Source organism: Myotis daubentonii, chromosome 1 (genome assembly GCF_963259705.1).
Source record: "Myotis daubentonii chromosome 1, mMyoDau2.1, whole genome shotgun sequence".
In the NCBI taxonomy this organism is placed as follows: Eukaryota; Metazoa; Chordata; class Mammalia; order Chiroptera; family Vespertilionidae; genus Myotis; species Myotis daubentonii.
In genome coordinates, this window is record NC_081840.1 from 8,439,918 (window position 1) to 8,550,052 (window position 110,135).

General features: G+C 55.4%; 2 protein-coding genes and 1 pseudogene across 2 annotated transcripts; 1 reads left to right on the top strand and 2 right to left on the bottom strand.

Moving 5' to 3' along the window:
• Positions 1-4,063: 4,063 nt before the first annotated feature.
• Positions 4,064-109,461, bottom strand: LOC132230343 (protein Daple-like). The gene is made up of 30 exons (XM_059687670.1): positions 109,211-109,461; positions 108,315-108,415; positions 101,710-101,818; positions 67,585-67,654; positions 57,582-57,640; positions 56,720-56,803; positions 54,205-54,345; positions 53,594-53,778; positions 52,815-52,896; positions 52,323-52,481; positions 47,562-47,708; positions 46,568-46,712; positions 43,546-43,730; positions 40,119-40,256; positions 37,741-38,781; positions 35,001-35,128; positions 33,648-33,789; positions 32,650-32,832; positions 31,497-31,658; positions 29,991-30,268; positions 29,151-29,294; positions 27,122-27,308; positions 24,545-24,690; positions 23,851-23,940; positions 22,310-22,548; positions 17,107-17,295; positions 14,864-14,935; positions 13,778-13,846; positions 12,623-12,909; positions 4,064-6,776 (listed from the first exon to the last, which is right to left on the bottom strand). Exons 1-30 carry the CDS (start codon positions 109,322-109,324, stop codon positions 5,766-5,768), a joined length of 6,087 nt encoding a protein of 2,028 aa, XP_059543653.1. The 5' UTR covers positions 109,325-109,461; the 3' UTR covers positions 4,064-5,765.
• On the bottom strand, positions 25,521-25,999 carry LOC132214997 (small nuclear ribonucleoprotein G). The gene has a single exon (XM_059662865.1). The coding sequence runs from the start codon at positions 25,922-25,924 to the stop codon at positions 25,694-25,696; it is 231 nt and encodes a 76-aa protein (XP_059518848.1). The 5' UTR covers positions 25,925-25,999; the 3' UTR covers positions 25,521-25,693.
• On the top strand, positions 103,203-103,753 carry LOC132215102 (V-type proton ATPase subunit D-like; annotated as a pseudogene).
• Positions 109,462-110,135: the final 674 nt, after the last annotated feature.

Sequence of the window (110,135 nt, forward strand, 5' to 3'; positions counted from 1 at the left end):
GGTGGACAAGACCTTCTGTTTCCCTGGACCTGGTGGAAGGGCTGGTTGCAAACCTAAAAGATTCCATGAATGACACAGGGGCTGACGGGTAGGCAACAGGGCAAGTGGTAGGACTAGGGTGCTGGTGTGCGCGCATGTGTGCATGAGAGTGTGTGTGTGTGTGTGTGTGTGTGTGTGTGTGTGTGTATTTTGAAGACGTGCCAGTGTTTCACAGGTTATCATCCTAGAAATAGCTTAGGGAAAATGTATAAATGTATTTTTTAATTAACAGATAATGCCAAATTTCCAACCCTCCTCTGTGTCAGATCACACTCAAATGGAGAGTGAGTGCCTGTTCCCCACACCCCTCCGTCATTGACTCTTTTATGGGTTTTCATCTGCTGGAGTCCATTCATTGTCTTCACTAGCTGAGTTTAGACAGAGACCCCCAAAAGCTGGTATTCTTTGAAAGTCCTAGTAAAGGTCAGGGCTTGAAAGTCCTAGCAAAGGTCAGGGCTGTGCACCACCCAGTTAATCTAGGAACCACTCAGTTAATTTAGGTAATAATAGTTGAAGCATCCCCACCTTAGTTCACTTAATTCCTTAGATACTTATGTAGATCTTTGTTGATTATTGTTAATCAGATACTCCCGGAAATCTATTGATGAGCTAATCAGATACTTTGTCTATTCCTGGAAATTGTCTGCTGATCTGTGTGTCATTGAAACCTCCTTACCCTAAGGGCTACTCCAGATCAATAAAAGGTCGGAGCGGCCTGAGCACAGGGGAAGTCCTTCGGGACTTGCCGCCTGGTCCCCCAATATTGCAAAATTATCTCGTGTCTTTTTCTCTCATTTGCTGTGCGGCTCCTCTTTCAGATACCGAACCTTACTCCACACAGAACGTGGAGGGAGTCTTACTCGACATTCATCCTTGCCCATCTGGTGGGTGGAAGGTCACCATGGAGACGCCCTGTGAGAGGGGACGGAGTGTGGGGTCCCCTAGGCTGCAAGGTCATCCCACCCCCTCCTTCAGCTCCCTTCACCAGCCGGCCACCGAGCCACAGCCCAGCTGTCTTCCCTCGCATCCACCCCGCTGACCCTGGGGGAGAACATTCGGGCAGACCCTGGGAGCCGCCCAGTCTCTTCTTCCATCCATGTTTCTGACCGTGGTCCTGTGCAGCCCCTCCCGTGGGTCCAGTGCACGTGCTGGCAGAGGCCACACTCTCACCCTCGCTGGCTCCTTCCGTCCAGCCCACCCTACCAGGCAGTGCCCCTTGCTGTGCTGGAGGCAGCCTGTGCTGGCCTTTGAGAGCCTATGGTGTTTCCAGGGACTTCACAAGCCAGGTGTTAGACTCAGCCATGGCTATAAATTAACTTATGTGAACTTGGGATTAAATAATGTATATTAAAAACAAAGGTAATACCCCGGCCGGTGGGTGGGGCATGGATTGTCCTGTGCACTGAAAGGTCACCGGTTCCATTCCCAGTGAGGCAGAAGCCCGGGTTGTGTGTTTGATCCCTGGTAGAGGTGTGTGTGGGTCACAAGTGATCAATGTCTCTCTGTCTCTCTCCTTCTCTCCCCATTCCCCTTTTTAAAATAAGTGAAACCATTTTAAATAAACAAAGGTAATAAGTACTCTGAACTTGCCCCTTGTAATTGTTTTCCTGTTACCTATGCTCTTGGGTTATTCATACCTATTGTCCCTGCGTGGAGGTGATATTATAGAACAGGCGGCACCGCACCTCTAGTCCCATCTTGGTGCGCAGGGACTCCAGGTTGGCAGCTTGAAATCAGCTGTAGTGAAAGTATTTACACAAAGGAAATTGGCAAATGTTACCAAATCAGGGCTTGATTTGTTTTCTTCAGTGTCTAGACATAAGAGTGATGGAGAAAATGTTAAAAGTCGAGATTAAACTTAAAAGTATGTCTTGGGTGAATATTGTGATATGTACATTGTATCTCTGGTTTTTTAAAAAATGTCTGTAGGCATTACAATACAAATACAGTATAAGAATGTGAGGGACTTGGGCTGCCATTCAGAAAAGGACTACCTGATTGAGTGAGGTTCTCACAGACACCGTCAGCTCGCTTTACTTGCCAACATAAAAGAAAACGTCATCCAACATTCAAGTTGGAGCCACACCCATCCGTTAGTCGAGGGCAAGCATAGGTGGGCGATCAATACACCTGTTTGGCAAAATCAATAAGAATTTTCTAAGGGAATCAACGGGCTGTGTGCATACATGTGTATATACATGTGTATGTATGTGTGTTGTGCATACAGATAAACATAGTGCCTCCTCTCCCTCTGGTTGGTTGATAAACATTTGGCTGGATGCTTCCTTCGCAAGGTTTGTCCGACGTTTTCTAATTTTCTGACTTTGCTGTTCTCCCAGGGAGAACCCCTCTGGTGCCACAGGCGATCCCACCCTCTCCGCAGGCAGACCTCGGCCCTGAGCTGTCACTTGGATGTTTCCCACCCCCCAGATCACACAGCTCCCAGGCCAGGGTAGAGGTGGGGCCCTGGAGCTCCCCGGGGCATGGTTCGGCTGCCCCCTCAGCAACGGGACCCCATGGTACTGCCCAGGGGGGCCCACCACCTGGGATGGCTGGGTATGTGAGCGAGACCTCAGAGTTGGAAGCAGCTGAGGGAGTGAGGGATAGGACATGGGGAAGACAGAGGGGGATGCCCAGCATGGTCTGGGGGAAGGGGACAGAGGTGATGAGAGGAGGCGCACAGAGGCTTTGGTGGGGGAGGATGGTGAACCGTGTGCTGAGCACTTTGAGTTGGAGGTGTCTGGGGACATCCAAGCTGGAAACAGACCTGGAGGTTCCCAGGAGAGGCTGGGACTGGAGGTGTTTGGAGCCTTTGGGAAGATTGCAGTGAAAGCTGTGGAAGTGTACGAGCTTGTCTCAGGCTGGAGGGGTGGGGGTGATAGAGGGCTGGGTGCACCCTGAAGTGGCCCATGGAGAAGCTAGACCGCAAAGAAATGCTGTAGCTGGTGTGGAGGCTGAGGGAGGGGAGGGTCAGAAAGGAAGGCCACCCAGGGTGGATGCCGAGAGGTGCCAGGGGGCCGAGGTGTGGGAGGCAGGCAGACCAGTTGGCAAGCCCCTGCCAAGACCCAGGGACAGGGGTGTCGGGGGACTTGGGATGAGAACAGTCAGCTAAGATGGGCGGGCAGATTCCAGACCCATTCCCAGGTTCAGGGGCGCCATCACCTGTGGGAAGTGGTGAGAGGGGTCCAGCCTGCACCACAGGCTTTTGGCTTCTGTGACTGACAGCTGGTGTCCTTGGGTAAGTAGGGAGCCCAGAGGAGCCAGGGAGAGTGGAGGAAGCCTGCAGCCTGGGCAGAAGGTCTAAGGCAGCCGACCTCAGGCCTGAGGCTCAGCAGTGGTCAGTGCTGGGGGAGCGTGTGGGTCAGCCCTGCAGAGGGGCCTGGAGGGAGCTGCCTCCACGGTGGAACCTGGGAGTGAGCACACAGGAGCGTTCAGTGAGTGGTTGTGGAAGGAATGAGGGAGTGACAGAGCGACTGGCAAGTGTGAGCCCTGAAGAGCTGTCCCAGATGGGAGAGAATCAGGGAACAGAGGCTGAGAGTTCTGAGGGGTGACTGGCCAGTGTCAGACCCTGCAAAAGCCAAAGGCGCAGGGGAGGCGGCCTGCAGGTTCCGCTGCTCAGTTTGGCTCCAGGCATTGGGGAGGGCAGCTCCCTGAGTGGGCGGCTCCCACCGCTGCAGCTCATGTCCACCATCGAGGGCCAAACAGTGGATCGGAAAAGCCTACAGGCACAATGGTTATTTCATGTCTCCAACCACCTTCTGGATGCTTCACTCAGAGCAAAGGATCACTTTAAGCTAAGCTCCTGCTATCATCTAAACCCCGTATCTAAATGGGATTCGACTTATAGGAACTTAAACACAAGCCTGGAAAATAGGAAACCTCACTTTCCCCTTCTCTGACCTCAGGCAAAGGGAGCTGGTAGATTCCAGGGGCTGAGGAGGCTGGGGGGCTGAGCAGGGAGCCTGGAGTCCCAACGCCCCGCCAGCGCTGCCAGTGACGAGTAGCAAGGAAAACTAGGACTCAGTTTTACAACATCTCATTTTATTACAAACCCGTCCTTGTGTCCCAGAATCAATGGCTATTTAATACACAACCCAAAGCACTCCGAAAATCAACCATGTTAACATTCCCATTTCTTTCTCAGTACTTGAGCTCAAAAGGAGAAAATCTTTATAAAACCCAAATCACCAAGTTGGTACATCCCAGGAAGAGCACCTTAGTAAACAGGAAACAAAATGTGTCAGGAACCTGGCCAAATGCACACAGCAGCATGTGAGACTCCCGGCGGGAAAGAATGACTCCCCGTGGGATATAAATATAGGGCGTCCCCCCAAAATGTAGAGGCCAGACTCCCGATGGAAATGAGTGATTCCCATGGGAACACAAACACACTTTAACAGCGGATAACTCTCTTAATTCACCCCTTTTCAGGTTTAATTTATTTGAAGCAATGGGTGAAGCCAGACTAAGCTTTGAACAAAAAGAACTTACCCACCAGACCTTTTAGGGGGATACATAAAGGATGAAGTTTACGGTACAAAACCGGCAACAGTCGAGGAATCGAGGGCAGGTACTGAGAGAATGAGCACAAACACCGAACGAAATGGTTCTCGATGTTGGTGATTCCTCTGCGTCACAGTAGTTGTGGTCCAGGCACCGTTGCCGGTTTCGTACCGTAAACTTTATTTTTTATGCGAGTCTAGGGGGTAAGTCATCTTTGTTTAGAGCTTAGCCTGGCTTCACCCATTATTTCGAAAGTTAACCTGAAAAGAAGTGAAAATTGAGCTATCAGCTGTTAGTGCGTACATTTTTGGGGGGACATCCTGTAGATCCCCATCAAAGTACATATATATTTCATGTGTGTACACATATATGTAATATATTAAAGAAATTCGGTTTCTCCCACAGAAGTTATTCAGAAATAAATCAACGTCTCACCCTCGATGGGGGGACACCGGGGCGCTGCAGCCACTTCCCAAATCAGGCTGCACCTGCCTCTCGCACCCCCCTGCCCCCCGCCCGTACACACTGTGGACACTTGCTGGGAGGGGGCGGGCAGGGCTTCTCTCTACCCCACCCCGAGGCCGGGCAGACCCAGTGTTTACAGATAAGTGAGCAGGGAGGCAGGTCCTGGTGTGGCCCCAGGAGCCAGCTGGAGAAGGCAAAGGCTGAGGCCACCTTGGCCCAGTGGCGAAGTACACGGGGCCCAGGCCTGGCTCGGCAGCGCCCTGGGTTAGCAGTGAGCCTGACTCTAGGGTTCACCCAGGGCCTCAGGTCTTGGTAGTTTGGCTGGTCTGGGCTCCTCCTAGGATCGTCTGGCTTCTGGGGGAGGGAGTAGAGTTTCCGGACCAGGGCTCAGCCCTGAGAGCACGTATCTGCTCACCGTCACACGCACACTTACATGGAGGTCAAACTGCAAACAAGTGTTCTAAGGGGCACGTTCACGTAGTGTCCGCCTCGGGGAGGTCGGTTTGTCAATGCGGTGTGAGCGTCCCCAGGCCCAAGTGGATTTGTTCAAAAGATACGAGTGGCTGGAGGGTCAGACACGTGTCCCACCCCTTGGCACAGCGTTCTCACTAACAGAACAAATGGAAGAGGCACACGGGAACCCCTCTCCTCGTTCGACAGCCCTCTCCTGGCACCACAGGCGGACGGGAGAGGCAGCCGCGGTCAGCGGAAGGCGCGTCAGTAGTTTTAAGGCTCGGGCTACGGGGCCAGGAGACGAGTCACACACAGCCATACTCGTACCACACGGTCTGCTGGTCCCCGCCCGGCTCCGGGGACGCCGCCATGCTTTTCGAGTTGTTCCCACGACTGAAGTCCTCAGGGGCCCGGCTGGTGCGGGGAGCCAAGTCGGGAGACCTGCCCGGGCTCTTGGCAGGGAGCCCCTCTCTGTGGGCCGGTCCTGGGGCCCCGTCACCCTCTGAGAGGCCGAGCCCCACCCAGACAGGCGCGACGGTGGCCACTTCCCCCGAGTGTTGGGGGGTGGGGGGCCTAGTCCTGCCAGCTGGGGCTGGGGTTGGTGAGCGGTGGTGGGGCTGAGAGTTGCTGCCACCACCGCCTCCGGTGGCAATGGCTGGGGCCGTGGCGGACTGTGGCAGGGGAGCCAGCCTCTCCTCCTTTGGGGGAGCCAGTGAGAAGCGCCTCATGTCCAGTGGTCGGCTTCGGGGACCTGGGGCCTGATAGGAGCCACCAGCCTTTCCCACAAGTGGGGTCTTCTCCCGGGCCAGGCTGTGGGAGCTGGGGGGTATGGCGCTTTGCGGGGTGTGGCTGCCTGTTTCTCTGCCCCCTGAGGCCTCAGAACCCGCCGGCTTCAGAGGAGAGTCCTGTTTGGAGGCCTCTGGCCTGCTGGCTCGAAGCAGGTCAGCTGAGGCCAGGCTGAAGGCCCTGCTCAGGGACGCGCTCCGGCCGGCAGGTGTGTGGGAGGTTGGGGGCATTGTGGCCTGCCGGGGTCTGCCCAGAGAAAGGCTCTGGGGAGGCTGGGCCGGCCTCAGGGGGGCGCTGGGTGGGGTCTCAGCGTCGGCAGGTCTCAAGTTGGGTTTCACATACTGCCCCGGCTTTAGCAGCTTCCCCTCCGAGGTGCTGACAGCCATCTTGAGGGTGGGGGCCACCAAGCTGGTGGGCATCCTGGCCCCTTCTCTCCTGGCAGGCGGGCCTGGCTGGCCTCCGATGGTTGGGAGCTCATTGGCCTTTCTGAAGTAGTCACTTAGCAGGTCCTCCCGGCAACCAGGAGTGTCCTATAGAGAAGAGAGAAAGAACTGAGAGGCAGGAGTGAGGGCCAGGAGGGTCCTTGGAGGTCAGGGGTCGCCGTGATGGTGAGGGCAAACCCCACCCTCAAGCAGCACGGCTGTACTGTCTTACGGAAGCTGTGCAGGTTCAAGACTGGGAGACCCCAGAGGTAAAAAAAAAAAAAAAAAAAATCTAGAGATTCAGTGCCCTCTACTGGAAAACAATAGACCTCTTCAGAGATAAATGCATAAGCAAAGGAGGACAGCAAATACCATGGAGAACCATGGCAATGAGGATGACTAGAAAGAAAATGAAAAATCCCCAGAAAGCAGGCTGGAACACATGGAAATATGTGATATAAATAACAGAGATTTCAAGATTAAGGTTCTGAAAATACTCAATGAGATGCGAGAAAATACCAACAGGCAATTCAGTGCACTCAGAAAACAAATCCATGAACAAAATGCGTACTTTACCAAAGAGATGGAAACATCAGAAAAGAACCAATCAGAAATCCAGGAAATGAAGCATGCAATTAAGGAGATTAAAAGTGAACTACTGAGCACAGAAAACAGAACCAACCAGAGGAAAGAATTAGTGATAGTGAAGACAGGAATCAAGAAATGATGCAGAAAGGAGAGAAGAGACCCAAGCATAAAGAAAAATTAAAGAGCTCCAGGAAACCTCTCTAACTCCATCAGAAAAAGCAGCATTAGAATTACAGGCATTTGGAGGAGGGAAGAGGGAGCATGGAATGGAGAGCCTATTCAAACAAACAGTGGATGAGAACTTCCCAAATCTATGGGAAGAACTAGATCCTCGGATCCAAGAAGCATACAGAACACCTAGTTACCTCAATCCAAAGAGGCCCTCTCCAAGGCACTTGGTATTGAAGCTGTCAAGAATTAACGACAGAAAAATTCTCAAAGTGGCCAGGGGAAAAAAAGGAAGTGACCTACAAAGGAAAACCCATCAGAATTTCATCTGACTTCTCAGCAGAAACTCTACAGGCCTGAAGAGAGTAGAACCAAATATTCAAGGGCTTGAAAGAGAGAAATTACCAGCCGTGAGTAATATGTCCAGCAAAATTATCCTTTAAAAATGAAGGAGAAATAAAGACGTTCCCAGACATACAGAAGCTGAGGGATTTTATCACCAGAAAACCCCCATTGCAGGAAATACTCAAGGGACTTATTCTACCTGAAACAAAGAACATAAGGTCACAACACTATGAGTAAGACCATCGAAAAACTTATAGCATAAACAGGGATATTTTGTGACAACAAAAACATAAAAGGGGAGCGGGGAAGGTCTGAACTGGCAAAGGAAGATGAAAATCAGATGCACTCAAAAGAACAAAAACTATTGGGGGTTAATGGGGGGATGAGGACACATTTGTAATACCTTAACCAATAAAGAAATTAAAAAAAAAAAACACCAAAAACTACGTTATATATGCAACTTCATTTTTTTATAAACCTAATGATAACCACACACAAAAATCCCCAAACTAGGACATATAGCTTAAAAAAAGAGGAAACCGAGGAAAGATGAATGGAATATCACCCAAAAACCCCAGATAGAAACATAAAGGAAAAGAACCAAGGGAGGCAGAGCTACTAGGAAACAAAATATAAAATGGCTACAGGAAATCCTTATACATCAATAATTACCCTAAATGTAAATGGTCCGAATTCACCAAGAGGCACAGAATAGCAGAGTGGATCCAAAAACAAAACCCAACCATATATCACCTATAAGAGACACATCTAAGCTACAAAGACAAAGGTAGATTCAAAGCAAAAGGGTGGAAAATGATTCTCCAAGCAAACAAGATCCACAGAAAAGCAGGTGTATCCATACTTATATCTGACAAAATATATTTCAAGATAACAAGAGACAAAGATGGACACTTTAATGATAAAGGAAACACTACATCAAGAAAACATAACACTTCTTAATATATATGCACTCAACCAGGAAACACCGAAATATGTAAGACAACTACTCACAGAACTAAAGGGAGAAACAGATCAAAACACAATCATAGTTGGAGGACCTTAATACTCCATTGATAGGTCAACCAAACAGAAAATCAATCAATAAATATTGGCCTTGCCCTAGCTGGTTTGGCTCAGTAGATAGAGCATCAGCATGCAGACTGAAGGGTTCCATTTTCAATTCTGGTCAAGGGCACATGCCCAGGTTGCGAGCTCGATCCCTAGTAGGGGGTGTGCAGGACGCAGCCGATCAATGATTCTCTCTCATCACTGATGTTCCTATTTCTCTCCCTTCCTCTCTGAAATCAATAAAAATATTTTTTTTTTAAAAAGAAATATAGACCTTAAGTGAAACACTAGACAAAGGGACATAATTGACATTTATAGAACCTTTCATCACAGAACATCAGATTATACATTTTTCTCCAGCGGACATGGAACATTCTCAAGGTTAGACCACATATTGGTCACAAAACTAGCATCAACAAGTCATGAAATTGAAATTATACCAAGCATATTCTCTGACCACAATGCCTTGAAATTAGAAATCAAATGCAAAAAGGAAGTAAAGAAACTCACAAATAGCCTTAGCCAGTTTGGTTCAATAGATAGAGCGTCGGCCTGCAGACTCAAGGGTTCTGGGTTCGATTCCTGTCAAGGGCAAATGCCCAGGTTGCCAGCTCAATCCCCAGTGTGGGCATGCAGGAGGCAGCCGAGAAATGATTCTCTCTCATCACTGATGTTTCTCTCTCTCTCTCTTCCTCACCCTTCCTCTCTGAAGTCACTAAAATATATATTTTTTAAAAAGCCTCACAAATACATGGAGATTAAACAACATACTACTAAAAAATGACTGGAGCAATGAAGAAATAAAAGATGAGAACAAAATATATAAAGAGACAAATGAGAATGACAATATACCATATCAAAACGTCTGGGATGCAGCAAAAGCAGTAATATACTCCATTACCATATGATCTTATCAATAGTTGCAGGAAAAAGCACTGGCTCAGAAACAACATCCATTTATGATTAAAACGCTCAATAAAATAGGAATAGAAGGACAGTACCTAAACATAATAAAAGCCGTATGTGACAAACCCCCAGCTAATATCATACTCAACGGTGAAAACTGAAAGCTTTTCTAAGACCAGGAACAAGACAAGAATGTCCACGCTCTCCACAAGGACATGTGCTGGAAGTCCTAGCCACAGCAATAAGGCAAGAGAAAGAAAGAAAAGGCATCCAAACAGGAAGGAAGAAGTCAAACTGCCACTTTTTGTGGATGACATGAAAACCCTAAAAACTCCACCAAAAAACTGTTAGAAACAATAAACAAATACAGTCAAGTTGCAGGATACAAAACCAAGGTGCAAAAATCCATTGCCTTCCTGTATATTAACAACAAAACTTCAGAAAATGAAAATAAACAAAAACAATTCCTTTTGCAATTGCAACCTTTCTCCTGATCTGAGAAAGGCGGGGTGGGAACGAGCGAGGCGGGCCCCCGAGGGGAGTGCAAGGCTGAGCCGTGGGTGGCCGCCTGCCACTGCTGCTCCTCCGGCTAAGCAGGTGCCCGGCTGGGCTTCCCTGGCCAGAGAACCAGCGTCCTTCCTCACCGCGCTGGGCAGGCAGCGTCAGAAGCCCAGGCCTGACCCTGCTCTGGTAACTGCAGCCCCGGCCAGCGCCTCCCGGCCTGGAGGAGCCTCATGGTGTCCCCTGAGGTGAGGGGCCACGAGAAGAGGCAAGGAAGGGAGAGCACGCGGAAGATGAGTCAGCGTTCACCGGGGGAAGGAGGCAGGCCCCGGCCGCTAGACCCGTGTCAGGCGGCGTCAGTCTCGGGACGGCTCAGCAACCCAGGAGCCACCTGCACTTGCCAACAACTCCTGGCCCGTGAAGACATCTGGACACTGAACCTGAGAGACACCCTCTCTGCTTTACGTGCTAGTTAGGAGTCACACATCCTGGGCGTTCGCACAGTAAGACCTGTGGTCATTAATATCAACAGGGACCACTTACCAACTGCTTCCCAGGGGCCAGGCACGATGCTAGAAACCACAGGTATAACTGGGGAAGAACAGAACAAAGACAACCGCCCAACTCATTCAGTTCTCAAAGCAACCTTGCAAGGCTGTATTAAAACAACCTTTCATAGGCAAAGCAACTGAGGACAGAGGTTCAGCAGGTCCCACATCTGGAGAGTGGCAGATCGGGGGTTTGAACCCACAGCTGTCCGACTCTGCAGCCGTCTCCTCTCTCATCCTTTCTAAATCTTCGACACCCATCTGCATGAGTCCACCCTCTCTGGCCACCCATTGGGCCCCTCTTATGACACCCCCCCCCCCCCCCAGCCAACAACACTCAGGGAGTGGAGGTGTTGAGTGCGGGGACTGTTTTGACTACCATTTCCTTCAGGCCTGCTCAGGGGAGCGGGGGAGGCGTCAGGTTAGTTGGGGGGCAGACGGGGGACACGCTGTGGAGGAAGGTGGAGTGGATCTCAGGAGCTGAGCATCAGCTTCCACAACCAACTCCTACAGTGAGGTTGTTTTGGTCCCATTTAGGCTGAAAAAGATAGGGCATTGTCTGGGAAGTTGGTCATAATGCAGATTCTAGGGGAGCCCCACCCCAGAGCTCCTGAGGCAGAAACTCTGGGGTCCAGCCTGTGTCCAGGCAGCCCAGGGGAGCATGACACCTGCCCGAGTTTGAGAACCTCAGCATCAGACTGTGAACTTGGTGAGGGCAGGGCTTTTGTTTCTCTCCAGCCCCTGGCATAGTGCTTTGCAGATAGAAACAGAAATGGCGGGAGGGCAGAGGCCATGCATATAACTTCCTTTCAGGGCCAACCAGCAAACTAGGCACCTAGCAAGTATGTGATGAAACTTGCTGATGAACTAGTTTACTTGGTGTCTTTGAGAGCAGGCATCCTGCGTGCTGCCTAACATGTAGTTCTGCTCAATAAACATCTACTGAATAAGTAGTTTGTATTCTGTGTCACTGGGCTCTACCAAAGCAGGCCGTAGGATTTACTATGTGGCCAGAGAAAGTTCAACTGTGTAAGTTTAAGGGGAACGAGACAGAATTACCAGAGCCCTACAATCCTCCGAGGCTCTCAACTGTAACTTCATCCGAGCAGGAACCCAACAGCTCGTGCAGGAAGTCACACAGACTACACGGCGCACGTGCAGCGTCAGGAACGCTACCCCGAGACACGAGGGTTTCCGACGGCCGCTGCCGTTCAGGCCAGAGCTGCAGAGCAGCACTCAACAAGCTCGCGCTGCGGGCCAACTCCAGCTCGCCGCTCTGGCCTGTGAGCGAAGGATGGTTTTCCCATTTTTAAATGGTTAAAAACTTTCATGGATAGACGCCTTGGCCCGCCATCTGCCCCAGCGGCCGAGTGGAGTTTGCAGCAGAGACTGCACGGCCTGAAACGTTTACCACCTGGCCCTTCCCCGAGAAACCTCTGCCAGTGAAGAGTCAGTCAGCGGGTGCTCCGAGCTCTGCCACACCCCGAGCGGGAGATCCTAACTCTGCACGTGGGCGCCGGCCCCCCTGCAGGGATGCTCCAGGGGTGGGCACACACCTCCCACCCTCCTGCTGGCATTACGTTCCGCTGCTCACGTCGGATGGAGAAAACAGCCTCCCAGGTCTGGGCTGGCGGCCAGCGCACGGTCATTTTCTGGCTAGGGGTTGTGCTCCCCCATCTAAGCCAGCTCTGCAGCCAGGCTGCGCGGCCCCGGGCCCGTCCCTCTCTGTGACTTCGCTGCCAAGGTCTCTGCCTCTGGTGCCCTGGTGCCCGTCCATCTGAGGGGAGCGAGGGAAGGGGGAGCGAGGGAAGAGAGCTCCGGGTCACTCACAGCGGCGGGGGAGCCCCGGTTGCTTTCCTCCAGGAACTCCTCCAGGGTGACCATCTCCCTGCTCGGCGAGGTGCAGGGCCGCACCCAGGCCTGGGGCTGGGCCACACCCCTCTTCTGGATGCACTCCTGGGGGAGAGGCCCGTTCCGGGGTGGCGGGTACTCCTGGCGGCCGAGGGCAGTGCGTCCTGGGGCGCTGGCGTCGCGGGGCAGAGTGGCTGTGTCCCTGCTGGGGATGAGGTCCTCACTGCTGAAGCTCTCGGGCCTGCGGTGGAGCGGGTCGGAGGAGCCTGGTGTCAGGGCGAGGGGACACAGAGGGACACACGTCAGTCTCCCACTCTCGCTCGCCTGCCTCCCGTGGGCTCCGTGCTGCCTGCAGCTCACGGAACAGAGTCCTGCCCGGGAACCCAGGCTGGCATTGTGGACGTCAAGGACATTCCGGAATTCTTTAGAAGTTCATGCTGGCATTTAAAAACAAAATAACTTGGGAAAGAAGTGGAAAGCTTCTGCTCAAGCTTCAATTATCAACAGCTGTAAGGTATCGCACTAGATCACTCTTCAAACAGTGTAGACAGACCGTATTCTGCACCATTAAACGAACTGTAAACACTGTAAAGCAGCGGTTCTCAACCTGTGGGTCGCGACCCCTTTGGCGGTCGAACGACCCTTTCGCAGGGGTCGCCTAAGACCATCCTGCCTATCAGATATTTACATGACGATTCGTAACAGTAGCAACACGACAGTTATGAAGTAGCAACGAAAATAATTTTATGGTTGGGTCACAACATGAGGAACTGTATTTAAAGGGCCAGAAGGTTGAGAACCACTGCTGCAAAGGAACCAGTCGCCCTGTGTCCTCTGACCCCTATGGACGTAACCACTGGCGTCGTCCCCATCCGGAAGCTCAAGGAGCTCAGACTCGGAGGATGGGTGGCTCGCCAGGTGCCCGGAGCTGGTCAGTGGAGAAGGGATTTGAACCCAAATCTGTTAAAACTCCCAGGCCTAAGCTGCGAGCAGAATGACGTGGCCCTACGAATGCAAACGCATCATGCTTCCGTGAACCTTGCTAACTGTGTTTGTTAAGTTACACAAATAACGCCAGCTCAGAGCGGAGATCCAAGCGCACTGAAAAGTGCCCAGGAGGGAAGGCCGACCTACCCTTCAGGCTGAGAGGTGAGCTGTCACTGGACGCATTCCTGCTGCTCTCCAAGCTGCTTGGCCGGGACCCTGAAGGAAATGGCAACGCTTAACTGCAGGGCCGATGACCAGTCTAACCCAGACTAAACCATCCAATCGGACAACAACTGCATCACAAGGCGACTCTGCCACGGTCCGGGAAAGCCCCCGGGAGGACAGACCCTGGGATTCCCCCGACGCCCCCGGAGGGGTCCAGCCTCACTGAGTGCTAGGCCCGTGCACAGAGGGCAGTGGGCTGTGCAGAACGGCAACTTGTAACATCTCTGTCTGTGAGGTCTGGGCTGTGGCCTCACACAATTTTGTTAGCAAAGGAGATCTCATGCAGACCTCCAGTACAGATTCAAAAAGGGCCGCTCTGGGAAAGCGAAGGGTTGGGGGGTTGGGGGAAGCCCACCCTTACTGCCGCATGGATCTTTCTGGAACACACGTGGGAACACCGTGCCTACACCAGCACAGGGCCCCCTGGTGAGGGCGAGGGCCAGGACACACAGTGTGTGCACGCCCACGTGTGTACAATGACGTCAGTGCCCGAGCGGGTGCTGGGACCCTCAGGAGGGAAGGGAGTGCTCGCTTTTTGAGAAGGCTGGTATCCCTTCCGCGGAAACTTCCACTAGGCCTCAGTCAGAGGCCAGTGTTTCTAACACTTTCTAAGGTGAGATTTACCACTGGGAGCTGCTCCGGGCACTAAAATCCAGGTGAGGACAGTAGAGCCCCCTGCAATCAGTGTCGTCTGCAGGGGTCACTAGGCCTCCCTTCAAGCCAGGGGAGTCAGAGCCTCCAGGAGTAGAACATGTGATAGGTAGTGAGTTCCCCATCACTGGAGGGATGTAAGCAGGAGCTGCATGCTTCCGCCCCTAGAGGAGGCAGGAAAGGAATGTTGAGGAGCTGTGGGTCCCCCGTTCCCACTCCAGCATAACACCTCCACTTTCACCTCCTTTGTGTGTGAGATTTGCACACAGACCTTAGCTTGAAGGACAAGCACAGTTGATGGAAACAGGGTTCTGTCGTAGAACCCAGGCTGAAGGGCACCACGCACCGTCCACTCACCGTGCTGCTGCCTGTGGTTGGCGAACTCGAGCTCCAGGGACCGCTCACAGAGGCTGTCATCTGAGTGATAGCCTGCGGAGAACATACAGCTGTGAGTCAGGGGACCTGGAACATCCAGGGGGAATCTGGGCCTCTTGCCAGACAGCCACCTCTGACTCTGCCCCAGCCCTGCGTCATGGTTGTGTCCAGCTCCTGGAGGGAGGAGGGGAGGGAGGGAGGGATGTGTGGACCGTGCCCTTAGGACCTGCCTGTACTATCTCTCCCCCTATTTCTCCTGCCGACACAGCCTCATCCTCCGGACTCTATCTGACTCAACGTTAAATCATGCTTCTGCAGGTGCAATGCCTGGGACTCCAAATGAAAGCAGCAGCGTCCTGGCCCGAGGGCAATGCAGAAGCAGCTGAGACTCAGTATCCCGGGAGCCCCTCCCACCCTCCAGGGCGAGCTGCACCAGAAGCAGGGGGCCTGCGAGCAATTCTCTCCCAGGGCCTGTCTCTCCCGGGGCTGGAGGAAGGGAAAGCAAAGAACCCACCATCGGAGGGAGGATGCGGATTCCCTAGAGACTGAGCCCTGAACCGGCAGCTCCTCACCAGAAACAGCCCGGAACCCAAGGGCCACCAGTCACTGCTCCTTCCTGAGAAGGACTAAGCCGCCCTGTGCCTCAAGCCCGCTAGATTCTTGCTGACAGCAGCCCTGGATCCCCTCCAAATGACACCAGGGTCTCCCCTTTGCCACAGTTCTGCGTCCACCTGAGCGTGAGCACTGGGCGGCCAGGGAGTCGCTGTGGGCCGTGCTGGGTGTGCGGTGTGACAGGCCCGCGGGCAGGCTCCGCAGGCATCTGAACAGGTGTGGGCTCTGGCTCAGGGTGGGATCCAGGCCGAGACAGCCCGTGGTCAGCCTGGAGGGCCAGGCCTGGAGCCACACTGGCCGCTGGAAATCCGACGGGACGTGGTGCTCCCAGCTCCTGCTCGAGCCTGGGGGACGGAGGCCATCTGCTGACTGCCCACCTGGACCCCCGAGCATGCTGCCCGGCCGGCACAGGGCACAGCTCCCCGGACACCCAACAGTAAGTGGCTGCCCTCTGTGTCTGGCCAGGAGCACAGAAGGGCCGCCTGGCTGCCCAGTGCTCACTCAACTCAGATTCTCTGAGGGTGTTTCTGATTTGTAAACAAGGGGCCAGGCCCTGAGGCCGACCCAGGCAGCCCTGAGGGCAGGGACCCTGTCTTTGCTCGGCTTGTCAAACCAGGGTTATGCATGCCATAGCGTCCAGGGTGCACTGGATGGTACGATCGTGAAAAACAATAACCCTTCTTGTCCTCGTTAATTTCTAACACGCCGGGCCATCGTTGTCAGCTCTTTCCGCTGTATTCAGATATTTCCATCTCTAAGCTATGAGCTGAGTCTCTTTTCCAGTGTTGTGTCATTTTCCCTTTCTGTTAAGTATTTAAAATTTCCAAGTGCTCTCCCCGCGAATGCTCCTTTTTATAGCGTCCTGCTGGTTTCACGACAGCGTGCAACTTCGCTTGCTCTGATGCTAACGACGGGCGTTTCAAAGCGCAAGTCTCTGCCCAGTGACCGCTGACTCTGCTGCTCTCACATCCGTTTGTCTCTGGCGTGCGGGCTCTCCTCAGGTGTCGGGGTCCTGAACTCTCACGGGCCTCCCCTGGGAAGATGTGACCCGACTGCTCTGCTGGGAACGTCTCCCGCTAATCAGATGCCTTGAAGGATTGTATTAGCACATCTAAGGTGCGGACGCCATGGCTACTGGCATCCTGGGAGACATCCAACCTGTCAATCCTTCCCCGAACCCCCTTGTTTTTCAGTGAGGACACCTGCCCTCCACTCTACCAACCGGCCTCCAGTTCAGAGTCCCTGTCAAGTCTCCTCCCAGGAGAATAAACCTCGAACGCTGCCGGATTTTAGCCCAAACTCTGGTTCACCTCCGTTCGGGAGCTACTCGGTGCCACCGATTCTGAGCAGTGGTGGGGGGTTCTAGGGCTTTCCTGTGAGCGGCTTAGGCGCAGGCCTCCAGAGGGTGGAGTTATCCGCCAAAGTCACACTGCCGTGGGCAGAGCTGAGGTCTGAACCTGTGTCTGAGGGAGGCCAAGCCTGTCCACAGCTTCACCAACCTGCTGACCACCTCTCAGTCTGAGAGGCCCCCCCGCCCCTGAGAGCCAGGCTCTTCGGAAGGACCCCGGCCCCAGATGCTCATCCCTCTCGGTTCTAAGGGACACGTGACTCACCGTGGGTGCGGCCTGGGTGCCGGGAGATGGGGGTGGAGCTGGAAGGAGCTGTAGTGACGGCTGAGGATGAACAGGCCCGGGAGCCCAGCTCTGACGGCCAGGGCTTGGTGGCTGGCTCAGCGGAGGCATCTGTGCGGTCAAGGCTGCCTCCGTGTGATGACCCTCGCTTTGGTACTAGGTCCCCAGGGCCTGGGGCAGAGGAGGACAGTGAGTATTGGGGCGGCAACATCCCATGCCAAGGGGGGGTGCTCACACCGGGGCCTAGAAGCAGCGGCAGCAGGGCACACGGAGCACAGGGACAGAGCTGGGCTGCGCGCCTCACGGGCTGTGGTGGGAACGGGAGGGCCCGAGCTGGAGGCCCCGGGAGGCCGGCCCTTGCTCTCACCATAGATCACAGTTCGAGCCCCAGCAGCTGGGAGAAAATACTAGTAAAGGACCAACTCAAGAGGCTCAACAAAACGCTGCTAAAAGTCCAACACATTAGCGACTGGGCCCACCTGCTGTGTAACACTGCCACTCAAATCCCTGATTTAAAAAGACTCTGGCTGATGTCTGCTCAGGGCCACTCGAGACCCGTGGCCTGGGCCCTCAAGGTCCAGGATGTGCACCCTTGTGATCTGAGAAATTTGTTTATTGCCACCCTAACCACCATTTGTTTAAGAAGTCTTCATCACCGCAAGGAAGATTTTTACCTTGTATTTTGCACTTTTCTGCAATCTCTGAATTTCCTACCGTGAACATACTAATATATTCTTGTCAAAGTTAAATAAAATCCTAATTTAAAAAAAAAACAACACTGGGAAAAAAACCTAAAAGATCTTCAATGACCTCTTAGTAGGAAAGGGGATGGGCTCTCCAAATACAAGTGAAAAGTTAATGTGGGTGGAGTTCTGGAAGCATTAGGACAAGGCTGTTTTGCACAGCGTCCTGCTCCAGGCCGCCCAAGGGCGTGGACCTAGAGCCATGTCCGCTGTCGGGATTCTGACCCGTCTCCACACTCGCCCAGGACCTGACCCACCTGACCCTCAGCCACTCAATGTCTGGACTCACGGTCACATGTGAAGCACCCAAGTCTTACGACTTCAAACCAAGGGAACTTTTGGATTCTGAAAGGTAACCTTGATGAGAAGCAAGATTCAAGGCGGGTGGAATGAATTGGACAGGCAGCCACTGCATGAAGTGAACATGAGGAGCAGGAGAGGCGGAGATGAGCCAACAGCAGCAATGGCAGAGAAACCACACACTTCCAACAGCATGCTGGGAAGACAGGCAGCGGACCAGGACGTGGCCGCCCAGGAACCAGAGCAGGTGCACGAGACGAAGTCAGTGCCACATCAACCGACTGAACAGTGCGGTAGTCACGGATTTACGTTGACGATTACCTTGTTTCCATGGCGATACCGGTTTTCCATTTACAGTACCGATAACCATCTTTCCTTTTTAAATAAAGTTAAATGGAAACCGGGAGTCGATTCGAGGGGAAATATGTAAGCGATCACAGAGGTGATACAGACATGGCAAACGCATGGAGATGGTACAAGGATGGCTGAAGACAGAGAGCAAGGCAGTAGCTAAAGGCCTCTGTGGACCAGCGCTCCCGGCTCCCGGCTGACTGGGAGCTGATGTTCTGTCTGTCCACTGCTGCCCTCACAGCAGCATCCAAGATGTCAGAGGACCGTAGCTCGGTCCTAAAACGGCACTCCGGGCTGAACCCTGGCTCAGCAACATCCATCCAATTATTCAAAATGCTTGAGTGCAGCAATGAATTCTTCACAACATAGAGCACATCTAAAAAGGGACTTATCTGCACAAGCCAACGATCCCCTGCTCCGACAAGGGAAGAGGGGAAAAGGGCAGCGGTTTTAAATGCAGCTGCTTAAAAATAAGTCTTTACAGAGGCCGTACGTTTTAGGAAGCATAGCGACAGCTGATCAGTTCTGCGTGACACACGGCATGACATACAAGCCTGCAGGCGCGGGAGCGGGCAGCACTCGGCCAGGGGACTCACTGGGCACGGGCATCCTGGCCACGGGCCTGTGCGTGGCTGTCCCGAGGCTCCCCTAACACTGCGCTGCGCTGGAGTACCGTCCAGAGGGTGTCACAACTTATCTTCTCTTTTGAAATCAGAATCCACGTTGGTTGTTTTAAGCTTGGCTTGGAATTGGGGTCAGGAGGAGGGGTCCACTATGGGTCATCTGGCCTTTAGGTACTGTTTTTTGTTTGTTTGTTTGAATTTCAGAAATGAAGAAGGGTACATGATGAAGGCACTGATGAAGGGAAAGGATTAGAAATCTCCAATTTCTGAGAAAGGGAGAGGGTAGTTAGAGGTGGGTGGGATGTCAGAGGAAGACCAGAACCGCAGGCGTTTAGAGAAAGCCGGGGGGGCTGTTGGAGACTTGTCTTTGTCCTTGCTTTTGCTTCTCAAAAAGGGACTCTTTTTGCACCGAGTTGCTAAATTGTTGTCCCCCGGATAACCCAAGGAAGAAAGGAAAAAAGACAAAAACAGCAAATGAATGAAATGAACGATAACAAATGACACTACATTAGCTGAACGGTACTCGGGAAACCAGAATCCTGTCCAGCCCAGGAGAGATGGAAACAATACCCACTGCACAACCAGAATCAGGACTCGGTGAATCATTTAGGCTCCGACTCCATTTAGATAATTCAGTGGCACCCTTGTGCCAATGCTTTACTTAGCACGTGAGAAGTCTATATTGCTCTAGGAGCTGATGTGTTAAACCATTTTTCAGTTTCAATGTGTTAAATTATTAAAAAAGATGTTTATTAATTTAGGACCTGGCATTTCCTATTCATCCATTTTAATGACAGGTTCCTGACAACGTGGCTCACACACACTAACTCCTGCTCCTGTTCAAAGATCTTGGGACACCTAATGGTATGTTCCTGGCCGGCGGTAATGAAATAGCCTACGCCAACTCTTCACTAACAATTCTCTTACACCCAAATAACCTCTTCTGGCAGGATGAGTTTGAAGATAATCAAAATACCCTTTTGATACCCAAACACCCTCTCCATCAAGAATTATTCCCATTTAGAGCCCTACGCATCCTCTACTCTAAACCTCCCCTTCATGGTCTTTAAATTACAGTCTGACCAGAGCAGACAATTGGTCTAACTTTCTGAGCATGTCATGTATGTGAACATAACTGATTCACCCGATTTCTGATTAAGGATTCAAGTCCATAGAGCAGCGGTTCTCAACCTTGGCTGCATATTAGAATCACCTGGGAATCTTTAAAATCCTGATTTCTGGGCCCCATCCTCCAGAAATTCTGTTTCTTTGTGATGGGGTGGGGCTAAAACATTAGTAACAAAGAAACAGAATTTCCGGAGGATGAGGCCCAGAAGTCAGAATTTTAAAAAGATTCCCAGGTGATTCTAATGTGCAGCCAAAGTTGAGAACCACTGCCATAGAGGAACCTCGGTTACTTCTTTTTCCCACAGCGCCATCTGCTGACCACAGCTCCCACCACAGGATAAGGACCCACTACTCAATGCTGGGGCCCCAGGTGGGTTCAGCATCTTCAGGGACCAAAGCAGCTTGAAGTGCAGGCAGTGCTCATAGGGGTTAAAGTTCAGGCCCCGTATCTGTCAGACCCGGGTTCGGATCCCAGCTCCAACACTTACTCTCTGGGCCAGTGCTTAATCCTGGCAAACCGCACTTTCCCAGCTCTGAACAGGGGACAGGAATGGTGCCGACCTCACCCGGAAGTTAGAACCAAAGGCGATAGCTAGAGCGGGTCAACTGTCTAAAGGGTGCTGAGCCCAGGAAGCACCATTGCACGGCTGCCGTTACCCACATTTAACAATGACCTGCTCATTCATGGACCCCAACGACAGTTTGGATCAGTCGAGCATTTTTTTCTCTGAAAGGTTTGCCAACTCCATTAGGCTGATTATAGTCATTAAGTCAACTCAGACAATAACACAAGTTGAGGTGGTAAATGTCACAACATTTAAGGAGCCAGTATGAGAGCTTCATGATCATTTCCCTGAATGTGAGCTTTTGACCTAATTCACCTGCTGTAAAGACTGGGCATGCAAGCACTAGTCCCCAAACAGTGGGCATGCGTGTGCACACCTCATTTTAGCATCTCCAGTGACACACCAGGACTTGAAGTGGTGACTGCCACCTGGAGAGGCTTGTGCACACGTCACACTCAGAAGGCGGCTTGGCACAGGCCCTGGGCCCTGTCAGCTACTGTAACGCCAGCCGCTGAGAGCACACGAGTCTCAGGCACGGCCCTGGTCCTCAGAAAGCCCTAGTGTCCTTCATAAAATTTACTTTCTCAGGGGGCTTGTTGGGCAGGTTTATAGGTAAATAATGTACACAATGATATTTAAACGTGAATTTGAAGACGAAACCACGTTTAAGACGATGGCTTTGTTTAATCGATTGTAAAATGCACATTTCACTCCCAAACCTTACATCTCTGAAATCAGGATGTAGCCTCGAGCATCTCTCGCATCACTGTCGGCGAGGTGGCAATTCGGACAAAATCATCACTGCCACCACCCGTTCATTTCCTTTCTATGAGCACATAATCCTACAGCTTATAACTGACAGCTTCTCAGACCTGATGAAATATACGGGGCACATGCAACTAGAAACCCATTTCAGAACCTCTGGCTCACTCCCACCCCAGCCCTAAATGACCAGGTACAGCGCCCCCTGGTGGGAGGACTCAAGGCCAGGAGGTGGGAGAAGAGAACCGCACCTGCTTTTCAGAGGGACAGAGAGCTCAGCCCCCGAGGCCCCCCTGAAGACCTTGCACGTGTCCATTACGTGTTAAATGCACCGGGATCTCCCTCCAGAAATGGCTCATCCCAGGCCTGGCAGATACAAGGAAACCCCAAAACTTACCCTCTTGGGCTCTCTCTGCGGTAACTGTATGGAGATCCGCTCTGGACATTCCAGGACCCACCACCTGTATGTGATGGGCGAGGCTTCTCGTGCTAAAGGAACTAAATTGTTCTGGGACGAAACTCCCACAGCACTGACGTGGGTTTATATTTTCTACTTGGCTGTTCACATACCTAAGGGGGGAGCACACCCCCCTCAGGCGCCTACACACGTGTGCACACCCAGCACGCCATCTCGTTGATGCTGCCCTGTCCATGAGGGAGACCTGAGGTCCTCCCCTTCATTTCCCACCTGGAGCCAAGGCACTCCTCCTACCTTTTCCCACAGGCACACTGGGGGTGTCTCGCTCTTCCACCCAGTTCGAGCATGATGGCGTGGCCTCCGGGGGCTCCGGCTGCGATTTTGGAGGCTGAGCAGCACTGGGCGAGGCCGCGTCTGAGGACTCCAGCGGCCAGGGAGGGCTGTCTGTGGTTGACTTCGGTCGTTCTCTGGGACCCTCTTTCTTTGGTTTGATTAATTTGACTAAGGCTTTGGCTCCAATCCAGTGGTTTTTCCTATTAGAAGTAGATTTTTAGGACACAGCCAACCCTCACTGCCCCTCCAGTAGGTCATTGGGTGCGCTGATGCAAGCTGGGATTGCCATCACCAGCCGGGGAATAGGCCGTTAATTTGGGGTTCAGAAGGTTGGTGCTCTTCGCCAGCACCATGACCATCAGATGTGGGGCTCAGGGGTGGAACACAGTTTGCAGCTGTGGTAGGGACGGTAGAAGCGTTCATTGTGGCAGGAACCCCCACTAGCCTCTTGGGAAACTGAACTTCAAATACACCTCTCAACTCCTGATCGCTGTAAAGTGCAGGAAGAGGTGCTGTGCTGATCTATGTTCGTTGGCACTTTTCCATCAAAATGCCGTTTTCAGGAAGAGTGAGGGACCTCCTCATTTTCAGCCAGAGTTAATAATGGGTGACATGGGCTGGCATACTTTGCCCATTCCCGGTATTGAGGAGTCTGGGTGAGGGGGAACAGGGTAGGGCAGAGTGGGCTGTTTGAATTAAAAACAGTGAAGTTAAAGGGTAATACACTGCAGCTAACCAGAAACGGAGGCATTCGAATGTCACAAGAACCACGCGTGGGTTCTAATCCTGGCCCTGCCACAGAGCAGCACCGTGCTCTCACAAACCCATTTCCTCATCAAGGCCTCATTTCCCTGTCAACCGAAGGGTCAGGCGGAAGGTGGGAAATTCTGTGCTTCTGTGATGCCAACAGAGAGGCCTTGCAGGATTCATGGTGATATGACCTCAAGGCTGGGCTGGGACAGGACAGTCTGAAGGCCCAGCTCCTGGGGCTCAGGGAAGCCCTGCTGCACAGAGGAGGCCGGCAGCCTCGGGGACCCAGCCGGCCCACCACCCGGGCTGCTGCTCTGCAGAAGGGAACGTGTTGGAGAACCACCCTGGGGTCCAGAGACTCCAGAGGAATGGAGGGAAGACCAACAGGTTTCTGTGACAGAAGACCATGGGTGCTGGCCCAGGTGTCCAGCCCACGCTTCCTTCCCAAAACAGAAACACGGCGTTCTAGGTCCTGAAACCTGGAGACACAGCCTGATAGTCCTGCTTCAGTGGCTCTAAACCAGACTCTCTGCCCCTTCAACAGGACATGGCAGCCGGCCTTTGCCGTCCCTCATAGGATAACGCTGAGTACGGACGGCGGGACCGAAAGAAACTAAATTCTTTCAGTGCTGGGAGACCTGCGCACAGCGGACCTGCCATAGAGGGGAAGGTGCGGGCCCAGCAAACTGGTCACTGCGCCAATGCTACAGCTTTCCCCACTCGTGAAGGTTACTGCCATTAAATCAACTCACTTCTTGGGAGCAGGATCATAGAACTTGTACTGATCCATGATTTTTTCTTCCAGTTTTTCCTTTTGTCTCTGCAAGGCATTTAATTTGTCTCTGTAAATAGAAAAGAAAGAAAAAACAATTTGGTTTTTAAAAATAAAACATCAGCCCAACCTGGGACCTGGCCCAGAGGGGCATTTTTCTGGGACTCTGACATCACGGTGCTCTTTGACGGTCGTGATCGCCGAGGGGGAACATGGGGATGGAAGCACGTCATGTGGCTCCGGGAACCTAACATGTGAGGGAGACCTGCTGAAGCACCGAGGATCAGGCTGAGCATCATTTTAGGAGAACAAACCCCCAACCACCTGAAACTCAAGCTCGGAGACCTGGAGGGCTCTCCGGCCAGCTCAACTCAGGACGTTGGGCACTCGGGGCACCACTCTACCGCCATCATATTTTTAAAATGGAACTGAATTCCAAGAGCAGATTAAGAACCATCTGGCAGTGGGCAGTATCTTTGAAAAGCCAATCACCCCTACCTGCAGAAATCTAGCACCATTCCAGGAAAACGAGAGGAGGATGCACTGGGAAGATGGTCTGACCCCTTCCCTTGGGACACCAGTGCGCCAGGGGGCTCTCTGCCCAGAATGTCGAGGCCCAGGCGTGGGGCTGGAAGCCCGGGCCCCTTCGTGGACAGGGCAGCCACACCCCTTACATGTACTGCTTCTGCTCCTCGTGGTACTGGTCCTTGTTCTCCATGTTCTGCTCTAGAAGCCTCTGGTTCTGCTCATTCAACATCTGGATCTGGCTCACGAGGTGATGATTTTCTTCCTCCAAGTTCCCCTTGAGGCGGGAGAGCAGCTAAAACACACATGGACAACGTCTCAGACACCACGCGCCCCTGTGATCCCACTGCGGGGAACCTACTTCCAGAAGAAGAAAAAGGCCACGTGCACAAAGAGGGCCGTTTTGGTATCCAGTGGGAATGACCAACACAGCCAATGCCATGGGGACGGCCAAGTGCACCGTCCCATCAGGCAGCCACTGGCCACGTGTGGCCACTGAGCACTGAAAACGCAGCCGGTCTGAGCTGAGACGTGCCATAAGTGCAAAGATATACAACAGGTTCTGGGGATTTAACAATTTAAAAACATCTCATTAATAAGCTGTCCGGCTGGTGTGGCTCAGTTGGTTGAGCATCGTCCCAGGCACCAAGAGGTCACAGGTTTGATTCCTGGTCAGGGCACATGCCTACGCTGCAGGCTCGATCTCCAGTAGGAGGGCGTGCAGGAGGCAACCGATCCATGTTTCTCTCATCAATGTTTCTTCCTCTCTCGCAAAAAGAAATCAAATACATTTTTAAAAAATCTCATTAATAAACTTTTTGGGGTTACATGTGCTATTTTAGATATAACAGCTAAATAAAATATGTAATTAAAATTAATCCCACCTGTTTCATTTATTTTTTTAAAATTTTGTATTATGGCCGAAACCGGTTTGGCTCAGTGGATAGAGCGTTGGCCTGCGGACTGAAAAGTCCCAGGTTCGATTCCGGTCAGGGGCATGTACCTGGGTTGCGGGCACATCCCCAGTAGGAGATGTGCAGGAGGCAGCTGATCGATGTTTCTCTCTCATCGATGTTTCTAACTATCTCTCTCCCTTCCTCTCTGTAAAAAAATCAATAAAATATATTTTATTTTTATTTTTTATTTATTTTTTAATTTTTTGACCAATACAAAAGTTTATTTAACAAAAGTTCAATGTGAAAATGGACTGGACTCTATTTTCATATTGTAGTAAAACAGGTGCTGTGGAGAGGGGACATGTGGGAGCAGTTGATTTCTCTGGTAACTACATCCATTCTTCATACTCGTTCCAAGGCTTCTAACATGATGATACTATTTCCTCGTATTACCACCATCCCAATATTGTTCTGTTGCCCACCAGTTGCCATTTCCACACATTCATCTATCACAAGATTCATAAAGGGATCAAATCCCCGTAATATTCCTTGGACATGTCTGCCACCATTTAATTTCAATGACAACTTCTTGTCCATAAACTTTTTTAACTCGGGAGGGTGAGCTTTGCTCATGGTGGCCAAGCGAGCTGAAAGATACTTCCAAACGGAATTCGGGGCCGCTCTGGCGCTCCCGCGGTAGGCCCGGCGTTTTGCCTAATCAATAAAATATATTTAAAAAAAAAATTTGTATTATGTATGCTGGCCTGCATTATATTCCTATCGGACATCTCTGTTCTGGGCGGGGCTAGCACACTTTCTATGTAAAAAGCGAGATAGTAAATATTTTAGGCTTTCCAGGCGGGGTGGCGGTCTCTGTTGCAGCTATTCAACTCTGTTATTACAGCAGGAAAACAGCCAGAGATAAAGTGTACATGCGTGGGTGTGGCTGTGTTAAAAATCAACAAAAAACTTTACTCCTGGACACAGACAGTTAAATGTCATATCATTTCCATTTGTCACCAAATATTATCCTTCTTTTGATTTTTCCCAACCATTAAAAACTGTAAAAGCTATTTTTGGTTCACAGATACATAAAAACAAGTTGGGGGGCTAGATCTGAATTTTGGGTTGAGGCTGGCCAACTCCTGCTCTAGAATATCATCCCAGTTGGTGTAGCAGGAAAGTCGCAAGCTTTGGCTTCAGACAAACTGGGTTGCAACCCACTACTTAAGAGGGACAAGATGGGTACCCCAGCTCACTACATCATTGTGAGAATTAAATGAAAGGACACGGGTGAGCACAGAGCCAAGTGCTCAACCGAGGGTTCGGAAATGAAACAGTACTTGGCGCCCGGCCAGTGTGGCTCAGTGAATGGCTGAGCATTGACCTATGAACTAGGAGGTCACGGTTTGATTCCAGGTCAGGGCACATGCCTGGGTTGTAGGCTTGATCCCCAGTGGGGGGTATGCAGGAGGCAGCCGATCGGTGATGCTCTCTCATCACTGATGTTTCTGTCTCTCCCTTCCTCTCTGAAATCAATAAAAATGTATTTAAAAACACACACACACAAAAATACAGTACTTGGCTGTTTCCATGCACCACCCTACCCTGCAAAAAGCAAAGGTCAGGTGAAAGGTGTTTTCTAACACATCCCCTCCAGTCATGGGGTGTGTCCCCTTCCAATGTCCCTGGCTTCCTCTCGGCCTCTGTGTGACACTCACACACAGTCTTGGAGCACAGACGCCAATGAGGACCCCTTCCCACCTGGCTGAGCCACGGCTGTCGCCCAGGGCACAGGCCCGTGTTCTGAGCCACCAGCCCCGGCCTCACCTCGCAGTGGTGGTCCAGCTTGGTCAGCGAGAGGTCCATGCTCTGGTGCTCCTCCTTCAGCTCGTCGCACCGGGCCTGCCAGCGGTTCACCTCCAGCTGCGCGCTGTTCAGCGAGGTTTTCAGCTCCTTGGTGTGGGCGTGCAGCTCCTCGTATTCCCCCTTCAGCTGCTGGTGCAGGAAGTTGGCCCTGGAGGGCGAGAGCCACAGGGCCAAGGGCTGAGGAGCGCTCCCAGCCTCCGTCCCAGGTGTGCACCTTAATCAAAACCACAACCTCTCTGAATTTTTTCCATGTGTGAATGAGGGTTGAACAAAATCAGCGGTTTTCACATTGGGTCCATTGGGGATCCATGAGGCTAGCCCGGGTCACTTCTGTGGGCTGGGGGGACAGGACAGGCAGGCGCGGACACCACTTCAACGGAGCACCCTGTAAAAGTCCTTTCTGGGTAAGGCTTTGGCAGACCTGCCGACTTGGAAAAAAGGGTTCTCCTATTAAAACTCTTAAAAAACATTGAATCAGAACATTTTTGCTGGACACCGACAGTTAAAACTCTATGTCTGTGCCCAGTTCTTCTTCCAATCCCAAGCCCCTTTCTAATTCCAACTCCCGAGATACATAAAACATGAGGTTCTGAGTATGCTGTAAATCCACTGAAATCACCACCATCATCATCATCATCATCATCATCTCATCATCATAATTACCCAACTGGGTTTCCTGGGGGACTTTTTATACTAGAAAGCTCACATGACCAGAGGCTCATGGACTCAATTTGAACACAGATGTGTCCAGTTTGGCTCACACAGTTTTTTTTGTAAATTAATGAGTTTATCAACATTTAAAAAATTTTAAGTTTCACATCAACATTTCGATATCTAGCTTCTTGGGAGGCGGGGGGAGGGGGGAAGGCGGGAGCATAAACAAAAGAATGACCTGGCAGCCCGGGCCTGCCCCCCAGCTGACAGCCCTCAGAGGGTGTGTGTTCCCCACCAGGGTCTGCTCTGACGCTGACACTCCTTCCCCACCGGCTGGACCCGCCTGGCCCTGGAGGCACCTGAGTCTGTAGCCCCCAATACATATTAGAACAAGGCTGTGGGAAGGAGGGCTTCATGTGGCCGTGCCTCTGGGTTGAGACAAGACGTGGATTTGAATCCTGACTGGGCCACTAACTAGGAGCATGAACTTGAGCAAGTTATTGAATCTCTCTGAGCCTCTTTCCTCATCTGTTTTTTTTTTTTAAGAGGAATAACAATAATGCAGTTAATTCTTATGGTTCACGGAATAATGTCCTATCAAGCCACCAAGAACACTCATTTAGTGGACACTGAAACTGTCCCCCCTGGTTCCTGTGAGTCTCAAATGCCGCTCCTTTATTCGCCATGAGGCTCAGCGCAGACTTGCACTTGGGGACACTGGACAGCACTGCAGCACTCCACTTAGGGGCCATTTTAAACAGCGACATCGCCACCAACAAGCACGAAAATAGAACTCCATGGCACTCAGTGGGCCACAGAAGGGACACTGGTTTGCAGTGTGAGAGCTGAAACAAGGCAGGAGCCAAAGGTCTTGTTCAGCTTCCCCTGCAATGTGCCCATCGGCGACTCCAGTATCTCCCACTCTGGACAGGCCCATGAAAGGCTACCGCTACCGGTTTGGGGGTTCACGTGCATTTCAGGGAGGAGGTGAATTCACCAAGAGGGAATGCGTGAATGCCGGGGACCGAGCGCCTCTCCCTCACGGGATGGCTGGTGGTGGAGGATGAAGGGGCCCTCGCCCGATACAATCATCACCATCATCAAGGTGCAGGGGAGGTCACCAGGCCTAGACAATGCAGCATCCCAGTGTCGCTAGCCCTCCCCTCCCGGCCACCAGCTGGCGTGCCTTTACCTGTGACCGTCCAGCTGTGACCATGACAGGGCTGGTAAAAATACACCGTCACCAGGAGACTCGCTTGAGCTCAGCTCAGTGGGTGCTGAGTGAGTTGCTCGGAATGAAACCTGGCAGAGGCGCTGCAGGGGCGGAGGCGGTTACCTGTCCAGCTCCCCCCGCAGCCTCTGGTTCTCGCCGGCGGCCATGGCGCTGGTCTTCTGCTCCTGCTGCAGGGCCTCCCGCTCGGTGGTCAGTACCTTCTCCAGCTCCTCCAGGTCCGCCTTGTGCTTCAGCAGGTCCTCGTGCCTGAAGAGGGAAACACCCGCTCGGAACGGACCCCCCAGGAGACTGCACAGCCTCCGAGAGCGGCTTCTCTCTGCAGAGCTGAGGGTGGCGGGGATGGGCAGGGAGTGGGGCCAGACAGAGAACGGGAGGATGGCAGATGGGACAGACACCGGGCCAGCTCTGGGGGTCTCCTCCGGCCCCGGAGCCAATCCCCCTCCTTCCACCCGACGTGTCTCTAGGGTCCCTTCCAGTCCCTGTCAAAGCAGCCTCCCTCCGTTACCCCACGGGGAACCATGACCATATATTCAAAAGTTTCCAAAATTAAAAAAAAAAAAAAGAGCCCAGACTCTGAGACTTTGACAGGGAAGAAAAGGCCTGGAAGCTGGCAAGGCACGTCCCTGTAAATCGGCAGCTGTGGTGAACGGCCCTCCTTGTTCTTGGTTGGAGGGAAGAGGAAGAGGAAGAGGAAGAGGGGGCAGGAGTCCCCAGGGGTGCAGGGACCCCAATGCTGACACATGGTTTCCCTGAGCCGCGATCGGCTGGGCACACCCATCTCCCCTCAGGGACCCTCCTGCCCCTCAGCCTCCAGCTGCACCCACCCCACATGGCTGAGGGGGACGTTCCATTCACTTCTCTTCCTGTGAAGCAGCAGATCCAGGGGAACCACGAGGGGCCAGAGCAAAGGGGGACGGGAGCCTGGGGGAGCCCGGCACGCACCTCTCCCCGAGGGCCTTGTGCTCCAGCTCCAGGGACCGGTGCAGCGTCTTCAGGCGGCTGTGCTGGCCGAGGAGGGCCTCGTGCTCCACAGACAGGTGCTCGTGGAGCGCGCCCAGGTGCGCGTGGTCTTGCAGCAGGGCCTCGTGGGCGGCCGCCAGCTGCTCCTGCTGCTTCTGCAGGCTCTCATGCTCGCTCTCCTTGGCCGCCTGCTGGTTCTGGAGCAGCGTGTACTGCGCGGTGAGCGAGGCGCTCTGGGAGCTCAGGGTGGAGTTTTCCACCTGCCGGGAGGGAGGAGGTGATGAGGCTGCACCGGGCGCAGACCCCAGGGAGCCACAGGCTCCCCATCCCCGCACCCCCGCATGCAGTGAGGGGCCAAGAGCAGGGCAAGTGCAGACACCAAAAGAGCAGGGACCCTCAGGGCAGGTGAACCCCAGCCGTGCTGAGGACAGTTCTACCAGCACGTCAGGAACTGCGCTGGGAAGGGCCCAGCCCTCCTTCTCCTTGTGGCTCGGCCCCCAGCCCTCCTCCTGGTGACCCGCCACCAAGGTCCCCGCAGGGAGTCTCAGCGAGTTCTGCAGGTGCTCCTCCTCCCGGCTCTGCCTGAGGGGATAGTCCGGCAGACACGGACCATCACATGGTGCTAAACTGAGTCTGCGGCCCTCCCCACACCCGTGACCTTCTTTGGGCCAATTGTGCCCTTTCTCTGGATAAGCACCTTGGGTGCCCTCCTGGACGGCTGTTAAAAGCCTATTGGAAGTTAAATACATAGAAAATCAGAAAATCTGAACAACACGACCAACCAATTTAACCTGCTATTTACAGAACCATCCAACATCCAAAACCATCAGGAAACTGAAGAGGAAGAAACCCGTCCTAACTCATTCTGAGGCCAGAATTACCCTGATGTCAAAGCCAGACAAAGACACGACAACAGCAACAAGACAACAAAAACGAAACTACCAACTAAGACCCTATTTTAACAGAACAAATCCCAATCTCCTTGCCAAATGGCTTCCTGTTTACTGTCCCTGACCCCCAAGTTACATATTTTCAAACACTTTTCTCGGGCATGGCATTAATAAACGATCACGCGTGTTCCCACATCTGTTAACATAACTATTAACCAACGCCCTAACCTGTGTGGCCCAGTTCTGCTCGATGCTGTCGCCAGTCCAGGAGCCCCTTCACACCCGACTTCCCTGGTGGAGATGAAAGACCCACAGTAGCTTTAAAAAGGCTCTGCCGGGCCCGACAGCAAAGAAGCCTGGTCAACTCTTGAGCCAAACGTAGTCGACCCCAGAGACTCTTTTCCAAGTCATCCCTAAGCACGTTTCCAGGAGGAGACCGGGGAACAGACGAGGCCGCTGCCATATGCTCACTCACGGAACCCGGCTCACCAACCATCGCCACCGTCTAAGGCCCTGAGGCGAGGCACCGGTTTCCAATGAGCCCGTTCCCAACGGGACGCACGGAACCCCAACCCCCGTGCTCTGCCCTGCGCAGCACCTGCAGCTTGGCCGTCTGGGTCTGCAGCGTGGTGTTGTGCTCCTGCAGGAAGGCGCTCTGCTTCTGCAGCGTCAGGATCTGGCTGCTGAAGGCCACGTTCTGGGTCTCCAGGTGCTGCAGCTGGTCCCTGAGCAGCTGCTTCTCGGCCTGCAGAGCCGCGTTCTAGGGGGAAGCACGAGGCCGTCAGACACCCCCTGGCAAATGGCAAACGTACCTGAGTTGTAAGGAACCCTCCAAATGGATGCTTTGGGGGCCAAAACCAGCGTCCTCCACGTGAGAAACTGTTCTCTTGGAAAAAACAATCCACAGAATTGGGGAAAAACACACCTATTTCGGGGGTATGTGCTTTCAAGACAGAAAAGAACACGCACGAAGGGGATTCTGCCGGAACTGGGGTGAGTGAGTGTGAGGCAGAGGCAAGCGCGGCCTTGCTCTTAATGCTTTTCTTAGTTTCCTGGTGAACACCCGAGAGTGCGTCTCGGTGAGCTGCTCGCGCAGGATGCGAGGCCAAGCCCGCAGCCAATGAGGTGGCTCGTGCTCCAGGAGGCTGACCAAGACCTCCCATCTGCCACTACCTGGCCAGAGCCAGGGCCCGGGGGTCGCCAGGCTCCATGGGCTACCTCACTAGCATGGGCCCTTGGTCAAGCCTCAGACTGTCTCAGCTTTCTCGCCGTCAGGTGGTGGAATAAAATCAGGGGTTCACACAGACACTGGCTGACTTTTTTCTGCCAAGGGCCAGATAGTAAATATTTTGGGTGCCAGCCCTGTGGTCTCTACCCCACCACTTAGCCCTGCCCACACGACAGGTAAACTGAGGGCACGTTTGTTCCAATAAAACCTTCTCACAGGAGCAGGCGCCAGGCCTGGCTTGCCGACCCCGGCACAGTGGGACGGAAAGAGTCCGGCGTACGAGCGGCCGGCCAGGTCTGAGGGGCAGGGGAGGGCAGGTCACCGAGGGGAAATGTGACCGCGCCCTTACGTGAGGAACGCTGAAGGAATCCAGAGCTCCCAGGAGCTGCCAGGACACATCAGGAGGAGTCCAGCTAGACCGGGGTAGGCCAGCAGATTCCACACCCGCTGTCCTTTCCCGTGAGGCGTGTCACCAGGATGAGGAGGGGGATGGCCTGCGCGCCGGGGCGGGGCAGCGACTCACGTTCCGCTCCAGCTCGATGGCCCGGTCCTTCACCCGGAGCAGCTCCATGGTGGCCTCCTTGTGGCTCGGCTCCCAGCCCTCCTTCTCCTGGTGCCCGGCCGCCGGGGTCCCCGCAGGGTGTCTCAGCGAGTTCTGCAGGTGCTTCCCCTCCCGGCTCTGCCTGAGGAGCTCGCCCTCCTTCAGCTGCGGGCACAGGAGCACAGAAGCAGATGTGCGGCGGGAAGAGGCCGGCGCAGAGCCCGCGGCAGCCAGGGATCGGCCCCACACACACCCACCCTCCCCCGCAGCGGCTGGACAAGGGGACACCCTGCAGGAGCTCTGGTGTAGATGCACACCCACTCTGTCCTGCTCTCCTTCCTCCAAGGATGACAGGAAGGGCAGGCGCCTGGGACCCCATCCTGCCCCAGCCTGACTTTAGCCACACGACAGGCCCGTCTCCTCACTCCCTGAGCCTCCGTAGTCCGCTCCCCAAGATGGAGGTGCGCTGGGAGGAGAGGGACCGGGTGATGTCAGAAAGCCCCTATCGGCTTTAGAATTGCTTTGTTCCAGATTCCTTATCCAATCACGCAACCAAGAAACGTGTGTGTGTGCATGTGTGCGGAGAGCACTGTGTGTAGAACACGTGTATGGTCAGCATGCATGTGGACAGCATGTGTGCGCCAGGAACAGACTTGCACGCCCTTACGCGCCTCTGTGCACCTGTGTGTCCCATCGAGGGTGCCCATGAGACTGTCTGGGGCCCCACGCCCGTTCCAGTAGGTTCTCACCAGGGTCCCCAGATCTCGCCTCCTCTCCCCCCAAACCTGATTCACTCTCTGGTTGTCCAGCCCTGACGGCATGATCCGGAATAGCTCCCTGCGGCTCACCCACACCTGCTCCATGAGGCGGGTGCCCAGGCTGCCCCTGTGCTGCCCCGGCGAGGCACCGGGAGGGGAGGGGCGAGGCAGGGACCTCCCGGCGGGACCCAGCACCGTCCCGTCCCCGGAGGCAGCTCTTACCACCTGGAGCTCCTTCTGCAGCTCGCGGGTCAGGCTGGCCTTCTCTTCCACCTGAGCCTCCAGGAACACGATCTTTTCTTCTTTCAAGGCCAGTGTCGTCTTTAATGCCAATTCGTTCCTGCCCTCCAAGATCTTGTATTTTCTGAAAATTACAAAGACGCAATAGTACCATTTGTCTGCCTTTCCACCCACAAGCTCCCGACCTCTCCCAGCTGCCACACCCCCCTCCCCGATCAGGCAGGTTTCCTCGGCGCCGGGCAGCATGCGGCCCAGACCATCCCGCCAGAGCCCACCCGGGACTTGCTGTCAACACGCCTGCGACACCGTCACACGTCACTGGGCAGTTGTACAACCATTGCCACAGGGAGGAGTCGTCACGGGCTTTTCACAGAAGGGGAAACTGAGCCTCAGAGAGGTTAGGCCAGTGATGGCGAACCTATGACACGCGTGTCAGAGGTGACACGCGAACTCATTTTTTTGGTTGATTTTTCTTTGTTAAATGGCGTTTAAATATATAAAATAAATATCAAAAATATAAGTCTTTGTTTTACTATGGCTGCAAATATCAAAAAATGTCTATATGTGACACGGCACCAGAGTTAAGTTAGGGTTTTTCAAAATGCTGACACGCGAGCTCAAAAGGTTCGCCATCACTGGGTTAGGCCATGTGCCCAAGGTCACCATGCTATTATCTAGCACGTGGATGTCGTCAGTTGCAAGTCCAGCAAAAAATCCAAGACATTGGATTCCCTTGAAAAATGAGATCATGTAGGAAAGCATTGCAGGAAAAGGCTGCAATAAGCTTTTTTTTTTTTTTTTTTTTTTAATTAAAGGGCTGGGGTGTTGGAGAGGGATAAATACTAGTAGGTGGGTCAGGGCTGTTAGGGCAGTGAAAACATGTATACCGCAATGATGGACACGTCATTATCCATCTCTCCTAGCCCACGCGAGGCTCACCAGGAGTGGTCCCTAATTAAACTATGGCCGTGTCAGTGGAGGTCCATCAGGTAACAAGTGGGCCACCATGGCGGGCGATGGTGATGGTGGGGGAGGCTGCACCGATGGCGGGGAGCAGGGGGCATACGGGAAATCTCCGTACCTTCCCCTCGATTTTGCTGTGAACCTGAAACTACTCTAAAATAAAATCGTTGATTAAAAAAGCAAAAGTAGCCTTTTATGGACAAGGATCTCCCATCCTCTCCTCCTTGGGAACCTCCAGGAAGAGGACCTAGATGTGAAGGACGACAGGCCCTGGGCTGTGAAGACGGAGCAGAGCTTGGAGCTGGGGCGGGGCGCACGCGGGGGCTGCGCACGGGCTGCGGAGCCTGCAGACCTCACGGGGAGGGTCCTCACCTGTCGCCGTCGCTGCTGTCGTCCTGCAGCAGCAGCTCCTTGCAGAGGCCGACCTTCTCCAGCTCCTGGCCCAGTTTGTCCAGCTCGCCGGTCAGCCGCTGACTCTTCAGCTTCTCCAGCACCAGCTCCTGGAGAACAGGGAGGGGATGAGCATGGGCCGGGGGCGCATGGCCCTTCGGAAGGCTGAGCCAGTGCCTTCCCAAGTCACCGGGGCCGGGCAGGCGGTTGATGGGGATGGGTGAACCCCTCTTCCACAGAGAAGGGTGAACACACCCCTCCAGCCAGTGCAGACGACCCGGCCACACGGCCGTGCGCCAGGATGGATCCACTGAGCTCCAGGCACAATCAAACGTGCGTTGGAAATACTGTTACGTCGATCTCTGATTAGTAGGTTCACATTCTAATGATCTCCTCTAGGGAGGACTGTCATTAAATGCTCGTTGCAGAGAATTTGGAACAAACACCAAGTCCAAAAAGGAGGGAGATTTCATTTTAAATTCTGGTTTTGATTGACTTTTCAAAAGCGGGTGCTGCTCTCACTGGGTGGTTGGCGTAGTTAGTCCGCCTGCTCCCCCACCTCTTCGTAGCTCTCCAGTAGCTACAATTTTCTACCTGGTGTCACAGCTCTCTGCATGCATGCCTACCCACTCCAAACCCGCAGGCTCGGACCACCTGCGTGGCAGAGAACGGTGCTCCCCAGACATCCCACCGGCAAATCTCCACCCACCCTGCAGTTAGGTGAAGCCAAGTGACCGGTTCCAGCCGATGGGCTGTGTGTGGAATGACCTGGGTCACTTCCCAGCCGCAGCTGAGAAGAGCCGGTGTGTAACCTGCCAGCGGCCTTTCCCCAGCCATGGCAACCGCCCAAACCTTGTGTTGAGATGGTGACACCGTAAGATCAAAGCGGCTGAGTCCTAGTACAGGTGACAGGCTTCCAGGAGAGTCACCTGGACTCTTGTGAGAAGTAAGCCTGGATGTGGCGATTCACTGCGATTCTGGGGCTACCTGTTACTGCAGCAAAACCTAACCCATGCTCACAGAGGCAGGGACTATGGGTCGCAGCTGCAAGGATTGTACTCTCGTGAGCATGAAACATGTGCTCACCACATCTATTTCCCTTTCTTCCTGGAACACACTTCCCAGCCTCCCTTGTCACTAGGTTCAGCCGTGTGGCCGGGTTCTGCCCCGTGAAGTGTGGTTTTTCTCACTCACTCTCTTTCTCCTCTACTGGTCACATGCCAAGGAGCCAGGAAAGGCCTCCACCAGGGGATGGCCGAGCCCCAGGATGGAAGCCTGGTGCCCCAGGCGCTGCACTCAGGGCCACCTGGGAACAGCCACACTGAACTCAGACACAACTTCCATGTCAGGCCATTCGGATGAAACTGCACCAGAACAGTATTCCCTCCAACACGCTGCAGAAACGCCCAGGTGGCCCGGTCCGAAGGTTCCAGGGAAGCAGGCCACCCATTTACCAAGAAACTGTAGGACAACCCGCACCCTTTGGTCCTGTAATTATACTTCTAGGCTAATCCTAAGGAAAGAAATATCTCTGTGAAGGTGTACATGCCCAGTGTTCCTTAACATAGTGGAGGCCCCCCACCCCCAGGCCAAAGCTGCCCGGAGGGTAGAGATGTGCCCGGGAAGATGTCCTCGGCACTATGGGGGGATGACTCCACGCAGGAAACCAGGAGGGCTGACGTCCAAGCTCTAACCCCACAGCCCACGGCCCTGGGTTCTCCTCACACAGCTCCCGGCCACTCTGCCCTCCCTCGGCCGGAGCCCTGGTTAAGGGAGAGGAGACACACAAGTAAAAAGTAAAAGGAGAAGGAGATGGCTGAGAACTGAACTAGGGCATGAAAGTGTGGAGGAGAATTCAAACATCTTAGAAGATGGAGAGCAAGGGATCAAGATGAGGAAGTGCCGACTTAAAAACCATTGGTACATCCACACAACGGAACACTACTTGGCCATAAAAAGGAAGAAATCGTACCCATTGCGACAGCACGCGTGGACCTGGAGAGCATTATCCTAAGTGGAATAAGCCAGTCAGAGAGAGACAGGTACCGTATGATTTCACTCATATGTGGAATTTCATGAGCAAATAGAACTACCAAGCAAAACAGAGACGAACTGATGCATAGAGAGCCGGCAGGCAGCTCTGCTGGGGGGGTGGGTGTTCGGGAAGGTGGTGGAGGGATTGAGCAAAACAGAGAAGAAAAAAGCGAGAACTCATGAACATGAGAGAACAGTGTGGTGACTGTGGGAGGGAGGTGGGAGGAGGGGAAAGAGGGCATAACGGGGATAAAATGGTTGATAAAAAAATAAATTAAATAGAAAAAATAGAAAACAGCCTAAATGCCAAAAAAATAATTGCAATAAATTATATGTGGCTTAAAGCCTATTTAATGTAACGAAAAAAAGCCCTAACAAATACAATAGGGTTAGGATGCAGAGAGTAGGTGTCCTGTGTGTGTGTGCGCGCACGGATATGCACGGGAGGAACGCTGGGATAACTATAGTCCGTGGTCATCTCCGGGCAGTGAGAGAGCAGCCGAGTTTCACCCGGTTCTTCTTACCTTTCGGCCCTACCCTGTTCAGAACCAAGAAAGACATCGAAGGAGCACACAGTGTCTCAGTTCTGTCTGGAAGCACACCCCTCGTGGCACACCTGTGCGGCTCTGGACAAAGACGTCCACCCCGCGTCCCCCTCGAGGGGCTGCCTGCACCCCACCCCGCTCACCTCTCCCAGGGTGGTCAGCGTCCTGGTGTGCATGGCGACTTGCTTGGTGAGGTCTCTGTTGTCCTTCTCCAGCTCCTTCAGCTTGGTGGCCGCGTCCCGGCAGCGCGCCAGCTCCTTGTCCAGAGCGCGGCTCTCCTTCTCGGCGGCGGACAGCTTGGTGGTGACGTCGTCCAGGGCCGTGTCCTTGAACTCCACCTGCTGCCACAGCCGGCTCACCTCCTTCTCCAGCAGCTTCTTGTCTTTTTCCAGCTGGGCCACCTCCTGCTGCAGGGCCTCCTTGTTCTTCTCGGACGCCTCCAGCTGCTGGCTGGCCAGGCGCCGGGCCTCCAGGTCCCGCTGCAGGGCCTGGGTTTGCGCCTCCAGCTCCCCCCGCTCCCGCGCCAGGGCCTGCTGCAGCCGCAGGTTCTCGGCACTCACGCTCTGGTAGCTGAGCTCCAGGCGCTCCGACTTCTTGCTCTGGGCGCTCAGCAGCTCCACGTTTCTCCTCAGCTCCTCCTTCTCCCGCTCAAGCTCCTGGTTCTCCCGCTCGATCTGAGCCATCTTGGTGCCCGTGAAGCGCATGGCCTCCACCATCCGGCGCAGCTCCCGGTTCTCCTCGTCCAGCTGCTTGTTGTCCCGCTCCAGGCCCGCCAGCTGCACCGACACGTTCTGCAGGGTGTCCAGAGACTTCTGCAGCCGGCGGTTCTCCAGCGACAGGCCCTGGCTCTCGCGCTCCAGGGTGTCGACCTTCTCGGTGGCCGTCGTCAGGGAGCTGACCTCCCTGGCCAGCCTCTCGTTCTCCTTCTCCAGCCGCTGCATCTCCTTCTCCAGCCCCTCCGCCCGCGCCGCCTTCTCCCTCGCCTGCTCCAGGTCCCGGTGCAGCTGCTGCCGCTCGGACTCCAGCGTGCTGAGCTTGCTGCTGGTCTCCGTCACCGTCCGGTGGGGGACTCTGTGCTCCTTCTCCATGTCCTGCACCCGGACCTCGCTGCTGACCTCTGACCTCTCCCGCAGCGTCTGCACCGTTTGGTTGAGATGATCCTTTTCTTGCTCGAGATCCTTGATCTGCAGGAAAACACAATGGAAATGACACAGGTGGCTGCACAAACGTATTTCGGCGATTTGGTCCAATCGGGGGACTAACGAGTAGGCCTGGAAAGACACCCCACCATGGACCCGAAGGAAGTCGTAACGTTTCCCAGAGGCCTGCTACGGACACAAGGTGAAGGGCACGGAGATCCCCCCCGAGACAGTTCAAGTCAAAACACATTCACAGCAGCCAGAAGACTTAGAAAACAGAAACCACACCTCCTCTTCCTTAAAACAACAGAAGTGATTTCCTTGGTGCTTTTTATCCTGGTCCACAGGGGCCCGACGAGCTGGCCGCCCACCCCTGTGGCCGCTCCTCACGCCACACTCCCCCTGCAGACATCGCACGTGATCTTCCCTCTGCCCTGAATATTCACCCGCCTCCACCCTCCGGCCTTCAGCATCACTGGCTCCTTCTCATCCTCCCGGGCTCAGCGTGAGTGCCAGCTCCTCAGAGAAGCCCTGCACCACGATTCTAAATGCCCTGCGCTGAGCAAGACTCTCCCTGGATCCACGTGTATTCCCTCAATAGCACACGTCTGAAGTCACCTGGCTTGTCACCTATCATTCTGCCATACAAGACAGTAAGCCATACAAGAGTGGGGGCCCTGGCCTGTCTCTTCACTATACATAGCATTATCCCAACCACCACTTTTTGCTCTATTAGAGAAACTGAAAAATTCAAGTACTTGATACCAGCCTCTCTTACAGCTAGGGGTAGTCATGTGTTGGGTCTGGCCATTGACATGTCGACAGAAGGTCTGGGGAGGCCTTCCTTCTGTCTCTTCACCCTCCACCTTCCTCCTGCCCACTTCCTGGGGAGACACAACAGCCACTGACAACGCTGGCAGAGCGGGAAGAGGGAAGCCCGGCCCCTGGATGGCATCACTGAGCCGCTGCCCTAGCGTTGGGCTGCCTTCCCTGGCACTTGTTGTAGTGCCAGGCGAATCCACCCAGGGTTCTCAGGGTGACGCTGGACATTTGGAGCAGGATCGTTCTTTGTCCTGCGGGGCTGTCCCAGGGGCTGCAGGACACTGAGCAGCATCCCTGGCCTCACCGCACCACAGCCAGGGGCACCTTCCCTCTCCTCCCCCAGGTCTTGTCAATCCAAAACAAGATAGCCAGTGTCCCTGGGAGGCAATACCTGTCCCCATCCCTCTGCTGCAGCTGAGGATTGCTGGTCTGAGCTGCAGCTTGGTGAGGAAACTGGTCACCGGGAATCACTGATCAATGACCAGGACACGGCTGTGATCCTGGATGCTCCCCCTTGCAGGCAGGGGTGCCAGGGGAGGCCTGCGCTCTGGAGGGCCTACCTGCCTGGCTTTGTCCGCCTTCAGGGTCTCCATGTCACTGTGCAGCTGCTCATTCTCTTTGATCAGCTCCTCACTGAGGGTCTCCAAATCCTGGTTGCTCTGCTTTTCCTTCTGCAGCTGGAGCTGCAACTTTTCAATCTGCAGAGCCGAAGACCCAGCCGTGCAAAGGTCAGTTTCAGGAAGTGAACTGTGTTTTACAGCAGACCTGAACCCTGTCACCCCACAGAACACTGTAACAGGCCTGTTCTCAAGGAAAAGCCCTCCTGCCCACTTCTTGGGGAGGCACAACAGCAGAGCGGGAAGAGGGAAGCCTGGCTCCAGGTGGCGTCCCTGAGCCGCTGCCCAGGCCAGGCCTGGTGATGCAGTGAGCTCCCCACACCCTTGACCATCACCTCTCAGCCCATGGGATGCACTTCCCGCTCATGGTAGAGAAAAAGGTCATGGGCACCAATCGGTCAGCTTCCCTCCCAGTTCACCGCTGTTCACTCACTGCTTCCGTCTTAGGCCTTGTCCACTACTGTCCTGAGGGTCAGGCGACATGCCTGGGGCCAGCGGACTCCACTGCTGGATGTCCTACAGGGACTTCATTCAGTTGGTGACATTCCTATTCACCCAGCTGCTCAGAGAGGTCCTCTGCCACCTCTCTCCCTCCTCTCACCCTCCAAATAAATGTGTCACCAAAGCCTGTCCTTGTCCCCCATACGGCTCCCCTCCACCCCCCACTGCCCGCCCCAGGCCAGACCACCTTCCGTCCTGCCTGGACGATGGCCCAATCAGTGGTCCAACACGGAGCTCTTCTGCGGGACCCACCACGCCCACTCCCTAAACATGGACTGCCTGAACCCACGTGCCTCACGCTCTGTGCCTGACACCTGGACACCGTGATGGACGCAGATTCAGGCTCAGTACCTAGGGCGGGACCTGAGGTGGGGCTCCCAGGCCAGGCCCCTGCGGCTGTCCCTTCCCACTGACACCAAACTCAGGAGGGGGAAAGGGTTGCTCCCTGCTAACGATGTGACCACGAGCGGGTGTCCCTAACTGACAGGACAGCAAGCAGCAGGCCAGCAAGTCACCAGCTTCTGTCAGGGGGAAGTGCTCAGCACACACCTGGCAGGTGGCAGGTATGACAACCATCGCTGAGCCCCCGTGAGAGCGCCAGCGCCCCCTCCCCCCGAGCTTCTGACAGTCAGGGCTGGCGCCTAAGAATCTGCATTTGGACTTGTGACCCTGATGCTGCCGGTTTGGGGTGACTGCTCTAAAACTAACACAGTGGATCTCCACGATCAAAGACCAGGTGGTTCTTAGAGCTCCTACAGACCCTGGACCGCAGGTCCCCCACTGGGCCCTCTGGGGGGAGGACCCTCAGATGCCCAGTGACCCAGTGAGTAGCCAGGACCGAGAGCCTGCTCGATTGGCCTGTCTGGGGGGCAGCCTGGCACAGGTGGGTCTGCAAAGCTCCCGGAAGGATCGTTGCTCTAATGCGGGCTCTGCCTATTTCTCCCGGGGTGAGGCCACCCCTGCCTTTATCTCATAGGTCTGGGCACTGTCTCAATACTCCTCCGGAAGCAGGAGCCAGGCGAGATTCTTCTCCATCGGGGGGGGTGGCGGGGGGGGGGGGGGGGAGATTGGCCGGGCACAGTGGGGCTCACAGTCGTGTCCTCACATCACCGTCAGCACACCAAGCCCCCTGCCCCCCAACATGGGGCCCTGAGGACGGGGCCAATAGCCAGTTGCACTGTAACGGGCCACGTGTCTGAGTTTCCTCAAAAGCGAGAACATCTTTCTTCTCCTTCCTATCGCGGCCCCGCTTCCTAGCACCAGGTCTGGGCTCAGAGGGAACCAGCACCTGCTCTGAGGGCGACTCCTGCCCCCCCGGGAGCCGGCCCCGAGGAGGAAGGCCCGGAGCAGCTGTCACTCGCCCTCAGAGAAGGGCACGGGGCTCAGAGTCCTGGAGCAATTTGCCCAGAGCCCCACAGTGAGGACGTGGCAGAGCCCAACGCACAGCCATGGGCCGACCCAGCCCTGCTCTCCCTCAGCCGGGGCCTGGGGTGTGTGTCCTCCAACCCCCACCATCTTACTCTTAACGCTTCACCCCTGCCGCCCCGTCCCGCACAGAGAAAGGGATGTGACTCCAACCCTGGCATTTCTGATTGTTGTTGCTTTCAGCAGGAAGATGTGATTGCCCATGACCCACCCACCACTGCTAGACACGCCCCACCTTTCTTCGCCTGGTTCTTTCTGCCATGGAACTGGGGCCCTTAGTCCTGTCCATCCCTGAAGGACCTCCATTCCATAGGGAGAGCTCACTGGGCTGGGCTGGGAGCTGGCCCCAAGGGGTTTCCCATCCTCCCTGGGTGGGCACCAGGCTTGGGCCGAGGACTCCTGTGGTGAGGCTCTCGGTCCCCAGAGCATGCAGGGGCCGGGGACCTGCTCAGCAGCCCCCATGCCGGGCTTGTGTTCCCATGATAGGCCTCCAAAGACTGTCCCTCCTCCTCTCAAAATCAGGGTTCCTGGTTGAAGGAATGGACTTAGGATATCGATACAAATGAGGCAGGGAAGGCGCCTTCTCTGAGGCCCACAGAAGGGTGGTGAGTCTCAGGGAAGGACGTGGACTTCGGGAACTATGGTTTACACAGACGTTTCAGACCGAAGTCAGCCTACAGCCTGGGCGACACTTGGGTGGTGGGAGAGCCGAGCAGGCACCAGGGTGCCTGGGACTCTGGGCAGCCGTGTCCTGGCTGACCCTGTTCCCTTCTCAGGTGCCCCCGAGTGACCATGCCGTCTGGACGTGTCCAAGGCTGTGCCCTGGCTCCAGGAAGGCCAGCGTCGGGCCATGTCCCCTATGGTCCTCAGCTGACGGCCGAGACGCACCATTCACCCAACGTTAGGGAGGACCCATGACGTGCCAGGCTCGGGGGAGAAAGCAAAACCAGCCCCGCTGGTCAGGACAGAGGCAGCCAGGCCCCAAGCGGGCTGAGGACAGGGGGGAGGAGCAGAAGGGCCACCTGGCCTGGGCTCCTGGGACCGGACACAGGACAGCTCTGGTCTGGGAACGGCGGCCCCTCCCTTCTACCAGGACTCAGAGCCAAGACAGGCCTCCCGAGGGCTCTAGCAGGGCTGCCATGGTTTCCTACAGGGAACTGACCCAGAGAGGAAGCAGGGGTGGGGGGGCCCGAGAGGCCGGGGGCTAAGGAGTCATGCCCATTGCACAGGCGAAGGCAACAAGACACACAGATGTCCCTCATGTCCGGTTGCACTGCTGCAGGGGCAGGTCGTGCTGCCTCGGGACTCTGCTCCATGAGGACTCGTGTCCCGCTACCATCACTGTGGCTGCCCTGCACCCCGCATTTCTCCCAGCTGCGCATCCTCACCGACACCTGGGCGCTCCGCCTGGCCTCCTGTTTGCCCGAATGTTCCGCACAGTTACCTTCGTGCTGAGCTGCTGGTTCTCCTTCTCCAGCTCCCCGCACTTGAGGCTGCTCTCCTCCAGGGCCAGGGAGGCGTCCCGCAGCCCCTGGATGGTGCTCTGAAGGCTCTGGTTCTCCTTCTCCAGCTTCAGGATGCGGCTGGAGGCGCATTCGTTCAGCTCAAACACGAACGACTTCCTGGAGGCTGAAGAGCAAAGTCGGGTCAGGGCCATCACCCCGAGCCCTAGGTCTGAGGGGCCTGGGGTGGTCGGCTGGGTGCCCTCCGTTGTTCACAGGGTGCTGTTGCTGTCAGCACCTGGCTCAGCTGGGGCCTGGTAGGGAAGCAACCCAGAGCTTAAGAAGAAAGAAGGTGACGGTGGAGAGGCCAATGGAAAACCTCAAGATAATAGAACTGATGGAACCACTTTTTACCAAGTTCTAACCTGGCCACCAAGTCAGGGATTTCAGAGACTAACAGAGATGGCAAAGAGATGGCGTTTTCTGTGCCAGCCCTCAGAGTGGTGGGGGTCTGGGTGGCTCAGCTGAGGGTGTGTGTGTGTGGGGGGGTGAAAATTGACCAGTATGTCTGCTGGTGGTAGAGGCTCTGCGGCAAGTATGTCCAGTACTTACCATCCCTTAGTAGGGCCTTCGGACAGAGATTTCATTTTGTGCTTTCACAATTGCATTGAAAAAAGAATGAGACAGTATATCTAAATTGCTTGAGAAAGTCTAAGCGAGATCAACATAAGGTAAAGACAGACGAAGGCAGATTTCCTCCTTTGCTTTTAAACAGCTTGAAGGCAGAACAGAAAAGGGAGCACGGACCCAAGAAGAACCTGAGTTCTCAGCCCCTTCCTGCCACAAGCAGGTGCGTGAATTTAGGTAAATGAACGTATGAGCGGTCAGGGTGCTCCCTCACCTGTCCCTCCAGGGCCACATCCTCACCCGGAGCCTTATCACACTGCACTGCTCCTAGGGCTGCACCCCACCCGCTTCCTGTTCACCCCCTCGGGGCTGGAAGGACCTAGAGGGGACGCCGGTTGTCACCGCAGCACCTGAAGCTGGACGTTCCCATCGCCCACCAAGGACAGCAGCACAGACCCAAGAAGCCAGAACAGACTGAAGACCCGAAGCAGCAGGCAGCTCAGCAGTGGAGCAAATGAACCTTCGTGGTCCACCTCCAGCTCAGCGCACACCACAGACAAACATGCCTGCTGTCAACACATGGAAACTCGCCAAGGGCTTCATCCTGCCAAGGCTACCAATGACACTAACAGCCAAAACTCCACTAAGTCACAACCTGTGCTCATTCAGATGGCACCCTTTGCAGCATTCGCTTTAAAGGTAACATTTTTAAGCGCATGGTTCTGTGGCATTAGATGCATCCCCACTGTCCTGCAACTCACCCCACCCACCTCCTGTCTCTCTCAGTGCCTCACACCCGGCTCTGTGCTCCTGGGAAATGATGGTGAAGGATCTCCAAGTGCAGCAGTGGAGCTGACGACCAGCCTCATTTCCTCTTCCCTAAAGGCCAGCGCCTCAGAGGCTCTTGAGAGGACACAACAGTTTATTGGGAAAACAAGCGATGGTTCCCTACTGGGTGCTGTGCTCACGAGCACCCCCAGAGCCAGAGCAATGGGGATCTTTTCATCCAACAAGGGCGATGAGGACAGCCATCCTTTGTTGGTGCCCCGGGGGCCAGGCCCAGCGTGTGGCTTCACCAGCTCCTCTCACAAGACACGCATAGCAATCCTGCGAGGCAGCTTCATTACCCCCATTTTGCAGATAAGAAAACAGAGGTTTAAAGAGGTCACCTGGCCAACAGGTGGAGGAGCCAGGACTTGAAGCCAGGCCTTTCTGACTCAAGAAGCCACCACACCATCCACGCAAAAGTCCATTCACGCTTTGTTCATGAGCTGCAGCTAAGCAGCAGGAGTGGGAACACCAAGAAGTAGTCACGGGCACTGAGCTGAAAGGGCTCACACACTACACAGAGGGCCTGAGTCAGGGAGGCTTCCCAACCCACCAGCCTCCCTGGTCTCTAACAGAAACATTAGGTCTGAGAGGTCCCTGCCAGCCGGCACCACTCCTGCGTTCCACCAGGGGGCAGTGTCCTCCCCATGAACCTGAGCTCCCAGAGCAGAGATCCCTGTTGTGCCCACCCTTGGTCCCAGGAGTGCTGAGACTCCAAACCACAGAGAGAACCGACTCCTCACACAGATTCAGAGTTCAATGAACTGATTTTAAGTTTGGAACTGATGGGGACCCTTGAAGAGAAGGACTATCCAGCTGCTCTCAACAGCCTCTCCATGATGCTTAGGAATGTGGATCAGAATTGGAAAAGCAGCACCTCCCCCACCCCCCAAACCAGCCCAAGGCCCTCCTGTGCGCTGCAGAGATCTAAGCGCACCTTCGCCTGCACCCTCAGGTGCACGTGATGTTGTTGAGCACAGAGACTGGCTACTTGTTTGCCGGGTGCACTGCCTGCCCCTGGCCAACCCCACACCTCCTCTGGGGGCTGTGAGGGGGCAAACACAAGAGAGAGGAGAAGAGGCCTGGTTCCCCTGAGAAGCACACACTTAGCAGGCCCTGCCCAGGGAGACAGAGAACAGACTGCACCCATCTGCCCGATGATGACATGGATGGAGGAAATCAGCCCAGGCCTGTTCTAATGCAGGTTAGTGACCACTGGGGAAGGCTCCTGCCATCCAGAGCGTTCAATCCCCCACGGACAGATCTAAGGCATCCTCTGGGCGTCAGCGTGCTGTCATCTGGAAGCTCCTGGGACTGTCTGCATGGGGGCTGAGAAATCTGGCAACACTTACTTTGTAGTTCATGTCCTGACTTCAAGGCTGCCAGACCCTGCATGTTCTTCTTGGGGAGAATTGCAATGAAACAGTTCCAAATGGCCCTTGAATAAAACCCTATTCACTTGGGGTGAGGATGGGCTGACACATGAGATTCAGAGCCAAGGGCTCAGCTCCCTGGATGAGGGAGAAGCCGCAGCCAGGCTGGCTCCCAGGCCCCAGGGGCTCTGCCTACCGTCTGACAGGTCTGCATTCTTGGACAGCTGCTCCAGCTCCCAGCCCAGGTGGGCGGACTCGTTCATGCTCTGCTTCTGTGCAATCTCGAGGACCATGTTCTCCTCCAGCAGCTCCTCAATGCGCTTCTTGTCTGTGTCCCGGTCCTAGTGCAGGAAGAGGGGAGTGGTGAGGATGCCCCCATGCCCCCCTCTGGACAGGCCCTGCCCCTGTGCATCCATCCTCATTCCCCCAGGATGAAGGGCCTCCATGCACCTGCTCACTTCCAAAAGCACAGCTGCACAGAAGTGACTCCAACACAGGCCCAGCTGGGAGACCTTACAGCCACTAAAAGACATGCTGACCCAGTGGCCTAGGTCCGTGGTCGGCAAACTGTGGCTCGTGAGCCACATGCGGCTCTTTGGCCCCTTGAGTGTGGCTCTTCCTAAGCCTTAGGAGTACCTTAATTAAGTTAATAACAATGTACCTACCTATATAGTTTAAGTTTAAAAAATTTGGCTCTCAAGAGAAATTTCAATCATTGTACTGTTGATATTTGCTCTGCTGACTAATGAGTTTGCCGACCACTGGCCTAGGTGATGAAGACACCCGACGTCTCTGAGTGGTGTCTAAACAAAGTGGCGTACAGCACAGGGCTTTAAAGCAAGTGATATGATAACGGGCAGCTCTGCGGCCCCTTAGCAGGCCTCATATGTCTTGGAAAGACTGCAGGAACTCCCAAATCACAGCTCAACCCACACCACAAATGCCCTTTTTTGCAAAAGACGCCCATGTACAACCATCCTGACAGAAAAGCAACACAACAGTCAGGCCCTATCTGTTTTGAGGGCCTTAAGTGGTGTCCACTCAAGCTGGCGAGCTTTGCAAGCAACTCTCCGCAGTTAGCGGGTCACGGCGTCGGCAGCAGCACCAACCCAGTAGCAGGAAGTCGGAGAGGGCACAACATGCACCTGAAACTGCCCCGATCTGTCGGACACATGCTGACAACGTCATACCAATTCCAGGTCGTGCAGCTTCGATTTCAGCTGCAGGTTCTCTTTCTCCAGCTCGTACAGTTTATCGACCCGGGCCCGAGCCGCCGTCAGCTGCTCCTCCAGAATGGACTTGGTGTCAATCAAAGTGAAGTTATCTTCTCTCAGCTCCTGGTCAGCAAACACACACATGAGAACCATCAGACCCAGGCCCCCGGGTCCTGAGGACCGCGTTCTTCGGGCATCTGCACCCAAACCTGCACCTCAGGGTGACACGCTGCCGCGGACGTTCTGTCTCCGCTTGTGAGCACCTGCCCCTTCTCCATTAGGCCAGGCCCGATGCACGTTCTCTATGGAAAAACTCTCTGAATCAAGACACTGTTTAAATTTGGGAAGGGAACACCCCTTCAGCGTCTACCTCCTGCCAGCCCTGGTGTTGGAGCGTCTGACATGTACAGCCTCATCTACTGGACAAGTGCGCCTGCTGACAGGTACGGGGCTTTGCTCAACAAGGAAGGGGTGGGGCTAAGAGTCTGTCCCATATTCCAGGGCCGAGTCCAGGCCTCGCAATTCAATAGTCATTCCTCTGATCTGGGTCCTGGAAATAAATGGCTATGGGTGAGCTATTGTTCAACACACAGTTCCTATTTGAACATTTCACTCACGTCCTCTTGGAAAACCAAAAGCTCTCGGCCGTTTCCTGGAAATGAGGGCTAAGGCACAACAAACAATACTATGGGCCTCTGGGTGTCAGGCACAATCTGGGTGTGAGACGCCATGGGTGGGCCCTCAAGGCCCCCTCATGGGAGGAGTCTGCTGGACTTACTCCTGTCCCAGGGCCCAGCACACACGGGGGAGCCGTTCAGCTCTTTCCCCTCATCTCTGCTCCTGTCCCAGGAGCCTCCCAGAACCACTCGGTGTATTAGGGGGCTGAGTCTCCCCCAAGTGCCTTCAGTCTGGGAACACACATAACGGGATGTGACCGATTTTCTCGGTGGGCAGTTTCCCAAGCCTGGCCCCACTCATGGGTTCTAACGACTGGGAGTGGGCGGTAGCTGCTGCTTTTCCATCTCATGTTCATTTTCCCCACAGGGCCCAGAACCCAAGGTTCTTGGTAGGAGGGAAGCCGTGGACCTCCCATCAGTGGACTCAGTTCTGATCAAAGCCTGGCAGCGGGAAGGGTTTGCTCAGACTCTGGAGTCACCTGGGCACCGTCTCTCTGCCCATCCCCAGCCCTGCACTAGGTGCCCTCTGTCCTTGCACATTCACTCTTCACAACAGCCCCGAGGGGGAGGCAGGCACAGTCCCTTCCTACACACTAAGAGGCTGCTGTGGGTCAATTAAGGAATGAGCCCCAAGCCATAAAGCCAGTGAGGGGGTGAAGCTGGGGCTTGAACTCAGCTGGAGAGCTCCAGACCTGTGTTCTCTTACGGAGCCCCAGGGTAGGGGGTGGGGAAGAGGGAGAGGAAGAGGCTCAGACTACTATCAACGATGTGAGCTGGAGCCCATGGAGGGGCACAAGCAGGAAGGAGGCCCGGCTCTCCCTCTTGGCCGCGGCCCCAGCATTCTCACCTTGTGTCCCAGCCAGTCTACCCACCAGTACTCATCTCTCACCACACGCTCAGGCCCTGAGCTCCCAGAGCACAGCCTGCCGCTTCAGCCTTACGACCAAGTCCTACTCGGCCTTCAGAACCCAGCTGGGGCTGCCCCCTCTGAGAAGTGCTTGCCACTCCACTCTGTCCCACCCGGTGAGTCAGATGCTCGGGCCCCCCAGTGCCCACTCTGAGGCAACACTGAGCTGGCCTGTCCCCCTCCCGCAGGGCAGGACTATTCCCTTTCTGCTCTCGTGGGCCTCCCAGAAGTGTTCAGTGACCCTTGACAGCTGAGTCATGCCATGAGGGGGAATCAGGGGTGGCAAGTGAGTTGGGCCCTGCAAGGCTTGGAGACAAGCAGGGATGGACAAGTGTCCAGAAGCAGAATACAGCGTGGAACAAAGTGACTTACAGCTACTATTCAAATATGTTTCCATTTTCTGGTGGCATCAACCTTCGCCGTATATTAGGTGTCACAAGTATCTGAACTTGCTTTGCACACCCTGCCACCTCAGAAGTGAGAGACCAGACCGCAAGAAGCTGTGCCAGGGTCCTAGAGCTGGCAAAGGGCTTGGCCCGGACGAGGGAGGAGCCACACCCCTGCAGCTGCCCACAGCCAGCCTGGCCCCCCGAGGGCCTGGCCCCAACTGAAACGGAGGCTATTTAGAGGCTAGACGCAGCCCAGCAAACAGCTGAGGGGCCACGTTTAGGAAGTCACAGGCCAGGCCTGACGGCTGGTCCCCCAGTGGAGGGCAACCGTCCTCGGCTCTCTGACCCGCTGCCCATCACACCCGAAGCGTCACCATTTGGAAGGAGACAAAACCTGGTGACTTTTCCCCGTCCTTCTCCCCAGATTTCAAGTGTTTTCATTGCTGGGAGATGGGTTTGTCCTTGTGTGGTGACCACCAAGTGCCCTGTGTGCGCCAGGCCCCAGGCATGCAGTCGCTTAAGACCCCGTCCTCCCCTCGGGGGGTCGAGGGGCACACAGGGAACCTGGCCGAGCAGGGCTGACCGGGGCCTGCGCACAGTCTGCGGGGCTGGTGGAGCCACCGCGATCTAAGGACGTGAGTGCAGCACCGTCCTCACTGCTCCCTGGGCCCTGGCACATGGGCCCCGAGAACAGTGTGACTCACCCTCTGCCTGGCCTGGGCTCCATGAACCACACGCTTTCTCTTGTAACTCATTAAACTAATGCAAAATTTAAGGCATGACTAATATTTTCTTTTGTTTTTGTTGCTATTCCTCGCAGCCTGGCAGCGGGAAGGGTTTGCTCAGACTCTGGAGTCACCTGGGCACCGTCTCTCTGCCCATCCCCGGCCCTGCACTAGGTGCCCTCTGTCCTTGCACATTCACTCTTCACAGCAGCCCCGAGGGGGAGGCAGGCACAGTCCCTTCCTACACACGAAGAGGCTGCGGCCGTGGGTCAATTAAGGAATGAGCCCCAAGCCACAGTGAGGGGGTGAAGCTGGGGCTTGAACTCAGCTGGAGAGCTCCAGACCTGTGTTCTCTTACGGAGCCTCAGGGTGGGGGTGGCGGGGAGAGGGAGAGGGAGAGGCTCAGACTACTATCAACGATGTGAGCTGGAGCCCAAGGAGGGGCACAAGCAGGAAGGAGGATATTTTTCCATTGATTTTTTATTTAAGGAGAGTGGAAGAGAGAGGGAAAGACAGAGAGAAACATCGATGTGAGAGGAACACATCCATTGGTTGCCTCCTGCAGACCAGGGCCCGGGCTGGGGAGGAGCCTGCAACAGAGGTACAGGCCCTTGACTGAAACAAACCCGGAACACCCTTTGGTCGGCAGGCTGATGCTCTACCCACTGAGCCAAACCGGCCAGGTCTAAGGCATTACTAACTTGACAGCAAAATTATTAATCATTGTGAAAAACATTGCCGTATCATCCAGGGGCACGAAAGCTGAGAACACGGAAGAGGAGTTCCCGTGCGAAACCTTCCAGAAGCCCGGAAGCTCCCGGCGCAGGGCTAGGGCCACACAGGCCTTCGGTCGCCGTGTCTGTGTGACTGAGCAAGGCAGCCTGCAAGGGCCCCGAAACGCACCCCCATCCACGGGGCAGTTCCAGGGTGAGGTGTGGGGGCTGCGTCCGGAGGGCTGCAGAGGCAGCGGTCTGGGGGAGCCTGTACATGACTGTCTGGGACCTTCCCACCTGTGCCACTTTCGGTGAGTGAGTGTGCCGTGTACCAGGACCTGTCTGCTGCAGATTGATGCCTCTCATCACCAGCAGGGCCAGCGGACCATTCCCAGGACAAAGCGGAGAGCGGCCTCTCATCCCCACCCGCCCAGCCAGGCTGCCTTGGCACAGCAACCAGGGCGCCTCCTCCACAGGGGGTGGGTGGGGCGAGTGTGTCACCCACATTCCTGGGGAAAGACCCGCCCTGAGTGGGTTGGAGGTACAAACAGCCATCTCCCACCTGCCGCCACGCGGCCCAGGGGCCTCAGGGCCCGTCCGCAGCAGGAGAGCACGTTGAGGTCCCCGGCCAAACAGCCTGCCCCACGCACACCTGCCGGCCACCAGCTGGGCAGGGAGGGGAGCCTGTGACCCCAGACTGCGCTCAGCCCCCTCACAGGCTTCCCGGCCGGCAATGGGGATGATTTCTTACCATCCAACAGGCCCCCCAGGATGAGCTGGCACCCTGATTTCACCCAGTTCCCTCAAACTGCCTCTGACCCCTGGGATCTGCGAAGGGAGCAAAATTCCCAAACCCTCGGAAGAGGGGTCCGAACCCACTGTTGACCTGAAGCAGTCGGGGTGAGTGGCCAAAGCACCAGAATCCCAGCCTCAGCCCTGACACCCTCCCCGGAATGGACCCGTAACCTCGGGATCCGAGGAGGCTGTGCCACTGAGAGCTTAATATCGGACGTGCCCATATACCAGGCATTTTACCTCTTTCATTGTAGAAACCTCATGAACTAGCACAATTATCTCTGTTTTATAGATGAGGGAACAGTCCGGGTGAGATTTAGCCACAGAAATTACAAGAGTCTTAATAAAGGTCATCACTGTGGCATGAAGCGGGAGAAGGAAAAATCCCAAAAGAGCCAGGGCCCTTTAATCATATTCCCAGCCCTACTCCTGCCGCTCACAGAGGGAGGCACAGGGGTCGTGCAGACAGGCCTGGTGCAAGGGCAGCTGGGGAGGCATCGCGGCTCCTCCCCCTCCTCCAGGACAGCTCACCTCCATGCGGGCCTTGTAGAAGTCCGCGTCCTTCAGCTTCTCCCGGAAGCGCATCAGCTCCATCTCCAGCCTCTCCACGCGGCTCCCCTTCTCTCTCAGGGAGTCCAGCTCGTCGAGGTAGGCGCGAGCGGACCGGGCGCTGGCAGCCAGCTGGATGTTCTGGGAGGTGGGCAAAGGCAGGGGACCTGGTTCAGGACACCCTCGGGGCTGGGGAGAAAGGGGCCAAGTCCCTGCAGCTCCAGGAGAAGCCAGGTCCTGGCGGCCGAGCGGCTCCATGTGCAGGCCCCCGCGGGGGCCCCACACGCCGTCACTGAAACATGTCATCCCCACAGCAACCCTCACGACAACTGGCTCTCAGGCAGCGTTGCTCTGAGCGGGAAGGAAACAGGCCTTTGTTGGAAGGTCCCGCGGTTACATTCCTGGACCCCGGGCCATGGTTACTGGGCGTCCTAGCCCCTCGCCCCCATCACACACAACAGGCTTTCCACTCACCTCCTGCTTGACTTTCTGCAGCTCCAGCACCAGCTGATCCACCTCATGCCTGGTGTCCGCCAGCTGCTCTGTCTTCTCCTCCCTGGAAGCACCCGGAAAGCCCATCACCCTGGGAGACCCCAGCGGGAAAGGAAAGGGGACCTGGCTTCTGGGCGTGAGGAGGGAGTCTCATGTGGGGCTTGTGAATCGCTCCCGACTCTAATGTCATTTTTAAGTTTTCAATGCCTGCTCTCGGACTACACCCGCCAGACAGCGAGCTTCCCTCTGAGGGTGCGGGACAGGGAAGGAGAGACCCCAGGAGCCACTGCGCCCCTCCACAGCCAGGCAGGCGGCGAGGCCCACTGGCGGGCAGGTGAAGGCGGGCAGCTCCCGAGATGACGGGCAAGGTGACATCACAGCTGCAGGAAGGAGGGAACAGGCTCGCCACGTGGGCGAGACACATCCTCCCCCCAGCCAAGAACACACACCCCAGTATGCGGCCATTCAACCCCCACCCTGGGCCTGAGGGTGAACACAGGCTGCTGCTCCGTCTGTAATGTCTGGACTGGCAGGAGCCCTGAAGACCCAGCAGAACCCCTCTTGTGCAGGCCCCGGGGGGGCGGGGGGTGGGCAGAAAGTGGACTAGCCACAGGGACTGAGCTCAGAGCAGAGCCTTCACTCTGGGGCGCTAGTGAGCTGCCCCGTTTGCTGCATCGCATGGCAGTGAACCAGGCGTTAGAAATGTGTTGGTGACACACGCCCAAGAGCAGAGAGAACGGGTGGGTCACCGGGGGACTCACAGCTCCTGCCGGACGCGGCGCAGCCTGGCCTTGGTGTCCGCCAGCTCCACGGCCAGGTGCTGCTTGTCCTCACTGGAGAGGCTGCTGGTCGGGCTGGGCGTGGACTCGGCGCTGGAGGACTTGAGGGGGCTGGGCGGCTGCTGCGCCTGGAGGTAGTCCCGCTCCTGAGTCAGGTCCACGATCAGCTACGCGGGCAGAGAGGGCTCTCACTGGCGTGCTCCTGTGCCTGGCACAGTGCCCGCCCTAGGACTCGGAGAAAAGGACCAGAACACGGAAGCAAAGGAGATGCCAGTCGATACTGCAAGACCAGGAGGGAAGCAGGAGGAAGGTGGTGTATGTTTTTAAAAAGCGAGGGTATGTTAGTGAGACCGAAAGGGGCGTGTGAATGGAGTAGGGCCCCCACCCCAACGTTGATCCTCACACAGGTGTCTGGGAGGTGACTGTGCCCACGTCCTGCCCCATGGAAACTGGACCACGAGAGAAAGAGAGGCTTGAGAGGAAGAGTCAGGAGGAGGAGCGTGGCCCGTAACTCGGCCCCAGGCCCAAGCCCCGCCCTGACCTGCCCCCCTCCCCCGCCCCCCGGGCTGCTGGGCCACCCGCCGCAAACCCACCTCCCTGCACTCGTCTCGATCGTCTATGAGCCTCCTGAGGTGAAACACCATGTTCCGCGAGAGGGCCTCCAGCTCCTCCAGGGCCACGTCCGGGACCTCCAGCCACTGCAGGTCAAACACGTTCTCCTGGTTGTGCGTCACCTGAGGGCACACACGGGTCCGGGGCTGCAGAGGCCGGGCAGGGAGCAGCTGCGGGGGTCCCCGAGAGCACCCCCCGCCCCAGGCCCAGCCTCGGGGGCCCAGGCGACTCCGCCACAGCTGACCCATCTCACTGACATTAACCCTCAGCCACCAAGTTTCCGTGGCGGGCGGGGGGCTCCTTAGCAAGTGCAGCCACTCCTTCTGCCGCCGAGTTCTTCACGCACACAAACCACTGCGCTGCCCCTGGTTCAGAGCGGACGCTGACTGTCATACCACAAGCGCCCCCTACAGTGCAGTCGCTCCCCAAACTGTCCTCTGAGGTTTTCAGTGGAGCACCATCCCTCCATCACACAAAGGAGGGAGGCCGTGGGAGTGGGCGTGGGCGGGCGAGGAGAGGAATAGCGCCTTCCTCCCTAGAATCTAACGCGAAGATGGCAAAATAATAAAACGCTTATGTCCGAATGTTGGGTACGTAACAATCATGTTATTTTTCGGGGAAATATTTCATAATAATTTCCAGGTAAGCCTGTATCTCATCCCCACAGGCCGCGCAGGCCCACCTGGCTGTCCCCTTTCCGCCAGGTCCTCGCCGGCCAGCCTCTCCACCGACTGCCCACCTGCCCTTCTCACCCTGACCCCCCAGACCAGCCAGAGGCGGCAGAAGGTCTGTTTCGGTCCCCGTCTTCTCCGTGTGGGAAGATGAGTATGAGTGCAGTCGGGCCTCAAAAGGGGAAAACAAACGGGAATCTACTCAGTGAGGTGCACCAAAAAAGTTCTTCCACTTTCCAGAGAAGTAAATGGAGGTAGAAAACAACTTAAAAGACAAACGAACAACAACAAAAAACACCCCACAAGAAAACAGGGCCTTTCGCATTCTCAAATGACATCCATGTCCTTACCTCTCCCCGCCTCTCAAAGGGGAAAGTTGGGTTTGGCAGATCTCGGAGGATCAGGAGAAATCCCAGCCCCTGGTACCAGGCACCCCAAAGGCCCGGTTCCGGGTCTCAGAGGCTGGCTCGAGGCCTGCTCCATCCCCATGCTTGGGAAAGGCCTCTTATGTCTGGAAAGGGGATCCTGGGACACAACCCCAGCGGCACATCGGTCACACGAGCAGCTTTATTAAAGGCTCATGTTGCCCGCCCCCCCGCTCCATGCTGCCTCCGTGGGCCTCCTGTGCGGCTGGGCCCCTGAGTGTTTTCTGAAGCCCAGTCCCCACAGCCAGCCCTGAATGTGTAATCACTCGGGACTCCACTGGCTGCATCCCACCCCCTTTCACTGTAAATATCCTACTGGCTGAGCAGGGAAGGCGGCGAGTGGCAAAGACCTAGTCCCCAGACACATACATTTTCAAAACACGTGGACACACAAGGAAAATTAAAAGGCAGAACGGTTCTCAGGCGACCAGGTGGCCACTCACCGCCACGAATGGCTAAGGGCATTTACGACGATGCTCATTTCCCCGCGACTGTGACAGGCCGCTCCCACCCCCGGCTCCAGCGCTGACTCAGAGCCCATCACCCCATGGTGCCTGGGGGCTGGGGACCCGTCAGCCCGGCCTGTCCCCGGTGCCGGCCTGGGGAGCTGTGTGCAGCTGCCCCTGCCAGTCACGCACCTGCTCCTAAGTGCTCCTGCTCATGTCTTTTTCATGCCTTCATCTCATCTGTCCAATGAGACTGAAGGCTGAACCACTTCTTCCGAGATAATTAAACATACAGCATAGGCTTCTTCTGGAGGGAGGCGGGGAGGATGTCAGGGCAATACACTTCCAGGTTGGTGCTGCCCCCACAGGCCCGGTTTCCAGGGAAACCACTTCTGACGTGACCACCTCGGCCGAGCTCCATGGCGAGGGACTGTCCTCGGGGCAGAGCCCTCCGACCCCACCCCAGGGGCCGAGTCGACAGCGACAGCCCTTCTAGGACTTGGTGGTTTCTCACTTCCCAAGGGGTGGCCGCCGTTTCTCTGCCATGTCCCTGAAAGAGACGGAGAACCTTTCTCCCTGATGATCAACCGTGTGAGGCAGGGCGACATGTGCCAGGATATATTTTCAGGGCCTGTAAATCACGTTCTGAGTCCAAACCACTTGACAGCACTTAAAAATAGTCCGAGTCCATATTAGGCAAGAAGAGGAGGCAAAAGAAGACTTGATTGAGGTATTTTTAAATTTTTTTTTTCAAATTTTTACCCCCATTTTCTTTTAGCTTGCTGATGACTACCTTTCCAAACAGGTTCAATATTTCTGTGGTATCTGAAACCTAAAATCAGTAAAATTGCTAACGGGTGATGTAGTCTTTCAACGTTTCCTGGGTGGAGAGTCCTGGCTGACACGGGAGTGGGGGTCCACAGCCGAGCCCCACAAAGCCAGCCACACACCTACCTCCTGGATATGGGCCACGATCCCGGCCTGGGTCTCGATGTCCAGCTGTTTGATTCTGTCGATAAACTCCTCTTTCCTCTCGCACTGCGGGGAAACGTGTGTTAATGGAGGCATTTTGCGAGTGAGGCAACCTGAGCCCGCCACAGCCACAGAAAGGTTCCAAGCAACCTGCCCACTAGCCCCTGGCTTCCTCCTCTGTAACCAAGAATTTGTCCTCCCCACCGCCCCTTAGACTGAGGTTTCTCTAGATCACAAGGTGCTCCGATCACCTACGTCAGCGTCACCTGGGGCGCTTGTTCTTAAAAAGCCCGGTCCGGCTGAAGACATGGGGGATGAAACCCAGCAATCTGCACACTAACCAAGCTCCGGTGATTCTTAAACAAGGAAAGATCAAGCACCCCTGCTTTCAGCCAGATGGCGACAAACGTTGTCTTCAAAGGGCTGGCTGGTGAAAACATCTCAGCGTCCGCGGGCCACTTAGTCTCAGCCTGCCTCGTGCTGTGCGAGCAGCCGGAGACAGAACAGGAAGGACCCAGTGGGGCTGCTCCCTCAAACGTTTATTTCCCGAGACGGGCGGTCAGATGCGGCCCCAGGCGGTGTGTGGCTGCTGCTCTTCGCTCTAGGTGTCCCTATGCTGGGGACGATTTGCTGAGGCACCCTGGGCTGAGGGATCTCCACCTGCTTCTTGCCGAAGGTGCCCTGGTATAGAATCGGCTGCCACCTACTGAGTGTTCCCTTCGCTCAGGAAGCTGGGACGTGTCAGCTTCCCTCCGACCTCACTCACTAAGGGGGAGTCTATCCCCACAAACCCACACACAAGACGGCCAAGGCCAGGCCCCCTCCACCCTTGCCCATGCCATACCTGGACGGCACAGCCCAGCACCAGCAACAGCACCTTCTTAATTTCCTCCATACTCTTCCCTGAATCAAAAGAGCAACAGATTGAATTAGACTCATCTGTTCACAGTATCGCACCAGTGACACACCAGCGTGCTGTAGAAATGCTAAAAACAAAGATCGTTTCTCTCCCCAGTGATTTCGACCTGGGTGGACACACGCCATCTGCTTTCTACATACGGGCTTGTATATTATTTAAGCCAAATGGGAATTCTGTACATAACTATTTGTGGTCCTTTTCCACTCAAATATATCATGAGTATCTTCCCATGATGCTCCACGCACTTCAACATCAGCACCTCTTCTTAGTGTGTGTGGGAAGCCAAGCCCAATGGCAAGAGAGGCGACTCCGCAGGAAACACTGCGTCGGCTCTAAGATGAGGCTGCACACAACGCTCCCCTTCCTCGTGTAACGTTTCAGCCCCCGGATTCACCCCCCAGCTTCACGTTATCAACATCCTGCACATCTATCCCACCCCTCTCCTCCCCGTAATTCAGTATCGATGTTCGGCTGAAGTATTCCAAAGAAAACCCCGACAACATGTACGTGTCACTTGTGATGGTCTCATACTTCCTGCGTACAAAGGCCACAAACTCACTCCACCAATCCCCTCCCAGAGGCTCCGTTTCTCAGTGCTTTAATCTAAGGCAGTGGTTCTCAACCTTGGCTGCACATTAGAATCACCTGGGAATCTTTTTAAAATCCTGATTTCTGGGCCCCACCCCATCACAAAGAAACAGAATTTCCGGAGGATGAGGCCCAGACATCAGGATTTTAAAAAGATTCCCCGGTGATTCTAATGTGCAGCCAAGGTTGAGAACCACTGGTCTAAGTGATGCTAAACAACACCTTAGTGGCCAGTGTTTTTAGAATAGAGAAGAGCGGACACAGAAGGCAGAGTTCATACAGGAAATCTTTATGAATTCTGTTCACAGCAGAGGAAGACAGCACTGAAAGTGGGAACAAGCACTGCACAGGCTCACTGCTGATAGCAAGAGCATAAACAAGGAGGAGACCAGAAACCCTGCATGCACACCACACACGCACATACAGGAGCTCAAAGTTACAGTCCCAGGCTGCTCAGTGAAAGAGCAAAGGGTTCTGTGCCCTTGGCACCCTGCAGTTACACACAGTGACAGCCATGAGCCATTCACTCACTCATTCATTCATTCGCACCCAGCAGGCATCAAGGCAAGCCTAAATCTGATCCAGCGCACCGTCAGAAAAAAATATGGAATTCCTGTTTGCTGAGTTTTATAACAGAGGAAGGAAAACGGTTTTCTAGGTGGAGAGTCAATTTTAGAAAAATCTTCATTCCGGGGGAGCAGTGCTGTGCTTGTTCTCACTGGGCCGAGTGAATAAAAACGTGCCGATCACAAGTGCACCCTGTGATTTTCATCCCTACACGATTCCTATGAAACATATAAAAAAAGAGAGAAAGAGGGAGCAGCAGAAGTCCCCTCGGTTCTCATGGAAGGCTGACACCCAATTTCTCACAGAATTTCAGGAATAAGAAGAACTGCTATTTTCATCCATCTACCAGATTGTGGGTTTTGAATAGTTTCAAAATATACATACGACTCTCTCCTGGGTCCCTGCCAATGAGACTGGCTCAGTGACACAGTGAAGCAGTCGAAGAAGAAACAAACCCACACACAGCTCCCTTCCAGGCACCCATGTGCTCTGGCCACTGGGAGCTTTGTCGTAATCAACACAGTCCTCTGCGTTCAGACCAAGAAAATCAACAGTGAACATAATCTGAAAAAATGTCGAGGGAACCTGGAAGGAGGACCGGAGTCTGCAGTGAGAGTCAGGCAAGGCTTCTTAAAGGAAATGGTCTCTGAGCTGAGACCCAAAGTGAAGAGGAGAGGTTAGGAGGCAGGTGAGCGAGAGCATGCCAGGCCCAGGAACAGCCCATGCAAAGGCCCATGGTGTTTGTCCAATTATAAATGCTCTGTGGCCCTAACCGGTTTGGTTCAGTGGATAGAGCGTTGGCCTGCGGTCTAAAGGGTCCCAGGTTCGATTCCGGTCAAGGGCATGTACCTTGGTTGTGGGCACATCCCCAGTAGGGGGTGTGCAGGAGGCAGCTGGTCGGTGTTTCTCACTCTCTATCCCTCTCCCTTCCTCTCTGTAAAAAATCAATAAAGTATGTTAAATAAATAAATAAATAAATAAATAAGTGCTCTGTGGTTAAGCTTGCTTACTAGAGTTGGTTTTTAGAGTGAGAAATGGGGGGCAGGGTATGAAGCAACGTGGATTTCGGTGCTGAATGAGTCACAGTGGGTGGGGGAAGGTTAGGCAACATCAGGCACCCTCCACATCATCTACCCACAACCTCACATCTCGGGGAATCCCACGACTGCCTGAGCTACCGGTTGAATCTAAGAAAAACCTTACTTCCTCTACTACCTGCTTCCTGGAGTGGTGACACAGAGAAACTCACCCCGTCTTTCTGAGCAGAAATGGAACTCACTTATGCTGATCTAAGCTGCACATAGGCTACAGATGTCTGCAGCATTCAGCTCCCACAGAAGGGAAACCACCTGGTAGCACGCGTGCATTGCTGCAAGGCGGACAATTAAGCCACACCAACCTGTAAACCAGTGGTTCTCAACCTTCTGGCCCTTTAAATACAGTTCCTCATGTTGTGACCCAACCATAAAATTTTCGTGGCTCCTTCATCACTGTAATGTTGCTACTGTTATGAATCGTCATGTAAATATCTGATAGGCAGGATGGTCTCAGGCGACCCCTGTGAAAGGGTCGTTCGACCGCCAAAGGGGTTGCGGCCCACCGGTTGAGAACCGCTGCTCTAGAATGTGCAGGTTGGGTCAGATCTGCGCTGGACAATTCCCTGACTTCCTCATCTCCCGTCCGGGCAGACATGGCCGACCACACCGCTTTCTCAGTGAGCCCGGCCTGAGGCCACTGGGTCCTTCTGAACACAGCGCTCTCGGCCACTGCCAATCGCGTGGAACAAAACCGAGCTTCGGGGCCAGGTCCATGATCCCTAGCGGCCCCCCTTTTTGGTTCTACTCTTCGATTCTCTCAGATGCAGACTTTCGCATGTTCTCACTTCCTGGTCTCCGGGTGCGGAAAATAAATCTGGTCTGTACACGATCACTTAGGTACGAAGGTGGGGATCGGGTAAAGAAAGGTAACAGCCCTTCCCGGGGGAGCTCTTCCTGCCCCAAGCGGCACACACTGCCGTGCTGGGGTCTGGGGTCGGCGGGCACAGTGAGCCAGCCGCAGGGAGGGTCAGAGAGACACAGGCACAGGCACAGGCACGCCTCCTCCTGGCTACCTCAGCTCTCCACAGCCAGAGGCCCAGGATCTACAAGTCCACAGTGAGGCTGAGGGTTTAAGCCTCACACCTGCAAGCGCTAACCCAATCCAGTGGCTAATTCTGCCCTCCTCCGTGTCCGTCGCTCCCACAGACCATCGCTGCACTTAAATAGAACCTGCTACTGTTTGATTTACTCCCTTTTACAAGCAAGAACGGGGTCCCAACAGGCTGTTACACTGAGATCTGGCCCCAGGTCTGTCCCCACCTGCTTTCCCCTAATCTCTCCTAACCGCTTCCTCCCGAAACTGTCGTCCCTCCCTCATGGACATTCCTTCCAGGGCGGGGCTCCAGCTCGCCCAGCTCCCGATCCCAGGGCCGTGGTGCAGCAGCTCACCAGCGTCTGCCGACGGACGGGCTGACGTGAACTGTCAGCATCGAGTCCCAGGGGAAGGGCACAGGAATGGCACGTATGTCCTCAAATGTCATTTCACTCAACGCCACTTCATTATAACGATGGTGAGATGCTGTAGGAACTTAATTCTTGATTATATCAATTCACCTAGAGTAAGCCTGGTTTCCGTATACGTAGTTTCACTTAAAGTCACAGAACCTACAGGCAAGGTTAAGTGAGAAGTCAGTGCATACATGTATCTTCTTACTAATCCTACATCCTGCTTTCCTCTGACTTAGGTGCTAGTCAACCACTCAGCACGCTTTCCCTGGCCTCGTATGTGAAAACCAATCCCCTCATAAGGACGGTTACGGCGCTGCCTCGCTGATTTGAAGAGAGCACTGCACTGCACATGGCCATGGCCCCATATGTACGTCTCCTGAGTGAGTAACGATATCCCAGCCTCACCCCACGGGCACAGCTCTGGGGGCCCTGCTTACAACGAGAACAGCTGTCTATGATCGCATCAGTCGGGGCCACCGTGAGTTAGTGCCATGGGCACTGCTGAGAACAGTGTGGATAGCAAATTCCTCGTGGGTGGGCGCATGGGGACCCTTCATGCCCACCCTGGCCCATGGGGTACGAGGCAGGCACCTGTACACACCACCTCACAGCCTGGACCGCAACCCTGGGAAACCCTCGCCTAGATTTCTTCTGCCAAGAAGGCCACACAGGTGGCCCCCCACCGGCATGAACATAAGCAAGCACTCCTGTTTGTTTAATTAGTCATTCAACAAACGTTTACCAAACACAGACTTTGGCCAGCACCGAGTCACGTGGGCAATGGTGCCTGGGCCCCCCCGAGTGCACCCAGGCCGGCGGCCTCCTTATCCCAGCGTCTGTCCGTCACCCGCAGCAACGCTGCCACCCCACCCCCAGCACTGCTGCGTGTGGCAACGGCCAGCCTCTGCCGGAGGATGGAAGGCTGCTCTCCTACATCCCGTAGAACAATCTGAAACAGACAGGTCACCACCAAGAATGACTCCCTACCCACCGACCTGCCCGCCGCAGAGGCCGAGCGCAAATCCGCCTCCTAGCACCGAACAGCGGAAGGTCAGCAAAGGAGACTCAACCACAAGAGTGCAGACCGTGACCCAGGGGCTGTGCCGGCTGTAGGCGAGGTGGTGGCGGACGATCTGAGAAAGGGTCCCTCCCAACCCCCACGCAGAAAACTCAAAGCCCAAACATTGCCGGGAACACAGAGACCTTTGACAAATAGCATCTGGTCCCTCCTCGGCCGGCCACAGAGGACAGTCCTGCCGGAAGCCATGGCGAGCGGCAGCAGCCGGGGAGCATACGCTGTGTACGGGCACCGCTGAGAAGTTGACTAAACAACGCCTGGTATCCAGGCAGGTCCCAGGGGCCGTTCACAAGGCCGGCGCTTGGCCGAGTTGCCACGCTCGCCTGGCCTTGGGGTTAAGCAAGCTTTTCGCGTTCCTCGAAGAGCGGAGCGCTGGCTCTCGGCTCCAGCAGCCCTGCCTTCTGGGCGGACTGAGCAGCAGCGCAGGAGCTAAGGAGCGGCCACACGCCCCGCACTGGGAACAGCGTTTCGGGGCTTTTCTGAGCCTGCTCCCTCCAGGACGAGACAGGAAACAGTGATAGGATCGAATGCCTGAGGATTCGTCTCCCTCACTTTTTCTTCCTCATTCAAAGGAACTTAGATTTTTGCAAATGCAAAAATAAAAAAATGTATCTTAGAGAGTTGAGATGAGAGAGTTAGGGAGAAGTGAAAAGGGTAAGGCCGGGAAAAAGGACATAATGCTCGTTAGCCCCCACGGGAGACACTGGACCCAGCAGGTCACAGGGCCAGCAGGGCACTGGGGAGGGCAGAACCCCAGGCCCACGGCAGGGGAAGGAAGACAGCCCTGTGGCTTTTTAAAGGCACACTCTCAGCAGCAAAAAGACTGCCCCTAACCAATCAGATTCTGAGCCGCCTTCCTCGGTTGCCACAGGGCCGGGGAGCAAACCATTGGGCACTCGGGTCTCTGGGTTCCCAGCCAGTCACCAGAAGCAGAGCTGTGCGGTGTGGGCTGTGAGGGAAGGTTTCCATGGGACCCGGAAAGCACTTCAAGGACACTCTTGACAGGAGAGAAAGTAAACACTGAGAGGGTTAAACATTAAATTCCCAGCAGCGTCAGGAGTTCCGTTCCCCTCCAGCCTCTGAAACCTAAACTCCGCCGGCCAGAAGACTGCCTCCCTCCCTCCCTGTGCCCTGAGCCTGCAGCTCCCCGTGGGACTCCCCGCACATCTCCACTCCTGAGCTCCTCCCACCTGGACTCCTTCCCTCTGCTCTCTGCTGTCACACGGCCCCTCCTCCAGGAAGTCTTCCTGCCCTGCCCAGGCAGAACTCATGACCTGCTCCGCACTCTGTGTACAGCGGGCTCACCTCGCTCTCACCCTGGAACAGAGCTGGTTCTGCATGCTTTGCCCTCTACCTGCCCCCACACGGGCTCGCGGCTCTGGAGCAGAGACAGCCAATTCACCTCTGGGACCCCGGGACCAGCAAGGTGGGCATCAGACAACGAAAGCTGGAGGATGAGCTTGGGCTGAGCTCCCCTTTGAGCCGCTGGCCGGGCAGCCTGCTCAGAGGAGGAAGGCACAAAGGCCTCGGTGTACTGGGAGGGTCAGGAATTGGCCCTCTGGTTTCCTGCACCGAGCTGTGAAGGAAGGCCATTGGCCGCCTCTGTGGGCTCAGAGGCTCTGGCTCCTCGAGGTGTTTTGTCCCTCGAAGGCCCTCCTGTAACCACCATAGAGGGAGGACAGGAAGAACGGAGGGCCAGACCACGAAGAGCGTTAGTGGGACCCCAGGCCACGCTCAGAGGTCCCAGTGGTATTCACTGCAGGGTCCTGCCGGACCCCCAGCCGGGCTCCGAGAAGTGGGGTCTACAGTAACGAGGTGCCGGACAGACGCTTCCCCGGGGACGGACATCCCACTGAGAGAGCTGGACCACGCACGGTCAGAGAGGAAATCCAGAGCCGACCCGAGGTTCAAAACAGGAAAGGAGAGTGAGGGCTTGGGGCCAAGAGGGGCAGACGCTGAGCAGAGACCTTAAAAGCAGTTTAAATCAGCGGGCGCCCACCGGGGGTCCATGGCCGACCGGGGGTCCGTGAGGCCCGAAAGGCCGGTGACCGCTGATCTAACGTGTACCAAGGGTTGTTCATGTTCACGGGCTGCCCTCCAATCCCGGGCAGAGGTAAACAGCAGCCTCCTGTCCGGTGGGTGAGGGGGGTGCGGGAGACACACCGGAAAACCTTGTAAGCGTATGCGCTGCGACATCTCGCTTTCAGACAGAGGAAGGGGGACGATGCCTGGCGGCTCAGGCGTTCGGTGTCACTGTGTGTGAGGGGGAGGGGCGGACCAGGAGCTCTGCTGGGATCTGTCCTGCCCCTGGCATTGGACTCCACTGTGATGATTTGCCAAAAACAAGAAATCACCAAAAACTGTGAAACGTTATAAACGACAGGACACTGTCAACACCCGCGGAAAGAGCTCCTCATGCTCCCAACACGCGTGCGGCAGGATTAGTGAGAGCGCCCGCCTCCCAGCAACACGCAGAGAGAAACCGACTCCGTTCTCTATTTACAGAGAAACCCCAAATGCTTCACACGTCTATTTTTAAAACGTCAAACAGAAAGCCCTGCCCCATAAACACGTCCCTCTGCCCCTGGCACTCAGGTCTGCATCGTCTCGCTGGGGGACCCGCCAACTCCTTTGCTCTGGGAGCCCCTGTCCCCCAGGACCCGTCCTAACCACCCCACGGGCGCGTCCAGCTCAAGTCCCTCTGGTCCCGACATCACGGTGAGGCAGCCCTCCCCCCGAGCCTGCTGCCTGGGCAGCATCCTCCTCCTTCGCTCCCAGGCTCAGCTCCCACTTCCTCAGAGCAGGGCCACAGCCTCTTTGATTGATGTCCGTCACTTCTACGTGATGCTGGGCACCCCGGGCGGCACTCTGTTCACCTGTCACAATCTTAAATCAGGTTCCCGGTGATGTCCTGAAACCGGGTTATGGGGAAGGTTGCGTAACTCTGTGCATTTATGGAAAAGGTCACTAAATCGTACATTTAAAGCGGGTAAACTGTATGGTCTGCAAATTACACCTTCATAAAGCGGCGTTTTGTGTTTTTCAAATCGGGGTCCACATCTCTGCAGATGTTTCCGTTCAGCGCCCGACCGCAGGAGGGGACCTGTGTTCTCCAGCATGAACAATTCCCACAGCCGCGTGGGTCACAAAGGGGCTGGGACCGAGACCGCCGAGGGAGGGCTGGAGCCAGGGCTGGTGTGTGGAGGTGCCTGGTGGATCGGGGGTCCCCAGAGGGCACAGGAAGTGGGGACACCGGCAGGGACGGGGAAGAGGAGGCGTCGACAGGAAGGTAGCCGAGCTCTGCAGTGTGATGAGGCGGCAGGGCGGCTGGTGGGGGAAGGAGGACACGTTTATTGAATATTAGGTTGAACCAGACCCACTGCTGCTTTCGTAGGCAGTCGCCTAGAGTTCAACCGAACACGGGCCTGTCTGCGTGGACTCAGACGGGGAGCTCAGGCTCTGGGGTGGAACGGAGCAGATTTCAGTCAGCGTCTCTGCTTACAGACCGAGGGACCGGGCCTGTCACTTCCACCCTGTGAGCCTGTTTTCTCATCTGTAATGGGGGTGGCACATCACATCCCACAAGCACCTTTCCACTCCCACTTTGTGGTACATGTGCCATGTCCACCACGTGGTGGGCTCACCAAGGGCTCGAGAATGGGCGTCCCCCTGCCCCGCTCCTCTGCCTTCCTCCCGTCACCTTCCTCCCGTCACCTTACGCAGCGACCTCCAGATCGGACGGCAGAGCAGAGATGAGCTTGAACCACCCAGCTCTCTCGCACCTCTCTCCTCTCCCCTTAATACCAGCTCCCACCAAATCAGGGGGCAGCAGTTCTGCTCAGCAAAGCAGACCCCGACTTCATGAAGTTACTACAGAAACTGCGAGAGGCCCCGCCGTCCGGGCCCCAGGGCTGCGGCTGGGATGGGCTGCATCTGGGGGACCAGGAAATAAAGCCGGGAAGCAAATGGCCCAATGGCGGCCGGGGGTGGTGGTGGGGGTGGGGGGTGGAGGAAGGGTGTGCACGGCCGGGAGCACAGCCAACATGAAGGGTGTGAGGCTCCTGGGCCAGCCGAGCAGAGGACTAACCGGAGGTCAACAAAACCTCTTCCTTTCCGCGCATGCAGACAAAAGGCAGACACGCCAGCCAGCGGGCTCAGGAGGACCCCCCCCTCCTCCCCCCCCCCGCCCCCGGCAACAGGAATAATGCTCAGCCGCACCTGGCCCGGTGCCCCCGAAGCGGCTGCTGCTGGTCTCAGGGTTGGGACACTAACCTAGAGCGGCTCCTCGCTGAGCCACGCCCTTGGCCGGCCGCTCAGCGCACTCCCCCTTCCCTCTCAAGGCAACTCTAGCTGCCGTCACATTGTCAGGAGCAGGACGGCCAGCCCCAGTGACAGCACGAGGAGAGCCGGCCACAGAGGGCAGCTGCTCCTTCTGCAGCAGCCCCTCCCGCGGCGGACCTTCTGCAAGCCCTGGCCTACCCCAGGAGGCCCCAGCACCCAGCAAGGTCTCCGCCGGACACAGGAAGTCCCTCACCGCGGGACGTCTGTCCCTGGGGCCTGGGAGCTGGTGGCCAGGAGCCATGGTGCGGGAGCTACCGGAGCAGCGCCAATGAAGCTCCGACGCTCTGGAAGATGGCCAGGAGCACATTGCATTCGGTCTCTCAAGGTCCAGCCAGTGTCCGGGCTGTGACTCGGAACCCTTGCCCTCTGGGGCCTCAGGTGCAGTGGTGAGACCTACCGCGGACTGAGAGAGCATCACGGGGTCCCCGAGGGAGAGATGCGAGCTCCCTCAACAGATTCTAACTTTCTTCCCAGAAGGTGCCCGCCCACTACAGCGTCACGGATTGTGGAGAAGAGATACCCCTCCTCCTCCCCGAGGCCACCATACAACTCCGGCCCGAGCCCACCGAAGCAGTGGCCTTGCCTGCCTCTGCACTCCCAGGGGAGGGGTCGCACGGATTCGTTCTTAAGGAAGAAATGTGCTCTTGGCTTCCTGCCTCAGGGTAATAAGCCCACCCTTCGAAATCCCACCGCACTGGTCACGTGTTTTCAGCGTGCCGGCTCCCAGCCGGCAGCCGGGGCTCTGTGTCCAACAGCTGCCCAGAGCCACTGGCACAGGCCAAGCACCCGGGGGGCGGCTTCCACTCACCAGACAGCGGGTCTTTGCCAATCATCAGAACGTTGGGCAAGTTCATTACGATCAGCTGCTGCAGAACCTCCTACAGAAACCAAGAGGAAAGACCCCATTAACAACAGGAAACAAAAATAAAGGATGACGAAGAGAATGAGAGCTTATCAAGTCACTGGACGCGTGCAGAGCCACGACAAGGTCACTCCGAACACGCTGCTATGTAACAGGAAGGAACAGCTAGGACAGAAACAAATGTGAGAAGTCAAAGCTAGCTTCCGTCTGCCCCGATGGTAACTACACGCACGTTATGTCTGCACATGTACAGAGACTTGGGGGAGAAGGTACGTTACACGCCAGGACAGCAGGACCAGGTGTGAGAGTCCTTTTAGAGACGGCTTTATTTTTATGGCGTGGTTTGCTTGTGCGATTAAAAGTACAGAACGAAAATTAAGGAGCTGCTGCGGGGTCTCTGTCACGGATGATTCGGGAGGCTGCGTTCGCCAGGTCTCCAGGCTCCGGTACACGCTGTCAACGCTAAATGCGGAGTCTCCGCCTGCGTACCGCGGCGGCTTCCCGGGGAGAGGGATAAATCACAGCTAATCTGCGCCCGTCAGGGAGGTGGCGCGGGAAACGAGCTGCCTTCTGGCCCTCACACCAAGGGTCTTTGAAAGCCGGCCCAGCACCAGCCATCAGTCATGCCCCGTGTCGGGGGCCTTTGATGAGCCCGCCTAGGAGTGTGCCGCGTGCACCCTGGCCACCACGGCCTCCCCAGAGGCCTCCAGGGCAGGTCGTCTTCCCCCTCCAGACGGGCCTTGTTGTTTACAAATCAGGAGATAGAAACCGAATTTTACAGAAGACAAGTAAGGGGGTAGGTTTCCTAAGTGGTCTTGGCCTTAGAAAAGTGGTTGGGGGGTGGGGGGAGCGTAGAGGAAGCGGGGGGAGGTCAATGGGGGGGGAAAGGAGACATATGTACTACTAGTTGTAATACTTTAAACAATAAAATAAATAAGTAAATAAATAATAAAACTCCAAAAAAAAAAAAAAAAGTGGTCGCTATAGAAATTCTTCACCAACAAAAGCTCTTCTTACGCCTTTTTAAAATGTTGCCAACTTTTTTCAGGACTCACTCGATTGCGCAACGTGCTGAAGCTCTGCATTCAGTACCTTGCCAGCTAGCGCGGATACAGAAAGGGGGGGCGATTATACAATCGGCCCAGCAGAACACCCCAGAACTCTCGCTCTGAATCATCAGGTTAGAATGGTGGCCTGGGCACGCAGGCCGGGAGATGCCAGCGCCGTCAAACAGTAAGTGCACTGACTTTATCCTCCCTTCTTATCATCTTTCCGTGGCTCCTGTTCACGGAAATTGGGGGAAAGGGATGCTAAACATGAGGTGTACCCCACTCCCAACACACCGGGTCCCTCTCCACGTGGTGTTGGAGAAAGCTTTTCTTTGCTACCTGGGGTCACATGTCACATCAGAGATGGCTACTGTTTTCTTAAACATGTCAGTGGGTACATGCCTGTGCTGGACAGAGGTCTGAGTTGTGTAACAGCTTCAGCCCTCCTTCTGGCCTTGGGAAAATTCAACATGAAAAAAACGGTCTTTAAGTGAATGGCTCACCAAAGGATTCCACAGTCCACTCTGGGGCAAAACACGCGCCACCAGCAAAACCGGCAAAATCCCCTTTCCAGCTGCTCAGCCAGCACGAGGGAGGACTCCCACCAGGTGAGCCCCGAGTCCGGGAGGCTCTGCCCGCCTTCACACACAGCTCGACGCTCAGCCCAACTAACTTCTAGAAGACCCGCTCGTTACTACTGCCCCGCCACCCTCAGTCCCTTCTGGTGGTTGTCTGTGTGTGTGGCGCAGCAGCCCCACCCATGCTCAGGGCGCTCGAAGGGCACAGGTGTCTAACGGAGGCCCAGCGTGGGTGCACACCTGGAAGGTCGCTGCAACCATGCACAGCGGTCTTTCTGTGCTATCGATCCCCTAAGCCAGTGGTCGGCAAACTGTGGCTCGCGAGCCACATGCGGCTCTTTGGCCCCTTGGGTGTGGCTCTTCCTAAGCCTTAGGAGTACCCTAATTAAGTTAATAACAATGTACCTACCTATATAGTGTAAGTTTAAAAAATTTGGCTCTCCAAAGAAATTTCAACCGTTGTACTGTTGATACTTGGCTCTGTTGACTAATGAGTTTGCCGACCACTGACCTAAGCCAAAGCCGCAGGAAACACTGCTAGAAAGCCCATGTGTGTTCAACTTTGTCTAATCAGTACTTGCTAATTTTGCCCAAGAAATATGTGTCACTTGTGCAGTTAAGAAGTGATGTTTACAATACACAAAATAAAACTGAAAGTAAATTGTAGGAAAAAGAAGTTATGTTTTATGAACAAACTATATTTTGTGTGTTTTTAAAATCTGTTCCTTTCAAAACAGCATGGGTCTCTTAAGATCTAGTCCTGTGGCCCGACCCACTCCAGGACCCCCTCCTGGACCCCACGCACATCGCCAGCAAAAGCAGGCGCAGGGGTGTGAGTGTCCAGGGCAGTAGAAATACGATGCGAGACAGTAATTTCAAATGACCCAGTAGCTCCCCTCAAAAAGTAAAAAGAAACGGGTGAAAATAATAATATACTTTAATGACGCCAACATACCCCAAGTATTACCACTTCACCAGACAGTCGACAGGAAGTCGTGAACACTTCACATTCTCGCTTCACACCGAGTCTCTGAAATCCAGTGTGTCGTTTATACTCCCAGCACATCTCAACTCGGACACTACATTTTCCTTGGAAACCCTTGATCCGGGAAGTAGCTTCGCATACCCAAGTTCTCCCAAACACACTGAAAAGCGTCCCGTTAACTGAACCGAGCACCACTTTCTAAATTTAAATGAAAAACGCCTCGGTCACACTAGCCGCATCGGGAGATCCCGACAGCCACATGTGGCCGGTGGTGTCACGCACCCCAACACCCGTGCCGAGGGACCTGGTGGCCATCGGTCCCTAGCTAACGGGTCCCCTCGGGGTGGCAGGGCTCCAGGGCAGCCGGCCAGGCCTTCCATCTAGCGGGGACGTGAGGAGGTTGCTGACGAGCGGGCCCTCCCGCCTGGCGCTGGGAACAGAAAGCCACTGTGGAGGCCGCAGCTGACTCTGGCTGCTGGCATGGGGTGGGGCTGAGCGAGGCCGGAGAGTGCAAGCCCAGGGGTGTGCTTGCACACACCCCCCCCAATCGGGCCCCTCCTAGTGCCCCCCAGGCCTTCACAAAGGCAGTCACATCCCCAGGCAGGGACGAGGGTGCACACAAGCCTCCATGCAGCCTGTCTTGTCACCCGGTCCTTGCGGCCTGACTCAGGCAGCAGAGAGGAGTCAGGCTTGAAGTTCGGCCTCCTGGAGACGCCCCCTCCCCACAGAGCGTGGGGGGGTTACCATCTGTGAGCCAGGGTGGGCTTGCACCACGTTTGCTCGTGGATCCTAATCCAAGATGCTGGGAGACCCCAGGTTCTCCTGTTCATGAATGAAACCGGACCAACGGCATTTATCCCGCCGGCAACTGCTTCACACGAATCAAAGGAAAAGTCACAAAAACGGACCAGAGGCGGTGGGTGCGTTTGGCTTCTCAGCAGCAGGGGGCTGGAAAGCGTCTGTAACGTACACCACCCAAGGCTGCAAACCTAAGTCTAGGACCTTATCCATCCCAGTGTCTCCCCGGGGGCGGTCACGATCAAAACAAGGCCCCACACGTGTCCGGGAGGGAGGGGACAGGCCGGGACACTCCCCAGGAAGCGTCTGTCACCCCAGCTGGCGGGTCCCAGGGCTGCATCTGTGCCGGCAGAGGTGTCAACAAGCCCCTCCAGCTGGCCGCCACCGTCAGATTCCCAGCTCCCCGGAACCTTGGAGGCAACCGAGGGTGAATGGAGGGTGAATGGGGCGTGCGGGGGCCAGTCTGCAGGCCTGGGGCACTGGCTCTCGGGCGTCACCGGGGAGAGAAGGTCGAAGAACAGAACCAGGAAGGCGAGTGGCAGGAAGACACCCCCTTCCCACTGGAATGTACTCGGCGGGGAGAGTGCAGCACACGGCGGGGTGCCCCCTTCCAGGCTCTGTAGGTGGTCGAGCCCTGCTAGTGGCAGGAGGACAATGCGGGAGGGAGGCAGGAGCAGACTCCAGAGGCACCTGGTTACACGCAAAACGCATACCTGACAACAACCCAGTGGTCGTGGATGAGGGGGCCTCTCTGCCACCCACAGCAAACGAGACGGGCACCCAGGTCCACGGCTTTGCTGTGCCCATGGTGCCAGATGCGTGCTCCCCTGGGCCCTGCATTCGGGGCTACGGCAGGGGGCTGGGAGGAAGGGTTCCCAGAGCACCAGCCACTTGACACAGAGGCTCGGGGATCCCAGTGCCACCCGCTACCTAAGGCAATGCAGGGGCCTGGCTGAAAGGCTTCAGAGTCCTGCCAGGGCCCACGCTGACCTCTGCGCCTGCTCACAAGAAAGGCCGTTTTCTCCGCTGGTGGAAGAAGTGCCAGGTCCTGTTAAAGCTGCAGGGTGTAAACACTTTTGTGTGTGTGCCCGGCAAAGGTTATCTTGTTTCCATTCCAAACACTGGGATTGTTGGGTTAAGAACAATGATTTCATAAAGAAACAGGGAAGAAACTTTTTCTCCCCGCTAAATGAAATGGAATGTTATCTCTTGACATTTTGCTGGGAAGGAAAAATAAATGCTGCTAAAGGCCAGAGTTTAGGTCCAGGGAATGACTCTCCGTGGGGGTTGGCATAGGAGCTGCTAGTGCAGAGTAAATGAGAGGGAACGCCCAGAAAACATCAGACAGACACCCAGCAGAGGCCTCCAGGTGCAAGGTGATGCTCACGGTTGCCGAGGAGATCAAGGTGGTCCAGACAACACAACGGGCCTTCCATACAGCCACACAAACACAAGGGGCCTAGCCACGCTCTCAGAGTCGCTACTGAACATCAGAAACACGAGGGCGTCAGGTTGGAGTGTGCCCCCCGCACTCACACGGCATCTGTGAGCGGAGAGTTCTCAGCCTCGCCAGGAAGGCAGGCAGGCACACAATCCTAGCACAGGTGCCACCTAGCACAGGTATCAGCGCGGCACAGCAAGGAGCACGACCAAACACTGCCCAGGGAGCCCAGGGCTTCCAGGGCGGCAGCCGGCAGCCGAGGAGCCCAGCAGGTGAAGGAGGGAGCTGGGACGTGCATGGACCACCTCCTCCACGCAGCCACCCTTCAAGCCCTTCATCTCATATGATTTCCTTTCCTCTCACATTTTGCCTTGTCAATCAACTTCCCACTCAGAGGCAGCAAAACGCTGCTAATAGTGACAGCTGATGAAATTAGACTGATCAGAAAATATTCCTCAAAATTTATATTAAGTTTTTGAAAAATAAGTGTCTTGTTTTTGGAAGAGATGTCTTCTCTCTCACACACTGGCGAGGGAACCAAGTCATGAAAGCCAGCGGCTCTGCCCCCGACCGTGACGGCGGTGCCTCGCAGCTGGGCACGTCGGCCACCAGGCAGAAGCCCGAAGATGCCACAGCCTGTAGACGTGAACACAAGTTAAAAACACCCCAGAGAGAACCGTGATGCTGGTGTGGATACACCATGCTTCCAACGGTAAAATCCCAAATGCGAGTTTTCTGAGCCCTGGACTCAAAGCGAGGTTCATGTTCCACTCGTGGCCTGCAGCAGTCTCAGACAGGAACGCCTCCCCGTCCCAGCCCCCTCCCGTGCCCTGCGGGAGGCCCTGCGGGAGGAGGAGACCTCTCACCTCACAGCGATGACAGCCTGCACACTGGCCCTCCTGGCTGAGGGGAGAAGCCCTTGGGCTGCTGAAAGGCTGACACCCACAGGGCACCCACAGAGAGACCCGGGAAGTCAGGGCCCCCTGCGCGCACCCTGGGGCGTACGCCATGCCACCCCCTCTCACCGCTCCAGGTAACACACCCCACACCTCCCACCGGAGCTGGCCGAGCCGCCTGGCCTTGGCCAAGGCAAACACCCCCAACCACAGAGACGGTCCCGTCTCTATGCTCAGCCCGACACGCGTGAGGGGGTCAGGAGGAGAGCGGCTAGGACGTCCCATCTGAGGGAACCGCAGCACAGTTCTGGTGGTGGGGCTTCATGGCGGGACCCAGCGCAAGGCCGGGGCGGACACTCTAGGCTGGTGAGCTGTCCCCCGGACCACACCGACCTCTGATGGCCAAACCACGGCACTTCCTACAGCCAATCTGCCTCCTAGGGCCAACCTGCCTCACAGCGCCCAGTGACTGGTGGCAGTTAAGCCTGCTGCCCCCGCCCCGCCAATCACGCCTCCCACCGTGCCACCCATCTGAGTACAGCGGAGACTTGACCCCCAGACCAAGCGCCACAGCAAATTCCACGAAGAGCACAATTTTCTAATTTAGCTGCCGAGAGGGGATGTGAGCCTGATGATTTATCCTCGGCCGTCTGTTCGGAGCCTGGCCCACGGGGCCATGAGCTTTAAATCCATCAGGACAAGGGCTGTGGCTGACCGCATGCCCGGTGCAGGCGAAATGAGTGGGTAATGAAGTGCTTTCATGTTAAGAGGCTGTCGGGGAGCGCCGCTGATAGACGCGGAGCGCTGCTGATAGATGGGAGCCATCTGCTCCACCTTCTCTCTCAGTTAATCTGGGGTCCCCAGGGCCCGAGACCTGCTCGAGCCTCGCAAGCCCAGGAGCCCCGGCTCCCCTAACTAGGCCACACAGCATTCTGGGACCCAGCCATCGAAGGCCACCAGCGCAGCCGCAGGCCGTCAGCAGTTCCCCATCATCATAAAACCCCCTCCGGGGACCACTGCTCTAACTGCAGGTCCTCAGGGCTGCGTTCAGAACCCAACCCAACCCATTCTTTGTTCGCAGAAAGGAAAACAAATATTTCCTTTGAGCTGATGGAGGAGGAGGAGGAGAGGAGGAGGAGGAGATCTGTGGGAAGGAGCCCCTGGAAACTCTAATGCCACCACCACACACCACCACGGGAGGGCAAAGCTGCTTCCGGTGTGACGTGTGACCGCGGGTCGCAGTCCCACTCTGAGCCACACCCTCATCTGTAAAGGGACTAAGACTGTCTCTACGGATGGGCCCTTTAAGAAGAGGGAGGCTGGAATTGGGGACCTAGGGCTGGCACAGAGGAGCACAGCAGATCTTTACGGAGTTACTGACATAGAGCAGTTAACTCTGAAAACAGGCAGTGCCCACGCGTCCTGGAAGAACCCAGGGGAAACCCAACAGGACGGGACTGGGGGACACCTCAAGTGTCCCCATGAGCGCCTGCCACCCTCCCCCTAGGGCTGGTGTGATGCCTGGGGTGGCTGTGGGTGCGGCCGACTTATCTGATGGTAGGAGGGCTTCTTCTGAGCCCCTGCACCACGAGAGGTGGTGGGGAGCCCCGGAAGCAGGGGCGGGGCGCTGCTTTCATCTCCTTCTGCCCATACATGGTGCTCCAGGAGCCACCTCACATGGCAAATCTGAGCCTGGCCACCTGTAGCAGAGGCCCTCACGGCCACAGGCGGACGCACACCCTTGCATACAGATACAGCCAACAGCCGGGGGGGGTAAGAATCGGCATTTAAGAACAGAAGAGCCTTACAGATTCTCTATAGAGCAGGGAGACGGAGGCCCGGAGAAGAAAACCATGAGGGCACAGCAACCATCTAGATCGGGTCTAAACACCCAGATCTCCTGGGACTCACTCCCATTCACCAGCGTCCCCTGAGGGCCTCCTACGGCCAGGGCCACCCTCCGGTGGGGGCTTTAGGGGAGGGTGGGGACGGACTGCGAGATCAGGCCAAGAGGATGGGGAGAGGCGTGGACCTGTCCTCACACTTCAGTGCAGGGGAAGGGGGGTGGCGGCTCTAGTGCACCCTGTCCCCGCCTGCCCACTCAAACAGCATCATCTGTGGCTGGGGCTGACGTGAGGAACTCTGTTTTATGGTGGTGAGGAATCTAACACTTTGAACCAGCAGCTGTAAAGCCCTTTTCTTTGAGCTTCCTGGAAAAGTCAAGTGTTGTTGATGGGCAGGCAAGGGAAGGTGCAAGGCTGAACAGCCGGCACCACCCGCAGCCAGAGGCGCAGGGTGGGGAGGGCACACAGGGCCAAGATGGACCTACAGGTGGACCTACAGTGCAGGCTCACAGCAGGCAGGGCCCACCGGACCCAAACTGCTCCCCTGCACCCTCGTCAGGCCGACGAGGCTCTAGGCCGAACCCCCAGGTACCTTCTGCCCTGGGCATGGCCACAGAGCTCAATGGGATAAGCGTGGCCTTTTTGTGTCATCAGGTAGCTGGGCTAGGGATAACATGGCATAGAAAGAGCCACTGTTCACCCCACCACTCATCCCAGGCCTACAGGCACCCCCTGGCACGCATACCCGCTGCCTCACAGTGCTGTAACCAGCTCCCCTCCCAGGGTACATGTCGGAGTGGCAGAGTGTGCCAGGGAGCCTCTGGCTTTGGGTGGCAGCCTGCTGGGACCTGTGAGGGCAGGGAAAGGCAGGCAGGGAAGCCAGCCTCCACCCCCATCACCCATAGTGTGAACCTCACAGGACGAAACGCACCAAGGTTCCTGAGTCAGGCAGGCCTCCAAATCCATCTCCCCAGGCAGGAGGCTGGGGGCAGGGAGAACAGCGGGCAGCCTTTCATTCTCCTACTTACACCACTGTCTCTCCTGGGCACCACCTGGGTGGCAGGTAATGGCTGGTTGGAGGTGGAGGTGTAAGCAGACAAGACCTCTGTCCTCAAATCCAGGAAATGCAGACAGACAAACTGAACAAAGCTGGCAGGAAGCAGCGAGGGTGCCCAGGATGTGTGCATGGGGCTGGGCCTTGTCCTCAAGGAACCCAAAGCCTGGGAATAGACAGACCCGCTGGCAAGTCTGGGACCCTAACAAAGGGGATGTGAGACATCTGAGCCAGGGGATAATGAGAGTACCTGGGAGGGACTAACCCAGGAAGGCTTCCAGGAGGTGGTGTTGCGCTGAAATGGGAACAGAGAGGAGCAGGTGCCCTCCAGGAGTGTGTGTATGCACAGGGTTGTGACGGTGGCAGGGAGAGGTGGCAACAGAGGCAAAGGAAAGAGCAGAAGGCACTCCCCCAGCGCATGACCCCACACAGTGCAGGAGTCCTCCTGCCCGCTGCAGTCCAGGGGAAGGACCAGAAACCCTGCTCAGGTGGCAGCAGGGCTCTGGGGTGCCCTGTGCAGGTCCCCCCCAGCCTGTTGCCGCTGGGCCTCAGCTTCGAACCATGTGCTCCGTCTGCAGAGCCGGGTGGGCAGGCATCACACCCGGCCTAGAGACCACGCAGAGCGCCTGGCACGTGGCCCTGGCGGGGCTGTTCCAGACGACGCTCAGAGAGCACACGCACGCCTGCCTCCTGCTTCAGGGTCCCAGCTCAGAACAGCTCAGCGGTGCCCAAATGCAGGAGGCCTACGGTGTCAAAAAAGTGAAACCCATCAAGGAAGGCGTGAGGGTGCACCCTGGGTTCCTCAGGACACAGAAATCCTCCTACCCTGGCTCACCCCAAACCAGGGGTAGGCAAACTTTTTGACTCGAGGGCCACAATGGGTTCTTAAACTGGACCAGAGGGCCGGAACAAAAGCATGGATGGAGTGTTTGTGTGAACTAATATAAATTCAAAGTAAACATCATTACATAAAAGGGTACAGTCTTTTTTTTTTTTTTTAGTTTTATTCATTTCAAACGGGCCGGATCCGGCCGGCGGGCCGTAGTTTGCCCACGGCTGCCCCAAACCCTTCCCTCCTCGCTCGCTCGCTCAGGGCTTAGGATGAGGCAGGAGGAAGGGCTGGACAGGAGCGCCTGACCGCCCCTTCCTCACCCTCACTTCCTGTCTTTTCCCTCTGGTCTCAAGAGGAAAGGCCTGGACTGGGCAGGGCGGGCAGGTGCAGTGCTGGGAACCCTCAGGGCCAGTCCTGGCTCCGGGGAAGGTGTGCCTGGTTGATGAGTGATGCCAACCGCGGGCAGAGCCACACAATCCGCACTCAGGAAATAAGAAAAGCTGAAGAGCAGCCAGTCAAGTCCTACGTGAGCACCGAGGGAACTGCGAATGCTCCACGGTGGGCAAGTGCGCGAGGTAAGGCTGCTACCGCCTCTCTGGCCGCCCCACCCTCCGCGGAAGCTGCAGACTGAAATCCCATGAACTGGTCACTTCTCATCTTGGGGGTTTGCAGCAAATGACCAGGCTGCCTCTAGAGCAGCGGTTCTCAACCTGTGGGTCGCGACCGCTTTGGCGGTCGAACGACCCTTTCACAGGGGTCGCCTAAGACCATCCTGCCTATCAGATATTTACATTACGATTCATAACAGTAGCAACATGACAGTTATGAAGTAGCAACGAAAATAATTTTATGGTTGGGTCACAACATGAGGAACTGTATTTAAAGGGCCAGAAGGTCGAGAACCACTGCTCTAGAGAGCAAAGAAACTTGGGAGGGCTCTTCTATCACCAAGAGTTTATTCTATAGCAGGAAACCGGGGGAGGGCGGCTCAGGACACAGTTGAAAAATTTGGTAGGAGGGAGATTAAGAAACGACAAGTTTATAATGACTAACATCACAGCAGGAAGTGAAATCTCAACAGATGGTATCGCCGTCAAGGCAGCTGCCCACACTGGGGGGTGGGCAGGGGCTTGTGGGTGGCCTGACCTTCCCCTCACACCTAACGCCGTGCTCTCCACCCTTCAACTCCCCTCCAATACCTTCACTACCCAAGACCCTTGGTTGGAAACGATCACTTCTTCGTCTGTCCTCCCAAACCCCGGCACTCTGTACCCCACATTCGAGGTGACTGGGAACCTCAGACTCTCGGGCACAGGTGCTGTGGCGTGCTCACCCCTGCACCCTCCCTGCCCCCAGGCCTCTGCAGGTGCTGCTCACAGCAGTTGCTCACCAACTGCTGGCTACACTGAGCCGACTGACCGCAGGGGGGGAAGGGTCTGGTGCGAACAGGCGCCTGAGGACCTCGGACAGACCACTGCGCACACCTTCCCCCTTCCAGAGGACACAGAACACTTTCTTTTGAATGAGCGTTAATCGCAGTGTTTAATAAGCCAGAGGCTGGGCTAGATACTGTGTGTATCACCCCACTTCATCCTACCTGGCCGCGGTACTCCTGGTGCACCCGCAGTTAGCCAGCGCAAATCCACCACCGGGGACGCTGTGGCAGATGCGGGGATATGCAGAAGCATATAAATAGGTCATGTGCATGTGCCAGGAAGGACTGGGTACTAAGAAGAAAAATAAAGCAGGGTAGGACGATCAAGAGTGACGGAAAAGGAAGCTAATACAGACAGGTGATCAAAGAGGGCCTGCCGATTCAATACATGACAGCTGAATAAACTATGGAGAAAAGGTGTGAGCCAGGAGAGAGGCGGAACAAGAGAATTCCAGGCAGAGGGAATGCGGCGAATGGGAAGGTGTCGCAGCTGGAACAGGCTGTGCGGTCCTCGCGAGCACGAGGTTGGCGGCCGGCCTGATCTTTGAGGCCGGTTCCAACAGTCCCCGGTGCGCACACAGCCCCCGTGGTCAGATGCCCCGCTCTGAAGCCCTGGGAGGCAGAAGGCGCTCTCACGGTGACACCAGAGGTTATGGCGGGTTCAAGCCTGTGTGCCAGGCATAAGTGGCTGGGGCTGGCCACATGGAGCGCAGTTCTGAGGAGGATTCGGAAACTGGATCTGGGCTCAGAGGCGGAGCGCCACGATCGATTAGTGATGTCTGCCTCAGTGGGCGTGAAGGCACAGAGACACTCCCTTGTGAGAATTACACTTCCAGAAATGCGTGTTGGGGCACACAGCACTCAACAGCTGACAATCCAGGCTGCCAGCTCTGGTGTGCCCCCAGGCACGGCCCCGAGCTCCCTGAATTGGAGGAGTTCAGCGCGGTTCAGTGACTTGCCCGGGTCACTTGTCGGTGAGTGGAGCACAGGATCCAATGCCAGCTCCCTGGAGTCCAGATGCCACTTTACGATCCTGCTGACCTTGTGAGCCCACAGGACTTGTGCTGCAATCATTAGGTACTCACCGTGCTAGGGCCACGGGGGTCAGAGGTGGTGATGCACTATATCCTGAGAATGACAGTAGTCTGAGTGTAACGAAGACCTAAAAATAGTGACTCACACCAGGTTCAAGATCTGAGAAGACAGGCAGACCATGAGCCCCACCTCAGGGTGTCAGGGACCTGGGCATCGAGCTGCATTCCGAGCAGGGAGGAGGAGGAAGGGGAGGAAGGCACGCTGCCACCTCCTTTTCAGACGGCTTCCCAGAAGCAGCCCTCAACACAGCCCCTGACGTCCCCCTCAAGCCACCTGGGTGGAGTCTAGCTGGAGGGGAGGCCGGGGTTCTCTTAAGGAAGAAGGGGGTGAACAGGAGCTGGGGAGTAATCGGCCACATAAGAGGGATAAAACGCGCCCTCTGGCCTTGGGGAAATCAGCATCTCATTAGAAAGACACACACATGTGGGGACGATTAGTGGGTGAGGCCTCTGTAACAAGGCACCGATTGTGTGACAGATAGGAAGCAAGTGGTTAAGGAAGCGCAAAGCCCCAGGTGGCCACGGCCACTCCAGCCAGCGGGCACTGCGGAGGGAGACCTGAGCTGATGGGCAGGCGGCGGGGCAGAGAGAGAAGCAGGGGGGAGGGCAGCTACGGAAAAGTATACCACTCCCCACCCCAGTGAACCCTGGGCCACCGCAGCCCCAGCTAAAACTGACTGGGGTGGGGAGGAGTGCTGGGCCTAACGTGCACAGAACTGGGTTAATTATTAATCATAATCCTTGGCTCCTGACACTCATCTGTGGTCACACACGGCTCCTTTTCAATTAGTTACTTCTCACACTGTAACAACCACCGGCAAACCCAGCACCCAAAGCAAAGGCTCGGACTTTGACAATAACCTCTGTCTAACTGGATGGGGCCCCAACCCCACCCCGACTCCTCCCATCCAAGACACCATCCACCTGAATCACAGGGGCCCGGTGCACGACATTCAAGCACTCGGGGGGGGGGGATCCCCTCAGCCCAGCCTGCGCCCTTTAGCAGTCCGGGAGCCCTCGGGGGATGTCTGACAGCAGTTGGACATCCTTAGCGCTGCAGCGGAGGTGTGCCGCTGGCTCACCAGCCATCAGCCCGGCTTGTGGCTAAGCGGCGCTCCCCCTGTGGGAGTGCACTGACCACCAGGGGGCAGCTCCTGTGTTGAATGTCTGCCCCCTGGTGGTCAGTGTGCATCATAGCGACCGGTGGTTCTGCCATTCGGTCGATTTGCTTATTACCCTTTTATTATATAGGATGTTACACCAATAAATTCACTAAAAATGTTTTTTTAAAAAAGCACACTCCCTCACTCTCTTTGTTACAGTTTTACTGAATCAATAAATATTCCTAAAAAGAACATTTATGTTAGTTGCTCTTAACTTTGTAAGGAAAGGAATAGTGCTGCGTGCAACCTTTGGGAGCCCCCGCTCTTTCTGCCTCATATTCATGCTATTGCTAAACCCATCCACATCGCTGCACGTTGCTGTCGCTAACGTGCTTGGACGGCTGTATAATATTCCATTGTGTGGCCACGACTCGACGTACGCATCCAGTCCCGTTGATGGGCATCTGGGCTGTTTCCAGGCTTGGCGGCTGTGACCAGAAATGCTGTGACCATTCCTGCACAAAGTCTCCCGGGTCCGTGCAGGAGTGTCTCTCGGGTGCACGCCGGGGCCTGAAACTGGCTGGGCCGTAGCTCACGTGGATGGTGAACTTCAGGCGTTAAAGCCAGACTGTTTTCTAGCGGCGGCACAGTCTGCCTTCCCTCTGGATGCTGGAGTTCACCAAGCGCTTGGATCCTTCCCAGCTCCCTTGTGTTAGCGGCCCCTTCACAGGGGGCAGACACTGACCAGCATCACAAACTCCTGTGGGGGTCCTGACCTCCGGTCAACCCGACTCTGAAACCGGTGCCCCTCCACTAAGGCCTCCCATTCAGGCCAACTCCTGCCGGAGGGAGAGGCTGAAGGGGCAAGGATGACATTGCAGGCAGAGGGTGACACCAAGGAGGACACCTCCACTAGGTCAAGTGCAGGGTCAAGAGCAGAAACACAGAGACCCAGGCCAGTCTGTACAGGACCCAGCCTTCGTCACCCAGGGCCAGGGAATGTGCCCACAGATGAGCCTTTGCGAGGTCTGACTGGTCTGGTATGGCCGGTGTTTTCTCACTCGTTACTTACTGCCCCCGACTCATGTGCCACCTCATAGCAAGCCCATGTGAGCGAGACGTTCATGGTGCCACGAGTGTGAGCTCACCCCCTTCTGCTCCATTCCAGCGCCTGCTCTCCTTCTGGGCTAAAGGGACAGGTGCCAGCGATGGCCTGCACAGCCAGGTCTGGTCCCTGCACCCGTGCTCGGGCCTCCCATTGGAGTGCCTCACTCATTCCCCATTTCCCGTGGGCGTGGGCCTGCTGGAAACCAACAGGAAAAAACCTGAGCTCTCTCTGCCCGTAAGAAGTTTCATTACTGGAGAACGGTCTACCCTGAGAACAGGGTAACGGCAAAGGGGTCTGGGGCTGCAGGTAAGTGCTATGGGATATCAGAACAGGGCGAGACGGCCGGGCACTGCACAGGCCCACTGTGAGACAGCACCTCGGTGCTATTGGGTGGGACCCCGAAGGGGCCCTCCTCCTGGGGCTCACCTCCCAGCTTCCGGTGGGATCTTGAGACCAGCAGAGTCATCCCCCACATCATTCATGTCCTCATGTTTTTGTCTTCATGTGCAGATGCTCAATAAACGTTTGTCCAATAAACTCAAAACTCCTATTACTATTGAAGTGTTAAATACTCAAAAACCTGCATGAAATGTTACTGGTGGAATTCTGGGCCCCTTGGGGTGGACGAGCCCACCGAAAGCTTTCAGGAACCGTTACATAAAGAAGCCCATCCGTGTTCACCAAGCGGGAGGAAGCGAGGACATAAGAGCCAGTGCTGGCGTGGGAGCTGGACATGCGTCTCCAGGCAGGTACACAAGCGGGAACGTTTCCAGGAGAACCCTATACATTTTTCAAACCATGTTATAGTGAAAAGTTTCAAATGAAAAAAACAAAAAAAGAGAGAACAGGGCAATAAACCCCTCATACCCATCGCTCCAATTCAACAACGAGGAAGATGTGCTTCCTCCTTCTCTTTCCCTTTGTTACAAAACAAAAAGAATTTTAAAGCAAACTCCAACATGATGTCATTTCACCCTCCATCAGAATCCCCTCTAGGGAACACTGGCATTTTCTTACACAGCCACAACGACATGCTTGAAGCATTTTCCCCCTATGTGCTCCTTAAAGTGAAGCACAGTATGTTTTGGGACAGAGGCCGGCCTGGCAGTGGGAGAGCAGGGGAGCAGGAGGGAGGGGAGGAGGGGGGTGGGGTGCGGATATAGAATCCTTATTGGTGAACCCTGCAGACAGACACACGGGGGTGGGGGTGGGGGGGGGGCCTTCTGATTTGCAAGCCCCGTGCAGGTTTCCATTTTCTCCTCTGTGACTCTAACCACTGCCCAAAGAGAATGAGACACTGGGCGCTGAGGACATGTCAAGGTGTAGTAACAGGGTTGGTGGAGAAATCAAGCAACTCTTGTAAGTGCCAGACACCCTGTCCAGCGCGAAAAATGAGCTAAAAATTAGGACAGGAAGCAGGGTGTGCCTCGATCCACCCTTTGTTTAACCTGCTGAGGGCAACTGCTCCCACCTCGGAAAATGTCGCGCCTGCATCACACAATGGCCGCACCGAGTCACGGGTGCAGGGCTCTCCTGTGGGGAGCCCGAGTTCCCCACCCCCCACCTGTCCTAAGAAGGGTGCTGTGAGCCACCAGAGCCATCACATATTACCGAGGCCGGCTGTCCTCCCTCCTCGCAGCTCCGCCTACACTGACCACAGTCTGAGGCCGGATTCCTGCTGCAGACGCCAGGGCTCTGGCTTCCGTGCTCCACTGCGCCCCTCTGCACCTGGCACGCTGCCAAGCCCCAGGGCCTTTCTGCCAGACCCAGGAGAAGCTGCCTGCAGAAGCCCCCTCTTCCCATCATCAGCTCACAGTTGGAAATGGGGTGAAAGGGGCGCCCCAAGCAGTCAGTTTAGCAGGAAGGCTCATCTCTCAGGCAGCTGCCTAAAGCCCAGGCCTGCCGGGCCCCAGTGGGGGGTCGGCCAGGAACTTCAGGGGCTGCGTGGGCTCCAGGCAAGACCGGCTTTCTTTGATCAAGCCCTCCTCCCCAGCCCCACCGCCAAGGAAAGGCTGGCCCTCCCTCATTCTCCTTGCTTGCTCAAGTGTTAAGGAGCCAGGAGAAGGGGGTGGGGAGGAGAAGGGTCATGCTGCTTCCTCCAAGGGCCAGTAACTTATTAAGCGCCACATCCTTATTCGAGGAGGAGACCTGGAGGTATGGAGGTGTCCGTTTACTTTGCAAAACCAGTTCTTGCTGCTTGAGGACAGTGTGGGGCTTGGTAAATGGTGGCGGGAAACCGGACACCCCTGGGAACAGCGCCATTCCATTCTCGGGACGCGAAGCGCTGGGAAAAGACACCAGCACCCCTGCAGGTCATAAACCACGTTATTGTGGGCTGCGTGCGGGGACGGAGAGCCCAAGTCACCAATGGATGGGACGTACCACTGACATGCGATCGCCCCTAACCACACGAGGCCCATTTTTCTCACAGTGAGACAGAAACAATTCATCTGTGCGCGTAAACTTCCAGTAACGGGATGCTGTAAATCCTGCAGATAAGCAGCACCCTCTGCTTCTGCTCTGAAGGCCAACTGTGCACCCCGGTGCTCATAAGGCCTTCTGGAGTGCCATACCCGGGACCCAGGGCACTGGTGCAGCCTGGGCAGACGTTCTGAGGACCCACACCCGGGGGCCCAGGGCACTGGTGCAGCCTGGGCAGACATTCTGAGGACCCACACCCGGGGGCCCAGGGCACTGGTGCAGCCTGGGCAGACGTTCTGAGGACCCACATCTGGGCACCCAGGGCACTGGTGCAGCCTGGGCAGACGTTCTGAGCTTCTGAGGAGAGCACACCTGGGACGCCTGTGCACTCGGACATTCAATAAGATTGAGGTAAGGGACTTGATGCGTCAAAACCAAGCAATGCGGATCATCCATGTGTGTTCAGGGCAAAGACCCCTCTGACTGACAACTGTGCAATGAACAACGTACCAGCGCAGCGGAGAAAGGGCAGCCCCCGCTCCCCTCCGACCGGCATCCACCGCTCCCTCCTGCACTCCCAGTGGCTCCGAGGGCCAGCCAGTGAATTAGGCTGGTCAGCGTGGCGCTAACCAGGCACATGCTGGACTCTGGGCCCTGCAGTCCTTACTTCCCTGGTCACACAGCCCCAAGCCCCGCCCCTCAAGTCCACAGCATGGGGTTGCTGGTAGGTCACCATCCACCCAACATCAAAGGACAATATGGTCTCCAAAGGCAAACTGTTTCTTTTCCTTTCAACGTAACGTCTCCACATGAAGCAACGCGATGCGATCGCTTAGATTCCCAAGAGCTCTTTCAACTGATCCACATGGGAGACCAGCACCACGAGCCCTCCCTCCGGGCCCAGGGACAGGTCCACGGGAACACAGCACCCTGGGCTGGTTTTGCTTTGAGGCTTAGGTTCCCGAGCCTGCAGGACCCCAGCGTACAGAACGCCGGGTGCAAAGTGCAGTCAGTTGACGAGGAAGTTTATCTCTCGAACTCTGGACATTTCTAACAACCTCGGGGAAGGAAAGTCTACCAACACATGTCACCCGTCAGGTCCCAGAGTCCTTTGCATCTCCCCCCCATACCCAGAGTTCTCTAGTCCCACTTACACCAGGAACCTAAACACCAGAAAGGCTGCACCTCCCCCCACCCCCACCCCCGTGGGCCCACAGCCCACGCGTCCTCCAGCTCTGACAGTCAGCGGTACCCAGGCACGCAGCACAAAGGCGGGCGCCTCCCGCGGCCTCACTGAGGCACCGCTGGGCAGGAGCCAGCAAGGGGCAGGTGTCTTGCATGCCCAGCCATCTGAGGTGGGGATTCCACCCCACGTGTCACACAGGAAACCTGTGACTGCAGATGGGCTTCCAGTCACCAGGCGTGATGGCTTTGAAGCCAGAAGCTGTGCCCTTCCTGGGTAGTCCGGGGTGTGCCAAACAGGGGTCCGGGCATTCCGAAGTACTAAAGGCCTGTTTTCCTACTGGACTGGGCACCGGGCTCACTGGCCATGGCACCTCTCCACCCACTTCCTTGTCTATCTAGAGAATTACCCACATGCATTTTTGTACCAGAGGCCACAGCACATAGGAAAACACCACACCAAGAGCAGAAAGGCCTGGGTTCCCGTTTCAGGTCTGACAACCCACCAGCTGATGTGACCCTGAGCAAGCCGTTCACATCCCAGGGCCTCATTTTCTCATCTGTAATAATAATAGAACCATCTACCTAACACGTTTTATACATCTTTTTTTTTTTTTTAATCCTCACTTGATATTTTTCCATTAGTTTTCTTCTTTTTTAAAAATACATTTTTATTGATGTCAGAGAGGCAGGGAGCGGGGGAGAGAGAGAGAGAAACATCAATGATGAGAGAGAATCATTGATCGGCTGCCTCCTGCAAGCCCCACACTGGGGATCAAGCCCGCAACCTGGGCATGTGCCCTTGGCCAGAATTGAACCTGGGACCCTTCAGTCTGCAGGCCAACGCTCTATCCACTGAGCCAAACTGGCTAGGGCTCCATTCATTTTTAGAGAGAGTGAAAGGGGAGAGGGAAGGACACAGAGAAATATCAATGTGAGAGAAGCATATCGATCGGTTGCCTCCCACACCAACCCCGACTAGGGCCTGGGCTGGGGAGGAGCCTTGCAACCGAGGTATCGAGGTAACGTGCCCTTGACTGGAATTGAACCCGGGACCCTATGGTCTGCAGGCCGACGCTCTATCCACTGAGCCAAACCGGTCAGGGCTCATACATCTTCTGATGACTGAGTGTTCTCTCACCCTCTCCTTTGACAAACCTATAGTGAGCACAGAAAATGCAGCCAGCAGACTCGTGTCAGAGCTTGTGTATATTTGCACGTGAGCACATACACATGTCTGTGGGCTCTCTTTCTAACTCCTCCAAAGTTCCAAAGCCAGACGAAAACCCAGGCACCCTTTTCCTGTCTGGTTAGGCTAGGACAGTGGTCGGCAAACTGTGGCTCGCGAGCCACATGCGGCTCTTTGGCCCCTTGAGTGTGGCTCTTCCACAAAATACCACGTGTGGGCGCGCATGCACAGTGCGATTGAAATTTCGTGGCCCATGCGCAGAAGTCGGTATTTTGTGGAAGAGCCGGTATTTTGTGGAAGAACCACACTCAAGGGGTCAAAGAGCTGCATGTGGCTCGCGAGCCGCAGTTTGCCGACCACTGGGCTAGGAAAAGGCACAGGAAGCAGACTCAGGTGGTCTCCAGGTGACCTGTCCGCAATCCGCAAGCCAGCCAGAGCCGCCCCCGTGCACGGGGACCCCTGGTCCACGCCTGATGGGAAGCAAGGCAAGGAGGGGAGGAAGCAACCTCAGTGGACAGGAGCTGGGACCCCAAGACCTGGACGCACCTTCTTCCAACGGCCGAAGGGACAAAAGAAAACCACTCAGTGGCCTGTCTTTGTGTTTTCCTATCTGTAAAATGAGTTGCCGGCTGAACAGGATTAGTGGTTCTCAGCCTGGCTACCAGCCAGAATCATCTAATTAAAGCTTCTAAGAGAGCTTTTCAACAATATTGACACCCACGCCCACCGGACCACTTAAATCAGACTCTCATTCTGCGGGGTGGGGTGCGCAGGGGACAGAACCACCACCCTGGGCCACTCCTCACACCAGCCACGCGCCATCAGGACTTGTTCTGGAGCAACCCTCATTGGCCCCAGGGGTGTGTGGGGGAGAATGGGGGGTATGGGAGTCCCAACCAACTTGTGATCAGATGTGTCATGGCACATGGGAGCTGGGGACCAGGTCTGCTATAATTACCCACCGTGTGGCCACAGCCACCCCCAGCCAGGCTCCCCAACCCTCCGCCCCAGTCCGCCATCCTTGTAAAACGAGGGCACTGGGCCTCGGGGCTCGGGCCGCCTCAGCCCAGCTTTCCCAGGCCCTGGTGCTGACTCAATGCTGGCCTCCTGCACGCGGAGGTCCAGGCAGGTACCAGGCAGCGCCTGCCGTGGAAACGCCCCCGGCTAAGGCTTCTGTCACGCGCTGCCAGAGCGACTCGAGATCCTGGCTCAGGGCCCCTGGCCTTCCCTGTGCAACACAAGCTACCGTCACCTCCAAGAGCAACCGTGACTGCGTCTGCTGCTCGGGGCTTAGCTCTGATGCTCACAGTCAGCTCTCAAACTCATCCGTAAACAAGAAACACACACGGCAAGCTGTCAGCCGCTAGTGAAACGCAGAAAATGACTAAAAAAGGGCCGATCCACTCCAGCACATGACGTTGGAGCCAAATAAAGACAGAGCTCTGCTCTCACAGCGGCTGTACCTCAGAAGCCCCCGTGGGGAGAGACGTCGGCTCCTCCCCTTTGGGCTGGTGTAAAAGGGCTTCCTCGGGGTATTAATAGCCCTCAGCTGTCCCCACAAAAGCCAGAGATTCCCTTTCCAGGAAAGGGCCACAGGCCTGGAGGACAATGAACTATGAGCCACTTTCATGTGTGGAGGTGGCAGGATGGTGTGGGGACATCTGCCTTCTCTCTTTTTCTGCAAAGATTTATTCTGATGACAATCACTTATGTGATAAGAATAGAAAGCAGGGAGGAAGCCTCCAGGTTCCTGCCTCTGCTTAGTCACAGCTCCTTGGGGGGTTGGGGGGGGAGGCTCACTGCCAAAGGGAGAAGCCCTCTTCCCCAGCCATTGCTGGCCGGCCCAAGGCAGGACGCTAGCCTGGATGCCAGGCCAGCACCAGATCCAGGCAAACCAAGGTAGGCAGGGGGCACTCCTGTCCTCCTCGTGGACGGGGCCAAATAAGTCAGTTTAAGGGCTCAACAGCTAATGGGCAGGAGAATGGGGTCTTTATGGGCCAGGTGGGGGTAGGTGAGGTGAGAAAGAAAAAAAAAAAATGGCTCCATCCCCCTCCCTCCAAGAACAGGGGAGCTGTGTGTCCTGTCCCTGCTACCGCCTGCCTCCTCACCCGCCCCGGCTTCGTCAGGGGGAGTTGCCAGCAGCTTTTCTAAAGCGATGTGATCCCAAGTTCAAAGCCGAAGTCACGGACCTAGGCCCAAAAGCCTTCAAGGGGAAAGGATGCTTCTGTGGCTGACAGTTTAATCCTGGTTTGATTTAAGCACGAACTTCTAAAAAGTCCTCAGATCCCAGGACTATCTATCCATCACCAAGAGGAGTATCCTGGCTGTCAGGGCTTAAGATTAATTGCTTCGAGGTGGAAAAACCCCTGTGCTGACTCCAAGGGAAAAGGTTTTTCCTTTAAACCAAACAGGAGAAGACAAAGCGGGGGAGGGAGGGGAACGCTGACTGATCCTGCTCAACCAGCCATGAATGTCACTTAGCCACGTTTAAAGCTGGGGCGGGGGTTTCAGCCCCTTTTATGATTAATGTCATGTACATTTTTATCAGACGCCCTCTTCACTCCTTTAGAAAATACCTGAGCCCCATGTCTGGCACAGAGCCATACGTGACATAAAAACCTTCTACCCTCTTAATTTATGCTTTTAGCATCTCCCTCTTATTACCATATTCGAGAGGGTGGGGACCCGGCTAAGTCAGAGCAACACCTGAAACATGGCACTCACTCGCTCTGTGCTAAATGCAGAAATAACACAAGCGGGCATCCCAGAAATAAATATCAGTGTTAATTTGAGTCCCTCCCCCTGCACCCCCTGCCTCCAGCTGAAGACGCTGGGGCTGTAATGCAGACACTCACTAGTCCCACCTCAAGGCGTGCTGACTGGCTGTCCCAAACCTGCACTGCCCGACCCTAGGAGAGAAAGCCCACAGCTACACCTGCCGCATCCTCCTGAAGGTGCCACCAAACCACCTTCCAGGTCCCACATGCAAGAAGTCAACAGCCGGTCTCCTTCTATTACAGGATTCCCAGCAGCCGAATAAGTTAAAAAACAAGCGAACAAAAAATCCACATCGACACAGAGGTTCGGAAAGTCCAAAAAATGGAGTGGAAACGTCCTGCTTCCTTGGCCTGAGTCACAGGTCACCCATCTGCACCGGAGAGTGGAGCGAACGAGGCCTCCAGAAAGGGTGTGGGGTTCAGCCCCCTTCCTGGTAACATCATGGGAGAATACAATTAACACAAAGCCACATGAAACACACGTTAACATTTACCATCTTCGCCGATTTTAAGAGTCAGGTTCAGTGACCTCCAGAGTTCTTTTCATCCTGGAAAACCAAGCGTTGGTTTTGATGGGTTAAGAATAGCTCCCCATCCCCCGCCCTCGGCCCCTGGCAACCACCACGCTACATGGTTTCTAGGAATCTGGCCACTCCGGGGACCTCATGGATGCGGACTCATACAATATTTATCTTTCCGTGGCCGGCTTATTACAGTCAGCACGCTATCCTCCAGGGTCACCCGTGTTGTCGCCTGTGTCAGATGTTCCCTCCTTTTTCAGGCTGAATAATACTCCGCTGCATGTGTGCACCACAGTCTGTTAATCCTCTCGCCCACTGGCGGGCGCTGTGCGCTCCCACCTTTGTGAGTAATGCTGCTCTGACTATGGGTGTAGCTCCTCGCTTTTTTAAAGTCAAAGGTGACTTCTGAAATCAGGCCGCTATCTAACAGACGCCAAGTTGGATTTTCCCGAGCACACCATTTCCCTCTTTCTTATTTATTTATTTATTTATTTTTAGTTTTGGTCTACTCAGGAATTTAAAGTCAACTTACCCCTCACACTTTCTAAACTCTTTCCAACCCAATCTGAACATAGACTTGGATTTCAAACTCCTATCATGGATTCTACCTCCCAACTCCATCTGCCCTCCACCCCTGGGTCCACCGCGACAGCTGCACCCCGCTGACCCCGCTCCTGCCAACTGGGCCATCGCCAGTGGCTCAAGCTCTCCCTTCCCGAGACTGTACCTATGAGACGTTCAAACAGACCCAGGAATGTAAATGGCCTATGAACTGTGCACTGGATCACCCGCTCCTGCCATGTGCCACCCCCCACCCCCCACCCATAAAACCCAGCCCAGGAAATTTGGGGGTGGGGGTGGTTATGGACACGGAACTTGAGGTCCTGACTTGACCCCCCAGAGCAGTGGAGACCTCGGCCAGACCTAGAGAATCCTTTCCAAGGGATAAAGAAAGGAGGAAGGCTTCGCTGGTCACACTGCCAATGACCTGCTGTTTAAAACGGCGGTTGGAGTTTAAAAGGACAAGCTTGAAAGGCTTGTCGAAGTGGCTTTGCCTTTAGAAATCGATGTATCCCACCCCTTTGAACCCCGGGGTCAATAAAGTCCCAAAGCTTCAATACAGGGGATGCATTTAAGTAGGAACATTTTACTTGTTCCTTTATTTATATTTTAGAGAAAGGAAAGGAGGGAGGGAGGGCAGAAGAGAGGGAGGGAGGAGAGGGGGGAGAGAGGAACATCAATGTGAGAAACATTGATCGGCTGCCCCCAGGCTGCACATCCAAACTGGGGACAGAACCTGTAACCCAGGTTTGTTCCCAGATCGGGAGAGAAGCGAACGCCCCATCTTTCAGTGTACAGATGCTCCAACTAACCGAGCCACACTGGCCAGGGCTAAAGTAGGAACGTTTCAGAGGGCAGCCCATCACACTGCCCTATCCCGGGGGTTCCCAGCCTGGTACTGGGCTGCCTTAAGCAGCCCGTTCCCACTGGAAGGAGAACAGACTATTCTGTTCGGTTGCTGGGGTTTGGATGAGAGGCGTTTATTTTTAAAGTTTTAAAGTCATTACGCCTGAACAGTAGTAAGCTCCAGGGAGCCAGGCTGGCTAGACAAAGTTGAAAACAATCAATTTCGTTTCCACCCCCCAGGGCCGGAGCCTCCTGTACCTGACATATGGCATCTCCATCAACAAAGCAGACACCACATGAGAAGCCTGCAGGTTGGTGTGAAAGCCGCAGGGGAGCCTCTGAGAGTGGGATTCAAAGGCTCCAGCCCCCTCCCCCACCCGGCATCTCCGCCCCTGTGCCCCCGTGACCCCCCCGAGCAGTCAGGTCCCGGGTACCTGCCAGGTGTCAGACACTTAAGGGACACAGAGTGACTAAAGCAAGGCCCTGCCCTCCGACTACTCAACAGGCCAGGGGCTCGGAAAGGTCACTTCAGCCTGGAGGGAGGGCCCCGGCCTCGGACCGGAACAACAATGTACTTTCTGAATGGAATGACAGTCTCTGAACTACTTATTCCTGTGAGTCATGGCTTCTCCTGTCACTAACACACGCTGAGGGCCGACACCTTTCCCCGTTGGTGACACAGACGCAGGGCCTGCTGTGCACGAGCTGCACGCTGCGGCAGATAGAACCCTGAGGCCTCCAAGAGATGACGTGCCTCCGACACCTGCTACGCTGCGAGCACACAGTAAGCGTAAAGCAGAAGCTCGCGGTACAGGAGAACTCCGTGGGGGCGGGAGGCCAGCACGCAGGTGTGTGGGTACCGGACCAATCCCAACCTCGGAGGGCAACTCCTGGAAGGGCCTCCCATCATCTGCTCACTAACAGATGAGTGCAGCGGGGCCCAGGGAGGGGCCTGCCCACGTCCCCCTCTGCCCAGCCGGGCAGGCACCATGGGCATGGGCACCTGCACCAGGCCCTGGTCATCCCTCCCCACAGCCCTGAGGCAGGCACTCGTCACTGGAGATGAATGAAGGTGCCCAAGGCCACAGCCTGAGCAGGAGCTCAAAGGAACCCTCTGCCTGTCCCTCCGGCCTCGTCAGCAGATGGGCTGGCGTGGCTTTTCTGACTCTGTGCTCGGATTTGTACTCCTGTCTCCCCAGCCTCCATTACACAGGGACTCGCCCTCCCCCGGCAGAACACAGACTAAGCCGGGCAGCCCCCGCAGAGTGGGGAGCGAGAGCGAGCCACGGTTCGCTGACTCAAAAACCCGGCATGACTTCATCTGTGCCTCACAACAACCTACAAGGTAGAGCTGAATGATGGATGCACTGTAGGTCACCTTGCTAGTACCAGTGCCACGCAAGTTTCTGGACTCCTGAAAGAATTAAATGACCCAGCTTAGCCACGTGGTGGGTGGAGCTCGTCCTTATTTCTGCCCCCTCCCCCCCACCCCGTGCCTTCTCCTCCTTCCCCGCTGGCTGCACCTTCCTGGCCACCCCACAGAGCACAGGGCAGGGGCTGGGTGGCAGCTCACGGCCCCCCAGATGTGCTGCGCCCCATCTCCTCCCACGGAGAGTGGCCCCCCCATTTGGAACACCATCCCTCCCTCTCTCTCTGCATAACCTGCTACAACCCAATCGCAAACCAGCGGGATCCCTGCAGCCTACAGCTGGCAGCCTCGTGGCCCTTCTGAAACCTCCACGCCCCCTCAAAATATCACCAACACAACCAGGATCGGGAGACGGGGGCAGCCTCTGCAACACCCCGCCCCCCAGTCTTGGCCGAACCCACCAACAGAAGACAAGCACCCCGTCCTCATCACTGTCTTTCCCCTCACCACTAGGACCAAGTCCCCGAACGCCACAGCAAAGCAGCAGAAAACTCTGCCTTTCCCAAAAGAACAGTTGAGTAACAAAAACTGTTATTAGTCCTGGATATGAGCCACGCAAGCCTCGCAGCCAGCTTCTCGGAGGGCAGAGCCTGCCCGGGCAGGTTCTCCAGATCTCCTCTGACAAACCAGCTATAACATCAAACACGCTGGTCTTGGCAGGGAACACCAAAACCCAAGGCAAAGGAGAGGCAATTTTTTCTCTTTTTTAAAAACGTGAAGAATCCATGCCCCATCCATTTCCCTCCCTTTGGTCACAAACAGAAGTGGTACCTCTCACCACTTCCTACCGCCCTGGCACTCAGGATGCCGAAAGAGAAGCTGTGTTTGCAACCTCATTCACCCAGCGACGTGCTCGAGCCTCACACCTGGCCGCTCCGTCCTGAACGCGTGGGGGACAGGGCCTAACGGAGGCCAAGGCGCTCCCGCAAAGAGCCGCAGCTCCTGCTCCGTCACGGCTTCAGCTCACGTTCTGCCCGACGCGCCGACGCGGAGCTGCTGCCTGATGGTGGGCGGCCCAGCTTCCCAACCCCACACAGCTTTGCTGCTCTCTTCTGTGACGGGCTCGAAAACAGCCCGCTTTTTATTTTAAACAAAAGGCTGCAAATTAACAGAAAACTTGAGCAAAAAGTAAAAAGTAAATACAAGGTGAGGGCACACGTATCAGAGACACGAGAAAGTCCAGATTTGTAGAAACGTGAAGATCTGAGTGGGTCTTTGGGGCCACCGCGTATTGGGCATTAGGGCTCAGTTTGTGCAGAACAGACCACAACACAGGGGCAGCCCGCAGGGACCCTGGTGGCATCCTGGGCACAAAAGGTAAGACCCTGGAGCTGCTCCCTCTCTGTGCAGGCAAAGGAGGGAGTGGCAGCTCAGGGACAGAATGGAAACCCCCAGCAATTCAGGGTTGGACTTCAGGCCAGGAGGAGGGACACACACACACACACACACACACACACACACACACACACCCTCCTTCCTCCCCAGCCCCCTCTCCCCATCTCCTTGCTTTAAGCCTCCATGGCCTGGCGGAATGCCAGCTCTGCTAATTACGTCAGGCCCGCCTTTCACCCCTCCCAGCCCCTGCCATTAGCCCTGATTCTCTGCTTCCGGCTGCTCTGGGGGGTGCGGGGTAAAGTCTGGGGCCAGCTGCTCCCCGGGTCCCACCCTGGGCCCAACCCCGGAAGTGCTGGTTTCAGAGGTGCCTGAAGCAATCCAGTCCTTCCTCTGGGGCTGGGCTGGCGTGAAATCGGGTTAACAAGGCGGAGGCGAGCAGGAGCCCCCGCAGAAGCGGCACTCCTAGGCTGGCGCGGCAGGCGAGGCATCTGGCTCAGGGTGCATGCCGCCTGCTGTTGGGCGGATCCTGCCAACCTCCCCAGAAGGCAGCAGGCCACCCCCCTGCATCAGTGATTGTGGAGAGCCTGAGTTTTAGAAAGAAGCTTCCCCAAGTGACTGAGGCCCCAAAAACGTGTCGCTTCTGGGGCCGTTTCCTTATCTTCCTCATGTAAGGGGACAGCAACTCCTTCCTCACAGGCTAGAGAGCTCCCGCAGAGCGCAGGGCTCCCAGCGGGCACCGGGCGGTCTCTCTCAACCTGGTGCCTGGGGCACAGAGCTGGGTCCCAGCGTCCTCAGCTCCGTTCACTAGGTCCTGACAGCTTTTCTTCTCAACGCACAAAGGAGAGAACAGAAGGAAAGCAAGTGCCCCTGGCGGGCTCACGTCTTGCAGAAACACCTGCCCCTGGAAAGGTTGGGGCCAGGCAGTACGTGACCAGGCACCCCCAGCCCCATCTGCTCCGTCCCTGGCCAGCAGGTGAGGAGTCACCGCCTTCCTCCACTTAGTGTGGAAGCCGCTGGCAGGCCTGAAAGCTGCCCCCGCCTGTGGCCTGTCCGGCTGGCCCAGAGCCACTACACGCAGCCCCCGGGAGCCCTGCCCGCAGCTTTCGAGTGATCAGGTTCTCAACCTGTGGGTCGTGACCCCTTTGGGGGTCGAACGACCCTTTCACAGAGGTCGCCTAAGACCATCGGAAAACACATATATAATTACATATTGTTTTTGTGATGAATCACTATGCTTTAATTATGTTCAATTTAATTATGTAACAATGAAATTGGGGGTCACCACAACATGAGGAACTGTATTAAAGGGTCGCTGCATTAGGAAGGTTGAGAACCACTGGATTAGATGGATTCTCCTGGCAGATGCTCACACAGGTGGGGCACGGAGCACGCTGCTGTCCACGCCCCCACGTGGCCAATGCCCCACGTGAGTCTCGGGGAACTCAGCCCCTCTCCTCTGCCTGCGCCTTGGTCCAGGGCCCCACCACCTGCCCTGACTTCCTCCTCCTTCCTCCCATAATCCACTCTAACTACGGGCACCGATGATTTCTTTCTTAAACTTCCCCTTGTAAAGGTTCTCCAAGGACTCCCGAGGTCTTCAGGGCGAAGTTCAACTTCCTTAGCAGGGCACTCACCCCCTGGAACTCTGCCACCTTTCCAGCCTCACCCGTAGGCGCTCCCCACAGCCACTCTCAAGTGACTTCGTCTCCAGGCTGTTTTATGTCTCCATAGTATGCAGGTGCTGTTCCTCTCCCAGGACACCCCATGCACCCCATTTTCTGCCAGTCTAGCTCCTTGACAATCCTTCAAGATTCGGAGCAAGGGTCACCCCCCTGAGAAAGCTCTCCGTGAGGTTCACCCGTCCCTGGCTGGGGAACCCCCTTCTATGTCCTGTGCACACGCAGGGGTTACAGCAGTTGGGTTACCTGGCCTCTCTCCCACCCACCAGATGTGAGCATCTCGGGCAGGAGAACAGCCTTTAAGAACAAGAGACAGAAAGAAAAAGAACCGGGCTGAGCCACGCCCACCGCTCCAGGCCACCGTCGCTTGCTCGTCTCATCACTCCAGGGTAGAAAGGATGCGAGGCCGGGAGGCGAGAGGAAGGAAAGAGGAAAGGAGGGGTCCACGCAGACCACTGCCCTCCTCAGGGTCACTTCCCCACAGACGGGAAGGCTCTCTCTTGGATTTTAGCCTGAGGGCAAACATTCCCAGTGAAGTGAGGACAGCACGCTCCTGGGTCGGGTCCACGGCAGATGAAGGGCTCCCATGGCTGATATGGGGGACGGATGGGGGCTGGCGGGGGGCACGGGCGTCTCTCTGGTCCTGGACCACCCAGTTCACTGCCTTCTCTCACCAGGGCCCGCTCGCCTGTGGCTGTCCTGCTGGCGATTCCAGAGCGGCATCCAGCCACTCTCCAACACAAGGACGGTGGCCCAGACACACAGTACAAATCACCTCATGCCTTCTTCCCCATGGCAGGATCAGCCCTCAGCAGGGACCCAGAACCCTGCATCCTCGCAGGTGCCATCGCAACGCACCAAGGGCACGGTCACTCCGTCCAGCAGAGAAAAACAAAGGCCTATGAAAAAGGCATACGTCCTCAAAGTATTCATGCCCTCTGACCCAGGAATTCCATGCTAGGAATTTATCCTAAGGAAACGAGAACAGTTGAAAAATTTATGTACCCAGTATGTTCATGGTGGTGGCCGTGGTTATAATTCTGAGACAGAAATAACAGCATCAAAGACAGTGGTACAGCCACATGATGAAATGTCACGGACACACTAAAATCCGTACTATGAAAGGGTATTTAATGACACATCAAAATGCTTACAACACAGTGAAAGGGAAGAAAGGTTACAATTAATGATCTCCACACCTTGAAACACATACGCATGGACAAGACGTCAGAAAGCATAAATACCAATGAGTGGATTTAACTGTCTTTATATTTCCCCATCTGCAATCAGAAAATATTTTTATGATCAAAATCTTACTTTGATTCCCCCCCCCCCACCTTTTTCTCTTGACTCCTTCCCTTCTATATTGGCTACTCTTCTTCAGAATACAGATACAGGCTACAAAATCAAGAGTATCCACCTCACGTTCCTCCTCCTTAAGCGTTAGAGTCAGAAGCAGAGCAAGTAATCCCTCCCCTGCAAATTAATACCATGTGTTATTCACAAAGCAAATGCTGGTGGTACCGGCAGATACGGCCAAAGTGGCGGATAAGCTCCCTGACCACTGTCACCACCAACCTTCACTGCCACCAACCCTCCAGGCCACACGAACGAGGCCGGGCTACGTGACTTTACCACGTCCCCACCAACAATGTACAAATGTACACTTCCTACTATTCTTACTTTTGAACAAAAGTCTTTCATTTTTGAAACCAAGCTTGCACATTTCTAAAGATATTTCTCATGTTTAGTAGCCAGCCCAGGCTTATCTAAGACGAGGGCCATGCAGAGCTGACAGGTCTCAAAAACAAGGCTGAGTAGGGAAAAGGTACCGGCAAGGTATGGAAGTTCTACCTGAAGATGTCACAGTAATGCTTGCACGTATGTATGCACACACACCTACATATATGTGCACAGATATATGTATACACACACACGGCAAGAGAAATATTCACATATGTTCATATTCATTCGAATAACACAGGTGTTCATGATAAACACTGGTACTGTTTTATTTTCAATTCTTCAGAGCAATGAAGGAAAAGACAGATCACAGAAGACAAAGAACCCAGACTACTTCTTCTGCTGTTTCTTCTGAGATCAAGAACACTATTTGGGGGGAGGGCAAAGGGGGAGGATGAGGGACATCTGTAATACTCTCAACAATAAACATTTTTAAAAGCCCAACGAAAACAGTCACATCAGCTAACAGTAACAGCTGACATGTAATAAAAGCCTACTCAGTGCCCCCGGAAAACGAACAATAGTTTGGGTCTGCTGTGCCTTCTAACCACGGTGAGAGACCAGAAGCCAGAAGAGCCAAGTTCAAGGAACTCATAACACAAAGCTTCCCTGAGGTGGTCATAACTCTAAATCGTGGCCACCGCTGGTCACTGTGGGGCCGTGGAGTATCGGACTCCCAGGGCCCATCCTCTTCTTGACGGGTGCGAACTCAGAGGCCCAGAGAAGGACCGCACCTGCCCAGGGCGGACGAGGTGTGTTTCTGCGGTAAGTGACGCAGAGGAGCCACTGGGAGGACCGAGCTCTCCCCGCCCTAGGGGAACTGGCGGAAGGCGCTCTTCCAGACATCACCAGGCACGCTCTGCAGCCCGGGGCTCCCAGGTGAGGGCGCAGCAGCGTCCTCTGCAGGGATTAAGACGGAGGCAGGACCTCCACAGCAGGCCTTGGAGGGGCTGGTTAGAGACGCAGACCAGATGTGTTTCTAACAAGTTCCCTCCTGCTGGGCTGGGAACCCCTCTTTGAGAACCACTACTCTAGCCCACTGATTCCCAGCATAATAGGAAGGACAGTAAGACTCAGCAGCTGGGGAACTTCTGAAAATACAGAGTCCCGGCCCCAACCCCAGAGGAGTCCAAGCCCCAGGCCAGGAGAAGGCCTGAGGTCCTGGCTGACACCCGCGGTCAGACTGCGCCTGGCCGTGTGCCTCCCACCCACCTCTGTCTTCTGAAAAAGGTCAAGGACAAGGTCGCCACAGGCTTTCAGGGGCAAAACATAAGCTTCCTGCGCAAAAACAAAACAAACAAAAAAAAAACTTCCTGCACAACAAGACCACGCTATTGGAGAGAGACCCCGGCCCTCCTAACTGCCCCGGCCCCACGGTGCCGCAGGAAAGGACGGGCAGGGTGAGAGCCGCTGCCTGGCAAACAAGGCCCAGGGCTGGATTCCGTGACCTTGACGCGTCTGACTGACAAGCCAGGGGCAGGAGGGCATCCCACGCTACTTGGGGATGACCGCTCACCCTCCCTGGTCAGAGTAAGGCATGTTTTGTCTCACTTCATCTGCGCCCCTCACAACAGCGGACGCTGGGCAGCACTTCTTTGGAAAACTTGCTTGAATGTCGCTTGACAATAATGACCAATTATGCTTCAGCCACAATGTCAGGTGGGAGGGAAAAAAGACAGGATACGCGATTGTGTATAAGGCACGACCACGACGGCGTGAAACAAAAACTATTCATGGGAACACTGGGAGGAAACACTCAAACTGCTCACGGGGATTGTCTTTCAGTGGTGGGATCGTGGGTGGGTCTTTTTTCTTGCTACCTGTTTGTTTTCCACGCTGTTTATAAAAAGCACGTACTACTTATATGACCAGGACTTTACTTTATAATCAGAAGAAAAAAACAACACAGCTCAACCTTGCCCACGCCTACCGGTGTCAGCCCAGCGGCAAGCGTCCTGCGGCGGAGGCTTGGTCCGCGTGAGCAGGACTGAGGCGGGGACGCTCTGCGGCCTTTAGCAAGTGCTTTAGCAAACATTTACACTGGGCGCCGGGCTGGGGCTGCCACGCACCCCAGCCCTGCCCTCGGCGCAGAAGCCACAGTGCAGACGCCGAGCTAAGAGGCTTGGTCCTTCCTTCTACCGCGATTCTCTCTGGGCCCTGAGGGTGGACTGGCCGTCTTTTCCTTCCCGAGTGGTTCCTGTGCTCTGGAGCTCTATCTACACAGTCCGCCAAGAGCAGCAAACTGCCTGCAACTCGACAAGGTCCCCAGCAGTGCCGAGCCCCCTTGGCCAGCCCAGACCTGCCCAGCAGGGCTGCTGCCCACCATTAGCGTGCACCCTCCCCAGGCCGCGAGAGCAGAGGACGGCTTGTGCATGCCACACAGCCTGCACCGAGCCCGACTGCGGGCTGCTCACGGAGAGCCTCAGAAACGGCACCTCCACCTGAGGCCCTCATCGCTGCCACACGGGAGTGGAGACGACCTCCCAGCAACACCTGAGGCGGGAGGCCTGCCCGTCAGGAGTTCCGCGTTGGCATCTCCCTGGTGTTGATTCATCTGAAACCAGGAGCAACAGGCCTTCGTCCCAGCAACTGGGGCAAGTGCTGACTGTGACAAAGGACAGGACTGTTTGTGCCTCCCGGACTTCCTCCATCTCAACACCTTTTCTCCTGTCTCCTTCCCATAATCCACCAATCTTGGAAACTCAGTTGTGCACCATCTGTCCAATCAGGTGCCTCTTCCTCCAAGAAGCCTTCCCACATGCCCCCCATGCAGCCCGAGTTAGGGTTCCTGTCTATTGCACTGTTGGCCCCATCTGCTTCCCTGGCACCAGCACACAGCATCAAAAGCACCTGCTTTCCACGAATGGTGCCCGCAGCCAGGAATCAAGCCCCTCCACACCCAGACCCAAGTTCCAGGGCAGCACCACCGCCTCTGCCCAGCTTCCCCTGCCCGTGGCTGTCACAAGGGCAGCACTAGCTGAAACCCACCAGCCTGTAGCTTGCCCGGCCCTCAGTGTGGCTCCCCTCAGACAAAGAAACAAAGCCACTTCGGTCCCACAGACCCCGCTCTCCCAGGCCCCGCCCTGGCTCCCGGCCCCTCCTCAGCGCAGCTGGCACTTCTAACTGAAAGGATGGGGCTGGTTGTAAGCCTCCCAGAGGCTGCTCGGAGAGTCACGGTGCTGTGCGGCCAACAGGCCATGGAATGAGCACAGTGTCTGGCCCAGGATCTCGGTGAAACCTCGGCGAAACCTCGGCATGAATCTGGGGCTTGTTGATGAGCACTGAGTGGTTCTTAAACCATGTTCCCTGGGGTCCCAGGAACCCACAGGGATGCCCTGAAGGGAGAGGGGGCTGAGCAGAAGGCACCAGGGTCCCCCAACCCCCAAGTCAATCAGAGTCACTGGGTGTCACCTGAGACCTTAAAAAAACTCATATGGGGGGCAGGGGGGAAGTTTCAGTGCTCAGAAAAAGTGTGAAAACCAGGGCCCTGAGGCGCAGTTTCGGTCCATATTGCATCAGCGCTGGCCATGTAAAGACCACAAATTATCAAAGATTTCACCCCACCTTCCCAAGGCTGGGGTGGGGGTTTTAACAGCCCTTCCCCATCAGGTCCTCCAACCACGGACTCTCTGCTAATGAGGTGTGGTGAGCACGGACAAGCGGGCATTCCACACGGTGTGAACTCCAGCACTCCCGTCTGCAAGCTGGAGGCTCGCCGATTACAGTCCTGCCCCAACATAACCTTTCTGTGGTCCCGTATCTCCTGCAACCCCTCGAACTGCTGCTGTACAAAGACGCGCTGAGCTGTGGGTGATAACCACATCAGGGTGCCCATTAGGGTGCCCCTCCCGGTGCCCATGCCAGCCACTCCCCGAGCGACTGGTGCTTGGGGCCACAGCGATGACCCGAGGCTCATCTCTGGGGCCCTCACAGCTCCAGACCCAATGCCTCGCACACCATTCAACCGACATTCCCTGGGTGAGGTAAAGCAATTCACATCTGACCCTCCTCACAATGCAAAAAGCAGATGCCAGTGAGAAAACACACCCGCTGTCAGCAAGCAGAAGCCTGACCGTGAACACATTTCCTCCGGGCTTCCTGTGGGGAAACCGTCTGCGTGGCGGCACTGCCAGGAGCACAGGACCCCTGGGGGGCAGAGAGCGGCCCTTACCTGGTAGTAGGTCTTGATGTTTCTCACCAAGATGGTCAGGTTCTGAATGCGGAGGTTCACGTCGTTGTTCACGTGCTGGTTGATGCGCTGATTAGTCGGCCTGGGGTCTCTAGGGGGAGAAACGCGAGAATGGAAATGGTGTCTCCCAGCGCTGACCGCACCTCCCTCCCCAGCGCTGGGCAGTCCTCGCCAAGCCTAGGTGAGTGTGGGGCTATAACCAGGGTGGCTCCAGTCAAACCCTAATTCCGCCCCTGCTGAGCTGTGGACCCGAGACGCGACACACATCACTCCCGCTCCCACAAGCCCCTACCCTCCTCAGGCCCTTAACCAACGGCATTTCCATTCCCACTGCTAGCAGCACCCCTCAACCACCACCAAATGCAATGCAGACCCAAAACGTTACAGTGTAAAAATCAACAACCTACCCCAAAATATATTTCAAGGTTAAAAGCTGAACACACGAAAATATGAGTCATCAAGAAAGTAAAAGGGGAAAAAATGGTCCACGTTCTGACTTATGTCAATGAAAATCATTAATGTTCTACTTCGCATGGGTTCCCTTCCTCTGTCACCAGCATCGGTCTCACGCTGATCCTGCCTGTGGTTTACGTTCTAGGGACACGATTCCATCAGGACAAACGGACATCAGCCCGTGGCACCATCTGGTGTACCACGCAGCCTACGGGAAATGCTAACCGGAGCGAGACAAGTGATGCACGTGGGAAACCCCCAAGCGTCATTTATTTTCCGCTCTCGGGCAAAAGTCCGGCCTGGTCATGATGAAAGCAGTCATCTGAACCAAGCGACTTGTCATTTCACTCATCTGTGTCTGTACAGGATGCGTCTCAACAGTCTCCGTGCGATAACGAAGGTTTCCTATCTGAAGAGAACAGACCTAATAGGACCACTCGGCTGCCACCTCCCCTGCTTTTCCTAACAAAGCCCTCCCCCCGCCTTACTGTCCCAAGACACAGGCGGGAGGTCTAATCAAATGAGGGCTGTCTTCATGGTTTCACCTGTCACCCGAGCCCTGTGATAAGGGCGCTGAGCCTCCTGGGAGCTGGACTGACGGAAGAGAGGCAGGCCTCTTTCTCTTTCGGCGGTAACCCGCCCCCTCGATACACGAAGGGGGGTTTGGGACGGTATGGAAATCAATCGCAATGACACTCGGCTCATTTGGAGTCAATAATTAATACAAAATTGAAAAACAGGAAAAAAACACAAAACTACAAGTAGAAATCATTTCAAATGTCACTGGAAGTACATTTAAGAAAAACAAACTCGCCTTGACTGGTTTGGTTCAGTGGATAGAGCGTCGGTCTGTGGACTGAAGGGTCCCAGGTTCGATTCCGGTCAAGGGCATGTACCTTGGTTGGGGGCACATCCCCAGTGGGGGGTGTACAAGAGGCAGCTGATCGATGTTTCTCTCTCATCGATGTTTCTAACTATCCCTCTCCCTTCCTCTACGTAAAAAATCAATAAAATATATTTTAAAAAAAGAAAAACAAACTCTTCGATTTCAACGGACCCTGGAGATTACAGAGACTGAGATTAAACTGCTTAGGGGTGAAGTGATGAGAGAAGCTGCCTTTCGCTCTGAGGCCAAGTTCACAGCAGGGAGGGGCTTGAGCACCACAGTTATCCAAAATGTAAATGAAGCCCACGTGAAGATGTGCTCGAAGAAAGAGGATGTAGCAGGGGTCCCTCTGCTGGGATTTGAACGTTACCATGAAGGAAATGACAGTAACAAACTGACTGGCTAGCCAGAGGTGGGGAGCAACTGGCTAAATTAACTGAGGAATTGTGCCGAAGCAATGGGACCACTGGTGGAACTAGCCTCGCTGCAGCCTTCTCTGTTACTTGGGATGAAGCTATGAAATAACCAACAGGCGTGTAAACGCCACTGAACGGATCATTCCCCGGGTTGAACGTACCCCTGCTTATATCATCACGGCGCTGGATCAGAGAAGAGTTCTATAGATTAAACAACGTAGAGGAGAAGAGAAAGATTCTCAAGGAAAAATCTGAGGACTTGGAGCAGTGAAGGGCAGCTGGGGAGGTGGCGGAGCCTGCCAATCTTCTAGCTCCGTGGTCGGCAAACTGCGGCTCGCGAGCCACATGCGGCTCTTTGGCCCCCTTGAGTGTGGCTCTTCTACAAAACACCACGTGCGGGCGCGCACGTACAGTGCGATCGAAACTTCGTGGCCCATGCGTAGAAGTCGGTATTTTGTGGAAGAGCCACGCTCAAGGGGCCAAAGAGCCGCATGTGGCTCACAAGCTGCGGTCTGCCGAGCCGCGGTCTGCCGACCACGGTTCTAGCTGAAGAGAAGGATGAGGTCTTCCGTTTGAACAATCTTTCCTGCGCTGGTTCTTTCAGAAGTCCTAACATGGCACCATTTTAATTTTAAAAAAATAATCAATTAAATTAAACTCAGCCATGAATATTTGATAGCTGCACTATGAGTCCCCATCTTGCACTGTGTGTATCTGAACCCCTTTACTCATAACGTGCAATACTTAGCCAGGGATCTTATTCAATCACCCTATAGCCCCTAAAATAGTCAGTGGGTCGCGTGGGGAAACCAGAGGACCTCTTTTCAACTGTCATGTGACAACATTTTTTTACTATCTCCACACAAAAAAGGTCAACGGTTCAGTGGGAACTAATTTAGGAATAGAGGAGGCGTTCAGAGTTTAAACGGCAAAGGCACTTTTAGCTGCAGAAGTGCACCTACCATTACAAAACGATTTACCTTGACGATGCAATTCTCCCTTGACGACGACACATTAAAAGATAACAAGCAATCTCACAGAGTGACAAATGTGCTTCTTAACGTAGCAGAACTTAGGGAACGTGAAAGGCTTTTTCTGTTTTGTCCTTACTGTCGCCTCAGCTTTCATTTACGTCCGACGGGGACCACCCCAGGGGTGCCAGGAGCCACAGGGCCTCAGCACACACAGGGACGCTCGCCGCACCTAGAAGACACTCCACGCACCAGGGTCGGGGCCTGGGCTCGAACCATCTCTGCTTCTCCCATCAGTTCTGAAGAGCGGTCGCTAACTGAAACTACACTCCCCAAGAGCCCTGACGTTTACTATACGAGCAAGTAAACTAATTATCACGATCATTAATACTCCCTCCTTTAAGTCTCTCAGGGTAAAGGAAGGTTATTAGGAACCAAATCAAAACAAGCCGAGTATGGTCTGTTCCCACTCTGCCCGGGACTGGGTAACCCCCTCCCCTCCGTGCTGCGGGAGATACATCAAGGGCTGCTGATTCCAATCTGGGTCACATCAAACGCGTCCACTCCCACAAGCGCACATTAATGACAACGATGATGACATTTGTTGGGCATTTTCTATATACATGATCTTTTTTAACCCTCTCCAAATCTATAAAGTACCACCCTCTTCTTACAGAGCAGGAAATGGAGGCATAGAGAGTTGAAGTAAGGAATTTGCTCAAAGTGAAAAACTAGTGAGTGGCGGGGGGGGGGGGGGGGGGGATTTGAACTTGCCTGCCTGATGCTAGAATCAAAGCTCCTAGGTAACTTTGCTACGAGACAGTGAAAAATGTGTCCACCGTGAATCAGACACCTTCTTTTCCCTCGGGTACCAGGAGGTACCCAGAGACTGCATTGACAGAGGAGCTATTCAGCAAGTTTCCCATGCATCTCCATCCGCGCCACCCAACGCCTCACGCCCATTCAGGAATTCTCCTAGACCGGGGCCTCCCCTGAAAGCTGAGCTCACAGGGCTTTCCTGCTTCCCGGCACTGATGTCACCTCACCGGGAGGCCGGGGCCAAGAGACTACTACCGCAGCCTTCTTCAGTTGCCACAGACAATGCCCAGGTGCAGTCACGTGAGCCCCAGCAGCCTCCATATGGCTCTGAAGTGTCAGGTAACATGCCTCTTATCTGAGCTCCAGCAAGCCAGTTAGCATACTGCTCTCTTTTCTCAGGCCTACCAGCCCCGGGGAGAGCTGATCAAAGCAGGTGAACAGCACACAGTCGAAGCTCCCAGCATGGGTGGTACAGCAGAACAGCCTTACCTGCTGGGTAGCTGACATTTCTCCCATTTGGCAGAAGTGGAAACAGACGCTTAGCTTAAGTACAGTGTCAGATGTGGGGCTAGGACGTGCCCCCGCCCCCGAACCTCCACCCCAACCCCCCCTCCCCCACGAGTCCAGTTCTGCCCTAGAACACACTGGGAGAGGGCGAAGGCTAAGAATTACCAGCAACCTAGGAGACTAAGACGTGGGAGAAAAGACTGAAGGAAAAAACCCAACGCATACGGGATGCCTCAAATCCTTCCTGGATTAAGAGAGTATAAACATAATTGAGTAACTGACACTAACGCCTTCTAAGTGGCAGGCACTGTGCTAAATGCTAACACATCACCTCATTTAATCCTCACCACCATCTCTTAGGGGAGGCACTTCAGTTCCCATTTCACAGATGAGGAAACTGAGGTGATGAGTGCCATGCCCGGTGTCAGGCAGCTAGGAAGAGAGACACCTGGACTTCAAACCCAGGTTGGCTTGGCTCCCTCTGTGTTGACACTAGGGCTGGAATTCTTTTCTTTTCTTTTTGTAATTGAGGGAATTTTTACATAGAGTAAAATGCATTGTATCTTAAGTTACAGCTTGATGAGTTAAAAAATGAAACATACTCCAGCCATTATACAGAAAACTTCTACCCCTCCCAGTTCTCCTGCACCCCTTTTCCAGTCAGTCCCCACCACTTCCAAAGGCAACGAATGTTCTCATTCCTACACCTGGAGCAGGGTTATTCTCAGCACCAATAGGTACACTGTGCTGCTGGGGCCACTCCCTCCTGGATGTCCTCGATCTGGAAAGCCACCCCAATGGCTTCCCTGTGGTCCCTTTTCTGTGCCTGGCCCTGACCAGAAAGACCCAGAAGAGCCCTGCTTACGGCTTTAAGCCCAAACTAGTCAGCCCTCACTTCTAGACTGGTTACCTTGGCAAATCACTGAGGAGAAAATAGCATTTGAAATTTTCAAGGGGAGACAAGAAGCCCTGCAAACTGAATGTAGCCGCGGGCCCAGTGTGGACGGGCAATGAGCTGGCATTTCTCAAAGGAACGTCCAACAAGCTTTCCTGATTTACAAGCAAGTGGTAAAAGCGTCAGGAATTCCAAAGGTCAGGGAAGAAAGAGAAACAATCCCCGGGCTTTTGTTCTCCCTCTGCCTGGGTGTGAAAGCTGAATGAAAATGCTGGGGATACTGCTGATTTTTTTCATCAACAGGCTTTGGCTTGGGCTTGGGTAAGGACAGGTTGAAGTTTCACTGGCCACCGCACCAATAGAATCCAGTAATTTTGGGGCGGGGGGGGGGGGGGGTCCTAAGGGAATGGGGAATAGTTGCCAGAACTCAACCATACCACCAGACAACCCAAGAAAACTCACCGTCGTCAGCGTTCTGGGAGAAGTGCTGCCAAAGCCAACTGACGTGTCCTTTAGAATCTAATCAAACACAGGATTGGTACGACTGGTAGTGCTTTTGAAAAAACCCCATTAGAACGGAAGTGTCTCTCCCACAGCCCGATGCCACACGGCTCATTAAAACAAAAGGAGCAATGTTCTTGGGGAATGCCTTAAAACAGATCTTTTTAGGTAAGTCTACTTAAATCACTTTCTGAATATGCCAAAGCTAACTCCTCCTCCTCCTCCTCCTGTGGGGGCCACAAAGGAAGCTGGTTCTCTTTAGCTAAAGGGTTTATTATGCCCACGCCTGACACTTAGCTGCAGGTGAGCATAAGGGACTGATCCAGAGAACCCTAGGGTGCTTTCTTTTCCTGTAAGAGTCTAAGAATCAAGTGCTACTGACACTAAGTTCCAGCATCTCCCCTGCCGTTTCTGAGTTAAAAGCAGAGTGCAGCAGGAGGAGCCCACACCTACAGGTGGCGGGCCGGCAGTCAGACAGGCTCTGCAGAGTTCAGCGACGAGAAAGGATGTGGTCACACATTCTAGCAAACAAGTAGAACTTCCACCAAGACCCTGCTGAAGGGGCATGCTCCGAGTCGGTCCCACGGCATTCCGACTCCCTGTGCCTCTCCTCACACAGTGACTTTCAATCCAGCTCGTGAGAAGCGACTTAACCAACGGCACGTGCTACGGGGCCACTGAACATGGAAGATGAAATGAAAGAGAGCCCAGAAACACAAGCGACCCAACCAAGAGTGAAACCTTAGTCACTCACAGATGCTCCCGACCCACCCCTGACACTTCCTGTAACCAGACACTGTCCGTTACAGTTCCCTGCTCCCTAAAGACATGTTTTTGTTTTTTTTTAATTTCATTGCTTAAATCACATGAGGTGGTGTGAAGTTCATTGCACCATCTATCTCAAGTATTTGGTAGTCCTTCAATTCCCTATTTTCTTCATCAAACAAGCTGCCAACCTTGCACTGTCCTGGAGTTCTTACCGCAACGAATGGCGGCAAAAAGGCACTTTATACTGAGATGCCATTGGCCCCACGTGCCAAGAACCCTCCCATAGCAACCTCAGGCTCCATCTCTACAACCTTAAACCAAACCTTCTGAAGAAGCGCTGTTCCTGTCCTTTGTCCGTGGAGACCACTTACATTTGCAACATGATTTGGTTCAAAAAGATGCCATCCACTAAATCCATGTACATAGTCAGGTTGTCGTGGTTGCTGCTTCCAAATGGGCCCAAAGTTTTCACCTGCGAGGAGGGGGATGCGGAGAGAAAAGGCAGGAAAAGTCAGCCCACACGCGCCCATCTGAAGCTCTTCAGGGCAAAGGCGGGGAGGGCCCGGGGGGGGGGGGGCTGAAGAGGTCACCCCACCCACACCCCCACCCACGGCTTCGGTAGGCACCAAGCCCACCTTTCCCCAGGGCCTGTCTCCCTGCCCCGCTCCAGGCAACAGCCGCGAGGCGGCAGGAGGAAAACTTCCTCGCCACTTTTCTCCAGCGTCCCAGAGCGGGGGGAAAATAAAAAATAGAAGGGACTTTTCAACCCATTTCTCACGTCTCAGAGCTACTGGAAATCGCTGCACCCACCCCAGCCTGTACACATGTTCCAACTCGTAGACACCCCCCTCCCCCCACCCTCACCCGTCACCGCCATTCACCCGCTGGGCTGGTCTCGGGTTCAAACACGACACGAGGATATGCTGGGGAAGTGAGTCCTTTTCCCGAGTGGTAAAGCCACAGGGGCCGGGGGGCCACTCGGACCCCGTCCGCTCCTGCACCGGCAGCCCAGTGCCCCGGCGGGAACAGGTGTACCCACTCTCAGGGCAGGCAGCGCTACGGGGTCCTGCAGCGGGCGCGCCGCTCTGGAGTTGGAAACGCCTCGGGACCCCGAGACACGGACCCCCGACCCCAGCCCGAAACACCTGCTAAGACCCCCGAAACGTGGGGCTGCCCGGGGCCGGGCGAGTCGGGTCTGCGGCGACCGCAGGCGGGCGGGAGAGCGGCCGGTGCACTAACAATGGGGCGGGGAGCCAGGCGTACTCACCCAAGTCACCAGCGGGCTCTGCAGAAAGAGCTCCATGAGCTCGGAGACGGTAACGTCCATCCCGAGGCTTCCCCCGTCCTCGCTGCGCCCGTCGTCTCCGCTTCCCGAGCTCATCGCGCCGCGTCCACGGAGCGGCTCGCGCGGCGAACTGCGGCCCGGGGCTACGGCGCGAGCCGCCGGGAGACAAAGGCGGGGCGCGAGCCCACGTTCCACGGCTGCGGCGGCACCGCGCCCCGCCCGGGGCTGGGGAAGGGGAGGGCCGGCCTCTGGGGAGGAACAATACGGGGGCGGCCCCGCCCCTCGGCTGCCCTAGGCGGCCGGTGCGCCGCCTCGCGGTGCCGGGACCAGGATCCCGCTCCCGCTGGGCCGAGTTGGGCTGAGCTGGGCGCGGGGAAGGGGCGGCGGCCCGCACGTGCGTGGCGGTAGGTGGCTTCCGGAAGGCGGGTCCCGGCTGCCCGCACGTGGGTTCGCCGCGCCGCGCCAACGCCGAGCGCAGCCTCCGCGCGCTCGGGGCCCCAGCACGTGGCGCCCCCCTGCGTGCGCGGGTCTTGGTGAAGCCCGGCAAAGCGTCCCCCGGAGCGCGCGGGCACTGGCCCCCGCCGGGGCCTCCCGGGTGCGTGCCGGGGGCCGGGTCGTCCTGCCTCTCGAGGTCGCCCCCGCTTGGCCGACCCTGAGACTGCGGGCCCCAGGCAGGTGCCGCCGGTGGGGCGCGAGGAGCCGCAGCCCTGGTACCACCTAGAGGCCCCCTTGGCGCCAGTGACAGGAGAGCCAAGCCCGCGCCTTACGCGCCGGGGTGGGTCTCGCAGGCAGATGGGGCGCAGGCCCGGAGGGTAAAGGAGGAAACTTTGAGTTCCAGCTGTCGCCGACCTTTCGGACCCTAGGAGCGTGACCTCTTGCTCACCACAGTGCCACCTCCCGGGCTGTC

Bases quoted from the DNA above. Each gene is read 5' to 3' on its own strand.
- LOC132230343 (XM_059687670.1), bottom strand. From the start codon at position 109,324: ATGAGCTCGGGAAGCGGAGACGACGGGCGCAGCGAGGACGGGGGAAGC. The intron at 40,257-43,545 runs GTAACTGTGCGG...TCGGCTCTGCAG, and splicing joins ACCAGCAGCTCAGCACGAAG to ATTGAAAAGTTGCAGCTCCA. The intron at 32,833-33,647 runs GTAAGAGCTGCC...CTGTGCCCGCAG, and splicing joins TGCAGAAGGAGCTCCAGGTG to CTGAAGGAGGGCGAGCTCCT.
- LOC132214997 (XM_059662865.1), bottom strand. From the start codon at position 25,924: ATGAGCAAAGCTCACCCTCCCGAGTTAAAAAAGTTTATGGACAAGAAG.